Genomic DNA, 144,179 nt, shown 5'->3' with positions numbered 1-144,179 from the left:
TTCAGGCAAAATTTGAAACAGAAAACAATTAGAAAAATAACCATGCATTTGAAGGAGAAAACAGGCCCATCATGGCAGGCTTTGTGTTAACCTTGGGAACTAAAAGACTGTTGATAGGTTGGGTTCCCTTGTGCTGTCCTGTGATTCTGCAAACACAGTGGTACTTTGGTGTTCAGCAATTATCAGTGTGTTCAACCCCCTACTGAATATGCACAGATTGAATGGAAACAACATAAAAGCTATTGATATTGGCCTGAAAATGTAATTAACTCAACGTTCTACATCTACAAATGTCAGTAAACCATATGCCAATGTGTGGGAAAAGATGCAGGCTTGGTTTCACCATGAAATCAGGGAAATGATTAGACCTGACAACCTTTTTCTGTTGTTTGGAATGTTAAGTTCATGCATTTGAACATATTGGAGATATGGGATACCACCAACAAAGTATTTTACTGAAAGAGTTATTCCTGATGTGTATCCAAAAGTTTGCAAGAAAATAAATGAGGAAAAAAAATTAATTTACCACAGATATTTGGACTTCTGTAAGAACCCAGAAAAGATAGTATTTTCTGGACAGTGGATAAGATGCAACTAAAATGAATTGTTCTTCTACACAGGGAATCTTCTGAAGGAAGCCATGTAGGTTCCAAAACAAGACTGGCTTAAAAAATGCTGCAGACACAGATAATTATACCATTTTATGTGCAGATGATGGTCTGTGATACCGCTGATAATATGTGCAAGACATTTTGGAAAGCAGAATTTTCCACTGTTGACTGGTTTTCCTTCATTCAGTGCAGTTATGCATACACGATGGGTTTTCCAGCAAATGAGTTGTCTGATTATGCTTGTTGTTAGGAAGAATAATTGTGAGCCATTTCAAGCACTTTAGGGCAATGACTTCACAGTTACATATTCTGCAAAAAGATCTTGGCCTCTCAGAGGTGCAGTTGATTCAAGGCGTAAGTACATGTTGGCTCTCTCCATTTCTACATTAGCACATTTATTAGAACAAAGGCAGGCAATGAGTCTGGGCTGTACAGAGGCACAGAGACTGTATTTTGCAAAGATAAAGTAACTAGCCTAGTCAGTGGCTTTTAGCAGAAAATGTTTTCTTGCTTGCGTTTAAAACAGATTGGAAGACAGCATAATAGTTTCAACTTGCATAGACTTTCTAGTGTTATATTTGTATAGATTGTTAGTACCAAATACGTTGGTATTTTTAGTAACCTCAATGAAGTGGCAAATGTAATACTTGTCTTTCATTTACGGATCTATTCATTATTTGGCTTCAGCCAAATAACCTTCCACTTATTTGGTATTCATTTGTGCACCAACTTTCAACTCTCAATACACCCTGTATGGTAAAGGGTCAGCCTAGTATTACATTTGCCACTTCATTGAGGTTACTAAAAATACCAACATATTTGGTACTAACAATCTATACAAATATAACACCAGAAAGTCTATGCAAGTTGAAACTATTATGCTGTCTTCCAATCTGTTTTAAACGCAAGCAAGAAAACATTTTCTGCTAAAAGCCACTGACTAGGCTAGTTACTTTATCTTTGCAAAATACAGTCTCTGTGCCTCTGTACAGCCCAGACTCATTGCCTGCCTTTGTTCTAATAAATGTGCTAATGTAGAAATGGAGAGAGCCAACATGTACTTACACCTTGAATCAACTGCACCTTTGAGAGGCCAAGATCTTTTTGCAGAATATGTAACTGTGAAGTCATTGCACTAAAGTGCTTGAAATAGCTCACAATTATTCTCATGAAAGGATTAGGTAGGCCTATGCAAGGTGGGCTGGCAAGCCTGGAGCTAAAATAGCCCTGATTACAGGATGAGTCGCACCTGGATTGAATCACACGCTTTCAGGCTTAAGAAGAGCAGGAAATTGCAGTAAAAGGGGGTAGCCTGTGGTACTGCAACTGTGCCTGTAGATGCTGTAGGGAGCAAGAAGGCTTCTGTAGGGGCCCTGATTCCCAGCAGGGCAAAAACAGAAATGGCAGGAGAGCGGAAGAAAACTCTCCAGGCAGGGAGGCCTGGGAGAGAGTCTGTAAAGGCCAGCTGGGATGAAGACTTGGGTGAGTTTGTGCTGTGTGTTGTTTTGGGATTAATTTGGGGAGAAAGATGCTGAATTAGAGTTGGTGGGGTCTAGAGGGACAGTTTATAAAAGAGGACTAAAGAAATGTGATTCTTTGTGGGGCTTGTTTGAATGACCTATGCACTCTTAAAGGGCCCTGAAGAGTGGGAGAAACAGAGCAGGGCCCTCCAGAGTGACCTGTGGCTATGAGGAGGCATTCAAGAGGTGGCTGCGCAATATTAGTCTGTAATAGCATGCAAAGATAAACATCTCCATATATTTGGCCTCACCCTACCTATGATGTAGCTTTTCAAAATACAATAGTAGAAAATACCACTGCCTTGTGAGAGACATGAGCTCTCTGCTTCTGCAGGGGTGTAGTGAGCAAGCACTCCAACACAGCCTTGGCAACGGAGATGATCAGTCTTAATTAAGAATTGGCTGCCAAGAGAAGCGATCTGGGAAGATGACTTGGATGCCAGAGAGAGTCTGTTTGGTGAACAGCTAGTGAAGGAAAGGTCCTTGGGAGGCATTCTTAGCTCTTTAAAAGAGGTGTAATTCACAATAACAAAGGTGGTTGGGGTTGGCCGAAGGAGAGCTCGTTCACTTGCCCTCTGCAGCCTAATCTCTTAGGGATGGTCATGGACTGGTCGAAGGATTAGAGGCGTTTAACCACAGTCTGCCGAGTGTCCCAAGTCCCAGTGCATGCAGAATTTTATTTTCTTGTCGTCAGCCTCTGGACTTCAATTTGTGTATGGTGTTTGGCTGCAAAGAAGTGCTGCTGGTGTTCTAGGCTGTATAAAAGAGCTGTGATGTCGTGTATATATGGGACTGTAGTGCAACTGAAGTCCAAAAAAACGTTAACTTCTGAGGTTTTTATTGAAATCTTAACTTCAAGATGGTACTCTGGGAAAATAATTTAATCTGAAGATTTATTATAATGTCACACTTAGTGGGAGCTTGATTCTTTTTCACATCACCAGACTTGTAGCTGCTACACAAAACCTACACTGTAGAAACTGTTTAGAAGAAAATAACGTAAAGCTTTTAAATAAAAACTTGGTTCCTCTCTGCACCAATACAACAAATAAACTTGTTAATTCCTCAAGTAGTGAAATGATGCTAGTCAGAAAGGGAAAATGCTTTGGAGAACTAGCTGAGACATTGTCTAGAAATACAGTCCCCATTTATCAGAGTGGTGCAAAGCCTTGAGGTCCTGTTTGACTATTCACTAAGCTTGGATGACCGCGTAGGATCAGTATCAAAAAATTCCTGCTTTCATCCCTAACTTTCTAGGATGATTCATCTTTTCCTCTTGGACATTGCCCTCTCTACGGTGATCCAGGCATTTGTCATGTCAAGGCTGGATTACTGTAATTCACTGTGTTTGAAGGTGAATGTGAAGACCTCCACAAAATACAGCTGCCCACCTCCTTCAACAGTCTAGGCCATGGGGTTGACAACCTTCGGCACGTTGCCCATCAGGGTATTCCGCTGGTGGGCCGCAAGACGTTTTGTTTACGTTGACCATTCATAGGCACGGCCCCCTGCAGCTCCCTGTGGCCGCGGTTTGCTGTTCCCGGCCAATGGAAACTGTGTGGAAAGCCACCCGGGACGTGATGGCTGCCGCTTCCCACAGCTCCCATTGGCCGTTGGAAGCAGCGAACAGTGGCCGCTAGGAGCGGTGGGGGGCCATGCCTACAGACAGTCAACGTAAACAAAATGTGTTGCGGCCCGCCCAGCGGGTTATCCTGATGGGCCATGTGCCGAAGGTTGCTGACCCCTGGTCTAGGCCATTATGAACATTGGGCCTGATGTGTTCACATCCCTCTACTGGCTCCCACTGAGCTTCTAATACCAGTTTAAGGCTTTGGTCCTAATCTTCAAAGCAATTAATGGATCAAGCACCCCTCCCCCCCCCCAGCTACATTTAAAGACCGTATTTTTAACTATGAACCACTTGGACAGTTGCACTCCCCTGGAACAGTGAAGATCACTGGATGAAGTGGACCAGGATGAAGCATTCGAGAGCTGAGGACAAAGCACTCTTGATTCAGGGGATCCAATTTTTGGGAGAAACTTCCAGCAGAGATTGGTGGATCCAGAATCCTGACTGTCTGTCTTTACGAAATGCTGCAAAACCTTCCTCGTAAGAAAGGCCTTTCCAGTCTAAGAGCACTCACAATATTGATACTCCTTGAGCCGCAGCCCCCTCACCATGTAAAATTTGTGGGGAGAATCAAAGCTCCTCTCCCAAATGGGTGGGTTGGTTTGTTTTTGTTTGTTCGTTTGTTTTGTTTTAAATCCTAAAAATGGAGACGTGCCAAAGCCTCCATTAAGTCAATTAAGGACTTTGTTCTTGCTATTGGTTTTATGTGGAAGGTATTCATACTATGGTGATGGGCAGTGGAATAAAAATCTGAGAGACTATGGTACTAATGATGAAGTCTCTGGAACTGAGGTAAAAGGGGCTTAAATCCCACAACTATAAGGATGGCATCTTCCAAAGATCTTGAAAAATCCCCTTCCTTTACTTTAATGTTTATTATGGTGGTATGTAGTGACGCCAGCCAAGTGGAGCTCCATTGTTTTATGTGCTATACAAACACACAGTCCAAGACAGTTCCTCCCATAAGCTCTTACAGTTTAAATGCAAAAGACTGATAAAGGGTGGGAGAAAAGTAATATTATCCACATTTTACAGATGGGGAACTGAGACACAAATTAAATAACTTGCCCCAATTATCAAGTGGTTGGTAGCAGTAGTGGTACTTAAATCCTGATCTGAGTTCCTATCCAGTGCCTTAATCACAAGGTATTTCCTCTTGTCACTGAGCATGTCCTCTGTTACAGTGAAAAGGAAGCACTTGTGAAGAGAAATATGGCTAATACACTTCTTACCAGTAAGATGCAAGAGTCCTGGGTTCTAGCCCCACTTCTGCTACTGGCCTACTGGATGACTTTTTGGTCAGGTCATTTAGTCCCTCTGTGCCTCAGTTTTCTATCTATAAAATGGGGATAGTGATACTTGCTTCCTTTGTGAAGTGCATTGAGATCTATGGATGAAAATTGCTATGTGAGAGCTAGATGGTTATTTATGAAGTGATGTAATTTTTTTTTCCTGAAATTGCTACTGCCACAGCTGTAAATTTTTTTTTTAAGTTTAGTGTGTTGAAGAAGCAAATGAAAAGCTAGATCAATAAGGAAATAGGCAATCTGAGTATGTGACAATTTTTTTTCTAAGTCCAGAAAGCAAAAAAAACTCAAAATGATTTTGAGGGACCTGATTCTGATCCTGCCTCTGAAGTGAATGGTAACATTTCAATTGACTTAACTGAGAGCAAGCACAGCCCCCAGCTTGCAGCTTTTACGCAAAGCTCAGGCATCAGCTTTGGTTACCAGTATACAGTACATTGAAGTATGAATTGGCTCATAGCTATGACAGTTCTGACATATCCCTCCTTTGCTGATCCTCAGAGGTTGGGGATGAAGGGAAAGGAGGCACTACTCATGTCATCAACCCCAATCATTCAAACTAGTGAATCAGGCCCCTCCAAATCATGTATATTTTTAAAAATAATACATTTTGGGGGTTTTATTTGCCTTCTGGATTTTGAGCCCTTGGAGTTTATAAGCTCTCCTCTGTAACCACGAGTGCTAAAAATGTTTTTCTTTAAATGGAAGCCAAGATTCTCAATCACATGACTCCAGAAGCTGGGGCTTGAAGAAAGTACCAAATATGATGATTGGCAACCCTGAACTGCTCCTAAGCCCAGTCCAACCCATCATTGCAGCTCAGTGACTCTGATCCTCAGAGCATCAGTAGGGAAAAGTGGAGAGGATTACAGGATAATGGCTTATTCTGTAATAGCTGCAGCCTGGCAGCTTGCTGTCTTTATAGCATAAACCTTTTGGCAATACTGTGTTTTTAGTACAACCCTATTTTATACTATTGTTTAAAGTCCAGCCCCAGAAGAGCTATTTATCTATACAATAAGAATCCAGGATTGTCACTCTGTTGCCTAGAATGTCTGTACAGTCAGTACAAAGTGATGGAAACAGCTATATGCATGATTGAGAGCTCTTTGTTTAGAATATCACCAGGTTCAAACATTTCAGTTTTGAAGTTCTCTGCCTTTTTGATTTTATGAATTACACCTGTACAGGTACAGTAAGGCATGTGTCTGTGCCATGCTAAGAGTCCTAGACCTTTGTGACATCAGAGGCAACTCAGCCACTCACCACTTTTATGCTACAGATAATTTGCATGCAACACTTTCATTGGTTGTATGAGAGAGACTGCACAAAGGGTGGATTACTTGGCCAGCTGCCATACCCCTGCGACAGCACAGGCTTTCAGCTGTTATGTTTAAAAATATGAAACCTTTAAATATGTTTCTGTTCATTTTACTATGTCAGAAATATCTTCAGTTAACACACGATATATTTTGTATTAGGATACCTTGCAGTGGAGAGAACAAAACACTAAATCACTGGCCTCCTAGGTGGCTATGTAAAACTATGCCCCTAGGCTGGCTTCAATACAAAGATGTGAAATCAAATTATTTGACAAGTCTCTAACTGGCCCACTGGGAAGGCAGCTCATTTTCACATTTTTTTGTTCTCAATACCCAGAGATGCAGAGTCCATCAGCATGGTTGCTTACCTGTACAAAAATTAAATTAGAGGAAAGGAAGAGTTACATTAAAAGTAAGTTGACTTGAAAGAGAAAGGAATAGGTGAGTGACATTTTGCTCACAAGGTGGCAGTAGATCCTATCAGTGCTACCTTCCTTTTAAAGCTTAACAGTAAACCTCCACCTAAATCCATTAATCTAACCATGTGTATAAATTTTTCCCCGGGTGGGCCTATGGCCTTTCTCATGTGCCATTAAACCTTTGTTTCCTTTTTAAACAGCTCTTGGATCTTGAAGAAAGAAGGGAAAATTAGGAGTTACTTCAAGAAGGGGGCCAGCTGCTTGCATGCTAATTAGGGGGAACATCTTAGCATGATGCAAAGGCAGGATAAGGTGAAATTCCTATTACTGTGAATGGCAGCTGTGCTGCTAATTGTTTCCCGTAGCTGTGAGGCAGTAATATGTTGCACTGACAATTAGCAGTTTAATGTTCTCTCATTTGATCTTTATTAAATTGTTACCCTAGAAACTGCACTACCATAAGATACTTTGTCTCTAAGCTTCACAACACATTGCTTAACACCTCCCTCCTCTCCAAAAACACAGGTACATTTTAAAAATGAATTGTTCCATTTTCTTCATACTCATTGTGTTTTATAGATGAGGTACTCTTCCATCAGTCGGTCAGTCAGCCAGAGCTACAAAGGATGTGCACTATTGGATATACTGTATCTTGTATGTTAATTACACTGAGCACAGCTGTAGTTCAGTTTGCGATTTTATGACTTCCTGTACTATGCTAACCCCCATCTTGTTGCCTTTAACAAACCCTCCTCACTTCAATGGAAGGAGGAGGAAGAGGAGGGTAAAATGGCTTTTAGCTGTAGGTAGCTTGCAGTATTATTAAATACTGTGCTGTTAGCCTAAACCTTCCATAGCAGCTCTAATAGCTACATATGAAGTTGGCTCAGTAGCATCTTAGGCAATAATTCTTTCTAGTTTTTAATATTGTAAACTTTCCATTTCTGCACTGGCAGGTGACTAGATTTGTAGTAGTGGTGCCTTCCAATCTTCTTTCTCACCATTTTTCCCCCTTCTAGCATTTAGGGCTAGAGTCCTGGCCTTTTGCAGCCACCTAGGCTGAGGGTGAGGCTTCCCCCTCATCCCTTTTCCATCAGAGGGCTTGGGGGGGGGGGGGAAACTGTTTGGATTGAAATGCAGTGCCCAGGAGAGCATAGAAGCTGAGCTCCAGATGCTTCCCTCAGCAGTGATTGAGTGACACATAGATGGGGAGTAGATGGAGCCATTGCTCCTTTTTTCCCCTCCCCCACCTATGCATGGGTGAATGGAGCTGACTGGCTGTGCAAGGGGCAGAATGCTGTACCCTATACAGCAGTGTCACAAAGCATTCCCTTCTCCATCCTATGCAACCTCTCTGAAGCACAATGTCTTTTGGTACTCCCCTGGGGCAGTCTGTCTACATACTACTCCTTCCATCCGGCGGTGTGCTAGAAGCACTATCTAGCCATCAATCTATTCACGAAGGGTGGTACCCTACGAAGTGCTGAGTGCCATCAGCTCCCACTGAAGTCAATGGCACCTTACAGGACTGGACCTTTACACAGCACATTTCTGTAGTACATTTGAAGAAGAGTATACTGGCTAGGGGGAAGGGAGAAGTGTGAGTGCATTTACAGGGGTTTGTTTTAACATTCGGTTGTTAGCACTCTGGGGCATAGTGAAAATCTCCTTGCTCCTCAGACTACTTGATTCAGTGTTGATTTCCTTTCTGTGGTTAAAGCAGTCAGGCAGTCACTTCCTCATGTATCCACCACAGCCATCTCACTAACTGGTTTATTCTGAAACAGCTGTGGTCAAAATTAAATGCATCACTTAAAAACGCTCCCATCTGAATACAAGATAGGCTGAGGGAGGGAAAGCAGGAGCTCCTATGATAGCACCAACCCTGAAATCAAGAGTCTGTTCCTAGCAGTGGGGCAAGGGGTGAGTGTGACAGACTATACCCTTATGTTCAGCACTCTTACAAAACTAAAATTTTGTATAAAGTATGCCTTGTGAGGTATCATTTGAAAACGCATAATTCACTGATCATTATTGTCCTGATACATACAACATTGCCAAGCATTTTAAGTTTATAAAATTCTACTGTATGATGTTACTAAGACACATTCCACATCTGGGCAAGCATCCCAAACCAGTTCCTCAGGGACAAAAGGCTAGTCAGCACCTCAGCCAGGTGTCAGCATAATCAAATGAACCTTGTTAAGCAGCCATTATTTGGCAGCAAGAAGGGTGCGCGTGAGAAATTTACAGCTTTGCAGACAGACTTGCTGTCGCCTGAACCCCAGCTGGAGATGATTCTCAGATAAAAGAAATGCTATAAGAAGGAAGAACAGAGGACACAAATCATCTCTCTCCCCTCATCTTTACTTACAGCATCAACAATGTTTGAAAGACAAAAGAGGCATTATTGAACTGGGGAAGTGGTCCTTGCTGAAAGATCCAGCCAGACTGCTGTAAACGTGATGAGAAATCTTTACTTTGCATTCACTTAACTTTATCCTCACGCACAATTATTTCAAATTTTATGACCATCTATACCTCCAGACCAGTGACACTGCTATAGGCACCCGCATGGCCCCACAATATGCCAACATTTTTATGGCTGACCTGGAACAACGCTTCCTCAGCTCTCGTCCACTCACACCCCTTCTCTACCTACGCTACATTGATTACATCTTCTTCATCTGGACCCATGGGAAGGAAACCCTGGAAGAATTCCACCACAATTTCAACAGCTTCCACCCCACCATCAACCTCAGCCTTGACATATCTACATGGGAGGTCCACTTCCTAGAAACCATGGCGCAAATATGCGACGGTCATGTTAACACCATCCTATACCAAAGACCCACCGACCGCTGTGCCTACCTTCATGCCTCCAGCTTCCATTCCGGACACACCACACGATTCATTGTTTACAGCCAAGCACTCGGGTACAACCGAATTTGTTCCAACCCCTCAGACAGAGACCAACACCTACAAGGTCTTCGCCAAGCATTCAAAACTACGATACCCACACAAGGAAATAAGGAAACAGATCAACAGAGCCAGACATGTACCCAGAAGCCTCCTGCTGCAAGACAAACCCAAGAAAGAAACCAACAAAACTCCCCTGGCCATCACATACAGTCCTCGGCTAAAATCTCTCTAGCACATCATCAGTGATCTACAACCCATCCTGGACAACAATCCCTCACTTTCACAGATCTTGGAAGGCAGGTCAGTCCTCGCCCACAGACAGGCCGCCAACCTGAAGCATACCAGCAACTACACACTGCACCATAATAACTCTAACTCAGGAACCAATCCATGCAACAAACCTCGATGCCAACTCTGCCCACATATCTACACCAGCGACACCATCACAGGACCTAACCAGATCAGCCACACCATCACCGGTTCATTCACCTGCACGTCCACCAATGTAATATACACCATCATGTGCCAGCAATGCCCCTCTGCTATGTACATCTGCCAAACTGGACAGTCCCTACAAAAAAGGATAACTGGACACAAATCGGATATTAGGAATGGCAATATGCAAAAACCTGTAGGAGAACACTTCCCTTCAATCTCCCTGGACACACAATAGCAGATTTAAAGGTAACCATCCTGAGCAAAAAAACTTCAGGACCAGACTTCAAAGAGAAACTGCCGAGCTTCAGTTCATTTGCAAATTTGACACCATCAGCTCAGGATTAAACAAAGACTGTGAATGGTTAGCCAACTATAAAAGCAGTTTGTTCTCCCTTGGTGTTGCACCTCAATTGCTAGAAGAGGGCCTCATCCTCCCTGACTGAACTAACTTCATTATCCCTAGCCTGATTCTTGCTTGCATATTTTTACCTGCCTCTGGAAATTTCCACTACATGCATCTAATGAATCTGTATTCACCCATGAAAGCTTATGCTCCTATACATCTGTTAGTCTATAAGGTGCCACAGGACACTTTGCCACTTTTACAGATCCAGACTAACATGGTTACCCCTCTGATACCTGATAAGTTAAGTATTAGTTTGCATTTTACCTTTCTATTTCTTTGCAACCAATTCTTTTATGCCCAATTACTTGTAATCACTTACCATCTATCTTTCTGTGGTTTTAATAAACTTGTTTTATCTAAACCAGTGTGTTTGCATTGAAGTGATGGGAGACCTCTATTTGAGATAACAGGGTTTGTGCATATCATTTTCTATTCATGAAATGACAGACTTTCTAAGAGCTTGTACTGCACAGCAGGAAAGAGCTGGGCAGTACAAGACGCACATTTCGGGGGACAAACTGGACTGAGAAATTGCTGGTGTCACTGCAATATAATTCAGGAGAAACATGCTAGAGCACTCATCATTCAGCTGGGAGTGATTTGCATGCTAGTGAACAGGCCAGATGTAGCTGCTCACACAGCAAAGCAGTGTAAAAGGCACCCCAGGGTGGAGAATGGAAGGGACACAGCTGTTCTACAGTCCAGATTGTACCCTGGGGAATGTCCCAGTGGCACAGCGAGCAGACTATATGCGCAGCTAGTTGTTTTGAATGAAGGTTATATTTTAAGCACTGGAATAGTGATTTTTTTTTTTTAAGTGAGTCTCAAGTGTGGTAGCTGGAAACAGTTTAAAAAAAGGGTTACAGTTTGTTTTCTGTTCCCTTATTTTGGGTAAGGGAAATTAGAAACAGCAAAGCAGTGTAAAAGGCACCCCAAGTTGGAGAATTAAGGGGACACAACTATTCAACAGTCCTGATTGTAGCCTGAGGAATATCACAGTGCGCTCTAGCCTAGACTCCTGGTTCCTGTATCCATAGATGAGCTGGAGGGGACACCAAGTTTCAAATATGTCCACTTCTCTACCTGGAGCCTCCTGCATCCCTTCAGATCCCCTGGGTATCAACAGACTGTATGCTACAATTTGGACTAGATATTCTTGTCTGCCAATTGACTTTTTTGCTTCAACTTTCTCCTGTCACTCACTCCCCAAATCCTGCCTGATGCCAGCCTCACTGTCCCTTCTCTGTGCTGTGCTGCACTGCATCCTTTCATCCTCCTCCTCTTTCCTAGTACCAGTGGGAGAAAAAGCCTTCATGTAAAGGAGAGGAGGCCAGCCTTCAAGAATGTTCACCAGCAGCAGCTTGTGTTGTGTCTACCCAGCACTGTCACCACCACCCCTTAGGCCCCATGAAATGAGGATAGTCTGCTCTGTAATAACACAAACAACATGCAACTAGACTTTTCCTAGTCACCACCTTGCTCACCATTCCCTTATATGTTCTATTCCTTTCCCCATTACTTACATTGTTTTGGTTTTTGTTTTGTTAGACTGCAAACTTTTTGGGACAGAGATCTTGTTTATCATTATGTTTACGCAGCACTTAATGCAATGGAGCCCTGCTTTACACAGGGTCTATTGGTGCTACTGCAGTTTAAATGATAAATAAGTGTGGAAGAAATTAAAGAGGATCAATTCTATGGACAAACGTTCTGGCAAAACGCTGCCTTCACTGTTCCAAGTTCCAACTGTGCTGAAGTCTCATTTGCAAAGAGGAGGTGGAGGAGGAAATGACTTCACCAAACAGTGTTAATTGCTGCTCATTATATCTTTCTTGAACATATGTTTGATTTTGGTTCTTTATTTTTAGTTTAATTAAATTTAGTTTAATTTTAATCCTTTCTGTATTAATCACAAACATTGCCAGTAGGAGTTTTCTTACATTAGCAGTAACAATGAGAACCCTGTGTGGATACAAAATTTGTATCTGTAGCCGATCTGCAAACATGATCTGTGGATAGCTGCATCTGCATCTGCAGCTATCCACAGATTTGCAGGGCTCTAGTAACAACCTCCACGGGCTCTCCATTAAGCTGGGTATCAACTTCAAGCAGTCTGTTCTTACATTTCAGATCCTCTGTCACCTAGCCCCAACCTACTGCTTTAACCTGGACTTCCTATCCACCACCCTCTCTTCAGGCATTTAAACCAGTTTCAATGTGCTCTTAGGCCCTGGTCTTCTAATGAACTCTGCTAATGAATCCCTGGGTCCATGTGGACACCCACTGACTTTAATGGGGCTGCACATTGATAGAGAGGGCTGCCTACATAGTTCACTGTAGGATTGTCTTAGTTTCCTTCAACCATTGATGCCTCCATCCCTTCTTCGACGTTATTCCTTGTGCATGGAATATCCACTGAAAATCTAATTCACTTCTCATAGAAGGCATGGCAGGAGTGAGGTTCTAGGAGGGATTTGAATTAGGAATAGGAAGTGGCTTGGTGACTAGTTAATTAAAACACATACATGGAACCATCAATATGTGCCTATTATGTGGCTATTGAATGATAACAGGATCCTATTGAAACCTTTCTCCTGTCTCTCCTTCTGAACACATAGGAAGATACAGTCTCTGCCCTTATCCTTTTTTGGTTTTGACTGTTGGCTCTTATGCATTGTAAACACAGGTTTCAGAGTAGCAGCCGTGTTAGTCTGTATTTACAATAAGAAAAGGAGTACTTGTGGCACCTTAGAGACTAACAAATTTATTAGAGCATAAGCTTTCGTGAGCTACAGCTCACTTCATCGGATGCATCCGATGAAGTGAGCTGTAGCTCACGAAAGCTTATGCTCTAATAAATTTGTTAGTCTCTAAGGTGCCACAAGTACTCCTTTTCTTATTGTAAATACAGACACTCATGAGGGCAGGGGGTGGTATTTTCACTTGTTTCGAGGTGTGCCACCTTGCACGTTTATGTGCTCAAAGCTATTAACAGTAAGAGAACGTCAGAGTGTACAGCAGAGTCAAGACAGTATAAGTCACACCAATAGCTATGGTTCAAGTAATTTTCAAGCGCTCAGATATAACCAGTGTAAGTTCCACAAGCCAGATAGCTCCTGCTCATGAGGTAACTTAAAAATGCTGCTGTGAACCATGGCACTGTTAAATTCTTTGATCAAAATATTGGGGGAATTATTAAATGGCAGCTTGTGAGTAGGGGTCTGCTTCAGAACGGGGCTGCTACTGGAGGGAACAGCAGGGACAGGCATGCAAGGCCTAAGGGCAGGTGTGAGCTGCTGTGCAGATACACTGAATGCAAGCAGCAGCAGGCAGACAGTCCCTCCCCAAACACAGCACAAGGAGCCTGAATGAAGCCTACAGGTGCCCCTTAGACAACTTGACATTCTGAGGGGGAAGGGAGTAAAAAAAAAAAAAGGGGGGGGGTGTGGAAAAAACAAAGCCCTAGAGACAAAGGGGAGATGGGGGAGGAGCAGAGATAAGTTAGAAACAATGAGCCACAGACTAACATGAGGTGGTTACTGTTAAGATACGTCTATGCGGCATGCGTTTGTGTTTTTTTTGGCAGCATTTGGATTATGTACTTGAGTAGTCCGCCTAGCATGGATATAAATAGCAGTGTAGATAGTGAGGCATGGCTTAGGTGAGAAAAGATGTGCCTGAAGGGCATATGTACCCAGATATCTACACGCTTTCTACTCACCCAAGCAGTGTATCCTCCTCTTAAATTGCTATTTCTATCACTCTAGTTCCCTGCTTCAGGAAAAGAGTCTGTCAGGTGGAAAGCCTCCAATGGTGGGAGGCAGCAGGGAAAAACTCCAGCAGAGGAATGGCTTGGTCAGGTCCCTGCCTCCGGAAAAGGAAGTGGAACATGCTGGCAGGCTCTCCCCACTGCTGAGCCTTTCCCTGCTGCATTCCCTCCTGCCAGAGCCTTTCACCAACAGCTGTAGCTACACAGCACAATGGGGACACAACTTGCTTTTCACTACTCTTTACAAACACCCTACAAACCACTGCAAGAGGAGTGCAGTGTAGATGTAGCCGAAGTCTTTGACAAATGGGGCTGTGACAGGCAGGCTTTTTCTCATCCCAGACCAAGTAAATGCTAGCTAAGTCTTTGCTGTAGAATGAGATGTATCCCTGCTGCTCCTGCTTCTTTTTTAAATATATCTATGAACATTAATAACATCTTTCTTCAAATCCTTTTTTTAAACACAACTATACCAACAAAGTTAGAAGAGGAAAGGTACAACAATGTGGGGTGGTTTTTTTTTTTTTTTTTTTGTTCTTTCTTTCAATCTCATGATTCTTAAACCCATCTCATGACTTTGTGATGCCTGACTCATGATTATTGAATGCTTGTGGTTGCTAGTACAGCACGGAGTCGGGGGGGAAAAAACACACAGTCCTAGATCAGTGCTTTTCAACCTTTTTGTGGACCCCTACAAAATTTCAAATGGAGATGTGGACTCCTTTGGAAATCTTAGATATAGTCTGCAGAACCCCAGGGGTTCACAGACCACAGGTTGAAAACCACTGTCCTATGGTAACAACAACCTTTTGCGGACTTCTTAGATGTAATCTGTGGACCCCCAGTGGTCCGCAGACCCCCAGATTGAAAACCACTGCTCTAGATGGACAAAGGGCAGGTATATGAAGTCAAAATTATGGTTGTTTGTTTGTGGAAACTAACTTTGAATTTCCTGATTTACAAGCAATTTTTTGTTCATTTTTTAACTACAACATTTTAATGAGCTTCTTGTTTAAGGTATATTTATTTCTAACTTTAACTCTAGCAATGATTGTTTTGTTAAGGAATTATAACAATACATATAACTAGGGGGGTCACACACTTTGTCCCTGGGTAGGCGGAGCTTACTCCACACTCCAGGAGCTCTTTCCATTCCTTTGTTTTCTCCCACAAATTCTGCATGCCAACCCTCCCATCCCTCTCCTTTTCAGACAGTCCCTGCAATTCCCCCTGGCAGGGGTTCTGTGTGTCCACCATTCTAGGTACATAGTGAATATATTATGGCTCTGACACTGCAAATACTTATACATGTGCTTCATGCACGCAAGTGTTTGAAGGATTGGGCTCGAAGGTGATGTGCATGCTAGAAACACCTACAATAGATCTCTATCCTTCAGGGAAACAAATTGGGACTGTAGTTTCAAAAGACAGAGGTGAGATATGTAATGGATTAAAGCAATTTAGAGACATTCTAAGTCTCTGTTGTAATTTGTGCCTAATTTGTTTTATACTGAGACAGACATTAGGCTAAACGAAAAGGAGTACTTGTGGCACGAAAGCTTATGCTCAAATTAAATTTATTAGTCTCTAAGGTGCCACAAGTACTCCTTTTCTTTTTGCGAATACAGACTAACACGGCTGCTACTCTGAAACCAGGCATTAGGCTGGCTCTGTAGTAGGTTTTGAAAAAATGGGAGGTTTAAGGCTCAAATGTTAATTCTTTCAGAGTGGTTTATTTTCCCCCTTCATGTGCACCTGCAACTTTCATTGCTGTTTAACAAGAGTTGAGCGTATACATGGAAAGGAAAATATATTAGGAAAATATCGAATGTAGGGACCCTGTCTCAAAATTATGGTTTGGTACAAAAGTATTTCAGTGCTCTTAACAATTTATTCCACTGTAATGAGTTCTTAACACAGTAAATTATACTCCTAGAGTAAATAACATCTTTGGATGCATGGATATGTAAACATTGTATTGGATATGTAAACATTTTTAAGTTAAAAGAATTCCTGTTAGCTATACCTTAACATGACAAATGATAGACGATTTCTTAGTCCAAAAACTTAAGTCTGCCTTTCTTTTGACTAGTAACAGTTCTTGGTCATGAAAACAGGCTGTAAATATATAACAAAGTTTGCCTCTTGCATAACAAGATAATATACTCTGGTCAGGAGTCCAAATTTCAAAAGCTTTTTAAAAGGGTATTTATCGTTAAACCTTATTTAGTCTATGCTATTGTACTTTTAATAAGGCTTACCTTTTAAATAGAAGTCTTCTGTACTTTACAGTTTTAACATTCATAATGAATATCTAATTAAAGTTCTGTTTAATTTTAAAAGCTTGGATTTGCTTTTCACTCTCTAAAATGACCATAAAAATCAGAAAACAAATTAGTCACACATCCCTCTTCAGAGATCCCATCAAAGCATAATTATAGTAATTTTAAAAATGAAATCCTCAGAGTGAAGTCCATAGTATCTGCTCGCACCAGCATAAATAGGAGAAGTTTATTTTTGAAGAGACACGATCCAACTGTGCACACTTGGGTACCAATTAGGGACAAATCTTCAGTACAAAAGTAACAAGGAAGAATTTGTGGAGGGTCATTGGAACAGGATCTAAAATAATAATCTCTTTTCTAACCATGTTCATATAGCAGTGTGAATCACACAATAATGACATGACCCCTCACATACACATTTTTGGGATGTGGAAAATTCACATTAAAACAAGCCACCATCAAAACCATGCCAGGCATTTTAACACCTCTAGCAGAAATCTGAAGCCCAAACTACCCAGAGTTTTTATACTGATTTAAGTAAATGGGTTAGGGGTGTAATTTTCTACTGAAATAGTTAAATCAATACAACCCCTAGTGTGGGCCCAGTTCTACTGGCATAAAAATGCTTAAAATGGTATATCTTACTCCCCTTCCCTTACAAGAATAGGCTATACTGAGCACCTTTATACGGTGTATCTTTGTCCACACTGGGGGTGTGGGGTGCTTACTGCAACTATACCTGTATCATTGACGTAATACGACTTTTGTATGCAGACAAGCTCCGTGTGGGCCCTGTGCTGATAATGTAACATGCCCTGTCAAACAAAGGATAATGGCAACAAGGGTTGTGTGAGGTTAGCACCTCCCTTTGCTAAGGTCACCCAAACTAGGTCAACATGGGAGGAGTTAACTCCATTCTAAAAGATGCGGCACTGACTGCTCAGCCTCTGTTCCCCAAGGTATATGCCAGAGCAAGGCACATGGGTTCAGATCCTCGGATAACGTGAGCTAGCATAACTCCATTGACTTAACTCCTGTGCTAATTTACAGGAGCAAAGAATTTGGCTCATTGTGTCTAGGATTCCAACTAAGGTGATGCATGTGCATCCAGACCCCACTAGTATGTAAAGAGCAACAATTTTGTCCTTAACTTTCTGTGCATGTAATGCTCAAGTGGTGGGGAAAACTGTAAAAGCATCTTTCCTGATCTCAGCCATGCTGGCATTTACTCAGAGGTGTGACAGGTTGCCATTTTCTAGTTTGTGTGAAAGGTGATACTTAAAACCCCAGTCTTGCCAGCTTATTTGCTGAGTTCAGCTGTAGATTTATGCTGCTTTTCCTAGCAGGTGTCCTGGCAATTCATTGCAGAATGTGCTTGGGGACATGATGATAATTGGACTATTCAAAAGTAAAATAAGATGAATGAGTTGCTATTATTGCTATTGCTATAATTCAGAGTGCCATACTTGGTGTTCTTGATTCACAGGTTTAACTGAAATGTTTCTGTTTTCTATGAGAGAGAGTCAATGCACAGAGCTTTCTTAAATGTTACAAAATAATGCACAAACATCTAAATAAAAGGTTTTGCTTTGTGAAATAACTGTTGGGTTATTTTAATAGTTAAAATAAAATATGTAATAATAATCACCACAGTTAGATTCTGGACATCTAAGCAACGGAATGTAGAGGTTGGTAGATTTCTCAGATTTAAGGTTGGATAAAATTTATTAACTTAATTGGTGCTAGTGTGACTTCACTGTGGCATTTCCTATGTGTTACCTAAAAGTGTTTAGGAACTAATTTGGTATTCACTGTGATCTTGGACTGACAATTCTTTGGTATCTAGATGCAAGGCAGAGTCTGCAAGTGATATACATGGAATCCTACATTAATTTAACATTTAAGTTTCATTAGAGTTGTTGCAATCTCCCGCTATTCTGAATTTAGTGGTAGTGTCAATCATCTAATTCCATCCATCCAGTTTATACTGAAAATCTTTGTTATGAAGAACTGGTTCTAGATTGTTCGGCTGTCATGCATGTGACCATAAACCTGGGGCACAACCTTCCCTTTCAGAAATGCAAGCTAATTATAGAGTTGCTGCAAAATAATAAGTAACTCAAGTGAAAGAGAAAATGGTAATCACGTAGTAATTCACATGCCTGCTGCTGTGTTATCTCTTGATAAGCGTAATTGCTCTGTGTCACCCCTGCATACAGTCTGTATAAGCATGTTTGATGAATATGTATGTATTCCTGTAAGGGTTCTCCACTGCATGCTATTTTCTGCCAACGTAAATGGTTGCTGACACAGCATCATGTCTCCAGTTATTCCTTGATCAAGCCTTCACGAGGTTTGTGTTAATATCCCTTCCTTATTAAAGTAAATGTCACTGGGGATTGCCACCTTCAATAATTTCCACATCCTAGGCACAAAGGAGATTGTAATCCTCCAGAGGGAGGAAATAGACAGCATTAAAGCTGCTCTGTTTCTGAAGATTAGCATGTTCTCTGAAGGAATCATCCCTGTGAAGGGGGTGGTCATCTCTCACCTTCCAGACTGCAGCGTCCCTGACTTGCTTCATGCTCCTCAGCTCTCTCCAAAATGACTGCTTCGGAAAATCATCTTCTCTCCCGCTGCTGTGCTTCTGGCATTCCCACCTGTGTGTTTCTTTTCCAACTCACTCAGCATCACTTGCACCGTGGGAGGACTAATTACAAGAGGGCTTGCCATCTCCAGTGGAGCTATATCAGTGGAGATTGACATGGAGGCAGATGATATGGCTGCTAGACTTGTTCAGAGCAAGTGTAATTGACATGATGGTATGATTGCGTATGCCCCTTTGACAATTTTGTGCATCTATGTATGATGTGCAACACGTATGGGGTCCACATGCAGTTTAGCATGAAAACTCTCTACTGTAGACATGGTCGGGTAGCAAGAGGTAGTTCAGTGTTAAGACAGCCAGGAGGTTACCACAATGTCAAAATGTCTGCAGATGATGTGGATAGTTTCCTACGCAGGAGCTGGACTGAGACCACCATACAGCCATCAGATTATAACAACCTTCAGCCACCACCAACCTGCCCTGGAAACCTACCTCTATCTCCAACCTTTATCATACTATCAGACGGTATGGATCAAAAAGAGATTATCTATTGTAATTGTCCTGACAAGAAAGCGCCTAAAAATTGTCACCAATCATCTCCCTTGGTAGACTCAGCGTTTGAATAGTTCTTTTACAAACAAAGGTTTTAGAGTAGCAGCCGTGTTAGTCTGTATTTGCAAAAAGAAAAGTACTCCTTTTCTTTTTACAAACAAAGTTCTTAGAACTTCAAACGAACACAACAACTGACCCTGCCAGAAAATCTTGAGACACAGAACGAATTTCACATTCATATACCCAGACTGCTTTAGGCACCCATTGTGCCTGCAGTCTTAGGAGCAAACATTATTAAAGGATTTATGCATTATGAGAAAGCTACACTGTGCCCTTGAAGTGGCAGATCAGAAATCTCACCTATTGGGAAATAGTTTCCTGTAATCATCAGTCACTTCCAAGAAGCTGGAACAAACCTCTGAAAGAAGTAAGAAATGGAGGTGGATTAGAAAGAGAAGCAGAGGAAGAGTAGAGGACAAAGATGGCTCTCAGGCAACATTTAGGTGGGGAAATGCACTTATAACCCTAAAAAAAGACCAGGAGTACTTGTGGCACCTTAGAGACTTAGCTCATGAAAGCTTATGCTCAAATTTGTTAGTCTCTAAGGTGCCACAAGTACTCCTGTTCTTTTTGTGGATACAGACTAACACGACTGCTACTCTGACTACTAACCCTGTAATTATCTGTGTACACATGCATATTAATTAAGGGTGCTCTGTAAAGCTCCCCTCCATCCTCTCTAGCAGCCACAGAGCTGTTTAATTAAGTGCTGAAACAGTTCCTGATCTCCTGCTGCTGCTTGGGGTGGTTACTGACACCTCCCCGCCCTCAGAATATGCACTACACATTGTGAGGAAATTGCCTGCCTGTATAATTCAACTAGAAAATGGAAGCATTGTACAGGTAGATTAATTGGCTGTGAATGGTACAAATTAATTAGGGTGATGGGAAAGTGCTTTGGATAAAGAAATTAGGAAGGGGCTCCTTCATAAGTATGCAAGACAATGTCCCATTTGAGTCCTGTATCACAGCCCCTTCCCCCCTGCCAAGGTTTAAACCTGCTTTTGCTGAGATAACACATGGAGCTGGGGTCACAAGGTGGGTGGTCCACAGGATAGGATGAGGTGGCCTAAAACTGCCATGTTTTCCTCTATGCTGGAGAATACAGTATGCCAAGGTGGGGGCTGTGATCTGAGATGGAAAATCAGGAGGTCCACTGACTGAAAGCATCCCTCATGATCCCCTGATCTACCTTAGCTGGTGGGATTTCTATGGAGCAAATGGATTTTAAAGTTGCCCTCACTTTGGAGGAACTTCAAGGGAGAAGAGGTGGTAATACCACCTTTTACCCTCCTTAGGGGTAAATCATCCCTCTGGGACAAAGGGCTAGGCTGGGTAGTAAAGTGAGTACAATGTACACCTCCCTGCACCAGCAAGAATTAATCTGGTCCATAGCATCTAAACCAGTCAAGAAATGACTCAAAAATGGGAACTAAAATACTACGGCTAAACTAGCTGACTCACATACAGCCTTAATCAAACACTTTGTCGAACTATGGCTAATGGTACAGGGCATATAAACATGAAACTTCTCTTTTTACAGCAAGTTGTCAGTGTAGTGTTTTTAATCTATAGAAATGTTGTTATGGAAATCTTAGTGTGATTTTTAAAGGTTAAGAACTAGCCCCCTTGTATTAACTAGGTACTACCAATAAAAAGGTATTCAGCAAGAGATATTGCCTGGTGTAGACTTGAAGGACTGTTTGGGTTTTGGTTTTTTTTAAAGGTTTGTGATTGTGTCATACAAGTTTGGGCTGTTTGAGGACATTGATTCCCAAAATAAAGGACTTTTGGTGAGTGAGAAGAGTGGGGGATGAAAGGAGGACTCCCCATCCACCAGGGAGAGTGTTGTTAAGTGGCTAGACCAGAGTATAAGGCAGAGGTGGGCAAACTACGGCCCACAGGACCATCCTGCCCAACCCCTGAGCTCTCAGCCAGGGAGGCTAACCCCCGGTCCCTCCCCTGCAGCCACGCTCGCAGCACGGCTTGCACCCGCTCACCTCCCAGGCTTTCCAATAACCCTGTCCTGCCACTCTGAGTGGCATGGTGAGGGGGGGGTTGGATAAGGAGCAGGAGGCCCCGGGGGGGCAGTCAGGGGACAGGGGATGGTTGGATGGGGGGGAGGTTTGGGGGGAGGAGGCAGGGAGCAGGGGGGATTGGATAGGGTGTGGGGCCCTGTGCGAGCAATTAGGGACGGGGGTCCCAGCAGGGTGCAATCAGGGGACAAGGAGTGTGTGTGTGTCTGTGTGAGTGGATATGGGTCGGGGCACTGGGGGGACCTGTCGGGGGCAGGGGTGTGGGTATGGGTCGGGGCAGTCAGGGACAGGGAGCAGGGGGGTTGGATAGGGTGATGGGGGGGGTCCCGGGACGGGATGGTCAGGGGACAAGGAGTAGGCGGGGGGAGGTTGGATGGGTCCAGAGTTCTAAGGGGGGCAGTCGGGGTGGGGAGGGGGCGGGGCCAGGCTGTTTGCGGAGGCACAGCCTTCCCTACCCAGCCCTCCATACTGTTTTGCAACCCCAATGTGATCCTCGGGCCAAAAAGTTTGCCCACCCCGGTATAAGAAATGACTCCTGAGTTCAGTGCTCAGCTCTGCTACCTACTTTCTGCAGTCATCTAATCTCTTTATGCTTCAGCTGACCCATTTCCAAAATGGGGACAATAATATATCTTTGTTCTCTGTTCTAATCTAGCACAAGGCTTCTCAATGTCCCTTTACTGTTGCCACTGTTAGTATGTGAACTTTCTCCTCTGCAGCTCCTGCCATCTGGAACAGCCTTACTCCAGTGATGCATTAAAGTGAACTAGTCCTTAGATCCCACAAAAATTTGCCTTTCCTCAAATTTTCAGTTGTATCCCCAAATTAATACTTCCTTCACCCAGAACCTACTAACCTTTCTTTGTCTTCTATCCTTGAATCCTTTGTCGCTCCCCTTTGGCTTCTCTACTGTTCTCTGCAGTCACCTGTCACTATGGGGAGCCATTAGGGGCACTATCTCCCTATTCCTCACAGGATCCCAAACAGCTTCTCATCAGGTTTCAGAATAGCAGCCGTGTTAGTCTGTATTCGCAAAAAGAAAAGGAGTACTTGTGGCACCTTAGAGACTAACAAATTTATTAGAGCATAAGCTTTCGTGAGCTACAGCTCACTTCATCGGATGCATCAGGGTTCGGGTTATTTTTTTCTATCCTTTTTATAAGCCGGCTCTTTGGGCTTCCTTCTGGTAGGCAATACTGAGCTGTGTGTTCCTGTCTCTCCCTTTCTGACTGCTTCCTCGTTCAAGCCTCAGCCAGCACCTTAGCTATCCCTCTGCAAAGCTGGGATTCTAGAGTGTAAAGGGAGGAGCAAGAGACAAAGGGCTGGATGAGTATGGGTGAGGTGCTGAGGGACTGGAAGGGCATTGCTGAAGTGTGGGGGACGAAGGTCAAAATGGAGTCTGGTGTGTACACTTTGGGTGCAGGGCTGAAAGGCTAGAGGTGCATCAGGCAGAAGAACTGATAGATTCTCTGTGGAGGATGGGTGATGGAAGGGTGTGTGTGTGTGTGTGTGTGTGTGTGAGAGAGAGAGAGCAGCACCTAGAAGAAATGTAGGCTCAAGAGGAGAAGACCCCATGGAGGAGAACTGAGAGAAACTCCTACTCGGCAGCAGGATGAAAGAGCGAGAGATCCCTGGGGAGTAGAGTGGGAAGGGTGAGAGGTGGGAGACTCACAGGAAGGAGTATAAGGAAGAGAGACTGCAGTAGGAGAAAGACTGGGTAAAAAGTGTCCCAGGCTGAGAAGGAGGAGGGTTGGCTAAGACCTGGAAAATGAGGAGATAGTGGGACTCCAGTGGTGAGAGCTCTAAAGGGGCAGGGAAGAGAACTGGGTAGCTAGCATGGAGATAAGGAAGAAGAGAGGAAGGGATGGGAGTAGAGTGGGAGGCGACAGTAAAAGGAAGTACAAAAACCAAAGCAGATAATGTTGTTCCTTATAGGGTTATGAAGGTTAGATGCCAAAACACAGCAAACCCTCCCCCCCACACACACACTGCGTTTGATTTTATATAACGGGCAGCATTAGGGAACATGATTCTGTTAAACTGGCTGGTGGCTCTCATTACTAATGGGAGGTGACCATGGGAGTGTCCCTACATACGGTAGATTTTTTTTTTTTTTCTGACTGCTGTTTCCAGATATATCTGATGGGAGATCTGCAATGACACTCAGAGGGTGCCCTTTGAGTTTGGTGGATGGCTGTCAATATCTAACAGACCCTAACTTGCTGAATTGGCAAGCTGTGCTAATACAGAAATCTAGATAAATACTAGGCGAGTTTTGGTTTTTGGCACAAGGGATACAGGCCCTATTCTGCCTGGCCCTGCACTGGAAGGAGGAGGACACAAGAAGCTCTCCCTATCTTTTGTCCTCCTGCCCAGGGACCAGCCAAATATGGTTAGGAAGCAGAAGCATTGTGCAAAAACCTTTATAATGCCTCTCCACCAAGGCTTGACTAGCTAAGAGACTGCCTCCACCTCCGTGCCTCCTTGCTGCTTCCTTGTTAACTGCCAGCCTGGCTGAGTGCTTTGGAGGCAGCTGTTCCTGTGTGTTTGCCCTTCCACATTTTGTTTGTCCCTGGGCGTAGATCTGTGGATCCACCCTTTTTCTTCATCTTTGTTGTGCCATTCACAACAATGGTATCTGTCCCCTAATCTGTGCTTGCCTCTTTGTATCTTGCCTGTTTTGAAAGCTATTTTGAAACCATGTCTCAGTGTCTTTCTATGCTCTTTTATATTTTAACTATCTGACTTCATTGTTTAACCCTGTAAATCATTTAGGGATCCTGAAGATAGGAACAATGCTGTAAAACAAAGTACAAACCACACTGGGTTATTCTATGATTTAGTGAATTAATGTTGGTAAGTCCTTTGAAATTCTCAGATGGAGAAGCTACAGAGATGTGACAGGGTGGTGTTGGCAGCTATAGAGTCCCTTTTGGGGGGCCAGCACCCTGGTCACTTAGAGCAGGCAAAGCACTGGGTGTAGATAGAATAGGAGGCAGTTAGGTAGTCTGGGTTTGGGTTTGCAAAAAGAAAAGGAGTACTTGTGGCACCTTAGAGACTAACAAATTTATTAGAGCATAAGCTTTCGTGAGCTACAGCTTATGCTTATGCTCTAATAAATTTGTTAGTCTCTAAGGTGCCACAAGTACTCCTTTTCTTTTTGCGAATACAGACTAACACGGCTGCTACTCTGAAACATGAAGCTGTTGTCTGTGATGTACAGGCAGCAGCAAGGGCACCAGAGAAATTCCTCTGCCTGCAGCAATTTGGTGGCAGGGGAGGCAACGAAGACCAGAAGTGGGGGGGGGGGGGGGAACCAGACGTGATGGTCATAGGTGGTTCCTGACACCCCCTTGTCTCTGCACAGAGCTGCTTTGTCCTTTGCCTTCCAGATACTTGTTAACCTGGCCCTCATCTGCTATTTTTTCCTCCTTCTCCCATCACCTCTGCCACATCCCTCTGGTCCCTGTTGCTTTCTTCACCCTTCCAGTCCACTTTTCCTCTCCCACTAATGTTCCTGATTTCAGTTTGTCTGTCACCTGTAGGCTATTTCCCCACACAGCAAGTTAAACTGTTGCCTGGGCTATGTGTAGGCAGCAGCTGGGAGCACCAGGCCATCTAGGCCCTCATTCTCCTCTGAATCAGGCTTTTCCAATTTTCACCAAAATCAGTAGAGTTCTGCCCACTGATGCCTAGAACATCCCCTGACATCTTGGAAGTGATTGGCTGCAGTGTTCCAAACTTACCTCTTTACATAGAGGAGCAGAAATGCTATGAAGTTGGTCTGGGAAAGCAAGGCCCTAAACAATCAAGTGCTTGAAATTTAAAGGCTTAATAATTGTTTGACAAACAGATTGCACTCTTTACTCAGTGGCCGCCCTACCAGACAGGAAATTAAGCAATCAATCACTTAGGTTAAGATCATAACATGAGGTGATAATTTGTGCTTCTTATAAGTGGGCTCCTTCTTCAGCCCTCAAAATCTACCCAGTAAGCCTTCTGGTGCTTAAACAGCATATGTACTCTACCTGGGTACCTTCACCAAGTGTCTTGATTATTAGTTCTTGCCTTATGCTTCAGGTACTACACAATGTTGCTGCAGCTAGAAGGGGCCCCCTCTGGTTCCCTGGCTCAGCCTTTTATACTGCTTGTTTTCTCCTCCTAGCTATCCTGCTGGTGAGCTAATTAGCTCATCAGTCTCCTTTCTGGTGTAAGAGATACCAAACCCAAACCTTGCATAATGACAGGTTTCAGAGTAGCAGCCGTGTTAGTCTGTATTCGCAAAAAGAAAAGGAGTACTTGTGGCACCTTAGAGACTAACAAATTTATTAGAGCATAAGCTTTCGTGAGCTACAGCTCACTTCATCGGATGCATTTGGTGGAAAAAACTTTTTTTTTTTTTTTTGGTGGAAAAAACTTTTTCCACCAAATGTATCCGATGAAGTGAGCTGTAGCTCACGAAAGCTTATGCTCTAATAAATTTGTTAGTCTCTAAGGTGCCACAAGTACTCCTCTTCTAACAGCTTCATGTGTAGCTCTCTCATTGAATGCACAGCTCAGCCTACAGAAGGAGCAAAGCGTGATCCTCTACTTTTAAAGACTTTTTTAAAAACAAATTTCAAAGATTAAAAGTGAAATAACTGTAACCTTAGGTGGATACTGTGAGGGGAACTCACTAGTTTATAAGGGGGTCCTTGTATGAACTAGATACTTTGGCTCCAATCCTGCAAACACTAAAGCCCATGTCTAACTTCACCCACTTGTCTAGTCTTATGGATGTGAATGAAGTTTTGCAAAGTCCTTAAGGATTTGCAGAATTGAGGCCTCTGAATGTTTAAGGTTGTTTACAGGTGTTAATGTTTGCAGCTGAAAAGTGCTCCTTTCTGGTAAATTGGAAGAACTATTCTGTCCCTGAATCCAAGTAATATTAACCCAGGAGGTTTCAATAAAAAGAAGTATCGGGCCTTATTTTTAGGATTGTTGAACATCCACAGCTCCAATTGAAGTCCAACTAGCTTTATGGGTACTCATTACTTCTTGAAAATCAGGCCTGCCTGTGCTTTGCTTTCTGGAATTTGTTGTTTGTAAATAAATGTGTGCAATCCATCCCTCACCCCTATTTTCCTGTCTCGGTATTATGTTCTATTAAGTGTCAAAAGGAGTTTGGGTCAGGTGACCCATGAGTAGCGAAGGGACGGGAAAGGGAGTTTTCTGTATTGAACTGCTGTGGTGCTTCTCTTGCTACTGAAGCATCACTGAATTCTCGGACTGGGGAGGAAAGAAGGGCTGTTAGGACTCAGCTGCTCACACGGCAACACTGCTTTTAAGAGACATTGCTGGGGGCACATTAATACCTTTCGGTTTGATCTTCTATTGAAATTGGTGGGAGATTTGCTGTTGATCTGACAAGCAGTGGGACTGGGTGCTTAAGAGGTAGCCTCAGGATTCTGGATACACTTATAATTCACCATGTTTTTTATACTGTTTTCCCCCTACTCATATAATTAATAAAAGGGAGGGGAATGGCCTGATTTCCCTATGGCTACTAGCCAAGGCTGTTCAACAGGAGATCTGAAGAGTCCCTTAGCCTAGTCTCTCATTTCATGGATCCAGCAGAGGTAGTGCATTCTACCCTTTGGGGGAGGGACAGAGAGAGAGTGCTTCGTAGTTAGTGATCCCTGTGACAGAACTAGGACTCTTTTGTGTTAATGGTTTCCAAACGGAAATTCCATACATTCCTCCATGCCTAAGGAGGGGACTTCAGAGTTCTTATTGTGGTTACTGGAACAGATGGATGTAATGTGTACACTACCCACCGAATCGGTGGGCAGCGATCGATCGAGCGGGGGTTGATTTATCGCGTCTAGTCTAGATGCAATAAATCAATCCCCGAGCACTCTCCTGTCGACTCTCGTACTCCACCGCCACAAGCGGCAGCAGTCCGCTCACCGTAGTGAAGACACCACGGTGAGTAGATCTAAGTAGGTCGACTTCAGCTATGTTATTCATGTAGCTGAAGTTGCGTAACTTAGATCACCACCACACTCAAGTGTAGGTGTGCTCGAAACTAAAGGCCAATCTAAGGGGACTTGAGAGTGAAGAAGGAAAGTCCCTGTGAAGACAACAAACAGGAACCAGGGGAAGTCCATAAAACTGTTAATTCAGCAGTGTGAATCGCCATATACTAAAAATAACAAGTTTCAGAATGAGCTTGCTCAAATTATTCTCATCAAGGGCGTCATATTCAAGCAATAGGATTTTCCAACATATGTGGTGTTCTGGGGGGATTGCAAGCAACACTTCTTGTACCTGGTAGGTTGGAAGGCTAGCTCAGAGTTTGTTTCTGGACACACAAGAAGTTGTGCCATTTCTCTCTGGGTGGAACGTGCCTGGAAATGTGTCTACGGACTATTAGATAATGGCTCAATCTAATTAGAAATTGCAGGAAAAAAGGGAAAAATTTTTTATACAGGTTGAAAAATGTTCCCCTGAAAGAGTAAGATAAACAATGATCCAATGTATGTAATTTCCGGTTCAGTCTAAAAGATACATAAAAATGTAAGATACAGTTAAAGTCAGCCCAGTAAACAATTTGGCTAGTAATGTTAATTGTTTTCTTTTTAAATGAAGAATATTAAACTTCTTGAACTTTAGTGCTAGAAAATAGCATATCTCTCTAAATCAGCCTATTTACATTGTAGCTCTGTGAAGCCCAGGTGGTGTATGGTTTTTAATCACCCTTAAATGTTACTTGTTAAACAGAAGTGAAACAAGGGGGCTTTTGGGGGGGATATTTATTTTCTTACTCACTCACTCTTTTTTTTTTTTTAACTCTAATTAAAATGCAGTGGAGGTGGGGGAAATCCTGGTATGATCTGTCTGTAGAATAAATGCTCATTCCCACCAATTAATGTGTGTGTGTGTGTGTGTGTGTGTGTGTTTTTTTTTTTTTTTCTGGGGGCGGAGGGTGCTACTTATATGGGTATGAGATTTCCTAGATTGGATATAAATAAGAGTAATCTAGAGGACTCAAAGCTTCCTGAAGTGTAGCGCACACACAGTATAATTACATAAACCAGAAGTACTATAGGAATTTGACTACTTTACTTTAAAAAAATATGTTTAATGTCATATATAAGCTTCCAAGGAACTTCAAACACTCCATCTTCACGCCTATGATTATGGGCAAGATCCTGCTTTGTGTTTAAAATATACTTCTATATATCATATAATATGCTTCCCTGGCTTCCAAAAGTATAAGTGCTTTGAAAGTTAGTTAATAGAGCAACAACTCCACTGCAGTTTAAAAGAAAGGTGTCATGTTTGTTTTACAAGGGCAATTCTGTGGTCCAAATTCAAATTTGGTGTAACTGCACAAAAATTCATTGAGTTACCCCATGGGGATGACTTTTGCTCCACAGGTTTATCTAGAGGATTTTATCCCCACATATTTGTGTATTTAAGAATGAATGGGTCCAAATTCCACTTTCTCAAATGTCTGTTTTTCTTAAAAATTGTACTTTGTCTTTCCATTATTTTGTTCCATGGTAAGAGTTATTTTAAAACTGAATTGTACAGTAATGCTATTTGAATATTCTAAAACATTTAATATATATTTGAAAATGCTTAGGGCTGATGTCAATAATCAGCAAGAGCCATAGCATTTTTCAAAACAAAAGATATTTTCATGCAAATTTCCCTTCAGGAAGAGAAACAGAATTCTATAAGCAGAATTGTCTCTAAATCAGTTTTTCCAAAGTTTTCCATCAACTGCAAATGGGTTTTTAGTAACCAAATATTCATTAATCAGTCCAGAAAATGCCTGTATAATACTAGTGTCTATATACATACAGGGGCTGTGATGGATCTTTGTTTTGTGTGCTAATTTCATTTCTCAAGTACTTTGGTTGAATTGAGCTCTCAGAAGAAGCATGAACAAAGATATCAATGTACACATGGATTTTTTTTTTAAAAAATATGTAATTTACCACCTGCAAAATCTGTACAAAATCCACCATCGCTATATATATACAACACTACAACAATCACTCAATTTGAACGTAAAAAGCCAAAAATTAAGCACAAGTCATTATTGTGTTTTACTGAGATGTTTCAGGCAGGCTTGGGTTAACCAGTGAGCACTGTTTGATGGGGAGAAAAAAACAAAAAGACTATGATTAGTGCTGTGACTCCATGCACAGGTTGCAATGCCAGTCACTCAAAATTGGCCTGGTCCCCTTTCTCCCTCCCCCCCCAGCCGCCGTATTGTGATGGAGGGATTGCCAGGACAAACCTGGGGGAAAGAACTGGACCCAGGCTGGAAGGGCATCTGGCCTGTGAAGATGGTTATTAGAGCCACATTTAGGGTGAGAACTCGCACTAAAGAAACTGGCTACATGTATTAAGCTTAGTTTGCGTGCTCTGTTTTATTTTCTTTGTAAGATGCCTTGTTCTGTCTGCTACCTTCTTAACTACTTAAAATACACCTGTTATAATTCATTTATTTCTGGTTTACAATAACCCACTTTATGTGATTTCTAAGTGGGGGGGGGGGGTGAGAGGCTGTGCATACCCTCCTCCACACTGAGGGAAGAGGTGAATTTCATATAATTTTGTGTTTATACTCCAAGGGGGGGGTGGACATCTGGATGCTGTAGCAAGCCCCTTAAACTGAGCCTTCCCAGAGTCCGATCTCTGTCTCTCTGTGCAGCTGGGTGTGGCCCTGCCCATGTGCTTGGCTGGAAAAGGCTAGCCCAGCAAGACCAGGTAAAATAGTCTGCTCAGTGGCATCCCAGCACATCAGGTGACATCCCAGGAGGTCCAACCTGTCAGAGGCATCACATACTTAAATCAATAATGAGCATAATTTAGTAATGAAGGGGCAACTTATCTTTCTCTTTGTATTTTTTTTTTCCTTTTGTTTTCTGTTTAGGATTCTGTTCCATGGGCAGCTTTGGTAGGAGTGACAGGAGCAGAGACCTCACTCAAATGGCCTAAAATCTGTCTGTGAGAGGAGAATGAAGCCTAAGCAGTGACTTTCCTCCATCCTTAACCCTGTAGAAGCCTGCCCTTACATATGAAATCTAAGTGGCCGGAGATGCGTGAGTTGTGGGTGGGGGTGGCAAAGCTGAGGAACATCCATGTTAAATAGCAACAGTTTCCAGAAAACCCATGGGAAAATAGTAGTGGGAATTCTGGTCTTGCAGCATTAACTCTGTTTCTGCTCTGGGCTTTGAGACAGTGGGCCAGCATGGCTTCACAGGGAGCCAGGTTGCCATGGGAATGAGAGGGCTCGATGATTGTCATGAAGGATATCTGACACAGATGTCCTGATATCTGTGGGGTTTTTCTCTGTAGATTTCCTTAATTTGCTTCAGTAGGAGTTGTAGATGCTCAGCACTTAGGATCAGGCCATAACTGTTTTTCTTTAATGAAATAGTTTAAAAAAAAAACAAAAAACTGCCACAGCCTTGTGTGGTGCAAAGCTGTCCTAGCAACCTCAAACAGTCCAGCTATGATATGTAGCTGTGTTCTCTTTCTGCTTTTAGGCAGCTTTTATGTCCTCCTCATTGTTTTAGGCTGTTGGTGTCACTTCAAAGGTGTATGGTATTTTAAAATAAAAAGTTTACACCTGGTCCCTCTCTTTTTTTTTTTTTTTTGCTGCATTGTTGTATAAAAGAAGGCTTGAGCATTATTGGTAATTTATCTACTTTTTCACCTTACAAATCTCTGGAATATTATTTTTTATCTTTTCTTTATTTGGTGGAAGAGCAGAGAACAGGAGCGGGAGCTTCCTCAGCCCTCAGTTGTAGGAGTGGTGAATCTCTGGTAAAGAAAATGCTTTCACAAAGGGCCACCCATTTTTGAAAAGACTCTTGTAGGTTGTAAGACAAATAGGAAACTAAAGGATTATTTACCTTAAGTTTGGTTAAGGAAATATGTATGCGTGTGTAAAGAAAGGACCTTATTAGCAAGCAGAAGGAAGGCCTTGAAAATAATAAGGGCCTGTCTTCACATACAGTGCTATAGGGTCACAGCTGCACCATTGCAGCGCTTTAGTGAAGATGCTACTATGCTGGCCAGAGAGCTTTTGTTAGTTAATCCACCTCCCAGAGAGGCAGTAGCAATGTTGGCAGGAGAAGCTCTCCTGTCAACGCAGTACTATCTATGGGGGGGCAGCTAGGTCAGTACAGCTCCATCACTCAGGAGTGTGGATTTTTGACACCCCTGAGCTATGTAGTTTTACCAATATAGGTCTGTTGTGTAGACCTGGCATAAGTTATAGGGCCAGAAGAAATAGTGTAGGGAGGATGTCTGGCTCAAAGAATAACTATTCAGATAAGGGGAAGTTTTTAAAAAGAAGATCTCTGATTGATAGGGATGACTGCAGATGGTTTTAAATTCAGTCCTCCAGGAGAAAAAAAAGGGGTTAAATCAAGAGCTAATACTTCTAGCCAGAGGGTGGGTGGTCCCCAGGGAGAACCTCCTTGCTCATCTAAAGGAGGACCTTTTTTTTTTTTTTTAAATCTATCACAAAAAAAGAGAAAAGGACACAACAAACCTTTTTTCTGTACCACATTACCTTTAAATGATCAGAGATAGGGTTGCCAGGTGTCCAGTTTTTGAGCAGAATGCCTGGTCAAAAAGGGACCCGGGTGGTTCCGGTCAGCACAACTGCCTCGGCTGCTAAAAGTCCAGTTAGCCGTAGTGCCAGTGGAGCAGGAAGGTTCCGTGCGGCTCCTGGGAAGTAGCTGTCATGTCCCTCTGGCTCCTAGGCTCTATATGCTGTCCCTGCCTACAGGTGCTGCCCCACGTGCTTGCTCCACAGCTCCCATGGGCCATTGTTCCTGGCCTATGGGAGCTGCGGGGGCGATGCCTGCAGCCATAGGCACCAACTTCTTCTGGCACCGGTGGGAGCTTGCGCCCCCTGGTCCTTGCCCTGACTCCACCCCCGCCTTGCCCCATCCCAACCCCTTCCCCAATGTCCCTGCCCCAACTCTGCCCCCTCCCTGCCCCTATTGGACTCCTTTTCCCAAATCCCCACCCTGGCCCTACCTCCTCCCCTGAGTTCCCACTCCTTCCCCCCTCCCTCCCTTCCTCCCACAGCTTGTTACGCTGCAAAACAGCTGGTTCGTGGGGGCAAGCACTGGGAGAAGTGGGGGAAGGTGCGCTCAGGGGAGGAGGAAGAGGCAAGCTGAGGTGGGAGGGTGGGGAGCTGCCGGTGGGTGCAGAGCACCCATCAGTTTTTCCCCCTGGGTCCTCCAGCCCTAGAACACCCATGGAGTCAGTGCCTATGCCTGCAGCCTGGGGCAGTGTGTAGAACCCCCTAGCCCTCCCCTCCACTTAGGAGCCAGAGAGACATGCTCCCACTTCCCAGGAGCTGCCTGAGGTCAGTGCCCCCTAGAGCCTGTGCCCCCTAGAGCCTACACCCCCTCCCGTGCCCCTGCCCCAGCTCAGAACCCCTTCCTGCACCCAAAACTCCCTCGAGGAGCTTGCACCCTTTCCTCAGCCTGCTCCCATACTCTGAGCCCTCTGCTCTAGCCCAGATCCTGCTCCTGCACCCCAAGTCCCTCATCCCTAGGCCCATCCTGGTGAAAATGAGCAAGTGGGGTGGGGGGAGAGTGAGTGAGTGAGTGGGGGTGGGGCTTTGGAGAAGGGGCAGGGCAAGGGTGTTCCCTTTTCTGCAATTAGAAAATTGGCAGCCTTAATCAGAGACCAAGAATCTTCCTGGTGTGGACAGAAGGCAAAATGGGTGTGGGAGCTTTGATTTTACTTCTCCTATCTTCAGTTTTTGATCAGAGGAACAAGAGCCAGCATTCCTGCTGCAGCCTCCCATTGCTGTTCCTGCTCTAAGGAGAGAGTGGTTAACTCTACTACCTTCTCACTGGGGTTGTGGTGCTAATCTTGTAATAAACCCAGGACTAACAGAGTACCAAATCAAATGTCAAACAGAGGTCTACACTATGTATGCTTTGCTTTTGCTGTAGTAGCCAGTAGCTTTTTTTAAAAAACACAGCACCCAGGGTTGTAGGACGACGTTCCTTTTTGCTGCCACAATGAAGACAAGCATTGGTTTGGTTTTTGGGGTGGAGTTTATTTGTTGGCTCCATGCCCACGATCCAAAAATTTGTTGGCTCAGCTAACGCCCGCCAGAAACCTCATTTGGACTGAATTTTCAAGGCTTCTCACAAGTGCTTTGCAAAAACATTTCAACCCTCGGAAACCTCACCAGCAAACACCTGGGGGGGGGGGGAAGCCCTGGGATGAGCTAGCCTGGCCCTGCACCTGAAGCCCCTAAGCGTTGTTGGCGGTACCGCAGTTGTGGGGTGCTGATTGTGATGTCACAAAGGTCCATTTGCAAGCGAGGCCTGGACTCAGTGGTTTGAGCATTGGCCTGCTAAACCCAGGGTTGTGAGTTCAATCCTTGAGGGGGCCATTTAGGGATCTGGGGCAAAAATTGGGGATTGTGCCTGCTTTGAGCAGGGGATTGGACCAGATGATCTCCTGAGGTCCCTTCCAACCCTGATATTCTATGATTCTAAACAATTAAGGTCCTGTTTTCAGGGGGGGGGGGTTCCTCAATTAAAAAACAAAACCAAAAGGCCGTGGGCCAAACGAGGCAGGCACCACCGTTTCTCAGGAGCCTGGTTTTCAAAGTTTCCCACAAGGCAGCAGCTGCCCTTTAGGCCAGGGGCAGGAGTGGGGGAGAATGAGTCGGTGCTTCTTTTGGACCGGCTCCTGCGGGGCGGGCTGCTCATCCTCCTCCCTCCCTCTCTCTCTCTCGGTGCCACCTGCCAGGGGCTGGCTCCCTGGCTCTCTTAGCGACGCGGGGCAGAGCCAGGCCCGCGGGGCGAGGCCAGCGGCCCGGCGCTTGGCGAAACCCCCCTGCCGCTCGCCCCCGTTCCCGTTCCCCACGTGAGAAGCAGCCGCACAAAGCAGAAGCGAGAACGCCGCAGGCGGCTGCCCGGGGCGGGCAAGAACACGCGGGGGCGGCGCTTGTCAGCGTGGCGCTGGGCGGGCTGCCTTCGCCCGCTGATTTGGCGGCTGGGCCGGGGCCGGGGGCCGGGGCCGGCGGGCGGGGGAGAGGCGGCGCCCGGCTGACAGCGAGCTGGCGGCAGGCAGGGGGCGTGCGGAGGCGGATTTCCTCCGCGCGGCCGGCGACACCTCCCCGGGGCCCCTTTCCCCGCGCGGCCGCGGGCAGCTGCAGGCGGCGGAGGCAGGTCGGAGTCCGGCCCCATGGAGGGCGCGGGCCGGAGGAGCCGGCCCGAGGAGGCGGATTTCCCCGAGGAGGAGGAGGAAGAGGTGGACCCCAGGATCCAGGTGAGGCAGGAGAGCGAGCCCCGGGGATGCTGCGGAGCGGCGGCAGCCGGGGAGCCGGTGCCGGGGGGTGGCTCAGCCCCAAGCCCGCACGCTTTGGGAGGACGATGCCTGGCCCCGGAGCCAGGGGCCTCAGCGTTGGGGTGGAACGGTCCTGCACGGAGCTGCGATCGCGGGGAGGGGAGGGGGTGATTCTGGTTTTGGGGGGGGAGGAGGTCCCTGCGTTTTGCTCCCCATCCTTGCACAGGTGTCCCCTAGATCTCCTCCGCGTTACCCCCTTACTATTCCGCCCCCCCCCCCCATGGGGCGTGCAGCCGCTGTGCATCTGCCCGCTGAGCTCATTAGGTTTCTGCTGGGGTATTTCTGCGGATGGGTGGAGAGGCTGCTGGAGCACCGGGTGCCTGCCTGCTCCCCTTCGGGAGAGGGGGTTTAAAAGACCCCCCTTTGCCCCCCCTTTTTGTGTGTGCTGGAAAGAAGTCGGCCACCCCACCCCGGATAGGCAGCATTGGGGAGTGGGGCGTTTCTGAGCCTTCCCGGACTTAAAGCAACCTGCCCCCTTTGCAAACCCAAGGGGAAACCTCCTGTGATATTTTGCACAGGCTGCAAGAATACCTGAAGAGCGGTTTCTGCAGTGTGTGTGTGTCTGCACACAGACAAGACAATGCAACTGTGATTTCTTCGGTACCATTCGTACAGGGCGTTTTTCAAAGCGCTGTACAGTAGTTAGAAGACCAGAGCTGAATCATTTGTGGCTTGGCTGTTCAGTAAGATTGGGCTTGGAGGTGGGAAAGAAACATGTTTGAAGCTGAGACCTGAAATAAGATTGTTCGAGGGGGTCATGGTCTCTCTCAGCTTGGTGCCTGCAGCTGAGCAAGGGCATTTGTGAAGTTGAATTAGTATGATTTAAGCTGTTCATGCTAGTTGCTTAAGATTATTATATTTTTCCATTAAAATGTTATCTGCCATGACTCTCTTCCCTTCTTTTAAATTAAAATTCTGACTTTTGCATTTTTTGTTGTGATAAAAAAAATCAAACCTTTCTTGTAAACCTAGAGTAAGGGTATAAAACTCTTAATAATAAAGGTAGGATTTTAATTAAAAAGGAAAACACAGGCTTGAAATACAAAATGTTACTTTCCTTTCCTTTTACCTGTGTTTTTAAAATGCTCCTGAATCTTTTTTTTGTTTTTGTTTTTTGAACAAAGCTCCCCGTCTTCCTCCTGTCCCACCTCAAATTCATGCCCTGACCAACTGCTTAGTGGAAAGATCAGTGTGGCCATAATCCTGCAAAGACCTACGCACAGGCTTAATTTTATGCACTGAGTATTTCCTTGGATTACTGGCTGTGTGTAAAAAGAAAAGGAGTACTTGTGGCACCTTAGAGACTAACAAATTTATTTGAGCATAAGGTTTCATGAGCTACAGCTCGTGAGCTACCGAAAGCTTATGCTCAAATTTGTTAGTCTCTTTTGGTAGCTCATGAGCTGTAGCTCATGAAACCTTATGCTCAAATAAATTTGTTAGTCTCTAAGGTGCCACAAGTACTCCTTTTCTTTTTGCGAATACAGACTAACACAGCTGCTACTCTGAAACCTGTCATCTTTTCATTGTGACCAGATTAATTAATGTAATTTGGTGGAAAGTCACTCAATAGTTGATCAATTCATGATGGGGGTCTTTTTGTACAATTCAACATTGAGGGCCAAATTCTGATACTACTTTTGCAGAAAGAGGGTATTGGTGTAACTGCTTCTAATGTATTGCAAGAGGATACATTTTTATACTTACTGTCTTCGTATGTGCCTGTTTCTGTTACAGTATTAACACTATCTTCTAATCCTTGTCTTTGTGCCTTTGTCTGTGTTTATACCTCCTTCCCTACCACTGTGAAGACAAATGGCCTTATCTTAAAAACTGTCTTACTAGGAACTAGCTGATATTAGCCATGTTCTTTTAAGACACAGATTGTATGTCTTATTTGTTAATACTAAATAAGAATAACCCAAAGCAAGAACTGTACTTCATTAAAACGAGAATATGAGCAAAGTTTCTCCGCCTGTTTTTCTCTTTCCTGAGTAGCTGAATGCTGAGCCTAGGTGGTAAACGCACAGACTTTTAAGGTTAAGAAGGGACCATTGTGATAATCTAGTCTGACCTCGGGCACGTTGCAGACCATAGAATCTCACCCACCCACTCCAATAATAGACCCATAACCTCTCGCTGAGTTCCTCCAAATGTCTCAAATCTCTGTTTTCATTTAACATTCCAGCCAGAGCCCTAATGTGCTTGCTTTGGGGGATGCCAGATGACACATAATAGAATCTTTCCTCCTTCTCTGTCATGTTGGTGTCTGATTTCTCAGTGCATGTCTGTGTTTTTGCTCTTTTCTAGGGGGAACTGGAAAAGTTAAATCAATCCACAGATGACATCAATCGAAGAGAAACTGAACTTGAGGTACAGAGCTACTTCTCATACTGTCCTTTTGTGTAAACAGGCTTCCATGAGAAATATCTTTATATTAATGGGTACGGGATTGTCCGATGCTCGGTGATTGTTTGACACCAGGTACCTGATGAATGACTCTGAAACAGTAGATATCTGGGTTTGAGCTGAAGTGGGTCAATTGTAAAGGGATGCTGTGAGATTAAAAAACACATTTAAAAAGAGAATTTCTTAGTTTAGATGATTGAAGTTGAGCATGGTTTAAAAATAATTTCACTGTTTTCTATATTTTTACTTTTTGTTTTTCATTAATGTTAGTCAGTGAAAATACACTCACTAGTTAGCCCTTCATAATGAAAGTCTCTCCAATTTTTTTTCCACTAGTCAGTTTCACTTATGTCCTCACTTTCTGGCTCTTAAGTGGGAGAAAGTTTCTACGTTTGGGTTGCAAATATTGCAAAAAAAGGTTTTAAATCCAAATAAAATGTCTTAATGGATTTTTAAGTCCCTAGTACTAGGTTCTGTACAACTTTTTAAAAACTAGAATTTAATTTTTGTACCTAAACTACCTGCCACTTTCTTTATTAGCCACAAATGAAAATGAAAGCCTGCAATAGCATAAGATGGCTGTGCAGATGGAAAAAAATCAACATAAAATAAATGATGCAAAAGGATCACTTAATTATATTCCACTATATTATGTAAATCTGTTTAATTCTGGATGTTACGTTTCACTTTAATTTTGTAAATGATTATTACATTTTAAAAATACAACTTTAAGTACCTATCCTGTAAATTAAAAATCGTAACATTAAAAAAAAGTACTGCCCCAGAGTATGTCTCTTTTAGCCGTCAAAGGTGTGGGCCGAGACAAATATATTTTGGGGTATATCTTTTGCTTTCTGTTGTGACTTCTTCTTAATTTATGGGATGGGGTCCAGAACACACTATGGGGACCTCTAGTTGTATGTCATTTGAATTTTAAAATACAAAATTACAGTGAAATGTAACATTCAGTGTTGAGTCGACTTGCAAAGTTCTATAGTAAATAAATGATCCTTTCACATCAGACACTTATGCTTTTGTCCTCTATCTGCACAACTATCTTGCTGGAAATGGCCCACCTTGATTATCACTACAAAAGGTTTTCATCCCCCCCGCCCTCCTCCTGCTGGTAATAGCTCATCTTAAGTGATCAGGTTTCAGAGTAGCAGCCGTGTTAGTCTGTATTCGCAAAAAGAAAAGGAGTACTTGTGGCACCTTAGAGACTAACAAATTTATTAGAGCATAAGCTTTCGTGAGCTACAGCTCACTTCATCGGATGCATTCATCGTAATGCATCCGATGAAGTGAGCTGTAGCTCACGAAAGCTTATGCTCTAATAAATTTGTTAGTCTCTAAGGTGCCACAAGTACTCCTTTTCTTAAGTGATCACTCTCCTTACAGTGTGTATGATAACACCCATTGTTTCATGTCCTCTGTGTATATAATTCTCCCCACTGTATTTTCCACTGAATGCATCTGATGTGAGCTGTAGCTCGTGAAAGCTTATGCTCAAATAAATTTGTTAGTCTTTAAGATACCACAAGTACTCCTTTTCTTTTTACGTTTTTCAGGCTTTCATTTTCTGTCTGTGGCTATTAAGTCTGTAAATCATAAAGAATGTATTGGTGAATACAATTATCAGTGGTACAGAGAGCTACTTATGTCATGCAGAATGATTAATTCTGAAGTTGAAATATACTTTTAAGTAGCTCTGCAGCTTGATTTTAAATTTCACAAGTAAGCTTTTAATCCAATATATAAATAGTCAGTTCATCCGAACAGCCACCAGTTAAATGGTCTCGAGTAGTACTGGCTATTAGCAAATTTTTGCAGTCTCCTTATTTCATGCTGATGCATTGAAATTGAATGACAACATTACTATGAATGGTGGTTTGAATTTCATTAGACCTGTGGTACAGCATATTATACCACAGGTGGAACAGTAGTATTGAACCACAACCTGTAAACGCTTATACATGTGATAGTCCCATGGACTTCAGTGGGACTACTCACCTGGCTAAATTATTCATGTGTGTAAGTGTATTCACAACCTAGAAACTTGCTGCTACTGTCCTTAGTCTGGTTGAGCTATGCTTGTAGCAAACTTGCTGAACTCTAAAGCTTAAATTCATCCCTGGTCTACTGACATTGTTGGAATTAAATAAGAGAGACATTTTAACATAAGGGTTAACACAATTTCTGCCCCTTCCCCTTATTTATTATAAGACGCATTCAATTTCAAACATCGTAGGAAACAGTTGTCATAGGCTTTCTGCTTTGAGTAGACACTCGTTCAGGGTTATGTCTGTAATGCTTATTGCAAGTAGTGTGTGTTTGAATTCTTATTGACATCATGTCTCTGTGAAAGAGTCTCCTTCAACAAAAAACCTTCTTACATTGATGCCAGTATATGTAATATTAGGCAATCAAGTAATCTTTGATCCCAGAATTTTCATTTTTCTTGATCTGTTTAAACTTGTGACAGTTGACTGTCACAAGCAAGTAATCGCTGACATTTTATGTGCACGATGACAAAATTGGTCCATGTAAGATATATTTATATATATTTTTTATTTAGAACGCCTAAAAAATTATACTTAGAAAATCCTAATATCCACACTAAACAACAGGAAAAAAAAATCTACAAAGTTGCCTCGTAGGTTTAAATCCGCGGTGAACTCTGGGGAAGAGAGATGATCTCAGTCCGAAATTTGAGAGTGTCATTCTACTTCAAGGACCCTTCAAGAGAGGGTGGAACTGCATTTGGAGCTTTTGTTTGTTACCTGAGGGAGAGAAAACACCCATTCTGTTGCTGCCTCTTCCTAGTTTGGGATAGCAGTTTCTACTGCTGTTTTAGAAATGACCTGGTTTAAATATTTAGATGACAAGAGAAAGATGGCAGAATATTTCTGCTTAAACAGACAGTGGAATTATATTTATCCTAGTCCTCCTTTCGTTTTTCAAATTTGCCAGCTACTGCCCTAACAACTTCAGTGGAAGTGAACATAGACCCTTATCTCCACTGAAAACAATGGGTCTCAGCACAGATGCAGGAGTCTGTGCAAGCAGATCTCACTGCAGGTTTGGAGCCTGAGTTTGTTCTCCTTACTAGCTGGAGTCTTGCATGTTTCCTCCAGTATTCAACTCTTGCAGCACTGACCTTTCCCAGACTATCAGCCAAAAGAAGGGGCATACTTAAATAAACTTGCAGTTTCCAAGGGGCAACAGGTTTTTCCACAGCTACTGCTGTACTTGGGAATGCTCCCCCTTTCCTGAGCTGTTTTGGAGAGGGGAGGGGGATGGAGTCCCAAATAAACTTACTCTTGGGACTAACCCACCGTTATTACATTGAGTGTTGATTTATGAATAGTGCTCCAGTTCCAGGTCACTGAAACATCTTTATGGTCCTGGTGCTTTTATTGATAAGATCTGCACTGTTCTGTATCTTGTAAAATCAGCTATTATGGAAATAGTGGTTTTGACTGGTTTTAACTTAAAATGTGCAACAGTGTACGACTTCATATACGCAGAAAAGATTGAGCCCTAAGCATCTAAGGCAAACCTCAGGAAGAAGGGAATTTCACGCTGAAATATTAACTGACTAGATGCCCACTTGATGTTCTTTATGACCATTTTATTTTATGTATTTACTTACATATCAGTTTCCTTTGGTATATTTAAATCCTGATCCTGTAAGTGGGCCTATGTAGGTGGACCCATATGCCAATGCAGAACTGCACTGACGTTGGTGGGACTCCACAGGTTTAAGGGATTGCCTTCAGAGAACAGGCTGCAAGATGAGTACCAAAGTGAATGTGTGGGGAGACTGTATCCTTATTTAAGGCATACCATTTTGGACTTTAGGTTAATTCTTGTTAGTCCAGTCATTGCTGATGGGTTACTTAACTTACATCAAGGAAGTGAAGTTTGTCTTGTAAGTTGCATAATTCTCAGTGTTAAGTATTCCAGAAATAATCAGAAAAAGCAATTTGCTAGATATGCCTTTTTTAAAGGCCTACAGAAAAATGTGGTGATGTGTTGTGTGGCTTGATTCACTATTGATATGCAGGAAGGATGGCTTTGTGGGTGAGTCAGTGGTTGGGATCTTATGAATTCTGGGTTCTATAACTGGTTCTGCCACAGACTTTCTGTGTGACCTTGAGCAAATAACTGAAGCCCTGATTATCCCCCTCTCCCCCCAAGTGTAGTGAACACATCCAGTTCTCATGGACTGTAAAGGAGGTTACAGATGCTGACTGCCTCTGAAATTCAGGCATTAATCTCTGTGCCTCTGGTCCTTATCTATAAAATGGCAATAATACTTCTTCTCTACCTCACAGGAGCGTTATAGGGGTAAATTCACTGATGTTTGTAAGGTGCTGAGAAACTATGTTGATGGAAGGGATGGACCCACAAGTACTCAGCTGCTTGATGTAGAGACAGCGCTGTTCATTCCAGAGAGCCAGTAAGAGGAACAGCCTGTCTATTATTTTAGCAGCTGAGCCCCACTTCAGTTCTTATCCAATAAAGTAATTACATAACCAAGCAAGCAAGGGATAGGATTTAGAAGGGTGTGGGTGTAAATGCTGTGAAGTCATTTTCAGTGGCTTTATCAGTTCTGTGAGGTGGTGAATAAGTATACCGTTTGCCCTCTCAACTACCCCCATTTAAACCTTGGGGAAATACCTTGACCTAATAATGGCTACTGATAAAGTGCATTCAGGATTTTTTTTTTAGTCTTATAAAGGGCACCAGGTTGCTGATAGTTACATGCTGGATTAATTAATGTACCGCCTATTAATGAATCTGTAATTAGGATTGTTTTAAAATCTATACCTCTGCTCTCACACCGTGGAACGCTGAACGTTACTGATGCAGCAAAGAATTATGGTGATCCTGAAAGCGATTTAACACTTGGCTTCTCTAATATTCTTGTTAATATTTGAAACCTCCGTGAAGAGGCGGGGGAGCCTGCTGTAAATATCTGAAAGTGGCGATAGGAATATAAATCAGACAAAGACAAGTTAGAGCACTGCCTTATTACTTTGGGGGCTTTCTTCCTGGGTCTTAGAAATGCTGTGTCCTCCTGTCCCCAAAATCAGAATCATAAACTATTTTAATGAATGTGTGTATTCCATAGTATGGAACACATTCACTACGTAAAAGGATGCCCTTGATAAACTCTGAAAAGTACGATGCCGGTATGAAAGACTCAACTGACCCACAGGTGGCACTGCACCAGCACCGTGACATAAATACAACAAACCACCACCGGATCCTAACAATCCAAATTGTGTCTTGCGTTGGTAGCATGATCTCTTGCACTGCGGTAGCTAAAGCCTTACCAGCTTCTCTTAAATTCTGTGTAGGGGATTAATGCTCCATGAAAATGTGGGAGTAATAGTGCTGCATTCAGCCATGCACGCTACAAGCAGGCACTGTGCAGGCTCTTCTACCCAAGCTTGCCAATGTCCTCTAATCCTTCCTGGCCTGCAAGATCCCTTGCTATTTTTAGTCCTGGGCTTCTTTAGAGAGACTGCCAATCATCCTGAATTGTAGGTAGCCTTTGTGCTGGTCACAGTTAGAGAGCTGGGATGCACATCAACAAAATTGCTTTTCACTTGTGCATTTGAACTCTTCTGCAAAGATGAAAGGCTAATGCACTAAACTCTCTGTGCCTTGGAGGAAAAATCTTTTGTCAACAATTTTATTATAAAATTCTTTTTCTCCTCATTTTTGAACTTGTTTTTGGGGTGAGGGTTTCGATTCTTCAGGTGGGAACTTGCTGTACAAAATTTTAGGCTAGGATCACTGCACCCCCTCCAAATTTTAGAAAGGTTGCTTATCAGCTGTGGCTGGTTTGATTAATGTGCAGAGCTTGTATGTGCCTGCTGTAAGAGCTCATATCTTCAGAGACAGTATCATTTTTGTCAGTGCTTATATGCAGCATTTTCACAAGAACCTAGAAAATGGCCCAGTTGAGAGCTCGGTGTCTGTGACTTGTGTCCCCTGTTTGCTAGCTCTTTGGCGAGCATGAGGCGTGGTGAGATAGCTGTAGAATAGAATTTGTGAAAAGTTCACGTATTCAAAAATATGGAGTAGATGAAAAAGGGAAGGGGTGTGCGTGCACCTTCTAACTTCAGCCCCCTCAAGCTCTTTCTGATATTCCATTTGTTAGCAGTGGAAATGGACAACAGGCATCTGCACATGGACTTCTCTTTACTTGTACAGTCAGAAATAGAAGGCAAAGAGTGATTTCTTTCTGACCACCCCTTCTGGAAAGAACCATTGCCCAAGAAAGCCAGATGGTTTTTCAGCCTGACCCACCCCCGCTGAAGCAGAAGTGTGCTGCTGGCATGGAGAGTTAATAAAAAAGAGTGCTTAGAAAGACCACCCAATTTCTCCTTTTTTTATAAAACTAAACTTCAGCTTGGTAGTGGGCCCTGCCTGCAACACTTTGTGGGGCTGGAGGCTACAAGGGGATCCCCCAAATCCCTATTTTCTAGCTGGGAAAGGAATAGATCACTGGGTGAGTCAGGTGACATCTTCATCTCATTTAAAAAATTAAGTATTAAGGATTGATTGTTTTCTTTTGAAGGGCTGGCAGTTGTATACTCTCCACATGATTTAGTAAAATACAAACCAGACAGCAAGGACCTTGATAAACAATTTGATGATGATCTGAGTTTTCATAGGCCAGATTTTCAGTGTTAGGAATGAACAAATGTTTGTGTCTAATGTAGATGTGCAGATACTAGGCAGGCATGCAAATTGGGTACACCTGGAATTTGTGGGCATAAGTTAGGGAGATATTTGTATGTCCCTAACCTTGAAGGGTTGATCTTAAATATCATAGCAGCATTAGCTATCTGTAGCATGGGAAAACAGAATGAATGTTTCCCCTGGCCCTTGGAAATTTACTGACTGCAAGATACGTTCAGGGTTAGGGTTACTTTACAGCCGTGTAACAGATTCCTTCCTACTGGATAATGGGTTGTCAAGAGGATACTAGTTTCTGCATACTGAGTTGTGAAGAGGATATTGTAGCCCCAGCATTTGAAGTCCAGATGAAACTCTGAGCAATGAGTGAGTGAGCTGAGCCCCTTCCTCTCCCTCAACTGCAAAGATGTAGCAAATTGCATTCCACAGAGCTTTAAATTTTAAACTGCTTTTAAACACTGCATTTGAAAATACACTCTGCCTGAAGGGCAGGAACTGAAGTTTGCCTGTCTTCTGGAATCTAACTCCAAACCTCGCTTGTTGGCATTTGCATCAGAAGGGAACAAAAGCATATTTGATCCTCTTAACAGCTGCTACGTAAGTGCAAAATAGTATTTTATTTTGGGGAGGGGTCAAGTGGGGAGCCTTCTGTCTGAACAGTTTGTCAGATATGGTCCTCTGTTGTAGTTCAAAAACAACAAGGAGTTCTTGTGGCACCTTAGAGACTAACGCATTTATTTGGGCATAAGCTTTCGTGGGCTAAAACCCACTTCATCAGATGCATGGAGCGAAAAATACAGTGAGCAGTATAAATATTACAGTACATGAAAAGATGAGTTGCCTTACCAAGTTGGCGGTCAGTGCTAATGAGGCCAATTCAATTAAGGTGGAAGTGGCCTATTCTCAACAGTTGACAAGAAGGGGTGAATATCAAGAGAGGGAAGGGTTTCAGAGTAGCAGCCGTGTTAGTCTGTATTTGCAAAAAGAAAAGGAGTACTTGTGGCACCTTAGAGACTAACAAATTTATTAGAGCATAAGCTTTTGTGAGCTACAGCTCACTTCATCGGATGAAGTGAGCTGTAGCTCAGGAAAGCTTATGCTCAAATAAATTTGTTAGTCTCTAAGGTGCCAAGAGAGGGAAAAGTACTTTTGTAGTGCTAATGAGGCCTATGCAATCAAGGAAGACGTCGCCCATTTCCAACATTTGACAAGAAGATGTGAGCATCAGTGAGGGAAAACTACTTTTTGTAGTGACCCATCCATTCACCCATTGTAGTTCAATAGCAGAACAAAGAAGCAGTTATTGGAACAGTCTGCTTTTCAAAAAGGGTATTCCAACAGCAGCATGTGTTGGGTAGAAGACTGGCATGCTCCCCAAAGCTACACTTCTAGAATCTCTCTATTGGGCAAGGGGTAGAGGGGAGGGAGCTAAGGAATTCTTAGTGGGGAACTGCTAGGACAGTAAATATTCCTTTTGTGTTGAAAAGTAAACTCCAGTTGTCCTCATTTGATACATATTGGTGCAGCACTTGCCAGTTTTAGTTCCGTGTGTCCTGTAATGCAGTGGCTCTCAACCTTTCCAGACTACTGTACCTGGCTTTCAGGAGTCGGATATGTCTTGAGTACCCCCAAGTTTCACCTCACTTAAAAACTATTTGCTTACAAAAACAGACGTAAAAATACAAAAGTGTTACAGCACACTGTTACTGAAGCATAGCTTACAATATTTATATTCCTAAGGTACCACAGGGACTCCTCCTTGTTTTTGCTGATACAGACTAACATGGCTACAACTCTGAAACCTGTTACTTTCTCATGTTTACCATATAATTATAAAATAAATCAATTGGAATATAAATATTGTACTTGCATTTCAGTGTATAGTATAGAGCAGTATTAAACAAGTAATTATCTGAATGAAATTTAAGTTTGTACTGACTTTACTAGTGCTTTTTATGTAGCCTATTGTAAAACTAGGCAACTACCTAGATGATGAACCACTGCTGTGTTTCTAGCTATTAAGTGCTCCAAGTGTGAAGAGCTAGGTTTTGACCCTTTCCTTCACATCTCTACACCCATAACGCATATAGAAACAAGACACCTTGATTTCTGTTGAAACTTCAGGACAAACTTCTTACAGTTTCAATTGAAAAAAGGAGAGAAAGAGAATGAAATGTTACACAGTTACTTAAAAATCACACTCTTATCTGAAATATTGTTATTCTACTATCCTTACGAGGAACATTGAAGGATAGTAGGATAACATTTGGCAGACTCTCTTTCCAAAAGAGACTGGAGGAAAAAGTCTGCTTTGCTCGGCTTGTTTACTTTGGCATTTGAGCAAACTCTGTACAGTTAGCTTTACTGTTGTCCATTCTGTGTAGTTTGCCCTGTTTTATGCGCAGGGCATAGCATACCAATCGGAGAGGGGAAAAACATGTAGTTGTAAAACCATAAAAAATTGTCAGGGTGACTCGTGAGCATGGATAGTACCTGAAACGGCAGAGACACTACTTTGAACACTACTTTTAACTGATCAGATTTCAAGTTGATGAAATATTTTAATTATTTTTTACAAGGAACCGAAAGACCGAATATAGATGGGGAGAAAGAACTTAATCTCTGTGGGTTTCGTCTGAGCAGCCTTGCAGCACTCACAGCTCCTGTGACTGCTTTGCCGTGTGCCCCGTGCTGAAGCATTACAGTTCTTTCACTTCCTTTCCCCAGCAAACATAGGCTAGGGCATTAGATAGAAGCAGAAGAGGTATCTTGCGGTTAAACAAGGTAAATGCAAAACGTGTACACCTACAGGACAGTGATGGCAGCTGGTCATGGAGAGCAAGACAACAGATAATTTGGAGGTGCAGGTGAAGAAGAGTCCTCCCAGTGCATGTGATAGGCCTGTCTGGTATATCTGTCTCAGGTATTTATATTGCCCCCTTGACCATAGTATCTGAGCACCTCAGAATCTTTACTGTGTTTATCCTCACAACACCTGTGGGTTGGGGGGGCGGGGAGTGCTATGATCCCCATTGGAAAGACAGGGAACTAAGGCAGAGAGGAACTAAGTGATTTGCCCATGGGCACATGGGAAGTCTGTGGCAGAACAGAGACTTGCGTCTGGGTGTCTCAGGACCCAGGCTAATGCCTCAAGTGCTGGATCATCTTTCCTGTGCAATGGATCTAAGTGCTTGGAATACCTATCCGTTCACATAAGTTCTCCGGATGTTGAGCAAACTCACCATGTGTTTCATAGCACTTCTGAGCAAGCCTGGTCAGTGCTTCTGCCCACTCCAGTTCAATTCAAACTGTGGCAGAGCTGGTGTCAGTGGGAAGTGCAGTTGTTGCAGCTGCACTAGTTCAATTGGTCTGTCAGCACAGTTGGATGGTACTCCTCTATGCCCTTCACAGGCAGTTCTGACAGAAGGGGATGGAGCCTGTGCTCTCATTGCATGTCCCTGCTCTGGGGAGCTGTGCCTGGAACTTTGGGCAGGTGGTATAGCAGCTGTTGGGGGAGTGGAATCAGTTTAGGTTAACTGTCTGGCTAGTGTGGACGCACTGAACTGCCGAGACAAACAGTGCTACAGTTGCTTAGCTGAAACATTTAACATGGAAGTGCCTCTCATGTTGACAGAGCTAATGAAAAGTGAAAGTAGAGTGTGGGAATGAAATGGAGGGGTGGTAACCTCTCTGGGAGCTAGTGGTTCTTTGGGTTTTGCATTGTGGTGTGATCTGGTCATTTTGTGTTAGCTTGAGAAAATGATTAGAAACCTTTGCTAATGATCAAGGCACGTAAAAGATGAGTCTGCTGATTATTTTATCATTCAGAAGAAAGTTGAACATGCAGAATTAGGATCTTCCATTTCTGATTAACAGAAACTTGAGGACATATTCTGGTTAAAATGGGCTGTCTGATAAACCATGGGGTTTAAAAACAATTATCACTTAACATAGATACCACCAACTTTCTCTTATTGATCAAAATTTCATGTGGGGTCCTCATCGTGGGTGCCTTTTTAAAACAAGACCCCAATCATCAGAGTACTTGAGCATGTGTGTATTTTACCTATTGACTTGAATGGGACAATTCACAGGGGTTAAGCTAAGCATGTGCTTAAGTGTTTGCAAGATCTATGCCTAAGGTGCCAATTAGAGAGGCTCTTGTTACAGCACAGTAATTAGGAGGTGCTTCATCGGTTACAGATCTGTGGCTTCTCACCAGATTTGCTCTTGGTTTGACAGTTCCATGCTGTTTTTTATTCCATGTGGTGATGGTCGCATTCCCTTCCCTAAGGGATGAGAGTACATATAATTAGAACATGAATAAAACTGGGGAAGGTCTCAATGCACAAATTAGTCATTATAAGAAGTTGCTGTTGACAGTTTTCTTCCTTCCAAGAGTATTTTTTATGGACCTAAAAATGAGGCTGTTTGAACTAGATGCTGTGAGGGTATCTTCACATGCTGTGAGGGTCTCTTCACATTTTAACACACAGTCTTCCCCGCCCCCATCTGAAAATCTGGGAAAAGTGAAAATAAGCCCAATTAACTATGTCACTTAGAAATGAGTTTTTAATGGTAGGTTTCCCAGCAGGGCAAGAACATTCTCTCCCCCCACCCCTCTAAATATGCTTCGCTATTTAAAAGTAATTTTCGTGCAATGAATTCATCAAAACTCCTAAAGCAATTTAATTTCCCCCATTTGTGAAGCTCACATTGTGAGTAGTGAACCATATAAAATCCATTAGTCTAATTAGAAATGCTGTAATTTGTTTAACTCTTCTGGTTCAGAAGCTTGCTTATTTCATACACATATTGTCTGACCATTATCTCATGATGCAGTTTGATACTAACACTTTTCCCCAAGAAAAGAGACTTAAGCTAGATCAGAGTTATAAAATAGAATGGAACTGTTAAAATACTAAATTAACATTGGCTGTTGCCACATTAGCCATATAAATATTATTTTAAAGTAGATCAGAATACTTTAAGATGCCAAAACTATTAACATGGGGACAAAAAATTATGCTATTGATCCTGTTAGGATTTTAGATAACACTGAAAATCAACCATAATTGGGTGTACTAAAGATGCATTTTAATAATTTGTTTTGAATCTTTCCCTTCTGCCTCTATAAATGTCAAGTGTTAGCCTGCAATCTTTTTTTTTTAAATCTTGGCAATGAATATATAACTTCGTATTCTAGAAATTTTAGGAAAAAAGGAAACAGGATCTGAATTAGACAGAGCTCTAAGCCAGCTGCTTTCAGTTAATCAAAATGTCACTCCAGCAGTGTGCCTAAATCCTTCTTTCTAATTGCAAGGTTTATCATGAGCTCACATGGTCCTTGTTCTTGGTCCCTTTAAATATAGAGCCAGATTCCAATCTCAGTTACATCTGTCAGTCTGGAATAACTGAGTTATGCTGGATGCTGAAATCAGAATCGGATCCATTCTGTTTAAAAAATAAAAAAAATAAGAGGTGATCGGAATCATTCTTCTGTTCCACTTATCTAATTATAAAGAGGGCTAAATCAGTTTGGGAATGACAGGAGAAGTTCTGGCTTTCTTAAATATAAAAGAATAACAGTCAAATGGGAAGCAACCATCTTCACTAACTGATGCAATAGAACCGAAAAGGTTGGCTTTCATGACAGAAAACTGAATTGAAAACTCTACAGAGATGTTTTTGGAAGGGTGTGTTTTAAATCAACTTTTTTGGTCTGAAAATTAGCATATAAGCTCTTTAAATGTTTCTGGTGCTTTCTCCTGGAGAAAGCAGGTCCTTGGAATCCTAGTTTCTATTGTAAAATGGTGCCCTTGCTGTGAAATACCATGAAGGGCTTTCAGTTTCTGCTGTAGTTTGACAGTTGAGAGATCTCAGCACAACCTGGGATTGGGCCATGAGATGGCAGAACCCACTGTGACCCAGTTCCAGTTTACAGAGTAGAGATGCTCAAAGAGGGGACCAGAATTCTGAAAACTGCTTGAAAGTCTCTTTAAATTCCTTAGAAAACATGTAGCTGTCTAAGTTATCATAATTATTTCCAAGAGATGTCTGTATTCTTTCCAGAGGACACTTGAAAAGGAAAAATCCAAATCTCTCTGATCTAGTGCAGGAACGTGAATTGCTCTCTAGTATTAGAACAGGAATACTCAGACCTCAGTGGTTCAGGAGCCAAATTAGCGATCATTATAGCCCAAAAGAGCCACAATAGTGTGACTTCGTTTCATGTACTTACTTACACATGTATATACGTAATTATTCTCATAGCAAAATGACTGACCAAGTATTATTATTTTTATCAACTACAGTTGGTTAATAACATAGTAAAAGCATCCTGATTGGTTGTTAATTAAATCACGCAGTATTTTAATATCATGTGCTGCAAAGAGCCTCAGAAGACTCATTAAAGATACACTTGTTGCTCGCTAGTCTCAGTCTGAATATCATTGTATTAGAAAATCACACAACAGGCCAGGTGTGTCTTTGTCCTTTACCTCCCTCTGAGCTTGGTGCTCTGCTGCTCTTCCTCTCCCCTCCTTGACGTTTCTCGACCACTGGCCTATTAAGAAATCCTTTCTGGCTTATGCTGTCCTGACATTTTTATATATGCTGCTTTCTGAAGATACATTCTGACATCCAGAATTAGCTTTTAGGTTCATTCCAGGGTACTGGATATTATTATGACAGAACAGTTCTAGTTTAATAATAATGACAGCCACTATCCTAACATTCTTGGCTGTTCTTTGACTCCTAATCAACATCTCCACACTAGGAACAACAGACCAAGAAAAGTAAAATTACACAAACACTCTAATTTTTCTTCTGTCTTTTCTTCCCCTCTTGTAGGATGCACGCCAAAAATTCCGCTCTGTGCTGGTGGAAGCTACGGTGAAACTAGATGAACTAGTAAAGAAGATTGGAAAAGCTGTGGAAGACTCTAAACCTTACTGGGAGGCCCGGAGGGTAGCCAGACAGGTGAGAACTCTCTCTTTTAAGCTTATGCTGGTAATTGGATCATGGTACAACACACACTGGAAAGTACACACTGGATGCATCACATGGTACTATTAATAGCACCCTAAGTGTAGGCATTTGGCTGATGCTTTGATAGATGTCTGGGGTTGCATGTTTGCCATATGAATTGATGGCAAATATCTGTTCTCACCCCCCCATAATAACTGTGTGTGCACTCTAGACCGAAAACAACCACATAGGCATACGCTATCAATAGCAAAAGGCTTGTGCTAGAGAATAGAACTAATAATGGCCTTTCAACAGTAAAAGACTTACTCAGCTTCATTCCTCTCAGCAGTTATAATTGCTCTAAAACCAGTTATAGAGCTTAAATTTCTGTCTCTTGATTCTGTCTCTCAAAGCTTAATGCTAAGTACTAAAATTGAAGGGTATTGGAATTTGTTCAACCCCACTCCTCCTCCCCCACAACCAAGAGAATTCTGCTCTGATTTTTCCTGGTAAGTATAAACACACAATATTACTCTGAAAGGGGTGAATATTCAGGGATGTCTGAACTCTCCTCTCTGACATGAATTATGGCACTTGTGTGACAGTTGTGGGCAATATCACCCGGACTTGGGTGTTTAAAGTTAGGCACCTGAATCTGTTAACTTCATTACAGGGGCTTGGAAAAGCCCAGTTGCCTGGGGCAGGTGAGTGGGCTCAGTTGGGCTGGGGAGCAGAGTGGCTGGAGCTGCTGGCTGTAAAGGGAGTGAGAGCTCCTGGAAGCACAGAGGTGACTTCTCTTTCTGAAGATAGGAAGTGCATGTGCAATGTTTGTTTCAGAGTAGCAGCCATGTTAGTCTGTATTCGCAAAAAGAAAAGGAGTACTTGTAGCACCTCAGAGACTAACAAATTTATTTGAGCATAAGCTTTCGTGAGCTACAGCTCACTTCATCCGATGAAGTGAGCTGTAGCTCACGAAAGCTTATGCTCAAATAAATTTTAGTCTCTGAGGTGCCACAAGTACTCATTTTCTTTTTGCAATATTTGTGCAATACATATATTTTTATATCAAGCATGTTTTTATAGTTCTACAAAAATGACTGTGTAAAACCAAGGGACTTAAGACTTTGTAAGTTACTCCCTTAGAAGTCGATGATAGATGTGAGTGCTTTGTACTACTGAAAATTGGACCACTTTGTTAGGTACGTAACTTCAGGCACCAGATCACAAAAATATCCACTGTGACCGGAACTTGGCAGCTACTGCTGAGTCCCTCCAAATGACATTTTATCTCTGTCATTGGTTCCCAAACTTTTTACTAAGGTACCCACCCCCTGGATTTTGTCTTTTTTTGTGATCCGTCATTATATGCATACGCTCTCTGCCCCAGCACTGCAACGCTAATCCTGGCCCAATGCAGAAGGGAGGCATGAAGGTGGAGCAGGAGTTTGGAGAGTGAGCTCAACCTGTGGCGGCAGCACCTGTCCTGTAGGGCTGGCCTGGCTGCCAGCTCCAGGTATTGTGATCCCATGTGTCAGGTTACGGTGTCTGGAGTGGGGAGCTGGGCCCCATCCCACAGGACAGGGTAAGTGTAAGACATTCTCGCCTTCCAAACCACTCCCCCTACCCCACCCTGTCCTCCCGTCCGCACCAGGCCAGAAGTATATGTTACTTACACCAGAGCCTGGTGATGTTTCCGGCCCTGGAAATGGTGACTCATCTAGAACCTTTGTGCAACCTATGGTGGGTTGAGACCCACCATTTAGGAAACACTGCTCTGCTTATTTGCTGTCTGTAAAAGCCCTTCAGTTATGCTAGCTAGAGCATCTTGTGAAAGGAGAGGTTTGCGCTCTGTTAAAGATCTTATTTCCAAAACACACGTGTAACCATTGCATTTAAAAAAATGTGGATAACACTGAAATTTTTTTATAGGATTGCAATATGAATACTCCAGTAATGACAGATTCATCAGTAGAGATTACCATATTTATTCACTTCATTCTGTTAGGCTTAAGTAAAATGCTATCCTCTTCAGACTTGCCTGCTCACTCAGACTAATACTGTTCTATGTTATTTAGATTCTTTGATACTGTCTCCTTTTTGGAGGCTTAGCTTCTAGCTCTTTATAGCCTGCTTCCCAACAAAAACTTTATTTATCATTTGTATTGTGGTTGTCGGGTAGTCCCAGCTGTGATCAGGACGCCACTGTGCTGGGGGCTGTACAAACACAAAACAGAAAAATGGGCCCTTCTTTACTAATGGTTATTTGCATGCTAAGTTCTTGTAACAGCTTTAGGGTCCAGGGGAATACTGTTCAAGAAATGTAATAAAACAGAGAGAGCCATAAGATTACAAAGCATGTTATCAGAAATCATTCTCTGCCCCAGGCAGTTTATGATCTGAATTTTATTAAGTTTGTGTAACAAGATATAATTTTAAAAAAGGCTATAGGGAAAATGATTTAGACTGGGGGGAAGATGTCATGAAACATTGGGCGACTTCCTTCGCACCGGCATATTGATCCATTTCAGTCATCCAGGGATCTTTTTAAACTTTGATTCCCAGAGGTGTAGAGGAGTGATGAGAACTAAAGTAACAAAACAATTCCTTTCCAGAGCACCTCCCCCTTACTTGTCTAATTACCTTTATACATTAATAACTATATAACATATGAATTCTTTTCATTCATCCAAACACCATAGAATCATTATAGTTATCTCCCAACTTGAGCACAAGGCTGTCCACAGCTGAAATAGTTAAGTTGAAAATACTTGCTCCCTCTTCAGAGTGGGCGTGGAGAGAGGGAAGTGTTTTTTATTCTTTTTCTCGAAGGGAAGTAAAAATCGGATCTATAAATTTGTGTCTTCTGGGAACAAAGATCTGACTTTCTGCTGACGTTCCGATTGGCTGAAATGCCAATTGTCCTAAGTAATTTGGATTCAGAATGCTACATGATTGCCACCCCCTCATCTGAGTTGTCTGACGCAAGCTGTGTTGAGTCATGATGAGATGGTTGGCTTTGGTAGTGCACTGACACGATTCTCCTGTGAAAACATTAGTAGTGCCTTTATTAAGGCAAAACCAATCATAATGGAGTAAGGCAAGGGTTCTGACACGAAGCATAAAAAACACAAATGAAATCAGGCTTCCAATTAAGGATGAATTTACTCTTCCTCAGGGCAGCCTGAGAACCCTGAGACCTCCTGTCCCTACCCCATCTTGTGCAATTCTGAACTGACAGGAAAAATTTTAAGAACTGAAGACGAATGAATCTTCTAAGTAAGACTCCTGTAATGTTTTGTCTGTCTGGTATATTTCAGGAGAAAGTCAGCTTTGGCTGTCTGAGACAAAGCTCTAGTACAATGTAATGATGATCACTTGGGGCTAGGAGTTGGGTTTTCTGCACTTCCAATCCATTGCGTGGAACTGGGACACAGATTATTGACACCAAAGCATTAACGTTAAATTCGTGATGGGGCCAAAGTGACCCGGCAAACTGAGGACCTGAAAACCTGGGGGGGAATTTGAAGGTCTGTGGCAGGGATGATTTGCTATTTTATATATTGTCCTACAGGCACACTAACCACTACAATATATCTTAGTGAGGTGTCTTTGGGGAGGAAGATGTACTGGCTGGGAAGCTGAGCATATAAAAGGGTTTAGCACTTTTCTTCTGGCTTCAGAAGGGAGGTTGGCTAAAATAGCAGCCCAGCTTTTGGCCTGCCTTAACCAGGAGCACCGAGATTAGATGGTTAAGCTACATCATGGATTAGCAAGTCAACATTGTCATTGCAACTCATCACACTTTTTTCCTACGAGTGCTTCTTGTTTGTGTGAAATCTGTTGTTCCTAGCCTGCTGCCATAGATATTGGTCTGAGAATGAGACGACTTCTAATTGCAAATGGAATGGAGAAACGGATGGAGGAGAGGAAATCACAAGAATACATTAATGGTGAAATCACTGGGACGGGGCCTGATGCTGTAGAGAGTTTAGGAAGAGCTGAAGCTGCTTAGCACCTCTCAAGATTGGGCCCAGAGTAGTCCACTATACGAGGATTTTCTGCAAGTCTTGATTAATCAGTTGGCTGGGAATTTGGGAATGGTGTGTTGCCACCATAGATATTGCTGTCAGTCACTGGGGAACAACACGCTGTGCAAAAGCAAGCGTGGTCACCCTAGTACTTGTGAAGCACAGGCTGTGAATCAGAGAGAGGTTTGATTTCCAACTTTTATATGGCCTTGAGCATATTAAAATGGTGATGCCAGCTTCAGTGGGGTGCTGAAGCTTAATTTATTAATGTATGTATGTGCTTTGATGCCCTTGGCTGGAAGATGCTATAGAAGAGTAAAGTATTCTTCTTCATGAGATCCTCACTGATTGCCAAGCTAGGAACCAGTGACTTGAGAAGGCAATAATGGGCTGCTCCACTTCTGATTGGAAAAAAATGTTTAAAAAAAGCAAGCTGACTTAGTGAAGCTAACTAGAATAATAGAGAATAAAACCCCTGGTAATGGCACCCCTGATGGTAATAGGAGCTACAGTACAGTACTCTTGATACCTCCTCATTCCCTGATTCTTCAGAACTCAGTAGTGATTCAGGGTGAGGGAGGAGGTGAAGGCTGTGGCAGCTCTAGCATTGAGCTTGGTCTGGAGAAGCATTATTCTTTGTGCAGGTTGCAGTTTGTTCTCTGCGCAGCTTCCACAGAGGACCATCAGAAAACTTGTTGCTGGCAAAAAGAGGTGAAAGACATGTGCCAAGTAATATCTATGTATCTCTCTCACTACGGTACCTTTCAGAAATGTTGGGAGAAAGATTCATTAAAAGGAATGCATGTTTGTTTCCTCTTAGGTCTTGCACTTCTTCCCTGGCCCAACTCTACAACCAATTCTCTTGTAATATTTTTGGCTTATGTTCTTATGTAACATCCCTTTGTTGCAAACTAGACCCTATGTGCATTAGAAACAATGTATACAGGGATCACTTCACCACAAAATGCAACCATATTTGGAATGTAAAACCTTGTTGCTTTTATCTGTTTAGAAGGCAAAGAGCTATGGGCCATTCATATTGACTAGCAAACTTTTCTTGGTTAAAGGTGGAGGGAGAGGAATTTGAGAAGCAAGAATTACATGTCAGCAAAACTGTGACAAGTTTGTATTTATATTTGGCAGCCTGCCATGGAGTTAGTGAAAAACAAAACTACTGGCACAGATGCAGTAGACAAACTAACTGACCTCATCTGGTTGAAAAATTGTGTGTTTAACCATTTAGCATCTGCGAAAGAAGGAAATTGGATACAGTGAATCTTTAAATGTCTTGAATTTTTGCAAATCCTTTCAATTAAAAAAAAAAAAAGATATGACCCACAGCTTTCTACAGCCAAAACCCATGATGCAGCAGTATTATTGTAAGGTATAGTGTGTTTGGATAATTACTGTAACTTCTTAAATAGGAGATAATTGCATTCATCTTAGATGCAATATTGCTGCTAGGAAACTGTAGTTCTGCTCATATTCACAATTATTTAGCTCATAAATAAAATGGGAGCAAATAGCATGACAAGGCCTGTGAGAACTAACATTGGAACAGAATTAACAGTACCTTCTCTAATGAGGATGACTAAAGCCCAACGCTTGTGAAGTGATTGTGAAGAGCTTGAGAGCACTTCCTTGGATATTCTTTGTAAATGTTCTGTTCAGTAAAAGCGACTCTGACCTTTTTTGTTTTTTGGCAAGCTATGAGAACAATCCACAACCTGTGTACTGGGTCGCTTGGTCTATAGTGTGGCTGTAATAAGGGTTTCATATAGGAGCGAACACTTGAAGGGAGACTGTAGAGTGGGAGCTGCTCTTGCAGTCCTGTATTGAATGCTACAGACTTTCCTGCTAAGCAGTGGAAATAAATAGCTTAAGTCTGCTGTAGATGACTGCTATAGGAAGGCAGGCATAATGGTTTGAAAAGCTATTTCCTCATCACCTGTGCAGAGGAGCCACTTAGTGGCTAAGAAGTGGCTTAGATCTGAAGTGGATCTCAGAAGTTCATGACGACAGGGGTAATAGTAGTATATGTTCCTTTTTAAAGAGGTCCTGCAAAGTGGAGAGTCCTTTCTTTAATGCTGGCTTCCTGTAACTGGGGAGCCCATATTGAGGGGGAGAGAGAAATCGGACTTAGGGGAAGGTTAAAAGAACCCTGCCACACTTGGCAGCTGTGAAGGGCAGTCGGAGCAATTCTTGAGGCAGAACAGAACCATCCCAGGAGGTGGTGGTTGAAACAGCTCTGAAGGAAAAGGAGGCTTACCTCATAGTTTACTTCCAAGCCTCTCTGTCCTATCTGGGAATGAAGGGGAGCCTGGCAACCTAAGGGAGTTGCTAGTGAGGGGAAATCCATTTGAAGAGTGCATGGAGAACTGTGCAGCTGGATCTGCATATAGCGTCAAGGTTTCTGGAGTTAGTGTGGGTTGTGACTGATTCTTAAATTGGGCCTTTATTTCAGCTTTTTCTCTCCCACACCCTCCCAGTATTTTATTCCCTGTGAACCTGCTCTGAAGGGCAATGTTTTTCTCTAGTGACTACTTCATGTTCATTATGAAGCACGTCATTAAATCTTGATGCTCACCTCCTGCCACCCCCATGGGGAATCGAGAGCAGGGTGACGTCAGTCTTCCTGTGAAACATGGAGTTCCCTTGGCATGACCATGAGGGAACCTTCAGCACAGATTTGTCTTCCTTCATGTTTGTGAGACTCAGTGCAGTGTGTACTCTGGCTGTGTGACCAGGCACCAATTCAGCTCAAAGGCCAGGATGAATTATGGCAAGAAGGGGAGTTTGACATGATAGCACTATTTAGGGAGGGAAGTCACTCCTTGCTTTTCCACTAAGGAATAGAGTAACTAGAGAAGCAGTGTTTATTTCCAAAGCAGGATGCCCTCTGGGTTAGGGAAAGGAAATCTTTTGCCACACTCTAAATTTGATGGAGTGCCTTTTGTGCTGCCATAGAGCTATCAGACCACAGTTAATCACTATATAGTGTACTCTGAATACAGGAACCAGTCAAGTTTGTGTGATAGTTCCCATCCTGCTTTCAAGCACATCAGGCAAGACGCATCACAGTCTTTGGTCTGATCATTCCTGCATAACATTCTGTTTTGCTGCTGCCTCAGGGCACAGATATATGTGTGACTGGGAAAAGGGAGGTTATGGAGACTTTATTTGGTCAGACAATTAGGCTTTGGGTGACTGACTTTATTTTTCTTTAGGCCTTGATTTAATGTTTATTCATTGGGTTTGTTAGCTGGCTGAGAAGAGGAATATTTGGACAAACTGTTCTAAACTAGCGGGAAGACAATGGATACTTCCCAGTGAGACTTGAAAAGTCACCACTGGAGATCAGATTGGTGAATTAAAGATCCTGAATATATTCCTCTTCCCATTAAGGCTGTTAATATTGAGTAGGAGGCTGCTCTGACAAGCGAGTGTGGGTTTTATTTATTCTTAACATAGAGGCCATGCAAAGAGTGGCCCAGGATAGAAAGAAGTGACGGAAGCTAGTTTGTGCCATATACATTCGGTGGTTCAGGAAGGGTTGAGATTTGGATATTGAGTAGTTTAGCTGCAGAAATAGAAGAACCACTATTTCAAGGAAGATAACTTGCCATAACATCATTGGAAAGAAGATAAATGTCACTGGCAGGACTATGGAAGACCTGTCCGTACTTCTTCCCTCCCTATCTCGTCTTTGCTTAAGTTTTGATGAGGTAAAGTTTCTGGGCTGCTATGACACTCTGGGTTGCAGTCCAGACCAGTGACAGACTGTGTCACCACCTGTCTGCAATTTTGGGTGTCTCGCAATGCCTAGCTGATGTTACTCCCAGCCTGGGCCTCTCACAAACAACCAAACAGCATGCAGGTCACGCTCCGAGTGTCTGTGTATAGCTCCAGTCCTGGTCCAGCAACTCTGGCTCCAGCAGCCTGTCAGCTGCATAGCAGCCACACTCACAGCAGGATGACCCCAACATGCTCCCAGGCCTGGATTTTCCCCCCAAACGTGTTCTGTGTTCTCTCCTGGACAATTTGTAATGTAAAGGTCTGTTGTCACTGTTAAGGGGGTTAATATCCAACAGTTTGCTGTTTTTTATTGGAGTTACCCAACAGTTCACTTTAAACATAATACTGGATTAGTTTTGATTAAAGAATAAAACAAGCTAATTTAACTACAAAGAGAGAGGTTTTAAATGAGTACAGGTACAAGGTATTATAGTCAGAAATGGTTACAAGAGAAATAAAGGTAAAACACTTTCTAGTAACTAAAATGTAACAAACTAGACTTGGTTCAAGATTGAAATCTTACCATAGGTTCCCAGCAACATAGCTGACCAAATTTTCAAGTCAGGATCGGTCCTCAAAGTTCAAAGGGCTGGTTCCTTTGTCATCTTAGGTAAAAGAGAGTGAGAGAGCTAGGGAGAGAAAGAGAGAGTTTCTGGGGTGTGTTTGCCCCTCACTTTTATAGTCCAGTCACCTGAGGGTGGGTTAGTTACCCTTAGATAAAATTCCTTCCCACTGAGAGGATGGAGGCATGGAGACTCATGGTGAAAGAGGTTCCTTGTTGATGTCTGTTAAAATGCTAATCTGCAAAGAATGGCTACTTGACTGGTGATGACCAACCACCTTTGACACCTCACTAGAGGCATCAGGTTGTCTTTTGTTTTTGAGAAACAGGTGTGTCCTCCTCCCCAGACTTGTCTGGTTAGAACACTTCAGTCATAATTTCAGTTTATGTTCATAACTCTTAATATGCATTGTGTCCATACATTTCACCATATTATTGACCAGCCAGTTTTTAGTTTTCAAATGATACCTCACAAGGCATATTTTGTACAAGGATTACTACAATAACATGTAGGGTGGAATATAGGGGGCTAGTCAATCGCAGCTACTTTCTTCTTTTAAAACAAAAAAAATTTGTTGCTGCAAACAATTTAAAATCCATCCTTAGGTAAGCTTCTCACAACTGCTGCTATCCAGGCTCTTTACTACTGGCAGGCCTGCTTGTATTCTTGACCACTCTTGGCCTCCTTAAGCATCTTTTATGGTCTGTAAGTACCAACCACCTTCTTTGTAGTGGAGTAGAATTGGCTAAGCTTTGCCTTCAGAGCATACCCTTGCTGCTCCTTACCCAACCAAAGGATTGTGTCACTGTTGGTTGATGTGAGGCTTTCCAAGGAATGAGCACATGTCCTCAACAGTTGATTGTAGTTGAGACTGGAATCCCAAAGTCTTCATGTTTCATGCATTGTCTTTTTGCTTATGCTAGTATCTCTGGTAGGGAAGTGTTTACAGATCCTTAATGTCAACCCTCTGAGAACCTGCTGCTGCTTTGATGATTAAACGAGATGTGATTATAGTGTGCAGCCTGGTTCGCTGAACACTTATTATTTCAAGTAATTATAAAGAGAAATGTACAATGGCAGTCTGCTTAAATCTTGCATCTGTTTTTAGGACTTCAGTAGGGAAGGCTGCTGTCAGATTCAAAGAAACATGGTGGCTGACTCCTGTGAACTTTACAACCAATTGCAAAATATAACTTTAGACTTACCGTATGTGCCATAGAGATTTTGTTGTGCAGGGTCTTTATAATCTAGATGAAGAACTCCATATTTCATCCTGGCATTCTAGCTCTCTTCTTGACGATAAGGATTACTTATACAACTGGCCAAGTTATTGTAAACCCATCTTTTGGAGAGAGGGAGGGATGGGCAGTTTCTATATTTTATTTTTGGCCATGCTGAAATACACCACTAACAGTTGGTGCTGGCAGCACAAGAAGGCTGTCTGTACAGTATTAGTGAGTACAGCATGGCAGCCTTTGGCGCCATAGGCGTGCTAAATAAGGGGAGTAACTGCAGTTTGATTTGCAACCTGGGGCAACCCCCTCTAACAAGCGAGGGCTGGATGTGTGATGCGTTTCTGGGATCTCCATATATGCCTTATTCAAATGCATCACAAAGAGCATAATTTATTAGACAATAGAGTGGGGAGAATGAAGCCTCAATTTTATCAAGCAATCTCTAATAGCTTTTGAATGGCTAAGAGCATGATGGAGGGGAATAGGCTTGATGGCTTATCACCCATTAGAGTAGGACTGGAGAATTTAAAGCCTTCATGGGAACATCTGAAATTAGAGAGCTTCCAATGATGTCTGTGCATAGATGCTGTCATAGGAGAAGGGGCTTCCAGTTTATAGAGTCCCCTTCTTGTCAGTCATATTGCAGTGCCATGTGATTGATGCAGGTCTCCTCTGTAACTTGACTGAATTCTTTAAATACTCCGTTTTTGTCCAGATTAATTTTTTTTTCTTTAAGAGGCCATGGAAGATCGTATCTGTTGAATGCAAGAAAGTAACTGCATACGTGATGTGAGCAGAGGCAGTAGGCTGAATTAGATGCCACACTGGGTTAGTGTGTGAGCCTTGTTATTTCTAGAAATGTGGCTTCAGATTTGGGTTAGGTGATGAGGGAATTGAGTGTGATGTTCTTGGCTTAGGCTGCAGCAGACATACTTCTCTATCTAGCAGAGGTGTGTGGGGACACTTTGCTTTAGAACCATTGCTGTAAGCAGTGATAGAAATCTCTCAAAATTTGCTACGTTGCCCTAGCCTTGCCTTGCCTTGCTTTCCCCGTCCCATCTTGGGGAAAAAATGGCCATGGATGTAAACAAGCTGAGGTCCAGGGGACAATTGGAGCTGTAACAATTCAGCCTCTGGAAGAAGGAAAAAACCAAGATATTTAATCAAAAGCAGGAGTCCGATAACAAAGTAGGGACACCTGGTCATTGTATTCCACAGGCATTTCCATTATTTATAGTGCAGGGAGGAAATAGTTTGTGCCCAAGATGTTGGACATCTTACGGATGACTGAAATGACTTTTTAAAAAAGTCCTTAAACCTGTCTTTTGAAAAGTCAAGTTTAACCTCTGTGCAGTGTAATAGCTCCTTATGTCAGCTTCAAAGATACTGAAATGTTTCAAGCTCTTGATAGAAATAGCAGAGAAATTGGATGTTATGACAGTAATGCAGAGGTAGACTTTTATGTAGCTCAGTAGAGATTCTCGTAAATCTGCCATTAATGGACAGGCTTTGAATTTTATAAGCGATTGATTTGCATGTGTGTGGAGCTGGGTTGGTCTACGTTTGAGATGACTAATCCCAGTCCCTCTAATCTGATTCCTTTTTTTGTTTTGTTTTTGTGTTTTGAGGGGGAGAGGATGATTGAGGAGAGAGAGGTTTTTTTAAATTTTATTTATTTATTTATTTAAGCACACATTTTTTTCAAAGAGGTGAATGAGACTCTCATGAAAACGGTGTGGCTAAATCCTGTGTAGGTCTTTGAAATCAAGGGAATAGTGTCTGTTTTAAAGCATTAACCCATTCATTTCTTGGTTTTATTTTTCTGCTAAGCATTGAATTTAGGGGATGAAATTGGGCCCAGTTCTCCCACATTCTGTGGCTCTCCCCAAACACTCAAGTGGATTCCTCTTCGCAGCCCTTTCCTCTTTAAAGGTATTGATCTTGCCCTCCAGGCATTCCACACTCCCCATAGTTCCCTGGACAGTTTCACTTTTCTTCCATTTGAGCCTATTTTAGAGCCCTGGGGCAGAGATGACAAGTTTGAAGAGTCACATGTTTCTGGAGACTCTCAAATTTCTAGGTAGAGGTTCAGTATCTTCAGATCCCCTCTGTTCAGTTGACCATGGATCCTTTCAACAGAGGGTAAAATAAATGTCTCCCCTTCTCTCAAATTAACTATTATTTCTATTGTTTAATTTTCCCGAGGTTAAGGATGTTTTGGCATCAGATGGGACTTTCCTTTCTTGCTGTGCAAAGGTTTCTCCACGGCTTCCCAGCAAATTCAATAACCCAAAAGATTCTGTAGATCTGGAGTTGTGCTTAGGCCCATTTTTAGATGGTTGGAAACTATGATGATGGGGACCATATAATCCTTTCTTTTCCTTTTAGTTGTACCTTGTGCTCTCTGGAATGTTTGAGTGTATGAAGGATGCTGTAGAAAAGTAACATTACCATCTTATTTGAACAACATTTGACTTCAGTGTAAAGTATGACAACACATCCATGTGGAAACTGGAGAATGACTATCTAGTAAAATCGAACACTTCTTACATTCAGCTACGGTAAAGTCAAGAGTGGGGAAACCAGATCCAAAATAACAGACATTGATTGGCTGCTATATTCAGTCAATAATTCTGGTAGCTAGAAAGAGCGCTTGTTTGCTCAGGACTCATTGGCTGTCAATAGGTAAACCCACCCCAGTAATAATTAAGAAGGGCTCACCATAGTGAAGATGTAGTGACTGCTTTCACTGGTCAATGAGTGTGCACAAGGGCTAAAAGCCTTGGATAGTGCTAAAAATAGTTCAAAAACAGTTTGGGAGTGACCTTGCCCCATGTTGCAAATAATTAAATATGGCAACTCTGGTGATGATATAACAGAGTACCTAATGTTCTTTCTTGTACTTATCTTAACCAAATGAGTAATTACTTATGTAAGAGGAGATAGGAAGTTTCATATACTTCCATTTAGGGTATTTGTCTCTTAAAAATCTAGCTGGGAGTCAGTTAATTATTTTTGAGTAGTAAGCAAGTACTGGCTAGTAGCAAGACAAATTTTAAACACTTGTTTAAAAATTACCAGGCCTGAAATACATGGGTTTCATGTCAATAAACCAAACAGCTTAGAGCAGTGACCTTGGGCTATAACGTGGTTTCCCAGTTCCTTACTTAAATAAATAGTTACATTCTCTTCGTTTCAGTCAAGGGATTTTTATATAAAGAAATTGTGTATGCCGTTTACAGTAGAACCTCAGAGTTACAAACACCTTGGGAGTGGAGGTTGTTCATAACTCTAAAATGTACGTAACTCTGAACAAAACATTATGGTGGTTCTTTCAAAAGTTTACAATTGAACATTGACTTAATATAGCTCTGAAACTTTACTATGCAGAAGAAAAATTTTGCTTTCCCTTTATTTTTTGTAGTAGTTTACATTTAACACAGTAATGTTCTCTATTTGGTTTCTTTTGTCTCTACTGCTGCCTGATTATGTTCTTCTGGTTCCAAATGAGGAGTGTGGTTGACTGGTCAGTTCGTAACTCTGGTGTTCAAAACTCTGAGGTTCTACTGTAGTTGGGATACACTGTAAGATCCAAAGTAAAATGACTGTTTGGCAGATAGTGCTATAAGGACCTACGCAGTGTGCAGGTTGACTACACTGTACCTTTATATTTTTTCTTAACTTAATATGTGTATTAAAATTATCTGCAGCATATGAATTTGCAGATTGATTTTTCCTCACTGATGCCCAAACTTGCATCCTCCTTACTGGAAGCTGCTTTAAAAGCATTTTAAAATAACTGCTCTGCATTGACCGTAATGGAACCCTTGCCTGTTGCTATACTAGTTCCTAGTCCTGCAAGCACTTATGCACGCAAGTTACTTGAATGAGTCCCCTTACAGTTACAATATGTGTAAGTGTGCACAGGGTCAGGCCCTTGGTGAATAAAATTGGCCAAGGAGGAGAAATTCTGTTGCTGTACAAGCAGATTTATCCCACTCGTAGCCCTTTCTGTGCCTGTTCTTGGCAACTCTTGAGTTCTGCCATTAGTTACCCACATATAGTTGGAGATCATAGCTGTCGCAATGTACCCTAAGTTGTCAGTTAACCTTGAAGGAATGCTGTAGCTGGTCTGCATTATGGCTTTGTATAAATGAATTGGTTTGCCTGCTTGCAGTGTTGTGTAACTTGGTAGACCAAAAAAAAAAAGTGTGTATGAAAGGAAAGAGAGAAGAATGAATATGCTGGCTTTGTTTTAATATTCTTAATCTCTGTTTTTTGTGTTGGTGGGAGCTGATGTAATATCAGCATCATTGTATAAATTGGAAAAGATGCCTTTTGTGACACTAATAGGGGCATTTGGCTCCAATGGTAGAAAAGCCACTTACCATGTGGGATGAACACGGTCCAATAACTGCATTCTCCAGTACAAACATTTTGGAGATGCCTTTAATTTGGAAGAGAATTGGCAAAGGGGGAGGGCACAGCATACAGACCTTTAATACAGGAAAAGAAGTTTAAAAAAAAAGTGGGATGGTAGTAGTGGGGGAAGAATTTACTAACATACACAAAAGGACAAGACTACGAATAACGACCTCGACCTCCATCTTGAACATTCAAGTTATGGTGGTAGAGTGAAGAAAATTCTCCATTGCGGTTTGGCAGTGGCTTCCAGGCGAAGCTGTGAGGCATAAAAGCTAGATGGCTTCAAGAGAGGATTGTATTTCGTACTGAAAGAAGTAGATAGAGCAACCTGTCCTTTTGCTTGGGGAAGGACTAGAGGATTTCATCGGCCCTAAAATGCACCTGTGATGAATGGAGATCTCCACAGATAGAGCATTTTTCAGTGTTGAGCCAATTTTATTTTAAACATATAATGAAAGGAGGTATGAATGATTGCAGGACCATTAAACATTAAATGTGTTGCACAGGGCTTTAGGAGCTCAACTTCTATTAAAGTCAGTGGGAGAATTGTGCAGCTAAAACCCTTGATTCTGGTCTTCAGAAAGCTTATTCCATAACATTACTTTATTGGATTAGCCAGGTGAAATTCTTAGAGCCCTTTATCCCACACATGGCCTTCTTGAAAGTGAGAACCTTTTTTTCCCAGCATCCAGGGTCAGCTGTCAGCCAACTCTTTATGGAGAACTTCTGACCTTCAGTTGCAGTGACCTCTTTACCAGGACAGACCAAACTTATTGAAAGAACAAGTAGTTATGACTTCCCAATAAGCCACAGAGGATATTTTTGGGACTGAGATTTATGTTCCTCGAATGTGTTTTATTGAAGGCTCAGACTCAACCTTGTTTAAAGATCATCTGAAGATTTTGCTATATCCAGATACCAAAGACAGAGAGCTAGTTGCTTAATTTAAAATATTACATTCCCACAGGGGTTTAGGATTTATAAAATGCATTTATTCACTCGGAGTGAGCAGCTGGAGTTTTTTAGCTGTCGTGAGCTTGCCTGTCAGACTGCCTTAACAGTGAACTGGCACTGGACTGGCAAAAACATCGCTTATCCACTAATCTTGGCACAAAGCACAATGTGTTTATGATGTGCAGTTCTACCAGAAATTAAATGCTTTCTAATGTTTTAGGGCTCTGGCAGCTAAGAAGACCTGTTAAAGGACTGTAGGTTGTAAGCTGACTGAAAGCAGCAAGGGGTTGGTTGGATCTGTGTGCATAGCAGTGTGCCAAGTCTGCTCAGGGCTGGTAGTGATGAGGGTAAAAACACATCTTTACTGTTATGGCTTCTGATTTTTATAGGCTAATAGAGAAGTTCCAGCATTAATATATTTATCCGCCATCAGTGTGCGGTAAAACACATTTCTGAAGTGTGATAACAGGGAAGAAGTCGAAAGAGCTTTCTAGCATTTCAGAAGCTTTTGAGGGGAACTGAATGTGGTTTTTGCCTTTTGAAATTCTTGTTTAAATTAGGTGATACTTTTTTCCCCTTGGGAGGCCTTGTATCTGTAACTACAAAAACAAACAAGTGTGAAGTCTGATACATCTGGTGCTGAGAACAAGCTGCAAACAGCTCTTTCAAAAGATTGCTTTTCTGCTTATTTATTATAAGGGTAGCCATCTAGCCCGACCCTGTCACACTGGTCAAAGCTGACATTCAATAGATTGGTTAATTTAATTTAAAAACTATTGAAGTGTAACTGAAAATTTCATCTTCCCCAGTGCTGTATGCTAAAGGAATCTAATGCAGTTGCTTATAATTGAAAGGTTTTCTTCCCAGCCAGAAGAGCTGGAAACTTTTTTCATTTAAAAAACAAAACAAAAAAAACTTAGAATATAAAAGGCTATGACCTTCAGTTAAACAACAAAACTTACACCCTAAAAAGGGCTTCTAATGTGGTATACTAAATGGATGTTCATAGGTAAGTGATATGATATTGAAAGTAGTCCTAACGCATCAATTATGAGCTTCTGACAAACACCTCTAATCTTAAAAACAACCTAAAGATCAAAAATCCGAGATAGCTGAGTTGATTCAGGGATAACCATAAAAAAAATGAGGAGTATTCATTTTAAAAATACGGAAATTTCCAGTAATTTGAAACGAGGTTTTTTAAAAGAATTGTTTCCTATAATTTATCTTCTTAAAACCAACTATCTCTCTCCAACAAACATTTAACACAAGTCATTGGTGCCAAAATATAATAGTACCGGCTGATGAACGTTAGACTTTATAATCCCTGTTGTCTAGTAACTGGAGTTCATAGGAATATGCAGCGATCGTGGCTGTATTTATATTTTATTGGTTGCTGTGCCACCCAATTTTTCTCCCTGGTCCAGCTGCACGGGCAAATGGTTGCTGATACCACATTGGCTGTGGGTTTTTGGAAGACTGATGTGTAGTGTGCTTCAGCCATAAAAGCAAATGGTTCAACACTGAGACCCTGGATTTGAACACTCCCCAGTCTAAAGACAATTTTGACTGGGAATACAGTATGGTCACTTGGGCCCCTTTCTTTTAAAAAGATTAATCTGTAAAACCAGCAGCTTTTCAAAATTTCAAAGTAAATGTTCAACCCTCAAAAGTCAGATAAAGGCATCACAGGACAAATTTATTGTATTAACTTGTATTTTCATTGGTTGGAAGTATTGTAACTTAATATCTGGGTAGGATACTTGTATGGGTGGAGTGCTTAAATGAATCCTCTTGCTCATTGAGCTAGAATTTAGGTCATTATAAAGCCAGTTATTTCATAGTTCTCATCCAGACTTTTAAATACTACTACTTCAAACACAGCTGTTGACAAGAGGATCCCTAGGTTTGAACGACTGACCCAGAACTGGAGACTGAACCAAATCAGCATATCCATTGAACATTGGTCTACACAGTAGAAAGTACTGCACTTAACAACTGTTTGGCTACCTCCATTCTTCCCTCTCCCCAATGCGTCAGACCTGGGACCTGCAATACCTTCTCTACCCCTGTCAGAACAGAGTAGAAGAGAATATGTAGAACTGGTTTACAGCTCTTTCCTGGAAAATTGTGCATCACGCTGTGTAATAACGTAACCACTCAGAAATGCTCTTCTGCTTGGTTAATACTGCAGTGACTAAAAAATTGGTATTGACTTAGATTCTGCACTCACAAAATGTTGTTCCCCATTGCATTCTTGTGAAATTCAACACCAAGCTGGCTATGAAGAGCAGAGATATTAGGAGTTTGTGTTGTCTTGCTGCCTCCTGTTTCTTCCTGATGGATTAAAACTGTTTCACACAGTATTTCTCCATCTGTCATCCAGATGCTTATTATGCAGAACTCTGATCTCCTGCATTTTGAGTTTATTGGATGTGAACTGCATGGTAATGCTTTATTGAAGACATGTGGATGTGAACTAGCAGTGACCCAGGAAAGGAAATATGTATGTGCTGCCAAACAAAAGGGTGGGAAATCAGAACACCGGAGTGTTTTTGTCCTTAAAATCCTGGTCTTAGCTATTTTTAAGTACTGTCACACTTAAGGGTTCCTTGATGCCTAATTGCAGTGTCTGTTTTCTAGGCACAACTGGAAGCTCAGAAAGCGACTCAGGATTTCCAGAGAGCTACTGAGGTGCTGCGTGCTGCCAAGGAGACCATTTCACTCGCTGAACAGAGGCTGCTGGAGGATGACAAGCGTCAGTTTGACTCTGCCTGGCAAGAGATGCTCAATCATGCCACCCAAAGGGTGAGATCAATAAGGAGCTGCTTGCTTCAAGTCGCTTGCTCAGTTTGAGTTAGCTTTGTTGCGTGCCACAAGGCCTAAATTCTTTTTGATTTGCATGAGGGATGATGCAGAAGGGCTACAATTCCACCAGCAAATGAATAGAAATAGATTGTGAATCAGGTACTTGGGGCACTATTAAAGATGAAATAGGATGGGGCTTCCTGTGAGATGGTGAAGAAGGCAGCTTGTCCATCTCCGGGAAGGGTTAAGGGGAGCCACTCTGGATAAGCTAAGAGCTGCTCCCACCATGATTGGAGGACATGGAGAGGATGAACACAGTGGAGTCTGAGTAGGTTATTCTTTTTACCATGCCTGTCGCTATGGTACGTGAGCCCCTGGGCCAGCAGCTCCCTTATCCGATTGTATGGTGAGGAAGAGGAATGCTGAGTCAGACATGCAGGTGAAGTTGAGTGGGAGGGAACCAGAATGGGGAGCCTCTGCAAAGGAAGGAAGGAAGTCTGAGGGGGAGGAAGCAACTCCAGCAGGTCTCTTAGGGTATGTCTGCACTGCAAATAAAAACCCAGGGCTGGCCCATGCCAACTGACTGGGCTGTGGAGACAGCAGCAGAGTCAGTGCCCAAGGAAGGCCCCTTCCACTGAGGCATCCATGGGGAAATGGAGAATAAAATAAGACTAGTATTTTGAGGACCAAGGCTGCTGTTTTAAGTGCCGTGAGCCCCCCAAATGTAAAGAGTGCAGGGTAGAACTACACTGAGACATCAAAAGCCTGCATGTGGGAGTAGGGCCCTAGATTCCATTCAATAGATCTGAGTTCTCTCCCTGGCTCTGCTGCCGGCCTGCTGAGTGACCTGGCCCTGTCAATTCACTTCTCCAGGCCTCTGCTTCCTCCATCTGTAAAATAGGGATCATGACGCTAACCTCCTTTATAAAGTGCTTTGAAATCTAGAGAAGGCAAGTATTGCATAAAAGCTAGGTGGTGGCAGTAACATTAAACACTTGTTAGAGAAATTCTTACTAACTTTTTTTTATGGTTTCTTCCCCCTTTCTTTCCTAAAAGAAAGCAAAAATAGCTTTGGGTTTTTTTTTTTTTTTTAAAGAACATAGAAGAACCAAACCAAACTTAAAACTTTTCTTTCCAAGCCTCTCCAGATGTGCCAGGAAAGCTTAACTCACTATTCCAAGCTGGCTGAAGCAATAGTGTAACATTATCTTAGTGCTGAAATCCTAATCCCTTTGGGGAAACTGTATTTGATTATAAGATAACATAGTCTTGATGTATAAATTGTATACAACAGCGCTGCCAGATGGTGCATGGTACCAAAAGGGCAGCAGGTGTGCTGTGTGAAATGTGAAACCTAGTATATGAAAACTGAACACTGCTGATGTTGTTGTCACCACTGTCATGTGTTTAAGGTTCCTATACTTCAAAATTGCATGACGAGACTAGCTTCACCCCTTCATTGTGATTGCCCAGAAGTGATAAGCTGTAGCCCTTATTTGAAATGAGAAAAGTCCACTAACACACTAACATTTTTCTTTCTTGAAGCATGAAGATGAAAACTGGATGCCTCTGCAGGTTTGCAATGGGCTATACAACATTTCACTGCTAATCTGCCACTTAAAGTCCAGTTAAGCTTGGTAGTTACTAGTGTGAGCTGTGCAGCTTACATCCCAAACAGAGTGTGCTACAATGGGCACCCTTGCTGGTTGTTTCCCTGTGGAATACTAAGCAATGAATGAATATTCAGACTGAGCTACTGTATTAACTCTGCAGGGGGTCACTCTGAGTCAGGGTTGAGGTGCTCTGGTGAGTCAGTACAGGGGAAAAGTCAGCTACTGCTGCTGCCTTTGCTGTGGAAAAACAGAAGACTTCCATCTCCAGGGCTGGCAGTCCAACACCTTCCACAAGCACAACTTTCTGGATGGGGGAAAAGTGTCTTGTTCATCAAAAGAATGCAAAGGAAAAGCTCCAAAAAGAGATGAGACATGAGCATTTTTGTTTAGAAGCTCCGTGAGGGAGAGTGATGCATGTTTTGTTTTCCAGAGAAGGACCTTCAGTTAATGCTGATGAAGTCTAGAGAGATGACAACTAATACTAAATCAGAAAGGATGCTTAGGGTTGTTGTGTGCCGGGTGGGGAAGACACGCCAGCATTTAAATTGAGAATCTTTTTGAAATCTCTCTCCTGTAGATGGCCTCTATGAAAAAATTTTCTCTAAACCCTTAATACTGCCTCAGAGAGAATCCAGGGATGAAAATACAATTGAGCAATGGAAGCCCAGAGACTTAGTGCGTGAGATGGCCGCTGTTCTGTAGCTGAGCCCAGCATTCTTCAGTAAAACAATCTTGGGAGCAATGCCATTCTGTTGTGATGCCTCATTGCGTGACTTTTTGCATGATATCTGGTCCTGGACCTGTCAGGATGACTTACTTATAATGAAAACTCTCCCATGACTAGAGTAAAATAGGAAATGGACCCTAATGTGTTGGCTGCTGATGTTAAAACATCTAGTGACAAAACATCCTGTAGGAACATATACGTTAATGGAGAACTTCCTTATCGGAAAGAGTCCCATCTTACTCATCCCTTCTGGCTGTTGACCGAACAGTCTGGGTAAAGTTCATTCTCAAATAGTTTCTAAAAGAAACTAAATATCAGTACCTTGGTGGTGGTGGTGGTGTAATCAGTGCTGATTCATAGAATATACACCTTACTATTTCCACTAGTAGTCTGCATCATGTTGACACCAGAAATGCAACTGCTTCTGCAATAGAATTTTAGTCACATGACTGCCATTGATTTTTATTGGGTGTTTCATGGCTCTCCATATCAGTTAGTCTGTGTTTCGGGGCTAGCGCTGCAGGGAGTCTCCCATTCAGAAATGGAACTGGTTCTACTGTGCAAGGGGAAGGCAGGATTTGAATGGTGTGTGCTGAGGTGGGCACCCCCTACATGTCACAGAGCCCTACAAGAGGTCTTCCAATGCATCTCTGCACAGGGTCATGTAAGGGCTTGTACACATAAGAGGCATGGAGGGCTACTTCGATCATTGGGCTCAGTGGTCACTCTGTCATTTGGATGTGGGAGGATTCCTCCTTCTTCCCTGGTACCAGACCCAGCTAGATGCCATGAGGAGTTTGGGAACGTATGAATTTTTGTGGCTGGGGAGAGGGGGAACAAACTACAAAGCTATGAATCTGGGGTTGCAGTGGGAAGCCAACAACAAAAATAGGCTTCAAATGAACTAGTTCACCTGTGATGGCTGCTTCATATACAGAACTCTTCTGATGGAAAATTACAGCACTTCAATTGCACTGAGCACTCTTTGTTAGTAAATGACAAATGTGGGGTACAAGGTAGACTTCCACAGTTATTGGCGCAGCAATGGATCACATGCAGAATAGCATCTATCTATAAATGTCAAAGTGGGCTACAAACTCATTTGTTTGAAATCGCCCGGCAAGGGTAAATTAAGGTCTCATAGACTCGTAGATATTAAGGTAAGAAGAGACCATTATGATCATCTAGTCTGACCTCCTGCACGATGCAGGTCGTACTCTTTCTTCGTATACCGGGAGGGCAGGTATTTTTGGACTGGCTAAAATTTGTCTGATGTGGTACAAAACTGAGCCCAAAAGTAACTAGGTAACTGAAGGGCAATAAAAGCAAAGATTATGAAGCAAACAGATAGATGAAAGAACTGGTGTAGGATAAGTGGCTCTGTTATACACACATGCTGTGGAAATGCCGCAAGATTACCCCAGCGGCTTTTGGGTTGGTGGGTGTGGACAGAGTCTGAGGCTTCAGAATATGAAACTGGGCTTGTCATTTGCAGATTCTCTCTGGGAAGAAATGGTGAGGGGTCTGGGCGGTTGTGACTGCCCCTGATTTGTTCTGGGATTAAAAAGCTCCTAATGTCCATATTTTTAACAGGTCAGTCTATAACGGGGTATACACAAGACCTTTAGAACCAACAATATAGAAAATTAAACTAATAAAACCTGGAGGGGCACTGAAACAATACTGCTTACCTTAAAGGGATGGAAGAATAAAATATAGCAGGTATTTTTATTCAGGGGAGCAACCAGGACTGGTATGAACAGCTGCAGGGAGGGTTGAAGAGGGCTGTGCCTTGAACTTTGACTCCTATTTTCATAGGCGCCTAAAGGAATTAGGCACCTAAATCCCATTGAATTTAAATAGAGGCTGCCTCACTCTGTCTGTATAATCCCCCTACACCCTCATGCTTTAGAACTCCATCAAACATACACATATGGTATCCGGGACACTCATATGCAGCATGATCAAGTGATTAGGAAGCAGAGAGTCAAATTCAGGGTCCCATTCCTGGCCCCAGTCTGCTGTGTGACTTTGGGTGAGTCATTTAATCTCTCCGTGCCTCCATTTCCCCACCTGTAAAATGGGGATAATGACACTTTTTCCTGTGAAAAATGCTATCAAAAAGTGCTTCATTTTAATGTTGACTTAGCTATTCTCAGTTAATGAGGTAGACCCAATGTTTTGGCCTCTGTTTAGGGAGATTTCTGAGAAGAGGACGGGTGTGGGTTTGTCTCCTTCTATAGCAGAGCTTAAGAAACCAACTTCACTATTTTCCGGTTTTAGACACATAGGTTTGTACAAAGCGGCTTTCATAGGGGCCGAAAGATAAATGGTTTTAGAGGGATGAAGGGGGAATAATGGCATTAATGCTTTGGCAGAAGATCAGTGTGATGCACAAATAAATATATCTATGCATAAGGAGAGAGGGAGTTAAGGGCGATATCTGGAGTCTGAGATTAGTTGCATTAAAAAGGAATGTCCTACACACATTTCCTTCGTGCAATTCATCTTGTTTCTAATTTCTATGACAACTCTTGGTGTCTGTACAGATTCATTGGAGTTCCCTGCTTTTTCTCTTTTGACTGCATCATTGTTTCTCTCTTGAGGTCCTGACAAGGGTACATTCTTCACTTAGGCTTGTCCTGATTACTTGGGAGAAAACAAAGCAATTCATACAAACCTGCTCTCCAGGAACATACATTTTATATTATGTCCCCTTCGATAGAATACCTGGCTGATGGTCTTGGATTTTGTCTTTCATCTAGCAGCTTACTGGTTGCTGTCAATGCTCTGATGAATTCTACCTGACACTGTTGATGATCTAGTAACTAACTACATTAAAGGGATAGTCTAGACCTCACCAAGGAACAAGCAGGTGGGTTAGCCAATATAAAGCTGATCTTTGTGTGCCAAGCTGCTTATGAATGCATTTGTAACTTTTAATAGCATCAACTTCTTTCATAAAAGACCAAAAGAGAGGGTATAACACAATAATGAGAGGCTGTGATCACTTCCAGAAAACTTTCATCTGACCAGTATTCTTAACCAGGCCCTATGTGAACCCTCTAGAGCAGCATTCTTAATGCCTGGGCATAGAGGTGGAGGCGTGGGGAGACTGATAATAGACTCTTAAATAACTGGTTTGGGGCTGGTTAGTGGTCAGTGTGAAAAGAGTTGGCTGTCTCATTTCCACATCAAATGCCCAAGCGCACGTTAGTTGGCTGTTCTGGAGATGTCAAGGATTTAGCTATCCTATTGCTTGTAGAGTTGTTCTTTAGCTGGGCTGTGGGGGGAAGATTTCAGAGCCACTGTCCTGTACCTGTTTTTTGTGGGGGGGAGAGAGAAAGGACTTAGGTTTTCCGGGCTGTCAGTCTGGCACATTCTTTGTTTGTTTAGTTGTGCAATGTGGGCATTAGGGAAGTAAGGAAAGTTGAGTTTTTTTGATATCTGAAATTATTAAATAAATAATATTAAAGGATTAAATAAACAACCACTCTCACAACTGACCTCTTTTACAAAGTGTTTTTTTTTTCTTCTTTTAATTAAGAAAAAAAAAAGGTCTCCAGTAAGACAGGTTTCACCATTTTGGTTGAATGTTTTTGGTGGTTCATAATTTAATCTGTCTGCTTGCCTCACAAAAGGCTTTTGTATTTTGAAGAGGCCTAGGTGATCTAGTATGTTGGTGTTTGCAGCATTCATCATGCCATGAGCAGGAGGTTTGAGTCAGGATGTCTAAGCCAGCAGCTGTATCAACCACAAACTCTTCCTGGAAAGAATCATTTTGGCATTCAACTGAGAAGTGACAACAACCGGAAACAAACAGCTTCATCTCTGCAGAGCTTCCAGCAGGATTAAATTCATACGTACCAAATTTCTAATGTGCTGTTCCAGGCCCAGCCTTCATTCCACCCCATTCTCCAACACCCTACCCTGCCTTGCCTCCTCCCACCATATTCCACCCCCTCACCCGAGTGTGCCTGGCCATTGCTTCTCTCCCCCAGGGCCTCCTGCATGCCACGTATTGCGGCGGGCAGGATGCGCTGGAGGGGGAGGCACTGATCGGGGCTGCCAGTGGGCAGGAGGTACTGGAGGGGGGAGGTGCTGATAGGGGGGCTGCTGGTGGGTGCTAAGCACTACTATTTTTTTTTTTTTTTGAGCACTTCCGGAGTCTGCACCTATGGCTAAATTTCTTTGCCATGCCCAAGGAAGGTAAACCCACTTCCTTGCCGTCCCAGAAGAATGCCTATCTTAAATCTGACACTTCCTTGCCAAAGCCAGGCTTGTCTAACACTGTGGTTTTCATCCTGTAGTCCACAGACCCCTGTGGGTCTGCTGACTGTCTAAGATTTTTCAAAGGAATCCGCATTTCCATTTGAAATTTTGTAGGGATCCACAAATGAAAAAAGGTTTATAACCATTGGTCTAATGCAGTCCTCTAGGAAAGGTCAGAGCATCATTCTAGCTTTCTAACTGCTGCACAAGCTGAATAGCAGCAAAAAGATCAACTAGCGTGTTGGAGGTAGAGCAGAACCTATCTTGAATATTTTATAATTTTGACCTTTCTTCCAAAGTAAAGAGTCTTATATATAGGCAGCTGAGGGGCAGTGGAGCTGAATATACATTCTTGGATCTAGTCAGAGCCTATGAAAACTATTCTTTCTAGGTTAGAGGGTTCTATAAAAAATGCATATATATATTTTTTTTTGTTGCAAAATATGTAGTGCCAATAAGGGGAATGTGGTCTTAAATAAAACTTCTCACTGTTACAATAATTGAAATTGCTAGACCCCAGAGTTTAATTTCATCATTGTTCAGTCTTTCCTGTAAGCATTGAAAGGGGGAAAGCACAGGTTTACTCGAATGCAATGGAAAGCAAAGGTCAGTTGTGTACTTCAAGTATCCCTTTGCGTGTTTTGAATATCACTAACTGTTTGGTTTGGCCTCCAAGAGTTACTGCTCATTTGATTGCAGGAGACCAAAGCAATGCTGATGAGACTAATATTATTTGAAAACAAAATTATTTGCAATTGGTTGACTTTTCTGAAATAAGAGCCTGCTTCTTTGGTCTGAGGTAGACTGCTCCTTCTGGCATGTGTTGGAATAGCTCAAATAATGGAATATACTTTGAGCTGTTTACATTGGAGTTGGGGGATAAATTGGTTTGCGTTCTGAATTCTTGGAAAAGGAATATCGCAGAAAACAGTGTCCCATCACTTTCTGTAACAATGCTGGCTCACCTATGGAATGGAAACCTTCATGTCTTGTCAACATGTTGGGGGAGAGAGAGTAATGATTACTTTAGTTTATCCTCTGGCTGGACCCTGTTATGCGGTTCACTCCACTCTTGCGTTTTCTGTCTGGTATTACAGAAAAATGGATGTCCTAATTTGCCAGGTGACTCTTCAAATTTGCAAAGCAAAAATATCGCTGATAGCATTTCTGGCATCGTAAACGAAGCAGGACACTCACTGGAGCAGATGAAGAGGATATTTACAGCAATTAAAACAAAATTTACACAAATTAAAGTACTGAGGCAGTGAGCATTATTTATAAATGTTCAAATGTTTGCTTGATTTGTGCCCGAGCCATGAAGCTGTGTGTGTTGGACTGGAAGTGTTCATGGAAAGCATGATGCACTTAACCTTTGGGCCAGTCATATATATGCATCTCTGCCTGCCTAGTCTGTGTGGCAACATTCGTGATGGGTCATCCTCCCAGCCAGAAGAGGAATGTTCTGTGAAGGAAATAGCTCACTTGTGGAAGAAAATGGGGAAATAACACGGATGATATGGTAGCTCAAAATGGAGCTGTGCTAGTGGATCTTGAACATCTCACAGGGTTGCAGGGGTACTGAGCTCTCACGTTTGAGGCTGCTTATACCAAAGCTCCCCCAGAATGCACTAAGCAGCAGTATGCTCCTTGTATCGTTAATATTTTATTTGCCAACCAGACGTGCTGCTGTTTCTTCCAAGAAAGATTTTTCTAAGTAGGTTAATTGAAAGAAGATGTCTCTTCTCTTCTCCTGTTTCTCCCCTCCACCCGGCTACATTCTGAGAGTTTCAGAGAGGTTATGGAAATGCTGTTAGTTAAAATTATATGAAACTGATAAGCATGTGACATGCCTGCTACAACTTAAAGCATTTGTTTCCTCTCTTGAAGGTCATGGAGGCAGAGCAGACGAAAACAAGAAGTGAGCTGGTGCACAAGGAAACGGCAGCCAAATACAATGCTGCCATGGGCCGGATGAAACAGCTAGAGAAGAAACTGAAAAGGGCCATCAATAAATCCAAGTATGTGTTTTAGCTAGTGGTGTGTTTACGTGCTAAGTCTACTTGCATAGGGTGCTTCACACACGTGGCTTCCAGGACTCCTGGAACCTGCCAGGGGGCTGCACAGATATTGTAACTGTGTCTGATTTGCAGTCCAGCCCATGTGGTCACAGAACTTTACACTGGCTAAGAAAGCAGCAAAACTATTGACTAAAAACTTCAAAGGTGTGAGACTACCTCAGAGCTGCATATCGTAGATCAGATTTGTTCGCTTTCCAGAGCCTTCTAGGCAAGCCACGTGAGAGCTATTCTCATGGAAAGGCACACGCTTCAGAGGGTATAGCTAAGAAGCGTATGTGATAAATGATAAAATGTGTTTGGTGTGTGGTTCTCGTCTGCTGCATAGAAGTCTATGCAAATGTGATAGTCATCAAGAAAAGCTGCCTTTTGTAATACTTGCTCATTGTCTGTGAAAAAGCTTTAGGTAATCGCCAACTAATATTTTTAATTTTAATAATTAATTTCCATTTTCTGCAGCTTGACTAAACAGTGATCATTTATTTAGTGTTTAATCCCTCAGTCTAAAAATTACTTTATCAATGTCTGTTACTATTTTGCTTGATACGTATAGAGGTATTAGTGCTTTCCCAGGAAACTCTGAGCACGGGTTCTATCTCACATGTTGTTGCCACAGTGTAGCCTGCAGCCATTCCACCTTGTGCTGTGTGTTTCTATGATAAGATAAGCAGGGTGCCAGTATTGGATGGGAAAACCTCTATAGGTACTGAAATAAATATTCTGCAGTTCAGTAGATGGCACTCTTTCCTCTAGAACTGAGTGCTGGTAGGGGCCTTAAGTTACCAAAAGAGCCTTTATTTGAATGGGATAGAAAACGAAGGTCCTGACAACTTACCATTCAGGTCTTATGGACCTTTTCATAAGAATAAGGGTGTTCATTCTGTTGCCCTGACCAGCTGTTACCTTGGGTACATTCTGCTACCCTCTATTCACCTTGCAGTGTCAAATGGATATAGCTTCCTCACTTCCTGCCCCAAATAGTGTAAGGGTGCTGTGTCCTGTAACACTTCACTTCAGAGTTTTTTATGCCAGTGGTGAGTGGAATGACCCTACTATATACCTTGCCACTTTACAAAGGAGTTCCAAGGCTGAATTAGTTAACACTGCAAAACTTTTCAGAACATCAGACTTTTCATTTTCTCATGTGAGCTTCGTAATGTAATCAGAAGACAATCCCACCAATTTTTATGGGGAATAGGAGTCTATTGTCTAGTCTCTTCCCATGAGTTCAGGTAGAGGGGATGTAAAAAACAAACTTCTTCCCCAAGAACATATTAATATTCTTTATCTGAAAAATGGAAACAAAAATTCCTGCATCTCAGGGATGTTGAGGCTGCACTAATGACTCTTCAAAGTGCTCAGATGGTAAACACCAAAAAACCCCCTACATATAAAATTTTATAAGTAAGGCTATGTTTTAGTCATAGGTATTTTTAGTAAAAGTCAGGGACAGGTCATGAGCAGTAAACAAAAATTCATAGCCCCTGGCTGGTCCATGACTTTTGCTAAAAATATCAGTGAATAAAACTTTTGGGAGGGCTGCCTGGGGGCCCTGTGGATGCTGGGGGAGGGTGGCTTGGCTTCTTGGACGGGTGGGGGCGCATAGCCTGGGACCCCTGCTGGGGCGGGGCTGGCTGGCAGGCTCCCTACCTGGCTCTGCACCTCCCCTCCTCCCCCCAGAAGGAGGCTGGGGCACGGGACCGGGTGAAGCGGGCTCTGGGCGGTGCTTACCTGGGGGCTCCCGAGAAGCGGCAACACCCTCCTCGCTCAGCTGCTAGGCGGAGGTGTGGCCAGGCAGCTCTGAGCACTGCCTCCACCCAGAGCACTGGCTTCACAGCTCCCATTTGCTGGGAATGCTTGTGGGGGGGTCAGACTGCCCCAGCAGTAGCCGGTGCACCTGGCGCAGGGGCTGCCTGAGCTGCCCCTGAGCTGGTGCAGAAGTCACGAGTCCGTGACCTTCATGACAAACTCACAGCCTTAATTATAAGGGACTGATTTTTTCACACATGCTAAGAGATGATGAGATGCTGCAAGGAATGAGATCAGGAGCCAAGCTTGGTTGCTCTGCTCCCATGCAGTAGAGAGAGCAGTGGGACTTTTGACTGGCTTTCATTGTTTAGCCTAAAACTAGGGTGGAACCCAGGGCTTCAGGAGAAACCTTCACTTTGAACCAGAGTTGTGTATAGATCCCATATAATGTGTTTGAATTTCAGAGTAGGTTAATCTCCTTTGTAAGGATAAGTTACGTGAGGAAGCTAAATGGAAAGAGGATAATGAATTCTTAATTTTTAGAGCCAGATTGTGAATCTCTGCTTCCAATGGTGGGCAGTTACTGCGATATGAATAGTCCTTACTGGGCCCACCAGTGGAGTAGTGACTTACCTGAGGGTGTAGAGTTGCAGTGCAGCCCTAGATGTTTTTGTTAATACAGTAAACAGAAGCGTGTTTCACGTGTTACAATAATGGAAGCAAGGGCTGTTGAGTTGCAAATAGCTGTAGTGCACAGTGGGCTGTACAGGACCCAAAGAGTGTGCGATGCAGCTAAACAAAGAATTGATGACAAATCTAGAATTTGGCTGTTATGTGCAGGTCAGGTTTTATTAGATGAGCCAGGGTCAGCGTCAGGGTTAACAACCTCTGTGTGTCTGGTATTTGAAAGCTGGATTCTGGCACCCTTATAATCAGTAACACATTGCTCCCCAAGAAACTTCAGTGGGACTGTTTGCAGACTGAGGTGCTACTTAGTGGTATTTGGCATCTCAGAATCTAGCTCATAGTATGGAAATACAGGGTAGTGGTTGAAGTCTTGATTGTATATGAAGACTTCTCTGACTGTTCAACTGCCTGGCCCTGACTGGGATAGCTCCTGAAATGTGCGAGCGCTTGGAAGGTCTATCTCAGTTGAATAAGATGATTTTATTATTGCCCCGTGTAGCATCAACTTGATGACTATCTTCAAAGCTTTGGAATAGAACTTGCATTCTTGGCTCTAAACTGTGCCTTTTGTATACTTGATATCTGATGATGCTATAAATAAAGCAGGAAACGGCTCAAATGTAACATCTTTCTCTTTTGTGACTGAGCAAGGACAAAACCTTGGAGTGTTGTGCAGCTGGAGGGAAAAAGGTGCAGATGTTCATCTGAATCCTTCCTGTAGTCTGGAGAGAGACAGGCATTTTACTTCCAGCATTCTAAAAAAACACTCCAAAGATCTGCGTATATGCTCCAAGAATTGTGGTTTTTTAAGTGAGGGCATTCTGCCCATTTTTAGAGGGTTAAGACCCTGATTCTAGAAGGTGCTTAAGCATATAACTAACTTGAAAGCACACTGCTACAGTGGGACTAGTTGTGCTTACAGTTGGGCATGTGCTTAAGTACTTAGCAGAACCAAAGCCTAAAAGATTTGTATTCCGTCAACTCAAGTAATCTGTATTGTTCAAGAATATAACTTTTAGAACAGGGGTCTTGTTTTAAAAAAAAAAAAAAAAAAAAAATGGCAGCGTGCAAACATAGATGTTTACATTTTAGATTGCTGGCATAAGACATAACTCTTTTAATGCTTTGGGTCAGAGCCTCTCTCATACTCCAATCCCCTGGTGTTATCCCAGCAACTGTAACAAATTATTCTTTGTTTTTCCACAGGCCTTATTTTGAACTGAAGGCAAAGTACTATGTACAGCTAGAGGTATGTATCTAATTCAGATCTAGTAATAAGAAAAGGAGTACTTGTGGTATCTTAGAGACTAACAAATTTATTTGAGCATAAGCTTTCATGCGCTACAGCTCACTTCATCGGAGGCATTCCGAAAGCTTATGCTCAAATAAATGTGTTAGTCTCTAAGGTGCCACAAGTACTCCTTTTCTTTTTGCGAATACAGACTAACATGGCTGCTACTCTGAGATCTAGTAATGACTGCTTGCAGTAAAAATTTTAAATACAATGCCAAGGGCCGCTATAATCACTCTGCATTTCTGTATGAAGTACATTCCATTCCAAACGCTTCATTTAGCCTATTTTAAAAATAAAAGGCCAAAAAAGACCGTTTTCCACTTGTGAAGTAGGCGGGCACCAAAACCCCATTAGAGCCCTGCTGCTTATTGCTAGAACTGAGCAAATAACTTGACCAATTTTGCTGCTTTCAGCAGAATCTGAAGTGTGTGAATTTCATTTACTCTCTTGTTTACAGTTCAAGTTGTTTCTTAAGTGTTTGAAGTCACACAATACTATTTCTCCTCCGTGATCGGATGAGAATTCTTACAATCGAGTTTCCGGTAGCAATACTGCAGAAAGCAAACTTAAGTAAGCTTTCTATCCGTTCTCAGATACGAGCTTAAAATTTGTGCTAGGATAATGAGCTAAAGAGGGTGCAAACACATACACAGTGAATTGGTTGGGGAAAAGTAGAATATTCACAGAAAAAAGTGGGCAGTATTCACTGTTCTCCAGGAAGTGTTCTGGGAGCTGTGATCTGTGGCTAGAGTAGCAGTTTATTTCTACTGATGGTAGTAAGAAGGACAGAAGTGTGTCGTGCGTGCATGGAGGCAATGGAGGACGGTGGAAGGATTGCTGAATACCTGTGGGGCACGCAGGGGGGGGAAAACAGCTACATTAGCAATATTTCTACCTGGTGCAGCAACCAGCTGTGCAGGCACCAGTCTGTAAATGGACCACTGGATCCCATGTGCTTCTAAGCCAACTGAGTCTGGTAGAGTCTAGTCTCTGTTTTCTAGCTCTGGGACCCTTGAGCAGACCCAGACTCAGACCTCATCTGGGGCCCTTCTTTCGGATGTGGGACACAGCCATCCAGCTCCTCTAAACCCTGAAATCAGCATCTGAGCTCTCCGAGGTGCCCGCTCCCTTGCCTCCTCATCAATTACACATGCTCACCCAGAGCTCCACCTAGGCAGTGAGCCCGAATTTAACCCTTTCTGGGACAGGGTGGCAGGAAAGCAAGGGACATAGGCTCGGTAAAGGAATTTTTGTTAACCACAAAGACTTGACTCTTGAAGTACTGGAGCGCACTTCCTCCCCTAGTCTGAGCTCACCCTTCCTGTAAGTCTGTGGCTCGCCAGCAGTTCAGGCTGAGCAGAATCTCTCCTGTCCCCTCTCTCCTGCACGTTGTCCTTATGTGTAGCGATGGTCATCCCTATCCAATCCCCCCCCCGCTCCCTGACCTCGCTCCCTATCCAACCCCCCAGCCCCCTGTCTCCTGACCATCCCCCCCAAACCTCCACCCCATCCAACTGTCCCCTGACTGCCCCCCAGGACCTCCTCCCCTCCCCCCGTCCCCTTACCAGGCTACTCAGAGTGGCAGGACAGGCTCACTGGAAAGCCTGGGAGGTGGGTTGGCACAAGCTGCTCTGCCTGTGTGGCGGCGTGACTACAGGGAAGGGGGAACAGTAGGGGAGGGGCCGGGGGCTAGCCTCCCCGGCCGGGAGCTCAGGGGTTGGGCAGGATGGTCCCGCGGACTGTAGTTTGCCAACCCCTCCTCCAGGCTGTCTATTCACAGATCATCGCATGCTTTTCTACAGAGCCCTCTAGCCTGCAAGCAGGAGCAGGAACCACCTGAAAATTAAAGTGACAGCTTGTAATTTTTACCCAGGTTTTGAAATGCCACAGGGCAGCTGTCGAAAATGCCGTACAGTAGGTTGCCCTCAGGCAAGTTGTCTTGTGTTCAACATACAATACAAAACGGAGTTCATAAATTGATACTGTCATATCCCATTCTGTCACAAGATTTATTTCATGTTTGCTCTTTGTTGTATTCCTTAACACCAGTCTTCTCTCCTAGCTGTGGAGTGGGGATTGTGCCTGAAGGGGGGAAAAGGGGGCAGTTAAAGCTGCACACTACAATATTAAAGGCTTTGAAGCTTCCTGCAACCTGGGTCTGAACGCATGTGTGCACTTTTAATGACCAGGAAGTGATGGGTTAGTTTTATTTCTCCCTGGAAAACCTCCTGCATCTGTTTGGAGCCAAGTGAGCAGTTCAGCCTTTCCTATTCCCTGATCCTGTAGGGAGAGAGGCAAGGACTGTTAGCATTCATGCTGTCAGCTAGTGAATTGCTGAGGGGCTATGCGATAGCTCTGCTCAGGCACATTCAGATTTAGGCATTTATTCCAACATGTGGCAGTAATGCCTCAAATTGCTCCAGAGCCCAGACTAGATGATCAGGAACTGGAGAACTGTCCCAAGTAGTTTTCTGCTAGTTGTGCGTGTCCATTCACTTCAATAAATGGTCAGAATAAACATAGTCTATTATTAAGCACTTTCATTAACTCTTCATCTTAACATGGATCACCCTGTCCTCAGCTAATAGAGGTTTATGCGCCATTCTTGGCTATGTGACACACACAGAATCCTTTCCAATGCACTGGAGTGTTCATTCAAACTGGACCACAATTGTTTGCTTTTTCCCCACGTATCCCCTCACAACTTCCCTGGCTTGTTGCATAATCGGGGTACTTTTCAACTAAAAACCCCTCTCAACATCTGTAAACCAAAATTATTAGTTACATTTTAACCTATATACTCAAATTATTTAATACCTAGCTCTAATATACCACTTTTCATTGGTAGATCTCAAAGCACTTTACAAAGGATCCCCATTATGCCCATTTTACAGATGAGGAACTGAGGCACAGAGCAGTGACATGAATTGTCCAAGGTCACCCAGCAGGCAGTGGCAGAGCCAGGAATAGAAGTCGCCTGCATCCCAGTCCAGTGCTCTATCAACTAGGCCATGTTGCCTGCTTAGCTGGGGAAATGAAGCCCCCTTGTCTCTCCTTACATAATGAGAATTTGTTTGAAATCCGCAATGGTTTAAAGAAACCTCATCTGCCTTCCTCATTAGCAATTCAAGAAGACTGTGGATGACCTGCAGGCAAAGCTGGCCCTAGCCAAGGGAGAGTACAAAACAGCCTTGAAAAACCTGGAGATGATCTCAGACGAGATCCACGAGAGAAGACGGTCTTCTGCCATGGGACCCCGGGAGTGTGGTGTGGGTGCGGAAGGAAGTGACACCTCGTTGGAAGATCTTTCTGCATGTAAACTGGAGTCAGACTCCATCTCCAGTAAGTATAAAGTTTGTGTGTTCAGAAATTCCCATGAGTAAGTGTCATGTGGCAGTGGAGGGTTGAAATGAAGGACCTTGTTTGTATACTACAGCTGGCTGGGGCAGCAGGTTTGTATAATTTTTGGTGGTGCCCAGAACCTGCCCCTGCCCAAACTCCGCCCCCCACCTGCCCAAGGCTCTGGGAGGGAGTTTGGGTAGGGGAGGAGGTCTGGGGTGCAGGCCCTAGGCTGGGGCAGGGGATTGGGGTGCAGGTTCTGGGAGGGAGTTTGGGGATGGGAGAGGGTGCAAAGGGAGAGGGTGCAGGGGTGAGGGGTGTGTGGTGAGAGCTGTGGGGTGTGGGAGGGGCTCAGGCCGAGAGTACAGTGTAGGGGGTGAGGGCTGGGAATGAGGGGTTTGGGGTGTGGGAAGGGCTCAAGGTGAGAGTAGGAGTGTGGGGGGTGAGGGCTCTGTCTGGGGTTGGGGGGTTTGTGGAGTTGTGGGCAGGGCTTAAGGCTAAGGCAGGGTTGGAGTGCAGGGGGATGAGGGCTCTGGCTGGGACTGGAGATAAGGTGTTTGGGGTATATCACCCCTGCAGCCCCTCCCATCCCCAAACTCCCTCCCAGAACCTGCACCCTGTACCCCAATCCCCTGCCCCAGCCTAGGGCCTGCACCACAGACCTCCCCCTCCCAGGGCTAGGGTTGAGGGTGTGTGTGTGGGGGTGTAAGCTCTGGCTGGGGGTGTGGGCTCTGGGGTGGGGCAGGGCTGGAGATGAGGAGTTTGGGGTGCAGGCAGGCTGCTCCGGGACAGGGGCCAGAGAGGACGACTCCCCTCAGACCTTCCCCTGCCAGCAGTAGCGAGCTCTCGGGGAGGAGCCCCTCTTTCCTGCCCTCCGAGCAACACACTCACCCCTACCACTGTCACTGCACGTGCTCCTAGGGCCCCTCTCAGGTCCAGGAATCTCCCTCGCCTCCCCCCGTGCTGGGTGCCTGGGGGTGCTGCGTGCGCCTCCTCCCCTCCTGCTGCCCCTCACTGTAGCCTCACTGGGGGTGAGGGATGAGGCTGCCTCTTTGTCCAGCATGGGGCAGGAGTGGTGACTGCAGGTGGGGGGCCCCCTGTGCTGGTGGAGGGTCCCGCCGGAAAAGGGAAGGGTTTGAGGTGGAAGGGCAGGCTCAGTCAGTCTGCCTGGGCAGTCAAGATGGGGGGCACTAGGACCCTGTGGCAGCAGTTGCTGCAGGGAGGCAGCATGGAGCTGCTCAGAAGAGGCAGCCGGGGATGCTCTGCTCTGGGGCTGGGGAGGTGGTGGGGGCAGCAAGCGGGGGCTGGGGAACAGCCGGGGGAGGTGCGGGGGTGGTCGTGACAGGTGGGCTGGGGGGGGACACCTGGCTCCAAATATTGATAGGGCTGGGCCCCTGGGCTCTGAATATTGCTGGTGCCAAGGCATCACGTGGAGATATAACTCCCTGCTCCTGATCAGCTGGTGATTAGTCAGATACTTTACAACTTCAGTTAACTCAGTTGCACCTTCTGTTAACCCCACTATTTACCATGCACTTGAGAATTCCCTTCTCAGGGGAAATGGAGAAGAATGGATACTCTATTTTCTCCTAGCATCACAGCTGTTGCAAACCACAGTGATGCATGCAAGAAACAGAATGAATACACTTCAAAGCATATAAATAAAGGGGCAGAACTGACAACGTTTATGCCATAACTCTAGGGCCTGATATACCATTACAAAACGGTGTGTAGAACTGTTTCTGTTGGCATGGTATTTTTTTTTTGTACTGAAATATACCAGTGCAACCCCTATTTGGATGCAGTTATGCCAGTATTCTGGGTTACTGATACCAGTGCATCCATACTGGGGGGCATTGTGCTGCTTTAACATCACTGGTACATCTATATAGTAAACTATTGTGGTATAGTTAAAGCAGTACAACTCTTGTCTTTAGGCCTTGTCTACACAAGCTGCTTTCATTATATGGGCTCCTTTGATATGTTGCCATGTAAATAGTGCAACCATAAGAACATAAGAAAGGCCAGACTGGGTCAGACCAAAGGTCCATCCAGCCCAATATCCTGTCCGCTGATAGCGGCCAATGCCAGGTGCCCCAGAAGGAGTGAACCTAACAGGTAATGATCAAGTGATCTCTCTCCTGCCATTCATCTCCACCCTCTGACAAACAGAGGCTAGGGACACCATTCCTTACCCATACTGGCTAATAGCCATTAATGGACTTAACCTCCATGAATTTATCCCATTCTCTTTTAAACCCTGTTATAGTCCTAGCCTTCACAACCTCCTCAGGCCAGGAGTTCCACAGGTTGACTGTGTGCTGTGTGAAGAAGAACTTCTTTTGTTTGGTACCTTGAATAAGGGAAGCAAAGAAATAGGAACATATTAGCTCAGTGTGCTGCATGTCAGGTCTGGAGATGCATCTTCTTTGAGAGATGGACAAACGGCAGTAAGATTGCGCTGCAGGCCCAGATACTCGCACTGTTTAGTGGAGATGATTTTGAGCTGCAAAGATTGGAACGTTCCCCAAGTTCTGAGTAGCCTTGGATCTGGGTTTCTGATTCAGGTCCCTCTCTACTAGGAAGAGTGAGCTGCTAAAGTGGAGAGACTAAAATAGCTTGAGACCGAAAAGAGGCTTCCTCTTCTGTCGCCCCCCCGTTATAGTTTTCTGCTCCAAAAATGATCCCTTCTGTAAATCCAATCCCACAGCTCCCTTCTCTCTCTATCTCAGCTTTTGTCTGCAGGAAAGAACTCTATCAAAGTGCTGCTGATCACAGGACTTGTTCATAACTACATAACCAAGTCACATCTCCTCCCTCCAGCCCTAATGCGCTGCCCTTATGAATATGTCAGCCATTAGGGCTTCTTGAAATTTTGAGGCAGGTCCCCCAAAGGTATTATTGGGCTTGTTTCTTTAGACAGTCTGTCCTCCCTGTATATAAGTACAAGCTGGTATATTCCATATCACCCACCACCTTGGCATTATTAGATTTAGTTTTCTTCAATATTGCATTGTCTGTTAGTTGATGCTTACATCTCATTCATGGAGGGCACACTTCTGGTGGCCAGGGATGTAAAGGAGCTAAAAGTGCACGCAGTGTCCAATTTGCTGCCCACACTTCCCAAGATCAGATGCATTAGGAAAACTACTCCACAACTCATTCAGTGTAGAGGGATATATCGGGCCTGGTTCTGATCTCACACCAATCTTATTACCATATAATGGTGAATACATATTGATGATTAAATCCCTCCCCCGATTTAAAGTAAAAAGTCAGATTTTAAAATTTTTGTTTTTATGTGAAATTATGGCAATCTGTGTTAAGGCCTATACTTATAATGTGTTAAAATCATTTAAATTAAATATAAACAATAATATTATGCATTTTGCTGCCGAGTTTTAAAGAAAATCAAACAACTGAACTGGTGGAAGCCACTGGCTAAGCACATGGAACCAGAGTTTGTTGAAGTGCTAAGCCGGCTTTTGACAGTGCAGTAGTCTTTTCTGGGGGTGCAGAGAATGTTTTTTGTTTTTTTTTAATTGATTTCAGTTTATTCAACTAGTTCAGTTCAGTTCAATGACTAGTACAGAAACCAATTGGGAGCTGAAAAAGCAGGAAAGCTTGTTTCCCTCTGCCAGTCTATGAATAAAAAGTAGGTGTAAAAGAATGAGATCTACTAGTTCTAAAATCTTGAAGGACATGGTGAACAGCAACCATCACTTCAGTTCTCTGATTACAGATCATACTGTCTTTGTTTAATGCATCCATTTTAAATGCAAATAATGTTTTAATAAACTTCTTATGTATCCAGTACACAAGTAAAATTAACTAATATAAACAATTAAAATGCTGTTTTATACATTGTATACATTTATACATTTATTTATACATGAATTCCAGTTTCCATCCAGATAGAGATTGACACAAATCACAAGGAAAGAAAATTAATTCTTTACTTTCTAACACACTAAAATGGTGAATGATGCACTTATTCCGTAGCTGATAACTCTGAATAAATGTATATTAAGCTATATAATTGTATATCTAAATGTGCATAGACATTTTGCTCACCAGGGATAGACAAAGTACCAAATTTAGCATAAAGACTATATTTAGTTGCAAATCAACATGTTTTAACTAATGAGAATCAGCTTTTCTTTAGGAAGACCACTATGAAGAACAAATGCAAAACAAGATTTAAATTCTGGTTTTCTGCTTGGTGATTAAAATCAGTGATTTAAATTGCTTTGACTTAAATCAGTCCACCCTGGACCAAACAATTCCACTTCAGTGGAGTTACTCCTGACTCTCACTGGAGAGAGAGAATCCAGAATCAGGGCCTGACTGTGGATTAAAGACCTGCCAGACAAATAAGAACATTACACCCAGAAAATTTAATTTATTGCCCATCATAATGGGTGATACCTTTCTACCCAGGACTGTTTATTTCTTGAATACAGAACAAAATTCTGTCTGCTGGGCTTAGGTGAAACTTGTAAGCAACATAAACTGATCTTTGTTGACAATAGTAGATACTGTTCAGTTTCTTACTTGGTACAGCTTGTCTTTGGTAATTAAATATGAACTGTAATTTTCTTTAGTTGTATTTGTCCTAGACTAGCAGATTAGTGCTATTTACGAAGCAGATCATTTCTGCAAATAGGAACTACTTTGTGTAGCCACTGTTGCTCATCCCCTGCAAAATTATCTGGCACTGCTCCACATGTATTGATAAAATATGGGGAGTGGGAAGAACCAGTTACATATCAGTTTCATGTCTGGAGGAGATGGAACTCTGCTGTGCAATCTTGGACTTAATGTTAAAAAAAAAAAATCAGATGGCTGCTGTAATTATCCATCTATCATCTGCTGAAGCATTCTTAAGTCAATTCTGTAACATCTAATACATGGAGGCTGGAGATCCTTGAAACAACAAAGTTGATCGGTCTTTCTTGGTTTGTACCCTTTGGTTATAAATAATGAGCAAGAGCCAGAGGTTTATAAGAAAATAGAAAAGAGAGCTTGAATTTTTTCTTTGAGTGTTTTCCTTAACACTGTTACTGTGCTTTGTGTTCTTTTAACTGGGTTCTGAGTGAACTTTGCTTTCAATAGCAAGAACTGTAAGGAAGTGTAACTGAGGATAACTTCCAGTCATTATAAATTCTGTGTTGAGTGTGGCTTGTTCAGCCCTGCATGGTTTTGTCAGAGGCATCAGTCCTGCCAAGGCTTATGCACATGAATAACCCCTTTAATCGCAATGGGACTACTTGCGTCTGGGACAGCTTGGAAAAGAGACGACTAAGGGGGATATGATTGAGGACTATAAAATCATGACCGGTGTAGAGAAAGTAGATAAGGAAGTGTTATTTACTCCTCCGTATAACACACAAACTAGGGGTCACCAAATGAAATTAATAGGCAGCAGGTTTAAAACAAACAAAAGGAAGGTTTGTTTTTTTTTCTTCACAAAATGCACAGTCAACCTGTGGAACTCCTTGCCAGAGGATGTTGTGAAGGCAAAGACTATAGGGTTCAAAAAACAACTAAATAAATTCATGGAGGATAGGTCCATCAATGGCCACTAGCTAGGAAGGACAGGGTTTCCCAATCACTTGATGATTACGTGTTCTGTTCATTCCCTCTGGGGCACTGGCATTGGCCACTGTCAAAAGACAGGATACTGGGCTAGATGGACCTTTGGTCTGACCCAGTATGGCTATTCTTATGTGTGCATAAGCCTTTGGCAACATGGGACCCAATCCTGCAGTGACCAAAGACTGGGAACTTTAACAAGACCTACTGCACTTGTAATACACAAAATGGAACATTACTGATTTATTCTCCCCCCACCCCCACACTCAATGAGGAGTCTGTGGCTTACTCCATCCTGTGCTCTTGACATGGTTAATGCCAATTGTAATTTTGCACAGAAAATGAGCGAGGAGACACATGTTGTGTTGCTTAGTGATCCCTGTGCCGAGGGAGACTTTAGTGCAGTGGCTCCCCATGTTTTTACCATTGTGGGCAACCAATACTACCTGTATTGCCCTGAGGACGTCACATGGGCCGCAGCTGTGTGCTGAGAACTGCTGTTCTAGTGAGTCCTGTTGGATTTTAGCTGCATAAGCAGTAAGATAATATGCAGTAGCTGAGCTCCCACCTTCTGCCACATCTGGCTTTAAAATATTACTACAGATAAATATTGACAGGCCCTAGTCAGGTATCCCATTGTGATGGGTACAGTACACTTATTACAGAGAGAGTCGCTGTCCTGAACTGTTTTGTCTGGCTTACAACAGACTATAATAGGTGGACAAGACATACAAGTGGGAGGCATAGTACAAATAGGCTTGTTGTTTATCTCACCACATTGAGTAGTAGTAGTAATAGTTGTTGCTATAGTATTAGATGGTACATCATCTTAGCTTGTTTCTCCCAAAAGCTTCTCAAGAAATGGGAATCTTTATCCCCTCACCCAAGGCCTGCTAATGAGATGCAATGTTAATATACTACAGAGAAATAGTTAACTCTCCATGTAAGTGCAGCCCTTAAGATAGCAATGTACATCCTGCTGATGGACAAGCTGCTTTGTAGAAATGGAAAGGCTAACTGGAATTCCCCCCCCAAACATTACAGTGGCTTCTGAAGTGTTTGAGGATGACAACTGCAGCAGCTTTGTGTCTGAAGAAGATTCTGAGACCCAGTCAGTGTCCAGTTTCAGTTCTGGTCCTACAAGTCCCTATGAGATGCCCACTCAGTTTCCTCCAGCAACGCGACCTGGAAGCCTGGATTTGCCCAGTCCTGTCTCCCTGTCTGAATTTGGGATGGTGTTTCCTGTACTAGGCCCTCGAAGTGAATGCAGTGGGGCATCATCACCTGAATGTGAAGTTGAAAGAGGTAAGTAGAGCTGTAGAGCCCAGGACCAATTTATTATGCAGCTTTATAAAGGAGCAGAACTTGCTCAACTCCTCCAGGGATGCTGTGCTGATTGGGTTCAGACACACGGTCTGCTCTCTGGGCAGGGCCAGAGCTACTTTCATCCCACAGTATTACTGCCCTTTAAAAACATAGTTATTTATTCTCTAAAATGAGAGGTTCCCCAGTTTCACTCCTGCCTGACCCCATGTTCTATACAGCAACGATGTTAGCGGCGTATCAGTAACTAACTGATCCATCAGTTGTTGCCTTTCACTATTTGGATTCTGATATTACATTATTTGAAGGATAAGACCTGAGCTGTTTTTTTTTTGGGAGGAGGGCGGAAGGGAGGAGGAAGTAATGATGTAATCCTGCTGCCCAGTTCTGATCAAATAAGGTGCCAAAGGAGAAACGGAGCTTAGAGGATTAATCACTCTCCTACTGAAGTCTGTCAGTCATTGCATTTGGTGATTCAGGGCACAAGACAAAACTCAGCTTAGAAGGCCAACATCCATTATTCAAGGCCTTTATCTACACTAAAGGGAAAAGTCAATCTAAGCTACGCAATTTGAGTTACGTGAACAGCGTAACTCAAATCGACGTATCTTAGATTTACTTACCGCAGGGTCCACGGCACTCTGGTCAATTTCCCTATACTCTTCTTGGTCAGGAGTCAAAGGGAGAGCGATCAGCGGTCGATTTAGCAGGTCTTCACTAGACCCACTAAATCGATTGCCAATGCATCGATTGCTGCGTCAATCCTCCAGTAAGTGTAGACGAGCCCTAAGTATATTACACTTTGTCTAGGTCAATGGCTCTCAAACTTTTTTTTTTTTTTTTACTGGTGATCCCTTTCACATAGCAAGTCTCTGAGTGCGACCCCTCCCCCCCGTATAAATTAAAAACACTTTTTGATATATTTAACACCATTATAAATGCTGGAGGCAAAGCGAGATTTGGGGTGGAGATTGACGGCTTGCGCCCCCCCCCTCCCCCATGTAATAATCTTGCAACCCCTTGAGGGATCCTGAGCCCCAGTTTGAGAACCCCTGTCCTAGGTTCTTAGATACTTGGGCGAAGGAAGTTGTACGAGTGCCCACTTGACCCATCTAGCATTCTAAGACTTAAGGTTTAATAACATTTTAATTGTGTCTTTGCAGGGGATAGGGCAGAAGGGGCTGAGAACAAGATGAGCAACAAAGTGAACAAGAATAGGAGCAGCAGTGGCAACTCCACTGAGGGTCTGGCTTTGGATAACCGAATGAAGCAGCTTTCGCTCCAGTGCATGAAAGTCAAAGAGGGGATCGTTGCAGACAGAAAAGCTGTACAAATTGGCTGAGTCCTCCAGCTGCTCTGGTTAATGGAGTATAAATATACAAGAACTTCAAAATGTCTGAAGAACATTGTGCCAATAACTATTTAATATATGCCAAATCTTAAGCGTTTACTCTACAAATTTAAAACTGCACTAAAGAAGTTTAATTGATGTTGAGGGCTGAAGTTTTTTTCAGTAAAATCTTTTTAGGACAGACAAGTTGTCAAATGTATAAGTTGTGCTTGCTGTATTTCACAGCCTTTGTAAACTGTTTTCTAGCAGCCTGGCTGAAGCAATAACTAGCATTGTTCCTGTATAAACACATGCCAGTAGGGGTGTGAAATCCAAGCCAAAACACTTGTGGTGAGCAGTTTGGCTTCAGTTTTGTAGAATGAGATGCACTTTAGATACAGTGGATCTCTGAAGTGTAATTGGCATATCCTTTAAACAACTGTATTTGTCTGTATTATTCTGAAACTGTAGAAGTATTTTGTATACAAGGAAGCTGTTGCATGTGTGGGTCTAGAAGTCTTTTGTCTGCCTCCAGTGCTCATGAAGAAGCTAGTCATGACCTAAAGTATTGGCCTGAGAGGGTGGCATTATTACTCAATAGTTGCGTGCTCCTTCTAACCCCCTACTTTTCGGGTGGGGAGGGGGTGACTGAGGGTGAATTCAGTGCCAAAATGACAGATTTAACTTGTTTCTAAGAATTTGAGTATCATTTTTCAGCACCTGAAGTGTTACTGTAAAATGAGATGAATTGATGTGTGCCAGAGAGAAGTCGTAATAGATCTTGACCTACCGAATATTAGAATACTTGTCCTTAAGATACGCATGAAGAAAAGGAGTTGCTAATGTGGATTGATGATTTGTTAATTTCTCTGTAGGTTGTAATGTGGGGTTTTAGAGTTGTTTTAAGGGACTTGCAATTTTAGTATCCCCTAGAGAAACTGTTCACTAAAAATAGAAAGGAAATGGGGGCATGTTTTGGCAGCAGCTGTTAGGCAGTAGTGGTGTCTAGTAGTTATGCTAATAAGTGGTAGCAAAAATCCTAGGACTTCAGTTTTGGTGGCTGAACATTTCTGAAAGCACCATACTATATCTAAAGTATTCAGTTTTTTGTTGTTAATTGGATGGGAATTTAGCATCACCCAAAATATTTTCTATTCCTTGTTTTGTAGTCCTGGTGTATTTTGTCCCAGCCCCTTGGCTTGTGTATCTATTCTCAAAGTAAATGTAAAATTCTTCACACTACAGTAAACATTTTGGTTTTCCACATTTTATTTTGTGTTGTACAGTATCAGTGTATTTGAAGTACTAAATATTTCAATAGCTGTTCTAAACATAGTTCCATAGGAAAACCAGAATCTGATATTTAAACCTCTTTACAACTAAAATGTGCATGTGGTCCACATTCACTCAATGAAATCATCCTCCTCTCTTGTGATTCCAATGCCAAATGCACTGGCAATTAGTGAAATGAAAAGAGAGGCTTAATGCAGTTCCAGAATCAGTGTATTGGAGAATACCCAAATCTGGGACAGCATATTTTCAAACAAGACCTAACACTAGGAATACCCTGCAGTATGGGGACAGGTATTGTCTCATGACAGCCTTGTAACTAGATTTATATGCATGACTCATTTGGTATTATGAATTTCCTATGACCAAAGATCAGCCAACTTTGTAATCAGTGTTGCCTTTTTTTGAAAGATCACTTAAGACAATGTACAAGACCTTCCCCTGCTGCAAACTGTACTTCATTTCACTATAGAAAGCTGTAACACAGCAAGGCAAAGTCATGGAGAAGGGGGAGGGAGCCTGTTTTCAGAATTAATGGAGATTCAGCATGTTACAGCCACTGATCATTTGCACAGAGATGGGCTCAATGATCGGGAGCTTACAGAACAAAGGGTTACCCCCTAGATCGCTAGCCTCTGCGAGTGAGACAAATACTTAGGAAGACGTGTTTATATCTCCAGTTCATGAAATAAAATACTTTGGGAAACATGGATAGAGTGTAGCTTAAATAAAATACAGAAGTGTGTCTCAATAAAACTGCGTAATTTTCATGTTTTCACCTGATCTTTGTAGCTAAACCAATTGTCTATTCTGCCTCTATTAGGTAAACAACCAAGCAATTAAGTGCTGAGTACCTGCTTTAGCAGACATGCCAACTCTCAAATGCACTTCCTTGTTTCCTTCTTCCCTTGGCATCAAATCCTTCCTACTATTAAAAGGTAAGTTACTACTTAAAGATCCAAAACACCTGCACTCTTGGAAAGTTTCTCATTTGTGCTGCACAGGACACCAAAACAGAGTTTTCCTTATTACCCAGGTTTCAGAGTAGCAGCCGTGTTAGTCTGTATTCTCAAAAAGAAAAGGAGTACTTGTGGCACCTTAGAGACTAACAAATTTATTAGAGCATAAGCTTTCGTGAGCTACAGCTCACTTCATCGCATCCGATGAAGTGAGCTGTAGCTCACGAAAGCTTATGCTCTAATAAATTTGTTAGTCTCTAAGGTGCCACAAGTACTCCTTTTCCTTATTACCCAGTGTACCTTCATGAAACTTCTAGGCAGATTCCAGTAGGGTGAGACATTACTAGCAGAAAGTATGTTCGGGGGTGATGCGGCCCAAGAAATTAGCAGCTGATACCCTGCAAACCTACAGCAGAAGGGCAAACTAAGTTTTAAAGAGTAAATATGTGGAAGGGCCTCTTTCTCTGGACACCTCGGCATTCAGCGGCTAACTCTACAATTGAGGTGTGTGTGCATAGCTTGCTTTGCTGTGTTCAGGCAGGCTTTGGGGAGTACAGACATTAGTAGAAGTGAAAATGCAGTTTCATAAATAATTGCTCTATTTTATTTTTAAAGTTTTTTTATAAATGCCAGTTCTGTATATCAAATACATAATGACAAATGGATATGAACAGATTACCATGAATACCAAAGGCGCAAGTTCTGTCGAGTTATGTTTCGTTAGACTGCTCAAAACGTCCTTTAATTTAATATTACACTAGCTGGCAGTGTGGTGTTGAAAGTATAAAAATAAGCCTTTGACATTTAAAGCATGTGTGGTAACAAGTTAGCAGCCTTTAAGTGAGATGCAATGTAAACAGCTTTACCACAGAATGGTGAATTGAGGGCTTCTCACTTTTTAAGCTTCTTCATACTTTTGGTAATATGCACTGAAAATTGGTACTCAGTGTATTTTTTTATCTTAAAATTTTTCAGAGGCTGTTCTGTGTTTCTGAAACTCTTCTGTATGTGGCATGTTCACCTTCAGGTACAGAAGCCTTAGGTATTTCTGCTGTACAAAATATGCATATCTTGTCAGACTGCATAAAAAAAATGTTAATTTCAAACATTTTGCTATGTGTAGGAGAAGTCTAACTTCTAATGGAGCCTCTCAGCTTTACTGTGTTTTAGAACCACATGGATGCTGCTAGTACTGTCCCTGAAAGGTAGCTACATGCATTGTTAGTCTTTCTGAACTCAGATGGATTAAGCAAGGATGATTAACCTAATAGCTTTTTAAAAACAGAAGGCCCAATTCTGGACCCCACGGAGGTAAAGCATGATGTCCTCAGCAGCTCTGAGGTAGGATTCATTAGCAAACTATGTAGAGTCTACAGTGCCTAAATTGAAGGGGAAAGTACAGAACATGCTAAATATCTTTTTGAAGGCTACTGAAAACGGCTCTTTGTAAGTATCCTTCCTCCCACTGTGTGCAACCCAGTAAACAGAATTATTCCTCCTCTTAGAGGATCAAAGTATCATTCCTTTTCTTTAAAAAGACATTTTTAGGGCAATTGGTTTGCATCTGGTGACTTATGCTCCTTGTACACACAATTCCTTAGCTGTAGCACCTTTTATGTACTAGAGCAGTGCTACTCAAAGTGGTGGTCCATGGACCGGTGCTGGTCTGCGCACACATTGGAAAAAAAAAAAAAAATCGCCGGTTCCCCACATAAGAGAGCTTGAGAAGCACTGTACTAGAGTAGTTCCAATCACCAGCTAGCTAAGTGCAGTACATACTAATGTGAATCTTTATAGTTCTATGCTTTAAAACAAATTTGAGTTGATACAGTTGCATGCAGTAGGGAAGTAGGAGTCTCGTATTTGACTATTTGTTGGAAATATAGCTAATTACAATGTGCAAATTCCAGCCCAGACTGTCTGATCCATCATTGTGTAGTAAGAAACTGCCTGCAAGCAACTTTACAGACATCTGTATATCCCTTTAAGTCAGTCTCCCATCTCTTCTGTAAGTGCTAGAATGGAGCATGCCAGAAGGATTACCTCAACATCTACAAATATTTTTAATACTAATGATCAGAATCTCTGAATGGCAGTAGGGGAGATTTAGCTGAGCAGTTTTGTTTTCCTGGCTGTGCAATAAAGTCATTTCCCAGTAACCTGTTTATATCTGATAAATCTCTCTAGAACTAGATTAAAAGATGCAATAGTCTGATTGCTTTTATTAGTAGTTGGGTAATCTGCTTTTCCTCTTTTGAAGAGGCTCCTTAAATGAAGTGTAAAAAGCAAGTCCTTCTGGCATAAAGCTAAGGCTAGCATACACAAAGCCAGCATATGCATCTATGCTACTGTCTGAGGTTCTGTGACTGAAAATTTCCTTGTGCTAAGGGGCTCCATGCCTAGAGAAGTAGGGTGATGTAAAATGGTTCTAAATGGTCAGAGCCCCAAGACTGCAATATTTTGAAAGGATTTTTAGAATATAACTGACTTTCATACTCTGCATACCTAGCCTTAAATATTAATGGATAGTCAAATTGTAATGCTTTGTTTTTGTAGCACTAGCACACTGCAGGCAGTTACAGCCAATCTACCCTTTGGTATTCTCTGAGTAGCATATCTTGCCCTGGCATCAGGGACAGTTATCAGCTTGTAATCTATGTAGAGATTGAAGATTTTGTTCCTTTATTTAATCTATACTAAATTCTATGAACTAGTACATGGAAGCTGAAACTCAAGCTTGTTCATGTCAAATTACTGATATAAAAGCCATTGAATTAGCTTGATGGTGATCAGAGGGAAAAGATTGACTGCCTGTACTGTATCAACTAAAAGAGGACGATGTAACAGGTGATTTGGGCAAATCAACTTACTATTTTGTTGACAGGGAATTAAGAAAAAAATTCACAACCTGCCAGCATGCCTTGTACAAAGTTTTGAAGGGGAAGGACTGGTAATTTAAAAAAATATTGGCCAATGTTTGTTTTTTAAAGTGCAAACAGCAGCAACACCCACAATTCAATCCCCTTAACTGTTCCTGGCCTGTAAAGCAGGGGTGGGCAAACTTTTTGGCTTGAGGGCCACATCTGGGTATGGAAATTGTATGGTGGGCTATGAATGCTCATGAAATTGGGGGTTGGTGTGTAGGCTCTGCAGTGGGGCCAGAAATGAGTTCAGGGTGTGGGCTCTGGGGTGGGGCTGGGACTAAGGGGTTCAGAGGGGAGTCGGGTGCAGGCTCTGGGCAGCACTTACCTCAAGCAGCGGCATGTCTCTCTCCAGCTCCGATGTAGAGGCACGGCAAGGTGGCTCTTTGCACCACCCGTGGTTCCTGGCCACTGGAAGCTGTAGGGGCAGCACTTGGGGCAGGGGCATTGCTTCAAGGAGCTGCACAAGCCCCAGACCCTGCTCCCTAGCAGGAGCATGAGGGCTGGATTAAAATGGCTGAAGGGCTGGATGTGGCCCCCAGGGCCATAGTTTGCCTACCCTTGCTGTAAATGGAGTAAGTGACCTAAACTGTAGCTGCAGTCCTTTGCATATACGAAGTTGTATGTGCACAATGAGGGCTGAAACCTTACCTACAACATATTTTAAACTGGACATTCAGCTTTGCATCTAAAGAGCCATCCTTCAAGCTAGCAGAGTCCACCTTGCAGAGCCCATAAAGATCAACTTCCTGCAGTTGAACATAATTTAGGCTACTTCCTCACACTCTCTTCTTTCCCCCCCAACCTCCCACTATCTGCAACTGGACAGCTCTTAAATCAATGGTTTTGTCCTATAGTACAACTTTTTATCTTACAACTTCCTTGCCAAGAAGATAAGCAGTGACTTAGTTACTGGCATAGATGCAGTGTGATGTAATTCCTAACCCAGATGGTCTTTCAGAAAACTGCAATTAAAAGGCACATCTTAATGTTTTTTTCCAAAACTACTTTCTCCTCAAAGCTGCTGTCTAACGAGAGGAGATTAAACAAAAAAAAGTGTCCCTGGGCTATTAAGGTACTAAATACATTTGCAGCAGCAAACTTTAATGGGGGAGAATCTTACTGCTTAATCTCCCCAAACTCGTGCACTGGTGCTCTCTTGGGGAAAAACCACCCAAAGTTGCTGGTGGGTTTGATTGATTGTTTTGAGTCTTGCTCCCCTCAATGTCAATGTTTTACCATTGATTCCAGTAGAAGTACGGTCAAAGGCTAGAAGTAGGATTGCCAATTTCAGCTGGATGTATTTCTGGAGGTTTCATCACATGACAACCTTTAATTAAAGATTAATTCCTGGACTATCGGTACCCTAAGCTGCAGATTTAGGGTCTCTTGGCTGGTTACAGTTTAAGAAGTTTCCTTCTCTAACTGAATGCTGCCGTAAGCAGTCTTCTGGCTGTAGTGCCGTAATGCCAGGGCTGCAGATGTGTGGTTTATTATAGAGAAGGGAGTAGCCTCTTATCTCTCCCATCATAACGCCACCCAGCCCTGCTCATGCAGAAATGATAGTTAAATAGCTAGTATTTAAACAACTTTTTGTTAAAGCTGATCAACAGCTCCTCTGGCTAACCTATTGAACTGCTGAAGCAGAATACGGGAGTGTTTTATTGCTTGTACAGTGTGCTCCCTGTTAGGGGCTCTTATCTGAGTACAACTTGACTTTCTCCCGCTAAAACCATCTGAGTAAGGGGCAATATAAACAATTGTGCTTTTTAAACATCCAGAACAGCACCCGCTGCCTTTTACTTCATTATTCCTGTGGGCTCTAAATCAGTGGTTCTCAAACATTTGTACTAGTGCCCCCTTTCACATAGCAAGCCTCTGTGTACGACTTCCCCCTTTTAAAGTAAAAACACTTTAACACCATTATAAATGCTAGAGGCAAAGTAAGGTTTGGGGTAGAGGCTGACAGTGCAAGACCCCCCCATGTAATAGCCTCATGCTCCCTGAGTGGTCCCAACCCCCAGTTTGAGAACCCCTGCTCTAAACACACACAGACCCCTTCCCTTTTCTCTACAATGTTTGCTTAACTTTTACAGTAATGATTGTTAGAACTAAGCTACCGGGGGGAAGGGGAGAAGAAGAGAAAGAGAGGAAAGACTTCAAAACTTGATGAGGTGTAAGGTGCCAAACTGCAGTAAGCTAAGGCCTGCCATTGATTAAGAAGATTTACATTCACACATTTCAAACAAAAATTTACCATCAAATGGAATTTCTGAAGCGCCCTCTCACCCTAATGGCTGCACAGCAAAAAGCATGAGTAAACTCTGAAGTGGCTAATGCAGTGAGATTGGTGGCCCAGGCCCTGGGCTATTACTTTTTCCAGGTAGAGTGCAGTTTTATGCATCTTGTGTCAATGGTTGGGGGATACATTTCCCCAGTGTGTTCAGGAGATGGCACTGCTCTAGGTCTTGACTTCTTCCCTCGAGAGTAATATAGAGACTTGCCACCTCATTGCAATTGTGATGTCTTAAGAGGGGAAGCACTATTAAAGTCCAAGAAGAAAGGACCCTCTTGCTGAGGCAGGAACGTGCTGGGAATAATATTGTAAACTCCAGCTGGTACATTCTCCACCTCCATGTAGCAAAATCCACATCTGATTAAAAAAATACAATGCCAGCTTAATAAGGTGCATTTAAGGGAGAAAGAAAAAATGAATAGATAATCAAATGAACATTACCTGTAGTCACCACTGCTCTTCTTCTGAAAGCCAGAGAGACCAGGATCTCCTACTGTAGAGACTGTGACAAGTTCAAACCCCACACTGTACTGCCTACATGTAAAGATAGGTTTCATTACCCTTACTTTAAATGTCAAATAGAAGATTTACCAAATTAAAGTTGAGCTATAACTGGAAGACATCTGCAAGCACCTAGCACATCTGCAAGTTATTTCTGTTCTTAATTAGAGCAAGGCTATTTTTGCCACTTAAGTACCCTTGTCAACACTTGCATTCAGAAACTGACACAAATTTAATATTTGGCTGCAAAAAAGCTTTCAGTCCAAGAACTGAAATAGGTGGGAGATGCCAGTTGGGCTGCACACATCCACTACACTAAGGGGGTTATGCTTGTGGTTGTATAGACCAGTGCATGTGCTGAACGAATAGCCGAGACCACAGAACACATTAAGTTACATGTGTCCAGATTTCACTGACTTCCATGGAATTTTCCAAGTTGCATCTCTGTGACTGAGGACAAGGTGGCTCCACACATCAGAGGAGGTTCATACCTCTTCCCCTTCAACCTGGAATCAAATCTCAAGGAGCAGGGGCGCCACAAGGAAAGTGCTGAGTTACTGTTGCAGCAGGCTAGTGACAGGTAACTAACCTAGTCTTGCCTACATGAAACTGCTTCTACAGATCCTCATTTTTGGAGAGAGCAAGTGTTGCTTATGTACCCTGAAGAAGCATGAATGAGTGCTTTCCCAAAACCAACACCTACCTACTTGCCTGCCTCCTTATAATACTGTTCAGTGACTAGACACGGACCCTCTAGTGTCAGTTAGAAACCATGCATAGATGCTCGCTACTGGGGCTCTGCTAGAAAGTGACAGTGGGGGCCAGGAGGCTTGCCACTCACTGCTTCACCTGTTAATGAGTGAAGGCATGAACACAGTCTCTGATGGGATTTTAGGCAGAGGTCCTAACATGACTATGAAGAGTCACTGGAATTGCATTGGTTGTAAGGGTTGTAGCCTCAGTGTCTATTATCTGCCTTCCCAAATTCCTCCTATAGTTTTAATGGCAGGAGTTGTTCTTAGAAAATAGATGCAGTACGGGGGATGCACAATTACCATGTGCTACCTCAGAGCGGAGTACATTTCAGTGATGGGCAAACGCCCCATGCAGCTTTCAGGATGAATGGTGCTCTAGTGTTCTACACATGCCTCCCTCAATGCATGCAGCTCAATGGTGGTGACAGTGTGGACTGGCACAGCCTTAGAGTACAAACAGAATATGAGCTGTAGCCTGCCATCCTGAGAGAGCACATCTTCTGTCACACCTGCAAGGGTAAGGGGAGGTCCTCCTGCATGTTGACTACTGCAGGGGTGAAGGGGCCACAGGCATGGCTAGCCATCCTAAGGGCCATGCCATGGCAAGGAAGGCCCCCTGTGTCATGCAAGGCACAGCTGTGGTCTGAACCCTAGCCAGCAGATAGAAAGGGGATTCTGGCATAGGGGGAGAATTCAAGAGGGAAAGATGAGTTAGCCTTAACAGAAAAAATGAGTCACTGTTTAACAGCTGCGTGGAGAGGGGAAGCTGCTTGAGAAACATGAGAATGAAGGGGAAAACCAGTAATGAAGATTGGTTCAGCTGGAAATTAAGTGGCCTTTAAAGTTAAAGTTTGTTCTGACAGGTTAAGTAAAAAAAAAATAAAATGTACACTTGATCTGTATCTCATGTTCTAACTGTACTGATACACAGCATTTATTCTTCACAAACCTTGGTCCTCTTAGTTCAATTAGCAGTGGCCCAGTCTTCTCCAGCTGAAATTGGTAAATGGGGTTGTTTTTGTAGGAATCTCTGAAGTTTCCACAGCCTCCAGCACTATGACCTTTCCACTGCCCATTAACCTGACAAGAAACAAAACAGATGGTGCCTTTTTATTACAGGCAGATCTTGCTTTCTCTCTCTCTCTAGTTTCAATACAGAGAAATAAAAAAGTGAAGTCCTGGATTCTTCTCACTTCAGCTGACTACTTGTGTAACTCCATTAATTTCAATAGTTACTCCTGATTTATAGCAGCATAGATAAGATCAGAATTATTTTCAGTGTTTGTTTTAAAAAAAAAATTCAACAAATATTAAAGCTATTTAGAGCAAAGCCTCAGACCCCTTCTCATTTGGATTAAACAATTCAGTATCTATCTTTTCCTTGATCATATTCAGGCCACTACCTTCTAGTCCTAACAACCCAAAAAGAGCAAGAGTTTCTGGATATAGCTAAAAAATGAAGCTCACAAGTTATTCCAATCACACTACTGTAGAGGATTCACAATACAGACATTCTAAGTAAAAGCATACATTTGTGTTTCATCAAGAGGCTCATTTTGCATGGAAAAACAAACAAAATAATTCGAAATTAACTAATACAAAATTATATAAAAACCCCAGAGACAGAGAATTCCACATGCCCACAGCAGAACAACAAGCAGCACTGATTTATGGAAGAAAATCCAATTTCTTACCCGTCTGGAGATGTTGTATGGGGTAGGGATCTTGGTAAAGGTAAACTTGCACACTGAATACACCTAGATTGTGGAAGAAGAATTCAGTCACACAAACCAACCAAGCATGTACAGTGTGAAGCCATGACCAAATATCATTATGGGGAAAAAGTGGCTTTATGTGCACAGCAACTTTGGAGATTTCGAGTCCCCATCGTCTCTGATAGGTAAAAGATGCAGACGGACATCGGAGATCAGCTATAGCGGTCAATATATAGTGGTCTATACAAATATAGAGAACATCCCCTATTCCTCTTCCTTGCACCGGGGAAAAAAACAGATCCTTCGAACCTTACTAATGGTTGGAGGGCACAGAGTATATCCGAAATCATGGGCACCCGTACTCCTTTCAACTATTAAGCCCTAGTCCCTTTACCAAAGCAAACTGTGAACACGTACAGTAGTGCTTTAATATGCTCTCTGATACTTAACACAGGATAGCACAGTGCATGCTCCCCTAAAGCTCCAGCTAGCCACTCAATGTGTTTAGCGTGCAGAGCAGAGGGACACCAAGCAGATTATGTATGGACAGGAAAAGGCTGGTGACATTAAATGAGAACCAGAAACACTTTCTGCCCAGTGAGTACTGGGAAGCAGCAGATACCACCCAGAATAACATGCCTGTCAAAGTTTGTGTATTTGAAATGTAAAGTCACCATGGGGTGACTGGGGCTACAGTGCTTAGGCTCCAACCATTATCCTCCACTGCCCTCCCTTCCCCCAGAATGCTTTTGGGTGGGGATTGAGATTAATATTTGAGTAGTGAAATAAGGGGCAGTTGTTTGCTCTGAACTATGTCCTTCTCACAATACTTTGTTGAGAATGCAGCTCATTTCTCATTGTTTGTGAGCAGCCTAGTCATTTTAAATGCAGAGCTCAACACAGGTGCAAAACAGCAACAGTGGAGTCTTCCATTTCCACCAGTGCTTGTCAAAGCGGCCTGCAGTGAAGTCTAATAGGCCAGAGGTGCACTGGGGCAAGCACGACTGAACTGCATCCAATGCCGTGTCACATTTCTATAGTGTAAAGAATGTAGGGGGAGAGGGTATGAACGGTCTTATTTTCTGTAGTGGCAAAGGAAATGCAAAACACATTAGCATGGGATTTGTCAGTTACACGATGACCTTTCATTCTGATTACTGTGTATGTGAGGATTTAGGGAAGAAAATACTTTAAACCATCTTTACTGAAATACGAAGTGGATGAAGGCTGGGTAGTGCAATGATGAGCTAGTGCTAGAGCACCTGGAAGCAGATGTTCAATTTTAGCTGAGGGAAATAAAACAAAAATTCTTTCATCTTTTTAACCTAGTCCTATTATAAAATTATGATCTAGAGAGGTTCTGGACTGCGGTAATGTAACAAAGCACTGCATGCAAGAACTGACTCTATATTGCCCTCACTAGATGGAGATGCATATATGAGTATGTCTACACAGCAGTTGGAGGTATGATTCCCAGCTCAGCACGACATACACACTATAGCTCAGCTAACGATAAAAATAGCAGCGTGGCCAGAGAGGTTGGCAGTGGCCCAGGTTAGCCACCTGCATAGTCCCACCTGACCCCCTGGATATGTTCTCGGGCAGCTAGCTTGTGTTGCTGCCTGTGCCATCATGGCCACTCTGCTATTTTTAGCATCTTAACTCAAGCTGAGCTAGTGCATCCGTCTGTCTGAGCTGGAAATCTCACCTCTTAGCTGCGATCTAGACATGCACTAAGGCACTTACCTACACGGTGCTTCCGTTTCTCCAGTGTGTCCCATCCATGATTCCCATCTTCCCCCGAGCCCTTCCAAAAACACAACTATATTCATCTAAAAATAAATACTTTGAAATACAGGGCAATCAACTTAAAAACGGTCCCCAGGATCAACAGACACTTCCCATCACTCTTACCAATGGGATGGATTTTCTCTTTGCTATGTTTTCCCACTGAATTCAAATACTCCACTTTTAATATGATTGTAGTTTCTCTATAGTACATACCCTGAGAGTATAGTGGATCGTGTTCTGTTTCTCATACTGGGACACCACCAGTGTAAACGTATGGGACCCTGGAGAGGTCAGCGCTATCTTGGTCAGATAGTGGGGACTGTTGATACGAATCCCATCAATATATGGGGCAGGATCAGCTGGAAAGAAAGAGATGCATGTTTCCTCACCATCAAAAAAACCCCAGCACTGGTGAAAATCTCTATCCATTCTGTCTCATCACTGGGCTTTATGCTAGGAAAGTCATTCTGCTGGCACCAAGCTGGTGACACAAGAATACAAGCTACATTCAGACTAGCTAATGGTAAAAATAATATCTTCAACTTTCACTAATGAAACACTCAAAAGGCTTTCAAGAGCAACTCCAACCAGTGTTTGGAAATTTGGTATGATATGGCATCCACTCATTGTGCCATAGATACCTTTTCAAGATGCATTAGGAAATGCAACCTAATGCCCTTTTCTTGCATTATAGGCCTCATCCAACTTCCAGTGACTTCAATGGGAGTGGATCAGGCCCAATAACTGTACTCTAGAGAGAGTTCTACTGTGATTTTAAGTAGACATTTTAAATAAGACCCAGAATCTTAAATTAAAATATATTTGAGGGGAAGAGACCCTCTCAAACTTTTTCCTGTAATGAATTCCTTATGGAGGCTCCCTGCTAGGCTGGCAAGGCAAGTTCAGGAATAAAAAGACAGGATCTGGACTGTGGAAGCGTCCAAAGCTTTTAAGAGTGAAGCTTCTTAACATGCTATATTTTCTCTTTTTCAATTCCCCTTTTCCCCCTACCCCCACTCTCCTAGAAGAGAGGACACAGTACATTTCTAACTTTGCAACTGTAGACATTCCACTATCAACCCACACAGTTGCAGTCTAAATGTTTGCTTTATTATAGCTACATAATACAGTGACATAATCTGACAGATAATGCTTAAGAACCTTTCAGGAATATTCAGCCTCTTACAGGGACCTTGTTCTTTTCAGGATTGTTTCTGTTCCACTGAAATCATTGGGAATCTAGTCACTGACTTCAATAGGTCCATGATCAGGCCCTTCATTCTCTTGACAAGGGACTCTGTTCTTTTTAACTGGGGGGGAGTTGGGGGGAAGGGAAAGGGATTAACAGAAAACAAATTGAAGCTTAGCACTGGGAAATCCACCTCTCCATGCCAAAGGATTAAACTGTATTTTAACAGACGGGTGAAGTAATATTGCAGCTTTACAAATCTGTTGCAATTCCCAGTTTCAGCGGAAAGTGTTTTAAAACACTTTGATGAATCTGTCAGTTTGAAAGCTCCATTAAAAAAACTGGGCCATAAAACAAAAACTGGATAGATCATGTGTTGAAAGTAAGAGGTCAAACAGCCTCTTTGGAAAATCCCTCGTAGATCTTTCAGACACAGATTAAAGCTTCAGTTCCTCCAATGTACAAATGCACTGACACTCGGTGAGAATATTTGTTGGTCTAACACGCCATGCAAGTGCTGCTGCTAGTGCTGGTCATATCAGAAGCATGTCTCTGATACAGCAGGAAGGAACACAAACATTTTTAATGAGATCAGCTCTTGCAAAAATGGATGACAATCTGCCTAGGTCCCAAAGGACCTTCACTGCAGAAACATTGCCTGGAATCAAAGAGGAACTCATTGGCAGAGTTCACTGAGCAAGCTGGCAGATGATGGGCTCTGCCCTTATTAACAACTGCTGCAATAAAACCAAAAAGGTAGTCTAAGTATAATTAACCTTTCCCCTACAGGGAATGAAAAGCCACCAGCAACCCAACCTCAAACCCAGTTTTACACAGGGAGCTGCCTGGCTGTAACCCACAATGGGGCTTAGTCCCGATTGCGTTAGACTGTTTTCACTGCAACAAGAGGTGAGGTTTGTACATTGAGATCACTAGCTTGATGTCAGTGGAGATGAGGCACAGGTAGTTTGTACCTTGAAGTAGCAAATCAAGATCAACTTTATACCCTCCCACCTGGGTTTGACCTTGACTTGCTGTATCAACGTGAAAACTACCTGTGCCTCATCGGCTCTAGGATTTTAGTTAGCTATTTTGATACAGAAACCCCACCTATTATTGCAATGAAGACAAAGCCTTACAAATAGTCCCACTGACTTCAAACCAAGCAGGATTTAGCCCATAGTGACCAGGGCCAAGGCATTCAATTTTGGGAGGCTAAAGTTCGGCAATGAAAATCAACAGTTAAACACTTCACCCTTAACTCAGTAAAGCACTGAAACGTGCCTATCTCTAAGTACATCCTTAGGTATAGATTTAAGTGCTTTCCCGAATTGGATCTTTAAATAAAAGGCATTTATCAGCGGGTGCTGAGCACCCACAACTTCCACTCAATGCAAATAGCCATAAAAAAGTTCCACTTCTTCCTGTTTTTTATCCAACAAAAGTAGGGAATGATTGTGCCTTTAGATAATCAAGAGCACGTTGTCTCTTCCCTTTTAACATTCACTACCCTCTGTCTGTGCAGGCACAGAAGCTGGTTTTACAAGAGAAATAGATATAAAAACTGTGCCTGTTTAAGTGGCAATGGATTTCTGTATGTCTGAGGGCAGGACTCTTAGGTCTCTCCGCAATGGAAGTAGGCCAAAGTATACATTGAGACTTTACTGGTTGGTCAATCAGAGCCCAACTGACCACACTGAAGTCTGAATCCTCCCTCCCCCCTTCAGACTTGGGGTTTCCCATTCATGGATGACTCTAACCAGCTTCTTAAAAAAATTAGCAAGTCTTCATCCACTCATGAGCATCACTTTGACATCTAAAAAACACACGTACTTGGATAGTAAACTTTTTTCCCATCAGTCTTGTACACAACCATTGTGATGAATTCCCGATTGCGTGCGAAGTCATCCTAAAAAGATATTATTAAAATGAGTAGAACACAGATCCAAAACTACTACTAATGCATTGTGTAATTCAAATTAATATTCCATTGCTGCTTTTTTATTAACAATGTAGCTTGATTTGGCATTTATATTTACTGAGATGCCTATTCCAGCTCCCACGGAAGCCAGTAAAGAATTTGCCAAGGACTTCACTGAGAACAGATCAGGCCTCTAGCATATTGCTCTTAGGCCTGATTAGGGATGGATTTACTAGTGATGGAAAAAATCCTTCTATAGCTGTAACACATATCTACACTACAGTGTGACAGCTTGGAGGAGGAGAAATAATTTCACGACAAGTTTATCTAAAATATATGAATAAAAACTGTTAGAGAGATTACATACATCTTACCATAATGAACTAATTAAACACCATGATTAGGGCAGAACAGAAGCTGTATGACATACACTTATGTACCATGATTTGAATTCCCCACTACTTCTGCAGTTGAAAAACACACACAGTGAGGTTCACTAAGATCTAGAGAATCAGACAATCTTGTACCCAGATATGACTATATTCTCAATTATAATAAATCTGCAGGAAAAATAATATTATATCAGAAGAATAATGTAATACCTTGTCTGTAATGTGTCTGCTGAGCAGAACCCAGACAGCAGCTCCACCTTGTGGACATTGTACTTCCAGTCTGTACTGTGGATTATTAGCCAGGCTGTAAGCATCTTTCACTGGGCCTTGTTTTGCATCCCAAGTACTAAAATTAGTAATAAGAAATTGATGAATAAGATACTAATTCATATTTCTAAAAGTAACTGCAAATCCTGCACAGAAGTGATAGTTTTCCTTGAGTAGTAAGTAACAAAAGCTAAATTATTTCCCACTGAAACCTGCATAACTTCTAGCCATAAGCATGACAATGGTTACAAAGCACAGCTGTGTGAGAAACACTATCCAACACTTTCTTTTACAGATAGCTGTATTGCAGTACAAATGCCGAATAGGAAGAGTGCGGTGAATAAGATGACCATGCACAACACACTATAAAAGCTAAAACCATGATTTAGGATACACCCACAGGATAATGAGTTATTGCCATGTATGGCATAAACGCTGGCATGTGGAAGGGAACCTGTGCTGTCTGTAATTGTAAGACTGTTTAAAAGCTATTAAAATATGGTTAGATCCAAAATCTACACACATTGGTCTCTCCCATTTTATACACAGAGGGGGCGTTTTAGTTTTAATTAGCAGCTCCACCTTTGGACCAGCAGTAGCTTGAATCATAATTTCAAAGCTTTCACACCACCTTGTGTGTTGCCTGGAGGAGGATGCTTGATGTGAATAACAGAAGGGGATTAATGCTTCACTAAAAAGCCTAGAACACTGTGGGGATGAACATGGGGATACAGGCTCTTTTCTTGTCTAGAATTTTCCATTTTATTCAGATGTGATCCACGGAATGCTGCATCATCAACTAGCAAGTCCCAATTATTACCGTTACACCTTTATGGTAATGGCCACTACGTGCTTTCCTGACAGAGGAGGAATGTCCCCAACAATAGAAGGACAGCCAGACACTTGGGAAATTGGAAACAGTGTTTTCCTTTCTTTTTTACTTAATATACAAATTAAAGAGTCTCACTGTAGGCAGCACACTAGAAGTGGGTCTTCAAGACTGAATTAAATGTGGATACAGCAAGAGCCTTTGCAAAAAAGTTGTACCATGCACAGTCAGTGAGTGGCACAGACGAAGGCATGAAGGGGTTTGTGTAAATCTGATACATGGGCCAACAGGGTGAGAACATTGGCAATGTGGAGGTGGCAACACAAAGTGAGAGGAGTTCAGAGCAGTAAGGAGTGACAGAGTTACACACAGCTTAGAAGGGAGCGACAGGAAGCCAGAATTTGATGTGACAGGGAGCCAGCGAAGGGATTTAGGTGGGGGGTGAGGTGATCAAATCAATGGACAAGGAAGATGACTTATGACAGTGAATGCTGAAATACAAAGTTATGGTTAAGGTCATGGGACTCCTCCATCCCAAGTTAATAATTTCAGTGATTTTTAAAAGTGCAAATATTCTCAGTTTATCTGGGAAAGACTGCATGCATTGCACAAGCTACAGACTAACATCCCAGGAACATGGGATAAGTAAAAGTAACTGCCCTATTCTTCATCAACCTCAGCAGACTACATTAACTCCTCGCTTAATGTTCTATTTATGTTCTTGAAAAATGCTACTTTAAGTGAAATGTTAAGCGAATCCAATTTCTCCGTAAGTTAATGTAAATGTAATGCAAGTTTCAGGCAAATTTTTTTTAGCTAGACAAAAGATATATACACACACACACACACACAAAGTTTTAAATAAACAATTTAAATACCCTACACAGCAATGATTATTGTGAAGCTTGGTTGAGGTGGTGAAGTCAGAGGGTGGGATATTTCCCAAGGGATGCCTGACTGTTAAATGATGAACTAGCACTCAGCAGAGCCCTTAAAGGTTAACACGTTGTTAATGTAGCCTCACACTCTACAAGGCAGCATGAATGGAGGGAGGGGAGACAGCATGGCAGACAGAGAGAGACACACCGTGTGTGCGTGCATGTGCGAGAGAGAGAGAGAGAGAGAGAGAGAGAGAGAGAGAGGGGGGGGGCATGTATTGCCCATTTAAGGATGCTGGCCACTCTAAGTACACTGCCTTTTTAAGTAGATTAGCAAGTTGAAACAGCAGCTGCTGCCAGCAAGCTCTCTCCGTCCTGAGCCCTGTCATGTCATGTCCCCCCCACTCTGTGGAAATGGGGTAAAGAAGCAGGAAGAGGGGGTCAGGAGGGAGACACCCTGACATTAGCACCCCTCTTTCCACCCCCTGCACAGCAAGCAGGAAGCTCCCGGGAGCAGCTCCAAGGCAGAGGGTAGGCGCAGCCCATGGCAGTGGGGGAAGGGACAGCTGAATTGCCGGCAATTGATAGCCTGATGGGCAGCTGCTACACAGAGAACTTAGGGGAGCTGATAAGGGGGCTGCCGGTCCACCCTGGTTCCAAGCCTCCACCAGCGAGGTGCAACAGGCTGCTCTTTTTGCAAGCAGTGGACAAAGCAGGTGGCTGCCAAACAACGTTAAAATGGAGCATTGCACAACTTTAAACGAGCATGTTCTCTAATTGATCAGCAATGTAACAACAAAACAACATTAACCGGGATGACATTAAGTGAGGGGTTACTGTATTCAGGGAAAACATGGATGGAAGATGCAGAAGGCTACAGCAAGTCCAACCGCTCAGCAGTTAGTACTGAGATCAGTGGAGTTACACTGCATTTATGTGAGTGCAATGAAGAACAGAATCTGGACCATGGTTTTTAAAATGGGACGTCAGGCTCTGAATGAAGAGACTGGTCTCCAGCCAATGCTCATAAATTGGGCACTGATGAGGAGAATGGAGAGAAGGAAAATGCCACATCAATATTGTTGTTTTAAACTTCAAATTAATATTTACTAAAATATATACATATATTTGACTATGTTGTAGATCTTAACATTTCAATCTTTTCTGTTGGACCAACCTGTGAATACATGTTGATTCTTTAAAAAGACTTGGGTTCCAGCTCAAATAAATAACATCATAATACTGGCAAAGATCTTCCCAGGCAATCCAGAAAATCCCTATAAAGGAAACACATTTTTCATTGTTTGCTTGTAAAATATATCTTTGCTCTACGCATTTTGCAAGACCCTAATTACACACAAGCTCCGAGGTTTGTATAAAATCCATTCTCGTAAACCTGAAGACAAATGTCCATGCTGTTCACCTTCCCTATCTAAAAACAACCTCCAAAACAGGCCAGTTTGATAAACCAAGGGAGACTGAAGTTGACCTCTGAGTCACCATCTGGTCACTGTCTCTGCTGATCAGTTAGGCCGCCTTTGCTTTTCCTCAGCAGAAAGAATATTTTGCATTTCTAAGTGATGAGCAAAAGCTGTAATCCTTGTGCCCTCCTAAGAGTGGCAATGTTAATCATGTCTGTGCTGCCCCCTACTTTCTTAGGATTCTGAAAAATTAGATACAATTAATAGGTAACCTCCAGTTTAGGCAATCTATTTAATTGAAGGTCCATCAGAGAGGGGACATCACTTGTCCAGCAGAACAAGCTCTTACTCTGAAAGGAAAGTACGCGTGGCATTGTTTGAAATCTTTCCCTAGCATTCCACTTAACATCCATTCGGGTGCGCTCTAGTACACTGGAATTTGCTTAATCTTTACAATATTCACTTGCAATTATTATCCTCTCCCCAGAGTACCCAACTGCAACCACAGCCAACACTACTACTACAAAAATCCTGCTCCTTCAACTCTCCATATGCTCACAACACTGCTAATACAGATGTATTTCAGACTTAGAGTACAAAAAAAATCCAGTCATAGGAACTGTACATTTTGATACCAAGATTAGTCAGATACCAATCCAATCATAAAAAGTAACGTCTTTACAAATGTACTTCAGAACCAAGGAATTTAAATCCAAATATTGTCAAGTGAAGCCAAAGTCAGGATGGAATTATTTTCTGCTAATAAATAATGTTTTTCCACCTAGCGATTTACACCACACTCATCAACATGGAATCTCAGTGCCTTTGCGTCCATCATTTTGTAAAAAATGTGACACCAAACCAAAAAAACGTTAATTAATTACAGTGGGGAGACAAGAGACAACTATTAGCATAGAGGAAAAAAAACTACATTGTATTTCCAAAGTGGAGCAGCTATTGCAGCTTTTGGGAACGAGCTGATCTAGTGGCAGCATTTTGCCTTGCCACATGGGAAGCCCATGCTGATTTCCTTGATACAGTGCATTAGTTCTTCCTGAGGGAAGGTGGAGCAACAAGACAGGCCTGGTATTGCTCAAGCAATCTCTCTACATAATTATGTAGTAGTCTTCTTGGGCCCAAAGAAATATCTCAGCCACTTATAGTCATCCAGTCAACAAGTGCATGCAACTAAAGACTTGTGTACATTAAAGTACAGCACAGGGAGAAAATGTTGAAGTCTCCATTACAGACATCACGGATCTCTTCGGTGTAAGGAAATAAAACATTCCTTACAAGGAGCGTATGAACGTGTATTTCTGAATGCAAAGAAAACAGCTAATGAAGTACTGAAGAGTCCACTCACGTACTAGTAAACGGTATTATGAGGTTTCTCAGTATGTGTTCTGAAGTATTAAGGATGGACAAAACCACATGATTAAAAAAAGGAAAATAGAAGCGAATGCTAAGAAATAACCTCTTAAATTTAAAATATATGAAATGATCCACTCTACTTGAAATCTAGTCAATTTTGAAACATAAGTTTAAAGTAAAGTAGTGTCAGGTACTTCTTCCCTGCCTTTGTCATTTTTTTTGTTACTTTAGTCTTGTTTACTGTCCTTCCCCCATTGCCGTGTGAATGACCCACAAAAACAAGGAAACTGACCCCACTCCACATACCTGTTCTCAATTACTCAAATTGACATAAGACCTTTTTTCCTAATCTTCTAGTGATAGTATCTTCAAATGTTATTTGTAACAAAAGTAAACCAAAATAAAAAAAAAAAAACCCAGTCAAAGAGGTGTATGATTCTTTTTGACTTGACACCATCCTTTAAATTCATTTTACCATTGTCTATTTTTTGAGCTGTTCTGGGATCAAAGTTTAAGTATTTTTGTAGGCCTGGAGTCCAATTTTTCACATCATTTTCACTGTATCTTCCTTTCCAGCGTAAGTGACTCCAGGGATTTTTCAACTGGAGGAATCGAAGCCCCTAGAGAAACAGTAAATTAAAAAAATTGTCTGGTTTATCTTGTCAAGATAAGAGCGAACATATTGTTAATCTTACCTACTAGGTACACAAACTAAACACTTAAGAAAATACAGTGTTAATAAGTTTTTTGGAATAACTTAATAAAGCTCTTGAGCAAGATAAAGGTTTCAAGCCCCTTCTTTGAGCAAAACTCCACTGTCACTGTTTAAATCCACCATCTATTAAAACTGATGACAGGTAAGTAAAAAAGCACCCAGTACAAAGTTTCTTGTTTTACTGGATACCTTATATTCTCTAATATCCAAAACAGCATATGCATGGGTTGGAACTAAACCCCATTTCTCTCCTTCCTCTTCAGACATCACTCCAGTTGCTGTTGTGATAAGGACATCGCCTTTGTGAAATCTGGAGGGGAAATTAAGGAAGCTTAGTTTAGGTTATTAGCACATGTAAAATGACCAGTGTAGTAATTATTACACTCATTGAACACTAAACTCTCTTCTTCCAAATTGTCGTATTGTTAAGACCCAACTTTGCAAACCTGGAGTGTAAGTAATCTTTTCTGAAGGAGACAGAAATTATTTGTACAAGCTCAATAAAAGAAGGTATAATTGTTACTTTTCAATATTTAAAATCAGGCTCTAGTAGGAAAATTACTGTTGTCATGAAGACAACGTGTCAGATTCAGTCTTACACTGACAATGTCACTTATTAAAGATACTCAGTGAAATAAATCTTCTGCCTAACACATTGTACGATCCTTTGATGCTAGTCAATCGCTATATACATCAAACTGAAATTCGTACGTCTCTGCACTTATGATCTTGAGGGCAAATTTTCTAAGAACCAGAGGGTGAAAAGTACATGCTTCCATATTCCTACATCAGTTTGTGTGCACAAACGCTGGTTTAATGTCAGTGTAGGGCTATAGTGTCTGAAAATTTAGCCCCCCATGCCTAAATACAGAGAAACAGATCATAAGAGTGACTATCAATATACCAGGAGGTCACAAATCTACTGAAGAAAATGTGAGGTTTTTTTGTCAGGTGTACAGTGTTTGCTTGATTTAATGCTTTGGCTAAGCTGAGATCCTTTCCCATCATGTTGGTGCTCTGCCTTTCTTGACAATGAGGAGAAAGTAGTTGGCTAAAAAAGACTTTTCTTAATTTGGGAAGGGGAAAAAGGACCACCACCTGCAGCTGAAAAACATAACTAGGCCACACTTATCACAACAGCAGGATTGATATACTGAGTCCCAGGTTAGTATCATGGTCCTGACAGGTACAGAGCACCTCTGTGCTCCTCCACAGGAGATCTATTGCTTGGGCACAGTTAGTAAAGACTCTGGTGGCACTGTTAGAGCAACCTCACCACACCTGTTTCCACTTTGAAGTCAGCTTCATGCTGCATAGCTGAGAAATCCATCCTCCTTTCTCTGGCTCCTGCTTCCTCCTGAATCTAGCCCATGGGAAGATTCTAACTTCCACTCCCTATTTCTCCAGATCTGCCTCCTCCCTCCCACCACACCATTGGCAAGGAAGAGGGACTATTCTTTTTTTAAAGTTATAGTTCTCCTAGAGATGGTGATCTAGTTCTCCATCTATTAACAGAGCCCCCTTGTTTCTCCATTAGTCTCTGATGTCAAAGCCATTAATAACTCTATTCCTCCAGCGGATTTCAAAGGAGAGCACAGAGAGGGGCTATGAGGATCATATGTGGTAGGACCACAATGCTTGTGTTGAGAGCCAGTGACAAAGACCATCACATTTTTAGTCACTTTCATATCATTAACACATCTGTTTCACTGAAAGTATTTTCTGTCACCAAGGAAGAATAAACGTCTACCTCTGATAGAGCATTCTGAAAGAACTGTCCTTATTGAAAGCCTGATTGTCTGAGTGCATAGCAATCCTCTCTGGTATCCAGCCAGTCAGTGCATGGAGATCAATGTTCTGAAATGCAAGCATATTTGGTCATAAGAGACACATTAAGCTACCTTTAAGTATATTTTAAAATGCCTTATATAAAATAAGTGTATATTGTACACACAGAACTATTTTGCACCAGCCTCATAACACTTATGAGAGCATTTTTCATTAGAGGAGGCTGTGCTTAAGCATAAAAAAAAAAGATTCTCTCAAACAAGTGGCTTGATAATCCAGAACTGTTCACTGGTATCTTTTTAAAAGTACAATTATTAGTGCTTCAAGCTCATGGTTTCAAATGCCCAGCACTCTCAGAGTGAGGTCCCGAAACAAGCCTCTGTCGAAGGTGCACTTTGTGGCAAGACTCAATAGTTTAGCTTTTCTCTAGCTTGTCTCTGTGACATTGCACTCCATATGTTTTTATGAAAATATGCTAACGAGTGTGAATATAATGTAATTGGAATATGCTCATGCAAAAGGTCTCTTGTATGATATAACAAAGCTTATAATTTACTAGGTCATCCTATTTGTATAAAGGTATCATTCTTGTATCTGAAACTACAAATATGAAATATAACTCTAAGGTCCTATTGTAATTATGCAAAGTGTGGGCCATTAATGGTAGTTTGAATGGTACTTTGAATGGTAATTTGAATCTTGATGGCTCCCATTAACCAGCACAATTGACTATAGATAGCTCTGTTTACTTGCAAGCCTTCCTGTGAGTCAGGCCGGGATGAAGGCTTCCGGTCTCACCGAACATGTGACCACGTCAGCTGGTACTGGAATCCATCTTAAACTGGTGCTTTTACATTTAGAAGGAGGGGTAGGAACCCAGAGAGACAAAAGATTCCCACCTTGTGCCAAAGCTATAAAAGGGGATGGAATAGAACAAAGGGTGCTGCAGTCATAAGAAATCCCCTACCTGCCACCTGAGCTGGAACAAGGACTGTACCAAGGGGAAAAGATTGGGCCCACATTGGAAAGGAGTCTAGTCTGTCAAACAAGCTTATTGAAACATCTCTGAGGGTGAGATTTACCTGTATTCAGTTTCTTAAATATATTAGGCTTAGACTTGCATGTTTTTGTTTTATTTTGCTTGGTAACTTACTTTCTGTTTGTTATTACTTGAAAGCACTTAAATCCTACTTGTTATACTTAATAAAATCACTTTTGTTTATTAATTAACCCAGAGTAAGCAATTAATTCCTGGGGGAGCAAACAGCTGTGCATATCTCTCAGAATTATAGAGAGCGGACAATTTAAGAGTTTACCCTGTATAAGCTTTATACAGAGTAAAACTGATTTATTTGGGGTTTGGATCCCATTGGGAGCTAGGTGTCTGGGTGCTAGAGACAGGAGCACTTCTTAAGCTATTTTCAGTTAAGTCTGCAGCTTTGGGGCGTGTGGTTCAGACTCTGGGTCTGTGTTGGAGCAGACTGGTGTGTCTGGCTCAACAAGGCAGGGTTCTGATGTCCCAAGCTGCCAGGTCAGATGGGCTCAGAGGTAGTCTCAGCACATCAGGTGGCAGTCCCAAAGGGGTTTTTGTGATCCAACCCGTCACAGTCTCCAAGACACAACTAGCTTTACATGGTGAAAAGGCCTGCATAATAAAAGCAATTTCAATTTAACTAGCAGTAGTGCACTTTCCAAGCTCAATACAGAAATTCACTCCCCAAAAAATACTTAAAACAAAAAGGTCTTTTTTCCTATTCCCTCTTCCAAATAAGCAGGGCTATGAAAGCGCAAAGAAATGCCTCCCAACTTGTCTAAGGACAGTACTGACAGATAGGCCTTGGAGAGCAATACATCCGGTGCAGACATTGGGAAATGCTTCTCTGATTATGCAAAGGAGGAGACATATTGTCAAGACCGGAGTTTCTATGTTTGATTGAAACAGATGCTAGAAGTCAAGTTGTTCCTTGTCATTGACAACTTCCCTATTCTCTGAAAGTGTGTGTCATGGTAGTGACTTGAACAAACTTCGAAAAGTCTATACTATTGTTACTCTCTATAGAAGACCAAACTCAAGGAGAAATTCCCTGATAACCTACCCAAAAGATCAAAAGAAGATGAGCAACCAAAATAAAGAGCAATGAAGTCTGGTTTTCAAGACATCATCAAGCTGTGAACCTTGGTATGAACTGAGAAATACGCTGTGTGAGAGTTCAAACATTAGGAAGCATTTCTTCATGTGACTAGAGCCCAAAGTCTGGTTGGCTCAGCAAAATAGGTCCAGTTCTCATTGCAAGTGTTTTGCTTCTCAGATTAAACTTGAGCATTATATAAATGTTGCGGTTGCTAAAGAAACTACTATATGAATACCAAGTTACATAACTATGTATGTTAGTATTATTTGATAGAATAATAGTAACTTATACATGTGCCCATTCCCACCATGCGCATAAGAGCCGTAAAATGATTGATGTGCTCCTCCCCTAGCCAATTTCTCAACTTAATAAGGGAGAAAGTCTTTTACTTTTTATACAAATGGCATTAGAGACCAAAAGGGTTATTAGTGTAAGGCATAAAACTATGGTTTTATGAAACATACAAGAGCCCTAATGAAACTTCTCAAAATAAACATATGTACTTTGCAGGTGTGGGCCTAATTTTGAAAAGACTTATCCATGTGTAACTGTATCCACAAGCAGTCTCACTGAAATCCAGTTCCCCCTTTTTGATGGGACTATTCCTCCTGAGTACAGTTAAGTACGTGTGTAAGCATTTGCAAGATCGGGGCCATGGTCTCTAGTGTATGTGATCTGGGAGATGCTAAAAGCAACTTAATTTATATTTACTAAAATCATCAAAATAACTTAAAAATAAACTCAGACAGCAGCATACAAAAAGAAAAAAGTCATTCCTTTCCTCAGACAATTTGTTTAGATCTCTTCACTATTCATTCAAAGGAAAGCTACATGGACATTTTTGCCTCTTGCAAAGAACAATCTGGTACTCACAGAATTCGATCCAGGAAAATCATATCCACCCATAACTTTCATGTAAGCTTTTTCTATCAGGGACACCCACAATTCACTTCTATTGTTGGAATAAGAGCAGAGGAGTTCTCCACTGTGATCGACAGGTAACTGGTCATCTATTATCACCTGAGCAAAATAAGCAAACAAATTATCATAAAGGTGATAATTCAAACAAAGTCTTCTTAACAGATGAAAATCCTCAGAAGCTCATTCTATTTCATTTAGCTGCTTTCAGACTGAGGAAACTAAACATCATTCCCTGACTTAAAAATACAACAATTAATTCATAATAGCAGTGTAGCCTAGTCGATAAAGCACCGTACTGGGACTCGGGAGACCTGGATCCTAGTCTGAGCTCTGCCAGTAGCAGGCTGGGTGACCATGGACAAGGCACTTCACTCTGTGCCTCAGTTTCTCTACCTGTAAGATGGGGATAATAATATTGACCAACTTTGAAAAGCATTTTGAGATCTACTGATGAAAAGGTCTATACATGAGCTAGGTATTATTATTAAATGTATAGAAAAGTCTAACAAAACCTCCTCACCCAGTCAATCAGAAATATGAATAGTTATTTGTCCAAAAGGAAGAGGTCCTCAGACTTCATCACATCTGCTATCTCCAGTTCCTTCATTCCTGATTGTTTGTAGTTTTACCTTTTCTTGAAAGTAGAAGCCACATGGTGGTGGTTTTGAAATGATTAAAATCTCTTTTTTTAAATTCGGCAGAACGGTGTGTGAGTTTTTACTCCAAAAATGCTCTGTAATGGCTTCACAAAGAAAATATCTCAGCCTCATCATGACATTAATCTGTCATTAGTACAGACCATTAATGAAGCACAAACTTATGGCCCAACCCTGCAAACTTGCATGTGTGTAACCTTACTCTCCTGAGTGGCCCCAGTGACTTCAATAGGACTCATTCATGTGAGTAAGAATACTTACATGCATGTGTTACCCTAGGAGCACCCAATGCTAACTGGCAAGAGGCTCCCTATGTAAAACTCAGCTGGCTTAGCCTGCTCAACACAGCTCACACACTACAGTTGGCATGATATTTATTTAAGAAGTATCATGTAATATATCACTGGAAAACTAATAACTCACTGACCCTTAATATTCTTGCATGATGAATGGTTAATCTACAAACACGTATACCAAGGTGCTGGAAATGAGTAACTAAAATGTGTTTAAACCAGGCACGTCAGGGAAAGTTGATAAGCAGTTTTTTCCAGACAAAGAAAAGGGGATGCCACCTCAAGCCAGGTGTGGCCAAGGACAGTGGGCTATTCATTTGTATTGGAGATTGCAGAAAGATCATTTGCACTGTAAAAATCACAAGCAGAGGGTGAAGTCAGCACGGTGTCTATGCCAGAAAGCATGGCGTCTACACTCAGCGAGGGAAAGCAACTTTACCTGGGAATACACTTAAGAATACATTTCAAAGGTTTACTGAACCCATAATTTATCCTTCATCTAAGGAGGCAAAGAAATCAAGTAATCTGAGCTCCATATGCTGGATCCTGGCTAAAGGACAGGCCAGGCATGCTGGAAGAATAACAGTGGTGAGACAAAACTTCTTTGAACCAAAGATTCTAGTTTGTTGAGTTTCAGTCTGAGGTGTATTTTTACTTGTTTGTTTGAAACTATTTCTATCCTCATTGCTTATACTTGGCATTACTTAAAACAAATGGAGATAGGACTAAATTTGTTTTACTTGTACCACAAACCAACTCAGTGCTTTGATTGAAGTGGAGAGTTTGTCAACCCCAGTGAATAAGCTGCTGAGTACTGTCTCTTTAAAGGAGCAGCAAATGTGATAATGTTTTGTGGTGCTACAGTAAGAGGGGCTGAGCACTACAGAGAAAGATGTTTTTGGGGAGAACTTGGATTTGCAAGGGTGTTGATGTCACCCTCCAAGCAGTAACCAGGCTGGTGAAACTCAGGGTAAGGCTATTGTGCTACAAAGCACATACCAGCAGCACCCCAGAGTGTCACAGCATCTTTACAGGGTCAGGCACCTATACTACATTACACATTATTATGTAACCAGAATGCAATATAGCAAGGTGTAATAATTGCATATGCTTTCCAAAAAATGTATATCTAGAATTCTTATTGAGAAATAAAACACACCTTCACAATGAAACGGAATGAACTTTCAAGGTAGTTAGCTTATCCAATAATCATACTACACTTCTTAAAGCTAATTACCTTTCTAGGGACACCATTGATATGAAGTTTTACCATGTACTTTCCACATGGATTATACTCTGGTTCTCCTTTTTTATTCTGAGGGTAAATTATGCTATTAGAAAAAGAAAAAAATTATAAAGTATCTGTGAACGTGTTGTATGTATACATACTGTATGATGTTTAAAAAAAGCATTACATTAATTTGATCTATATTTGGAATTTAAAAATGCATGCCACCATCTCAAATTACTAGAATTTCTGTGTAAATCACAGCATGAGAAATTTAACTAAATGTTCTTGTTTTAATTTGTATTTCGAACAAGATCTGTATACCTCATTCTTTCTGCAGTCACTCACTCACTCAGTCAGCTAGTCATTCATTGATAATCGAACAAAATAAATGCATGCAACTGTATATTTTAACATTTAACATACATCTTTCTGAATATATACAAATGCAAATCAAAGACCATGAGTGAAGAAGTTAAGGTTTTAAGAGACCATTGCCCAAAGTATAAGGTAATAAAAAAAAAAAGACAAATGGCAGTGGTTTGGGGGAAAAAACTGCTAAAAAACTAATTTTGGATTAAAACAAAATTTCAAAAAAACCTCTTGGGTCCTGATCCCACAGTTGCTCCATGTGACAGACTGCTAAGCCCATGTGGAATTCATTACGGGATCAGGACTTTAGTTGATAACATCTCAATTCTACTTATCAATGCTAAAGCAAGAGGTAAAATGTGGCATGTATTGTACAGCAGTTGGCATAGTAAAGAGCGAAAACAAATGAATGAAGCATGATTAAGGAAGATAAAAGTGAAATAAAAATCCCCCCCTGCAAAATGGCCAAATTTTCCAAGCGTGGGTGTCTAAAGTTAAGATCCAAAAACCATATTCAGCATGTACAAAAAGGTTGTTTCATTTTCAGAAGTGCTGAGGAGCACAAATTCCAGTGACGTCAACAGGAATGGCAGGTGCTCTGCACCTTTGAAAATGGGCTCCTAAATTCATATTTGGGCACCCGAATAAAAATGTCCCTAACTTAGGCAGGTAAGCTTGAACATTTTGAACCAATTGTCTACATTTTGACTTTCTACAAAATGTAATATCTCAGGTTTATGTATGTTTATAAGCAAGCCTAACAAACCTATGTTAAATCATCACATCCATAATATAACTTTCTATCTGTTATAGCCAATGTTAAAAAGAGACAGGCTTTAAACATGTTGCATAACTGACAATATTTTAGACAGGAACAGCCATTTACCTTGTAATCAACTTTTTGTTGTATCGTCTCTCGTATGCTGCGCTGATAGCTAGTGATGCCACAAAAGAACAATCCGATACTATTGTCTAGGAGCAAAAGACACTACTGAGGGTTAAACAGTTATTAATATTTAACAGGAAAAAGTTCAATTAGAAGTGCTTCCAACAAATAAAAGAATTTCTGAACCAAGAGAGGCAAAGGTACTCCCAAAGGGTTGGTTTCAGAGTAGCAGCCGTGTTAGTCTGTATTCGCAAAAAGAAAAGGAGTACTTGTGGCACCTTAGAGACTAACAAATTTATTTGAGCATAAGCTTTTGTGAGCTACAGCTCACTTCATCGGATGCATCCGATGTAAATGTAAATGCATGTAAATGCATCCGATGAAGTGAGCTGTAGCTCACGAAAGCTTATGCTCAAATAAATTTGTTAGTTTCTAAGGTGCCACAAGTACGCCTTTTCTTTTTTCCAAAGGGTTGGGAAACCCAAGTTTCCTCAAAATTAAAACCTGATAAACTGAGACTGAAGTAAGGAATTAACTGAATGAGGACCAGAGACAGATGATTCCTAAATGTCCACAGTGTGAACAATGGGAAAATCTCTCATGGATTTCAGAGGACTCTGGATTAGGCCCTATGTGGCTTAATACTGGAACAGATATTATATAGTTTTGCCACAGAAACCCTCCACCACTCTCGGTGGTTTGACTTCTGTTTCCATTTAAGTGGCCTAAATTTAAATTTACCTGCACAGAATTTGGTTAATCATTTCTCAGGACCAATTAGTTTTGTCTGACTTCAGATTGCAAATGGAGCAATGACACAGCTATTCGGATTGATAAGAGCAAAAATTGCGAATTACGAAACTTCACCAACCTCAGTGTAAAGTTATATCTTTGGTAGACAAAAAAATAACTTAAGTTGCCACTGATTTTCCTAACATGGGTTAAAAAAAAAACCAAACAGACATCAAATTAAACACACGGTTTAATATTACATATGTTTTAATAAGCAAGTGTGTAATATGCTACTGTTAGGAAACAAAAAGGCAAACCTTGCTCCTACTAGTCTTAAACCCATGGAAGCAAATGGCGATGGAAAGAGATTAAAGCTAGCTGAATGGTGGGCCCTGCCATCTTGTGGCTGGTTGCAGGATAGAACAGTTTAGGTCAGGCTAGACAGTGCAAGCTCTGAAATTCATCTTACTGCTGCTCAAAAAACCCATTGTATGTGCCCCCCCATCGTGTATGGTGCCAAACACTGATTTTTATTTTCACTGTTAACATGTCAGAAGCTAGAGTGCTCTGCCCCTTGTCCAGTTTTACCTCGTGCGTCCCACAGCTAACAGATCAATGACTCTGGATTCTTATGGGTTTCAGAGTAGCAGCTGTGTTAGTCTGTAGTCGCAAAAAGAAAAGGAGTACTTGTGGCACCTTAGAGACTAACAAATGTATTTGAGCATTAAATTTGTTAGTCTCTAAGGTGCCACAAGTACTCCTTTTCTTGATTCTTAGAGGTCTGAAGAAGGCAGATACCATGTGTGTCTATAATGGGCTGCTCACTGGAATACATGGCTGCCCAATGTAGTTTAAACTAGATTTCTTTGGATATGGAGATCTGAGGTGTACAATAGTTATGTTTTCCATTCCTACCTATATTTTCCCTCTGTTTATTCTTACACTCATAAGTAAATAAAGTAAGGCTGTCAAACAATTTTAAAAAATTGCAATTAATCATGATACAAAAACAGTCTTGATCAATCATAGCTTCAGTCGCATTGTTCAATTCACCTCATATAAGTACTATAGTGCCATCTCTATCGTGAAAGTGCAATAACAAATGTAGATTTCTTTTTTCTATAAGTGCTCTCAATAACAAAACAATGTAAAACTTTAGAGCCTACAAATCGAAGCATGAAGGGGCATATGAACGCCCTGCAATGCCGGCTACAATAGTGCCATGTGAACATCTGTTCTCACTTTCAGGTGACATTGTAAATAAGAAGTGGGCAGAATTATCTCCTGCAAATGTAAACAAACTTGTTTGTCTTAGCGATTGGTTGAACAAGAAATAGGACTGAGTGGACTTACATGAGGTGAACTGAAAAATACTATTTCTTTTGTTTATCTTTTTTACAGTGCAAATATCTGTAATCAAAATAATATAAAAAGTGAGCACTGTACACTTTGTATTGTGTTGCAATTGAAATCAACATTTTTGAGAATGTAGAAAAAACATCCAAAAATAGAAAAACCAGAATAGCTGGTGTAAATTTCATTTTAGAAACAACTTACCTGCTTTATGCTGAAACTTGACACAGTATAGATCATTGTAGGGTTATTTGTTAGGTCATCTGGCCGTACCCACTTGGCAAACATTGCCTTTTGTTTGGGTGACAATGGTAACTTGCCACATTTATCTCTGGATTTAAAAATAATTAAAATCAACCAAAGACAGAATCAGAAACAACTTTCCATGGTTTATCCCATTTTACAGCAGTCACAGACATTACCCAACAAGGTTCATTACTCAATGGGGGTGGGGGGGAAAGAGACAGAAAATGTGGAAATGCTAAATGCCTTTTTTGTTTCAGTTTTCACAAAAAAGATGAGTAGCGATTGGATGCTAACATAGCGAATGCCATTGAAAGTGGGATCTGAGGCTAAAATAGGGAAAGAACAAGTTCAAAATTACTTAGACAAGTTAAAAGTCTTCAAGTCAGCAGGGCTTAATGACATATCTCTAAGGCCTTGTCTACACTACAAAGTTTTCTGGAAAAAGCTGCCTTTTGCGGAACAAAACAGGGGAGCTGTACACACTGCAAAGCTACTTTTGGCAGCAAAACTCTTCTGTTTTGCCTACCAAATAAAACCACCTCAACGAGAGGCATAAAGCTTTTTGCAGCAAAGCTAAAGCGTCAAAGTGTCAGCGTAGACACTGCTGTTTGTTTTGTCAACATAACTGGTTTCCATCAGCATCCTGCAATGCCCGCCATGACTGCTCTGCTCAGTGTTTTGATCTCTGCTGCCCTGCAGGTATGCGCCCCTCCCCTTTCAAAGCTCCGGGAAGTATCTGACAGCTGAGCCTGCAACTATGCTCCAGCAACAAAGAGTTAACGTGGAATGCCCCTGCAGGAAGAACACAGTGGCAGGCAGCTGGGAATGAGGGAGACATGTGCTGCTTTGACATTCCTCAGCACGGAGAGCTCAGAGAGCTGCTTAGGATGCTGTTCCCTGCAGCTGAGGTGACTGTGGGAGAACTCTGAGGGAATCACAGAACCATAGGCAGGCAGGCAGAGCGGGCTGCTGCTGCCGAGGGGTGGGAGAGACTGCTGTGCTGATCAGAGGAGGGGGGCTGACGTGGGGGTGGGTGCATAACTGGTCGGAAAACCTTCCCAGAGTGTAGTTATCAGTGGTTCACAATGAAGCTGGAAGGATATATCAAGTGAGGTCCCGCAGGGATCAGTTCTGGGTCTGGTTCTTTTCAATATCTTCATAAATTATTTAGATAATGGCATACAGAGGACACTTATAAAGTTTGCAGACAATACAAAAGTGGGAGGGGTTGCAAGTGCTTGGAGAATAGGATTAATATTCAAAATGATCTGGACAAACTGGAGAAATGGTCTGAAATAAAATAGTATGTAATTCAATAAGGACAAATGCAAAGTACTCCACTTAGGAAGGAACAAAATCAATTAAACATATAAAAAATGGGAAATGACTGCCTAGGAAGGAATATTATGGAAAGAGATATGGGATTATAGTGGATCACAAGCTAAATACGAGTCAACAGTATAACATTGTTTTAAAAAAAGGGGTGCGGGAGAGAAATATTCTGAGATCCATCAGCAGGAGTGTTGTCAGTAAGATAGGAGAAGTAATTCTTCCATTCTACTCCAAGCTGATAAGACCCCACCTGGAATATTGTGTTCTGTTCTGGGCATCACATTTCAGGAAAGATGTGGATAAATTGGAGAAAATCCAGAGGAGAGCAACAAAATAACATTAAAATTATAGAAAATATCACCTATTAGGAAATACTGAAATAACTGGGTTTGTTTAGCCTGGAGAAAAGAAGACTGATGTGGGACATAACAGTTTTCAAGTACATAAAAAGTTGTTACAAGGCGGAGGGTGAAAAATTATTCTCCTTAACCTGAGGATAGAAGCAGCAACAATGGGCTTAAATTGCAGAAAGAAGGTTTAGGTTGGCCATTAGGAAAAACTTCCTACCTGTAAGGATAGTTAAGCATTGAAACAAATTGCCTAGGGAGGTTCTGGAATCTCCATCACTGGAGATTTTTAAGAAAAGGTTACTCCTGTCAAGAATAGACTAGTTATTATGTAATCCTGATTTGAGTGTAGGAGTCTGGACTAGATGATCTATTGAGGTTCCTTCCAGTCCTACACTTCTGTAATTCTATGACATCTGTAAATACAACTATAAAGTAGTTTAAGTAAATAGCCTTGCAAAGCTAATAATTTGAGACATAAGTAAAATATAAAATATTAAATGTTGACATTTCCCCCCATATGAAACCAAATAGGAGAGGGGAATTCCTCTAGACATCTTTAACAAAGATCAATTTATTTATTTATTTAAAATCACTGGTGTTGGATCAGCACTTGGAGAAGTTTACTTAATGCTGGAAAGTGCTGAGCTATTTCACTCAGGGCCTGGCAGGTCTCTGGACTGTAATTCATAATTTCCCATCTCACCCATATTGTCATTGACCTTTACATTTATAAATCTTCCCAACAGTTTCACATAACTGAACTAAAAGCAGTGTCTGTCCCTGCTGCGGTCCCCTATTCCAAGGAAGTCACCTGAGTCCCAGGTTGCTGCTCTCATAATACCACCTAGCTCTTATACAACCAATTTCATCAGTAGATCCCAAAGTGCTTTACAAATAGGTCAGTATCACTATCCCCATTTTACAGGTGGAGAAACAGAGGCATAGAAAGGTGAAGTGACTTGCCCAGCGTCATCCAGAATGCTAGCTGCAGAACCAAGAAGAGAAGCCAGGCCTCCCAAGTCCCAGTTCAGTGCTCTATTCGCTAAACCAGGGGTTCTCAACCTGTTTCTTTCTGAGGCTCAACCAACATGCTATAAAATCTCCACGGCCCACCTGTGCCACAATAACTGGTTTTCTGCATATAAAAGCCAGGGCTGGTATTGGGGGATAGCAAGCAGGGAAATTGCCTGGGGCCCCAAGCCACAGCCCCATGCGATGGGGCTTCGGCTTTCTGCCTTGGGTCCAAATGAGTCTAATGCTGGAACTGCTTGGTGGAACCCCTGAAACCTACTTGTGGCCCCTTGGGGGCCCCCAGACCCATGGTTGAGAACCACTGCACTAAACCACACTTCCATTTCCACTCTGAAGAGAAACTAAAGCTGCCCTCTAAAATTATGTGGTGAAGGTGTCAGGCTTACACCCCCCCTCCCACCCGCACCACCGAAGTCCAAAGATTTCTAACAAACTGGAAGTGCAACTGAATAAGACAAGATGAACTAAAACACAGCACAGTAGGATCAGCATGCATTGAGCAGCACCAGGTTCAGAGAGTATAAAGGAGGGCTGGGATTTTCAAACAACAGGTGGTTTTGGGGTTTTCAATTTGAGACACTTTAATGGGTCCTGATTTTCAGAGGCTGGAAGTTCAGCACTTTCTTGAAGTCAGGCTTCATTAAGGTGTCAAGTGGGGCATCCAGAGTTTGAGGCACCTCAAATCCATATAAAAATCATGGCTGAGTTTTAAGCAGGAGTTGCATGCAACTTCTCAGTTTTCGCTGTTACCACTCTCTTCTACTGTCAGACTAACTTGGTGCAAATAGCATGCTCCACTGGCTGGCAACAGTTAAAGGCTGAGCTACAGCTGTACTTGAACAATTTGGATTTTTGAGAAAGGAAATGCAATGAAGACACAGGAAAAATTTGAGAGAAAACAAGAGCAAAAATAACTGGAGTAACTGATGCTCACTTACGAAAATGGCACTGGAAAGGCAAAACGCTCCCTCAGGTCAACGCTCATGAACGGGACATACTCAATACCATTTATCTTTGATGTCTTTCTGCACATCGTAAAAGGAGAACATGATTGTAAGTGTCAAAGTGGGAACTATAATGTTCAAAGCTATTTGGTTTTACGAACTTCCAGAGCACAACAACCAGGAAATAACAAAGGAATGAAAAAACAGAAGCCAAGAAATGGAGCTCTTGACAACTGGTGGCATTCTGCCTCAAATAGGGAATAACTACAAGTTCTACATTTCTAAAGCTGGAGTACTTGCTGGATTGGGCATCAATCCTGCAAAGATATGCATAAAACCAGACCAATGGTCCCCTGTAGATGCACAACAGTCTACTATCTGCACATCAATCTGTAGCACTGAGATCCAAGGCCTTAAAATACATTTGTTTAAATATACTTTCAACAATGTCTTTAAATTTCTATTTTCACAAAATTATAACTCTATCAAAATATATACTAACAACTGATATGGCACTTTTTAAAGAGATTAACTGATCAAAAGTGGATGAATATGAAAAAATAGTCAAACAGTAAAGTACGAATAACACTGGATGTATTTATTAGCGTATTTGTAAAGAGATAGTCAAGTGCACACAGGGCTATAGATAGGGGCTATTTTAGATCAGGAAGAATCAAGAAATATGTACAAGTCAGATGTGACCGTATCAAGTTTCAGTGACCACTGCTGAACAATAGGTAGTCAAAACAACAACATTTTCAAAACAAAAGAAATATAGGATTTAAAGCAATGAAAAAGTTCTCTTTGAAGCTTTAGAAAGGTTTACATTTCACAAATATCAGTTAAGATAAAAAAAGCAAACTTGTTTTTAAAACAAAACTGGTTCATACAACTGTCCAACTTTTCCTGCGCAAACATATTTATATTGTTAGGTCCTGATCCAAGCCCACTGAAGCCAATGGAAAGACTCTCATTGACTTCAGTGGGCTTTGGATCAGGTCTTAAGTTTTTAGGCACAGAGCTGGGCATTACTAACCTCCACTGAAATCTTACATTCCGGTATCTGTTTGAAAATGAAAGCAGAGTGCATCTGTCCAGACAGCGTCCTTTGGAAGGATTTTTCTACACTGCACTGCCCCACCGTTTGGACTATGGGGATGTGAATAGTAGTATGCACAAAAGTGCTGCACTGTAATTCCCCTGTGAGGACGCTGCGGGTGTAAACTAAAAAGTTCCTGATTCATGTTAACGGAGTCCTCTTTGAAGAGGACTACATTAAACACAAATTAAGAACCTTTTAGTTTGCTCGTGCAGCACCCACACAGGAGAGTTACAGTGCAGCACTGTACTCACACCCCTGCAGGCCAAACTGTGGGTCACTGTAGACATAACCTAAGATGCATTTGATAGAGTTTTCAATACTTGTAATTTGAACTCAGGATATTATATATTAATTGTTGAACTCCAAAGCACGTACAATTTGTGTGTCTGATCCTACTCCCATCAAAGTTAACGCAAGAAGGAGTGGACCTAAGTAAAGCCCAATCCTGCAAGAGGATAAGTACCCTTAATTTCTGCTGAAGTCAATTTTACTCGAGAGAACTTTGTAAATATCACAAAGATCTCTGCAGCTCATAGATTATACACTCAGGCCCCTAGATTATACACTCATTCAGGTAGGAAATGTGTGGCGTCTATGTTCTGTACTGCACTAAAGAAATAATGAATACAAAGAGAACAGAAAAAATACTTCATCAATTAGAAGAATTGAATTCTCTATCAAATACACCTTACAAAGAATGCTGTCTGACAAGGAGCCATCTGCGTTCACTCACAAAGAGATTATTTTTTGGAACATGTTAGCTTTCAATACAGTAGAACCTCAGTGTTATGAATTGACCAGTCAACCACACCCCTCGTTTCGAACTGGAAGTATGCAATTAGGTAGCAGCAGAGACCAAAAAAAAAATGCAAGCAGTACAGTACTATGTAAAACGTCAATTACTAAAAATATAAAGGGAAAGCAGCATTTTTCTTCTGCATAATACAGCTTTGAAACTTTACTAAGTCAATGTTCAGTTGTAAACTTTTGAAAGAACTATAACATTTTGTTTAGAGTTACGAACAACCTCAATTCCCGAGGTGTTCATAACTCTTGAAGTTCTACTGTACTGTGGTAATGAATGCTACAGAAATATTTCTCCCACCTCCTTAAAAAGCAACCAACAAAACCAAACCAAACACACCCAGCCCTCCTTCCCCTCAAAAAACCCAACCATGTCTCAATCTAGCGCTTTGCACTAGATTTACATGAATAATAAAATTTGGGAAAATTGGACACTATCTTACCTGAGCACTTCAATCTCCTCTGCAGTGTATCTCTGACCTTGAGGTTCACTAGCTTGCACTGTTCTGATTGTCTGTGGCTTGTCATTCAAGGAAAAATCTGGTCCCAATGGAAAGAACATTCTGACTGGCTGATTTGGTTTAGCTGCAGTTTGTTTGTCTTTCTGAGACGACTTTGACGTAGATTCTTTCAGTGCCTCCGCTCTAAAACAAATATTCTATGTTTGTTTACAGCAACAAAAAATGTATGGTTTAATTATTAATTTGCTTGTTCATGCCTCCATATAATTAACATCAGATAGAGACACAAACAAAACCATCTATTTTGCTCTTGCTAAGGAAGTAACTTCATGTAGATGTGAAATGCATACTCAGGAAGTTCCTGATGCCAGCATCTCTCTCTACCTTCTCCTGTAGTAAGAATGGCAAAAATACACCAAAAGTAATTAGCATATAAAACAATTTAGGCATAATTCATATTCAAGTTTGTCGCTTTTAACATTATGCTAGTTGGAGAATTTATGTGAAACTGTACATATGTTTTGGAACTTAAACACAAAAATCAAAATCCATTAGGATGTTCACCATTCATGTGGATATGGAGAGATTTAAATTCATCATGTTGAGATGGACAAGGGTGTTGAAATAATATCTGCCAGAACTCAACACACTACAGACCATATTTTAATTTCAATGTTGATTTATGTGGAGTTACTCTGCATTTATACCTGTGTAACTGAGACTGGAATCTAGACCACTAAATCTACTATATACAAACACACACACACACAAATATATGTGCAGATTAAACTAAAGTGTTCAATTTTCCCCTGCATTAAAGCTCCACTCAGTGCAGGCTCGACCCCAGCATTAGTTAGAGTAGCCCAGGTGCTGCTCTAATTTATGCTGCGGGAGATCTAAGGGACCTAGTGTCAGCTGAGAACTGACATTGTGAAACTCTATTCCATTCTTAGCCTGTCCTCTCCCTACCCCAGCATATCACCATACCCCAGTAGACACAGGAGCTGCTTCTGTCAGCTTTATGCCAGTGGGACGTTCTCCTCCAAAAGGAGAGCTCTCCATGGGCCATTTCAAGCCAGAATCCGTCCCCTTTGTGCTACCTGAGCAACACAAAATGGACAGAGTGGACCGGAGAATCCAGCTCAAAGTACGCATTGTAACCCAATACCAATGGTTTGCATGAGTATTTTGTAAGTTCTCACCTATCCAGTGCTTGTCTAGCCAGCTGTTTGAGTTTTGATTGAAGAATTGCATCTGAAGTTTCATTAGCCTTAAGAGAAAAAATAAAATAGCAGGCATTGTAAACCTCACCTGTCAATTTAATTCCAGATGTGCAAGTCATACTGCCAAATACCCACTAGTTATTTTTCCCCTGCAGATTTTAACCTCAGAATTCCTCCAAATTTGTCTTTTTGGAAACCAGTCAATACTTCCTACAAAGATTAAAAAAAAAAAAAAAAGAAAAGAAAAAGAAAAAAGCAAACTCCACATACTAAGATAAATAAACCTGCTTCGCTCATTGTCTCAGAGTGGGTGTGCACCATTTGTTAGAATGCAAGGTACTGTTTTAAATTTTTGAGCATGGGAAACACTAAATTCACATAGAATGCTGGGGGAAAATAAATCAAGTTAAAATCTACAGGGGAAAAAATGCAACTATTAAAGATGTTGCATTAAAACACTATTGAACTTGAGTGTGTCCCTTCAAGTTTTCCAACTGACTCCACCCCCCCACATAAATCAGAGAAACTTATGATAAAAGTAAAACAAATCAGAAGACTTTCTTCCATTTTTTAAAAACTCTTCAGCTTACAAGTTAAAGTCTCATTTCCAGTTTTTTGTGGCTGGAAGGGGCTTGGGAACAGAGCCAGTGGAGGTTGAAGGTGGAGTGGAGAGTAGGGTAGAAAGTGACCATGGGAGAAGTGAGAAATGGAATATTCAGGCTGGAACAGACAACTGCTCTCTGCATACTGCCTGGGTAGAAGAACAGACTGGTCTCTCCACCTGGATATGGTAGGCAGAAAGTCCTACAGCTAAGGAACTAGATAGAACCATTGTAGCCAAGAGTGTGAACGGACAGTTTGTTCGGACTTTCTTTTACCTTGGAGGGGGAGAGGAACCTTCTTGCACTGCCTGCAGTGCCAAAAGCATAAAACTATCACCTTGCTAAAGCAACAGATTACCAAGGTGAAGGGAAACTCAGACACCAGCTGCATCTAATAAGGGACCCAAGTGAGAAGAATGGTTAAAAAGTGATATTAATTGTATGCACAATATTTAATCTAAAGATATATGGCAACACATGGTAACAATAGCGAGTAGGAGACAACAAAATGATATATGATGAATACCCACATAGGCAGAAAGAGCTCAGGGCCAACAACTCAAAGGGAAAAAACATTTAGTCTTTGATTAGACCCTGATCCTGCAAATGCAAGTGCTTAACTTCATAGCTTGTGCAGTCCCTTTGACTTCTGCGGTACTATTTACCTAAGTGAAGTCAGGAATATGCGTAAGTATTTGCAGGATTCAGACCAAAATGTTTAAACATTTTATGTAATATTACTTTGAGAAATAGTAATGTTACCCTCCCAAAATATCACGTCACAAAAAATGGGCAGAAGAAGATAATCAGACTTGGTGGAGTTACATCATGATGGTGAGCTCTTCATCTAATGAGTTAGTTTTGGCTACTGGACTTGGTATGAAAAAAGCAGTACCTGTAATATTATTTAGTAACATTTAAATACTAAAAATAATTAGACAATTATTTATTTCTATTTTAATTGGGATTAATTTGTACAGTGTTAATGTCATAAAAGAAGATGAGTGAAAATCTGTAGGAACACTTAAATTATGTTAAGTGTTACTTAAAAAAAAAAAAGCATTTGCCTTTAATATATTTAAAAAAAAAAGTCTCCAATGACACATTAAAGGACCTTCTTCTTGGGAGAAGAATTACACTTTAAACTGTTTTAGCTTTCTACTGGCTACAGACTCCAAAAGAATATTCCAGCAAATTTATAGTTTTTTATATATTTTAAAGAGAGTTTAGGAAGAAAAAAACCCACATATCAATTTTACACTGTTGAAGAACAGTGCAGAATCAAGTGTAGCCAATGTATGCAAAGTATTTTTGAATGGGATGTAGAGAATAGATGGCAAATAAAACACCAAAACAAAAAAATCAAAATACAGGTACTACATTTTTAAGCCAGCCTCTAAAGATCAGTCACCTGTGTAAATGGAAGAATTTCTTACCAACACATAATTTCATCAAGTTAACTTGTAGCATAACATACTGTTTTCAAACAGAGTTCCACTGCTTCTGAGTACAATTCTATAGCTTCTTCTGCATTGCCTTTGTCATCTTCATCGAAAGCCTGTGTAACCAGGAAATGGGCACGCTCCAGGTCCAATTGCTGTTTTGACTTCAAGGGGTCGGTGTTCTGTGATTGAACTAGATTTTTTAAAAAATAAAGATTTTTCCACCCAAACAACCATCACAGCTAGCTAAATGCTGTATTACAATAGGTAAGCAAGAACACAATGGTCACATAGCTTATGTCTGCTCACGGGCCAGAAACCAAACACCACTTTTAAACATCCTGTCAGATTCTAAGCTAAAAAGACACCATACAATAAAGGAACAACATAGGAACTAGAGACCTGGTGCCTCGGGGTACTGTGAATTTGAAATAAAAATATGAATATAGTTAACTTTAATACTATACATGGTATAATTGTTTTCTATAAAATATGGTAAGATCCTGTACTTCTGGTGGAAAAAACTCCTGTTGAGATAAATGAACTTGGTACGACTCAGTGGGGGTTATGTGTGTTGTAGGCCCAAGCACCAATACTGCAATGAAATCATGAGTGGACCCGTGACTACGCAGCGTTCCATATAGGAGCAGGAGTCCACCTGCACAGATTTCAGTCCAGAAATGGGGCCTAAATGCACGTGTTATTTGTCCGTGGCTTTTTTTTTTTTTGGTACGCGCTATGGCTAAACCATTTTCTCAAATTTACCATGACAGAAGTGCTCCACTTTCTTATGTAAAAATATTTAGAAGAAAAGTCAATTTGTGTTGATATGAAATAATTCCCTCCACATAAGCTTCACTTGTGATGCATTTTAGCACTCAGCTTACTCATTTGTTGGGGGGTTCTGGATATCGGATGAAATATGGTAATTCAGTTTTATGGTTGACAGGACCATATCTCTTCCCACTCCGTGAATTTAATCTAACATATATAATTGGAAAGCTCTTCACCAACCTGCTGAATACAGAGCTTGAACTCTTTCCAAGTACTCATTTATCTTCTCTTGAATATTTTCCAAGTTTGAGCCTGCCATTCCAGCATAAATCAAAGCTTGGGCAGCTTCCTGGAGGAAAAGTTAACATGCAATAAATCTGCTTGCTGTAGGAAGAAGTCCTTCCTGCAATATTGGGTTATGAACTTGCAATGAGCTCCATGCAGGTAAGCCCCTGGGCCTGCAAAGCGCCTCAATGACTTCAAGGAGGATCTGCCTGCATAGAACTTGTTTCAAGTCACAGCTGAGGCCTCTGCTGTTTTTCCTTCCACTTAATATTTTAGCACATGGAGTTACCTGCAAAATTAAAATGAGCTTCCTGAGAGTGTATAAAACCATCTCTTAGAAATTGTCTATACTAGATCAGTGCCCTGGCTTAACTAAATAGATTTTAAAAAAATCAACCTAACTGTACCTGCACAAACCTCTAATGTAGCCAAACTTAAATCAGTTAAGCCTTTAGCCCAAGTTACTAAAGCCCAGATCCTCAAAAGTTATTTAGGTGCCTCGCTTCCACTGAAGTCAGTCTCTCCGCACTTTTTAAAAGAGCTTGTTGCCCATTCAATATTCAATTATCTGCACTCATTATTTAATGACTCAGATATCTTTATATAATTGTAGACTCAGAAAATGGGAAAAAAAAAAAAAAGATAGGTGCATAACTGAAGTTGTTTTTTCCCCTATATTTATCAATTTACTTCTGACTGGAAAACAAAGAACTTTAGTCTGAAAAAGAAGCAACTCAAATATACAAGAATCTTAAAGTAAGACATACATTAGAAAAACAAGACATCTCAATCATGACTTTACTAATTTTGCTGGCTTAATACTACCAAATCTTCATGTACAATAACATTAACAGTCCACCACTCTAGAATGCTCCTGGAGCCTCCAGTTTTTTATGCACATAACATGAACTTGTGTCACTGGATGTTTTGAACAAGAAAAGACTGTACAGCTCAAGTCTGGATGCACAGTACTTAAGGATTTTCAATCCTACAATACCAGTCTCATTTCAAGTGTACTTACAATGCTATCAACTAAAGAAAGCTGTACATCCATTCACCATGTTTTTGTGAAAACACACAGAATTTAGCAAATTCTTTAAAAACTCTGCAAGTACTGTGCAAAGCATATAGTACAAATTCACATTTTAAGTTAGCCATGGTTTTCATTTAGCAGCATAGCAAACACAGGCCTCAATTCTGCAAGCTGCTCCATGCAGTTGTACCAGATACGAATGAGGCTCCACATAGGCACAGCTGTCTTGGGGCCTGATCCTGCAAGTTCTCCTTGTGCAAACCTCATTATACTTATACTGTCACCAATTGTAGAGAATCTCGATATCTAACCTAAGGCCTATAGAGCTTGAATTAAGATCTACTAACATGGAATGATTACAGTAGGGCTCCAAACAATGTACAGTAACTCCTCACTTAAAGTCGTCCCGGTTAACGTTGTTTTGTTGCTGATCAATTAGAGAACATGCTCGTTTAAAGTTGCATAATGCTCCCTTATAATGTTGTTTGGCAGCTGCCTACTTTCTCCACTGCTTGCAGGAAGAGCGGCCTGTTGCAGCTAGCGGCTTGAAACCGGGTGGACCGGCAGCCCCCCATCAGCTCCCCGAAGTTTCCTGTGCGGCAGCCACCCAGCAAGCTGACAGTTGTGGGCAGTTCAGCTGTCCCTCTCCCCACTGCATTGGAGCTGCTCCTCCCCACTGCCTTAGAGCTGCTCCCCGGAGCCTCCTGCTTGCTGTGTGGTGGGAGAGGGAGAAGAGGGAGGGGGAAAGAAGGGGGCTAATGTCAGGGTGTCCCCCTCCCCCCTGCTTACCCCATCTCCACAGAGCAGGCAGCGGGGAGGGCGACACAGATGGAGGGAGCTTGCTGGTAGCAGCTGCTGTTTCAACTTGCTGATCTACTTAAAAAGGCAATGTACTCAGAGTGGGTCAGTGTACTTAAAGGGACAATGCGCATCTCTCTCTCCATCTCTCACACACAGGGTGTCTCTGTCTGCCATGCTGTCTTCCCTCCTCAATTTGTGCTGCCTTGTAGTGTGAGGCTACATTAACAACAATGTGTTAACCCTTGAGGGCTCAGCCGAGTGCTAGTTCATCATTTAGCAGTAAGGCATTCCCTGGGAAATATCTCACCCTCTTCCATCCTCTGACTTCAACACCTCAAACAAGCTTCATAATCATCATTGCTGTATACAGTATTAAATTGTTTGTTTAAAACTTATACTGTGTGTGTGTGTATAAGTCTTTTGTCTGGTGAAGAAAATTTCCCTGGAACCTAACCCCCACATTTACATTAATTCTTATGGGGAAATTGGATTCGCTTAACATCGTTTCACTTAAAGTCGCACTTTTCACAAACCTAACTACAACGTTAAGCGAGGAGTGACTGTAGTCTGCCTTAGTGGATGTGATTGAAGTACATGGACCTAATTTTCCCATAAGACAGTAGTCCCAGACAGCAAAAAAAACAAACAAAAAAACCAAGACAAAAAAAAAACAAAACAAAAAAAAAAACAAAACCCCACTTGGAACAAGAGTCAAAATAAATGTACAAGAAAATTAGCTAATAATAATCAGACCATCACTTCTGATTAGGCAAAAGTCTTCAAAAGATAAGACTGATAAGCACCATTAGAGCACAAAGGTAGCTGTTCAAAAGATGAACATCCAAAGCTACTTTACTATAACTGTAGAAGGGTCATGCTGTCAGTTCCTGCTGACAGTCAATAAAAAAATCTAGATAGAAAACAATCAGTATTGCATAGTCAGTCTTTAAAAGTTTATTTCCTACTGATAGGACAAGAGTGTGCCAAATAAAACAAAAAAAATATTGTGGATATTTTGCAGATACCATAAAGTTGATGCATTACATCTGAACTGGACTAGAACTTCCCACTTCAACATAATCAAAATAATTTAGAGGAAGAGTTGTGTAGCAGCTGTGGCCAGAGACTGGAAGTCAGGATTCTATTCTGAGTGGGACGAATGTGAGGTGAGAATGTGAGGTCATGGAACCTCTCCATGCTAACCTCACACAGCTATACAGTTGGTATTAAAACAGACACCTCAGAGTGCAGCTAGGTATGTAAAATGCTGTTAGATTTAAGGCTGCATAAGTATAAGCCAAGAATCATTATATGGGAATACACAAGTAGTATGTAGTTTGAAATCATCCCATTAATAACCTTTTGCATTGGGGCTTTGCCCCTTCGGTTACTCATCTTGTCATAAATGATACAGTTAAGGCTGATTGCTGCTGTGTACAGTACTTAAGAGCCCAAATTTGTTCTCTTGCAGTTTTCTAGCATACTTTGTTCTTAGATCTCTGATGTTAAAGAGATAAATCCTCCCACTTCACTATTGACCAAATGCAAAAATGTCTCCGGGGCTAGCCGTGAATTGCACCACAAAAATGGAAGAAAAACATTGTATCTCTCTTCCTTTTGCAATGAGATCACATTAAGGTTTCTGAGGTGCAATAATGAGGTTACGTTTCTGTGTGCTGGAACTCCATCCACTCCCATTTGTGCTCAAATAGATTTGTTAGTCTCTAAGGTGCCACAAGTACTTCTTTCCCATTTGTAAGTAGCTTCCTGATGGCAAGTCCAACCAGTTTTAAAACACACCGGTAGTTTATTAGTTTCCGCAGTCTAAAAATAACCTAAGGAATTTCTGAACTTGTATTTAAGGACACAGGTTAGCCAGATGCAACATCATCCCCTCACGCCAAATGTGTTTTTCTAAATCAGCTCTGATGGGGCAAATGTCTCAAAGTAATGGTAGAGCCCCCCCCCCCCCCAATGCACAGGGATGAAAAATGGGCAGTGATGAGAGCAAAAAGGAAACCTGCATGCATAGCCACTCAGGTCCCTTTCCTTCAAAGAGGGGCTACAGGCATTCAATACTCACTGCTCTGAGGAAGACTGACTGGCGGCAGAGGAGACAAGCAGCCATGGGATCTGATAATATATCTTCCCCCAAGCCACCACTTTATACCTTGGCCTGCACTCACGGAGGAGAACTCCGCTAATCAACCCCCCCCCCTCCGTGCCCGCTTGGCCCAGGCGATCTTCCAGTCCCCGCACAGTCCAGTTCTAGGACTAACCCCCTGGGTGGATGAGGATCCTCACTGCGTGTGGGACACAGATGTGGACAATGCGTGCGGGCAGGGGGCATCCCTGCAGTAGACGGGAACACCCGGGGCAGATGCGTGAAGTCGGGGCGGTAGGGAGCTCCCGGGCGGGCGGGGGTCCCGGGGCGGGGGCGGGGCGAACCCGGCTGCAGAGGCCGGGGGAGGGCGGGGGCGAACCGGGCCGCAGCGGCGGGGGGAGGGGTCCCGGCACCTTGTAGTAAAAAGCCGCCTCCTGGTAGCGCCCGCCCTGGTCTCGCTGCACCGCCAGCTGCGCGAACTTCACCGCGTCCAGCTCTAGCGCCACCGCGTCCATGGCCCGGCCCGACCCACTTTCGCTCCCTTCTTCCGCTTCCTCCCAGCGCCAGCTCCCGCCCCGGCACGGCAGCTGCGCCGTGGCTTCCCCGAGCCCGCCCCGCTCGCGTGCAACCTGCGCATGCGCCCACAGGCGGTTTCGGTTTCTCCGGAAGGAGGGTAACCGCTGCGCCGGCCGGGAGGAGGGAGGCCCCGCCCTGCCCCGACGGAGCCGGTCTCGTGCGCGGGCTGCCGCCCACGTGGGCGGCTCGGTCGCTGCCCTGCTCCTGGGGGGCGCTCGGTCAGCTGCCGCCGGGGCTAGGGCGGCAAAGCCCTGGTTGCAGGTTACCGGCTGGACCGGAGCGGTCCTCCGCGAGGCGGTGTCATTGGTGCCCCGGCCGTTAGCGAGGCCCCCGCGTTTATGCTCTTTTCTAGTTTGCTCTGTAGCGCGCACCTTCCGATTTTAAGAAGGTGCCTTTTTGCTTTCAGTCGCTTCTTTTGCTTCCGTGTTTAGCCCCCATCACACTTTTTTGGTCCTCTGTGTTTTTTGATTTGGGGAATACATTTAATTTGAGCTTCTCTTAATGGTGTTTTTAAAGGTTTCAGAGTAGCAGCCGTCTTAGTCTCTATTTGCGAAAAGAAAAGGAGGATTTGTGGCATCTCAGAGACTAACAAATTTGTTAGAGCATAAGCTTTCGTGAGCTGCAGCTCACTTCATCATTACCACCAAATGCATCCGATGAAGTGAGCTGTAGCTCACGAAAGCTTATGCTCTAATAAATTTGTTAGTCTCTAAGGTGCCACAAGTACTCCTTTTCTTTTTGGTGTTTTTAAAGAGTTTCCATGCAGCTTGCAGGCATTTCCCTCTTGTGACGGGCCTTTTTAACTTCTGTTTAACTAGCTTCCTTATTTTTGTGTAGTTTCCCTTTTTGGAGGTTAAATGCTACAGTGTTGGGTGATAATGCACTAAGCAGAGCACTGTTTTTACAAGACTATCCAGCTGAAAAAGCTAAATTTAGTGCTGATATTCTTGATTGCTATATGAATTTTATTGCTTTTGTCGTGTTTAATTATATAAAAACAGTCACTTTAATCAACATTAGGATTGCAATTTTATTTGTTGCCTTGTTCATTTAATTAATCTTTCATACAACATTTGCTGTAAAAAATGACTTGAATATGTATAATGGGTGATGTTTGGAAGGTCTATGCAAGTATTTGGAATTGCATGCAGGCATGAGATTAGCAATTGCTAATTAAATGATGTTACATTGCATAAAATAATTTTCAGAACTATGATTTCCTATCGCTGACTCAGCGCAGAGCCAAAACATGGCAAATAAACATCTATTTCAACAGTAAGACATCAAAGCTGTTTCAGCTTTGAATCACAATGGCTGTTTCTATTCTGCCAATGATTGCCGTAGACAGTAATCAATATGTTTAATGTATTTTGGTCAACTGGAAGAAGAGTTATTCTCTGTGTCTTTGTTGATCTGTAGCATTCAGGCTGCCTCACTACAGCCCTGACCAAATTTACTCCTGGGGCAATTCTGTGCCACTGTGCATGCGCAGAATTTATGTCCTTCACAGATTTCTTTGCTTCCCTGCAGAAAGGGAAAGCAAAGGGAAACCACAAGAGTGGTCATGTGCCCCTCCCTAACAGTATTTTTCAGGTGCCCTCCCTTTCAGTATCTTTCGAGGCCAGAGAGATAAATCGCTGTGGGGCGGGGTTGGGACTGGTGAAGACTGGGCTAGTGGCTCTTAAGCTGTGCTGGGATCAGCTGCTAGTCACAGCTAGGCTGGAGAGGATGGGACATCCTCTTCCCCTGTATGGCATCTAGGGCCAAGTCAGACCCGCCCCCAGATTTCTCCGCTGGCTGCAGGAAACTCTGCAAATTCTCCCCTGCCTGCTTCCTGCACCCATTGCTCTTCGGGGGAGGGATTCCTGTACAGGGAGCTGCTCCTCAATCTGCCCAACTCCCGTGCATCCAGACCACCTCATACACGGACCCTCCTACTGAGTCTCACCCCCTGCACTTGGCACCCCTCCTGATGAGCCCCATGCACTGATGAGCCACCTGAACCTGGATCCCCACCCCACCAAGCCCCAACCAGTTGCACTTGGAGCCCCACCAGACTGAGCCCCACTCCCCCAGCATCTGGACCCCTTATTGAGCCCCCCATGCCCAGACACCCCTGTTGAGCTCTGTCCCCCCACACCCAGACCCCTTCCCCGCTGAGCCCCAACCACCTTCACCTGGACCCCCCTGCAGAGTCCCATTACTGTTGCACCCAGAACCTCCAACAAGCCCCTGTGCATCCAGATTCCCCCCCACCCCCGTGCCTGGATCCCCAACTGAGCCACCTGTACCCAGATGCACCATATTAGATTGAGAACCCTCTCAACCCCTAGCTGAATCCCCCCCACATTAAGCCCCTCCACACTTGGATTCTGCTTTGCTGAGCCTGCCTGCCCATACAGAGGGGGAGTGTTTCTGGGGCATGCCCGGCCCTCATGCTGTGTCAGGGTTGCACGCAGCCTCACCACCGAGTCCGTGTCCTGGGGGCAGTGAGGGGGAGAAAGGTTGATCTCCCACTTGCATGCAGCCAGTGGCCTGTGCTCCCCACTGTCATGCTAGAGCCTCCATCTTTATTTACTGACAAAATTTGCAGAATTTTAAAATATCGTGCACAGAATTTTTATATTTTTAGCACAGAATTCCCTCGGGAGTAATTAATAGATACATGAATGTGTCTGGATCATCACTGAACTGGAACCCTTTTTGTAAGCAAGTGAAATAATATCCTACCTTACACAATTTTCACACAATTAGATTAATGCTTTGAAACATCCAAGTGAGATCCTGCACACGTAGATGGTGTGAGTACAGTATGTTTCAGTTTAAACTATTACTGACTTTTCCAGGTTTTTTTGTGAGCAATATCTTTCAAACCTAATTAAGCACTGGATCAAAGTTATTTTAGGGAAGAATTATTGATGGGTCTAGCATGTATTTTGAATAACTTGTTGCTGTTGTATAGATTTGTCTGTCCCAATTGGTTTTGAACTATATACAGTAAGCATGTTGTTATTTCTGGAGTTTGAATCTTGGATTTCAGTTATGGTCAAAGCCTGTTTGGTGAGTGGAAGTGTATACTCTGAACTATTAATGTTTTTCTTCTTATCCACCAGCCAGTATAAATAATTTTGGAGCAGTTATTTATAAAGTTCATTATCCTGTAAGAAGTTCTTTTCTTTGCAGTAAATATTTCCTATTTAACAAGATTAGGGGTTAATTTGAGCCTGCATTTTATTAAAATTTCCAGGAACTAAGAAACATGCACTGAAAATAGTGCAGCCTCCATCAATTATTTTGATAATTTTGAATCACATTCAGTTGGTATTACTGGATAATTCAATTACTGGCTGAAGAATGCTAACATTCCCCAAATTAAAAACCAGTAAGAGAATCAAAAAAGAGCCACTGTGGCCAAACAACAAAATAGAAGAAGCAGCAAGAGGAAAAAAGGCATCCTTTAAAAAGTGGAAGTTAAATCCTAGTGAGGAAAATAGAAAGGAGCATAAACACTGGCAAATGAAGTATAAAAATACAATTAGGAAGGCCAAAAAAGAATCTGAGGAATAGTTAGCCAAAGACTCAAAAAAGTAATAGCATTTTTTTTTAAAAAACTACATCAGAAGCAAGAAGCCTGCTAAACAACCAGTGGGGCCACTGGATGATTGAGGTATTAAAGGAGTACTCAAGGACGATAAGGCCACTGCAGAGAAACTAAATTAATTCTTTGCATCGGTCTTCACGGCTCGGGATGTGAGGGAGATTCCCAAGCCTGAGCCATTCTTTTTAGATGACAGATCTGAGGAACTATCCCAGATTGAGGTATCATTAGAGGAGGTTTTGGAACAAATTGATAAATTAAACAGCAATAAGTCACCAGGACCAAATGGTATTCACCCAAGAGTTCTGAAGGAATTCAAATGTGAAATTGCAGAACTACTAACTGTAATCTGTAGCCTATCATTTAAATCAGCTTCTGTACCTGTCAAGGCTGAACCCCACTCTGTCCCTCTGAGTGCAGAAATGCGGGCCCAAAAGGATTTTAAAAATTAATACTTACCCCTGCAGGCTTGTATTACCAAGGTTACAGCTTTTCTCTGACCTTGGCTTGGTAAACGCTGCCACCACCCAAATGCAAACAAAAAACCCCTTTGAACCCAGGAAGGAGCACTTGGGAATCCCTCCCTGTGGGGTACCCTCAAGCCCTTTCACCACCCCCCCCCAGGGAAGAGCTGGGAAAGAAAGCAAAGGAAATTAGCTGTGGCTACCAGCTAATCAAACATGCACAAACCTCTTAGGACACCAAAAA

General features: G+C 42.2%; 3 protein-coding genes and 1 long non-coding RNA gene across 7 annotated transcripts in view; 2 read left to right on the top strand and 2 right to left on the bottom strand.

The window, feature by feature from the left end:
- The window catches only part of EAF1 (ELL associated factor 1), a gene marked incomplete at its 5' end in the record, with an annotated part of 37,386 nt that extends 26,010 nt beyond the window's left edge, over positions 1-11,376 (bottom strand). Inside the window, one exon of the mRNA XM_038389097.1 lies at positions 11,368-11,376. Coding sequence (XP_038245025.1) covers positions 11,368-11,376 — 9 coding nt within the window. The remainder of the gene's footprint in view (positions 1-11,367) is intronic.
- A 19,140-nt stretch (positions 11,377-30,516) lies between these two features.
- Positions 30,517-31,520, top strand: LOC122458931. Its single transcript, XR_006279287.1, has 2 exons — positions 30,517-30,651; positions 30,818-31,520. It is a non-coding gene; the product is annotated as an uncharacterized LOC122458931 (long non-coding RNA).
- A 3,456-nt stretch (positions 31,521-34,976) lies between these two features.
- On the top strand, positions 34,977-94,456 carry SH3BP5 (SH3 domain binding protein 5). 2 transcript variants are annotated; one of them, XM_038388411.2, is made up of 9 exons: positions 34,977-35,205; positions 37,594-37,656; positions 51,262-51,390; positions 69,022-69,186; positions 77,686-77,816; positions 81,516-81,558; positions 84,726-84,945; positions 91,582-91,842; positions 93,024-94,456. In XM_038388411.2, the coding sequence occupies exons 1-9, from the start codon at positions 35,122-35,124 to the stop codon at positions 93,200-93,202; spliced, it is 1,275 nt and encodes a 424-aa protein (XP_038244339.1). In that variant the 5' UTR covers positions 34,977-35,121; the 3' UTR covers positions 93,203-94,456. The 2 variants fall into 2 exon arrangements, with proteins under 2 accessions (XP_038244339.1, XP_043364893.1); XM_043508958.1 differs by lacking the exon at positions 34,977-35,205 and adding an exon at positions 35,835-35,966.
- A 1,564-nt stretch (positions 94,457-96,020) lies between these two features.
- CAPN7 (calpain 7) lies at positions 96,021-139,952 on the bottom strand. Of its 3 annotated transcripts, XM_038388407.2 has the most exons (21): positions 139,711-139,952; positions 135,315-135,423; positions 134,336-134,493; positions 132,236-132,303; positions 131,016-131,216; positions 128,661-128,747; positions 124,967-125,093; positions 122,678-122,763; positions 121,429-121,522; positions 119,195-119,341; positions 116,152-116,258; positions 114,591-114,711; positions 114,162-114,306; positions 112,072-112,171; positions 109,131-109,266; positions 108,441-108,516; positions 105,632-105,777; positions 103,607-103,669; positions 102,862-102,992; positions 101,098-101,190; positions 96,021-101,013 (listed from the first exon to the last, which is right to left on the bottom strand). In XM_038388407.2, the coding sequence occupies exons 1-21, from the start codon at positions 139,810-139,812 to the stop codon at positions 100,869-100,871; spliced, it is 2,442 nt and encodes an 813-aa protein (XP_038244335.1). In that variant the 5' UTR covers positions 139,813-139,952; the 3' UTR covers positions 96,021-100,868. The 3 variants fall into 3 exon arrangements, with proteins under 3 accessions (XP_038244335.1, XP_043364892.1, XP_038244337.1); XM_043508957.1 differs by lacking the exon at positions 128,661-128,747 and having other exon boundaries at positions 139,711-139,897; XM_038388409.2 differs by lacking the exons at positions 105,632-105,777; positions 109,131-109,266 and having other exon boundaries at positions 139,711-139,898.
- Between the last annotated feature and the right edge of the window lie 4,227 nt (positions 139,953-144,179).

Source organism: Dermochelys coriacea, chromosome 2 (assembly GCF_009764565.3).
Source record: "Dermochelys coriacea isolate rDerCor1 chromosome 2, rDerCor1.pri.v4, whole genome shotgun sequence".
Lineage (NCBI taxonomy): Eukaryota > Metazoa > Chordata > Testudines > Dermochelyidae > Dermochelys > Dermochelys coriacea.
Note: the sequence above shows the minus strand (reverse complement) of the source record. Positions and strands in the feature narration are given on the sequence as shown.

What these genes read in the sequence shown, in the direction of transcription:
- SH3BP5 (XM_038388411.2), top strand. Translation starts at nt 35,122, where the DNA reads ATGGAGGGCGCGGGCCGGAGGAGCCGGCCCGAGGAGGCGGATTTCCCC. An exon ending in AGGTGGACCCCAGGATCCAG is followed by an intron (nt 35,206 to 37,593) that starts GTGAGGCAGGAG and finishes GCTCTTTTCTAG; the next exon opens with GGGGAACTGGAAAAGTTAAA. An exon ending in GGAGTCAGACTCCATCTCCA is followed by an intron (nt 84,946 to 91,581) that starts GTAAGTATAAAG and finishes CAAACATTACAG; the next exon opens with TGGCTTCTGAAGTGTTTGAG.
- CAPN7 (XM_038388407.2), bottom strand. Translation starts at nt 139,812, where the DNA reads ATGGACGCGGTGGCGCTAGAGCTGGACGCGGTGAAGTTCGCGCAGCTG. An exon ending in GCCTTTCCAGTGCCATTTTC is followed by an intron (nt 125,094 to 128,660) that starts GTAAGTGAGCAT and finishes TTTTAAATCCAG; the next exon opens with AGATAAATGTGGCAAGTTAC. An exon ending in CGATCCACTATACTCTCAGG is followed by an intron (nt 103,670 to 105,631) that starts GTATGTACTATA and finishes TCCACAATCTAG; the next exon opens with GTGTATTCAGTGTGCAAGTT.